The following is a 121,896-nucleotide window of genomic DNA, read 5'->3' on the forward strand; positions in this document are numbered from 1 at the left end:
CGGCCATGTCTGCCTGATTATATGACTCTCCGGTACGTTTATGAATCTTTACAAATGTCAAAAGGAAGGAAGATTCAAACCGAGGTCAGAAGGGATGTACAAAATTTCTAAATTTTCGAGCTTCTAAGTTTGATCTAAACTGCCTCTTTGATGACATTGTTTTGTTTCTGTTTAACGAGTTTGAACAAAGGAGCTCAAAAGTAGGCAATTCTGGTGCTCAATTAGTTAAAAACTTGACTTGCTCGAAAGATTGCTACTGGTTCTGTTGCCATTTTGATTAGATCCTTGTCGTTTGCATGCAAATAAAATTATCATGACAGAGTTGGATAACGATAAAAAAAAAAAAAAAATATCGATTTCTTCAATGTCCATGATCCGAGGGACAAGATAGGAGAAACGTATCTACAAGACTGCAACAAGATGACATTGACGGTATTTCAAGTCAATCACGTGCATATAATGCATTCAATTTTCTTCATAATAGTGAGTGTTGATTGACATAAAATGTTGTCACAATGATATTCTCGTTGCACGTAAGTTATCCTACCAGCATAAGCTCATAATATAACTCATATCATTTCCTTTTCTCACTCTTATAGGTGAAAATTGATTTTCTGGATCATTATTGATTATTTTCACAAGGATTTTTATCACAAATGGTCTTTGAGATTTAATCAAACTCCTTATTTTGGTCATTGAGTTTCAAAATCAATTAATGTGGTCCTTGACATTAACTGTCAAACAACAATCCGAAAGCAAAAAAAGGGTCATCAAGCCCTAATTCCTTGTAGAAAAACTCAAATCTCGATTTCTTGAGATTTGCGTTAAATCTTTCAATGTAGAAAATTTGGCTCAAACTATCAATTTACAAATCTTCATCGCCGAAATGATCACTTTTCATTATTCTATCCACATCGTCAATATTTAATTTTTAACAGTTTAGCAATCGGACTCGTAATAATTTCAGCCGGTTTCCCTACTAACCAAGCACTTACACAGGATCCAGATTCTAAAGAGCCACAAACTGCAACAATTGTTTAAAATTGAGTAAACCTATAAGACCCAATTCATGAGCCAAGATCTTGAAATGAATTTCACAAACGATTAATGCGGAATATGTAAATTACATACCTCGAATATTAGCCATCAAATGTCATCTACAATCTCTATCTTGATTGATACATAGATGAGCCGTCAGTGGGTAGGAAATTGGGTTTTCTCCCTCTAGCCTTGTTTGCATGTTGAAAACCCTAATACATGTTTTTTATCAGTGTACACATTAGATGGGTTTGTGCACTATTATGGGCAGAGAGGACCTCTTTCCTAATGAAACCCATTATCAATTACCACCCATCACGATAATAAAGCAGGAAACCAATTCTCATAATTTGAACAATAAGATTGCTTCCATAACAAATTCATTAAACCGAATATATCACACATGGATCATGTCTTTTGGACCACACTAGAATATTGAAATATTCTTACACAAATGTGCTGAGATAAACCATCCATTGATCCCCTCTGCTGCTTTGACCCCCTCTGCTGCTACCATCTCCACCGTCCATTTTATTTACCACCACCCTCTTGAGTGGCTCTCTTACTCCCTCCTCCTGCACATCCCTCCTTACATCCTCTTTGATGGCCATGTCTGCCTGCCTGGATTATATAGACTCGAAACGTCGCGATGAACTTGTATAAAATGGCAAAGAGAAAACGATTCAAAGCGATGGGTTTTGTAAGCAAGAAATATCAAATAATGAAAACCAGAAAAGAAAATCTTTATCCAAAAACATCTCGTAAATTTATTTTTCTGAACTTGTAAAAGTTTGATCTGTTTAGATTGCTTCTTACTGACAGTGCCCTTGTTGTTTTGAAGTGTCCAACAAAGAGCTAAAAGTGAGCAAATCTTGAGGTCATGTAGTTATAAACTTGATAAGGAGAGATGCCCGGTATACCGGGCACCCACTGTCATAATATAAGTGATTGGATTCTTAAACAAAAAACTTTTTCAACCATTTATATTATGATACTTGTGTGTCGAGATGTGTTCCTGGTACATTGAAAATTTTCTCCTTAACAAGGCATTGTCGTCTTTTTGGATGTCACACGTGGACAATTTTTCAGCGAGATATGGGAGTGTGTAGGGCTGTTGGGCACGACACTTGAATGTATAGGTTGTTGCTCTGATAGTGTGTTAGAATGCGATTATTTCCCGAAAACGAATAATAGATAATGAGTGGAGAGGTTAAGGATATTTTAAGTTCTTATGCTAGACTTCCATCCTTCGATAAGATATGCTCTCGATAGGTTCATATAATTATTATTTTTTTCTATTTATTCATGGCATAAATCAACTCAATTAATCATCGTAAAAATAGCAGTATACAACAACTTTGTGGTTTTAAATTGAAGCATCTTCAAAGATTTTCCATCTTTCTGAACTAAGCTGCCCAAATTTTCGATGAGGATTTAACTTCTAAAAAGAATGCTCTTCATTTCTTCCTTCGGTTCTATTTGTTCATGGCTCCTTGGATCTGTTCCAGTGTTTTCCCCTTTGTTTCGGGCACCAACGACACCACGAACAAAATAGCAAGAGCGTTGATTCCGGCGTACAGAATGAAAGTACCTGAAAATCGGGCACGCGTAAATTATCAGCTCTTATCAAATTGCAACCCTTTAAGCATGGACATGGCTTTCAGAACAGTTAGCTTCTGTAACATGAAAGGAAAATGTAGTTACCGTAGGAGCTCCAACTCATAAGATAGTTGAACGTGTAGGAACACAACCATGCACTGAACCAATTCACCAGCGTTGCTAAGCTTCCGGCCTGCCCTTTAATATTTATCGGGAATATCTGCAGCAGACGGAAAGTTTGTTTAGATAGGTGACATGATCAACGCAAACATGGACGGATAAATGAGTAAATAGTACGCATTTTCTATACCTCAGACATCACAACCCAAGGAACTGCTCCCATTCCTATCGAAAAGGCTCCTATGTAGACCTGAATCCATAAACGAATGGTTAAAAATTTCAAGGAGAAGAAACAAAAACTTGATTTCATTAGAGAGATGCGCGAGGGAAATATGTCGCCACAAAGCTAATGAATTACCAGTATGCCAGTTACAGCAAGTATGGGAACTGCGTCGAGTGCTAATTCATGAACCTGGTTCACAAAGAGCGATCTCTTGTCAGACTACTGTTGGATAACCTTAAACCGAAACATGTTAACATTTGAGGATTACCTTCAGAAAGAATGAAACCGCTGTCAGGAGAGAGCCAAGCACCAACCCGGATGCAGAGACCTAGAATTGAGAGGAAAAAGTTAAACCTTCTGATACGAATTGGAATTTGTCTTGGATCATTCTTACAGCTAAAGCTGTGCACTCTAGTTTACCAAAATTAGAGGCTTTCGTCCGGCTTTATCCATCACGCCTGCAGCAATGCCGGTAACTATAACCTGTAAAGCAGAACTGAGTCAGGATGCTTTCAGTTGAGAAATTAAAAGATTCCAAGAGCTGTCATGGTAGGACTGTCGAACCTGAAGAATAGCATAGATTATAGTTCCAATGCTGGAGGAAAATCCTGAGACATAGAACGTTTACATTTCAATTGTAGAACAAGATTATCTGCTTTAAATACCGAAAACATAAATTAAAGCGGGGTCTTTACCTGCTTGTTCAAAAATATCGCTGACATAGAAACAGACTCCGTTGATTCCACCCAGTTGTTGACAGACCATCAGCCCAATTCCGATCTGATCAAACAAAAGTTATTAGCAAAGAAAAGTTTAACTAGAAGAGAAAGAAAACAAAACTGTCAGTACAAGCGGCGTGGAGAGAAATTATTACAATGAGTGAGCTCCAGTATCTCCTTCGAAACAAATCCAGCAATTTGGCTTTAGGGAGCGAGTCGAGAGTTACAATATAATCCTGAATTTCTGCTGCTTCATGAGATATGTCAGCATCATTTCCACGCAGTTTCTGCAGTGCGGCTTCAAAATCTCTCTGGCGTCCTGTCTTTGCCTGCATTGATGATGAAGCTGTAATTGATGTCTTCATTGTGTTTAATGCTGCTAACTTAGGTAAATACGAAACAGAAGCGAAATTCTTACCAACCATCTTGGAGACTCGGGAATGAAAAAGAGACCAAAAATTGTCACAGCGCAGGGAATAAGTCCTGCAATCACCACACAAATGAGCCCTCTCTGCCACTGTATTCGAAAACAGTGTTTTCAAATTCAGCAGAGTTTGTCAGAAAAAAAAACTTACCAATTAATGCTAATGTCCGCCAACTTACTACTACCCCGATTATGAAGGAAACAGACACTCCAGTTACGATCATTAACTATACGATAAGCAAATGAAAAGGTTACATAGGATCCAAACAAACAAACAAAATATTGTTAACTAGCTTCAAGAATCGCATTTCTTGCTACGTATTTACCTGATTTGCAGCAGTCAATCTTCCTCGAAGGTTTTTGGGTGCAATTTCAGCTACGAAAATAGGTACCTTAATTATCATTCATCCAATAGCACATCAGACTTGGTTAATAACTTGTCAGGAACATAATACTCAAGTTATAGAGGAGGGTAATAACGCACCACGTAAGAAAAGGCTCCCATTCCATACCCTGTTAGCAGTCTCCCAATGTCCAACAACCAAGCGCCCTTCAACAGAGAAAAGATGGTGAACACGAATAAGCTCAAATGTCAAGAGGAGAACATTTGCTTAGTATCTAAAAGCACAGAGAAATTCAAGTGTGAAATTAGACAAACCTTGGAGAAGTAAATAGCAAGCCAACCTGCAACACAGAAAGCACAAGACACTCTCAAGGCCTGCGTACAATTTCACAGTGAAGATATCGTTAGATAGCAAATACCAATCAAAACAGAATAAGTATAGTGCTCAAAGTTCTGGACACGAATTCTGAATCATACCCCTTTTCGGCCAAGAAAATCGGTGATTGGCCCAATAGTGATAGCTCCTATCATTGCACCAAATGTCAAAATGGATACAAACACTGAATACTGCATACAAAGGAAAAACCGGCAAGTTAATTGAAAGAAAATTTGTGAAAGCATATACTCAAATGGCTTCGAAAACATTCTCCCCTTGTACTGTCAACTCTCTAAAATTCTAAATCATATCAGGAGTTAGTTTTTAAGTTTTGTTTCTTGAATTTGAAACTTTTCACGCGCGCCATGTAGGTTTGCTTTGCCAGTAGTGCCTCAGATCAAAAGCAATGGCTCAGCATACAATGTAAAACCCTCAGTCATGAGAGAAACTAGCCCTTGGGCCGCCATGGTGATTGTATCCCAAGGCAGTAACGCAATTGCCACATGAAAAAGATATAGCACATGGAAGTTCATTGGCTTGGGATATCAAACTGCCACCATGGTGTCACCGATGTAGGGAACAGATACAGATTTCTACTCATAAGTTTACACATCCAACAAAACAGCTTGGACCAGTTATAGATGTTCCAATCACTTCCATACCTCTGATAATGATAAACTGAGATCTTCCCGGATTGCAGACTGAGTAGGCGAAGAATAACCGACCTGAAAGCGATACAAGAGCGTCAAATAAACTATCTAAATATCACAATTTTCCAAGTGAACAGTTAGTCCGTCTCTCTAAAATCTCAACAAAAAGATAAACAAAAATGCAAAACAATCACTTACACAGCATCCGAACTCATAAGAGCCACAAACTGCAACAAATGTGCTGAGATAAACCATCCATAGATTCCCTCCGCCGCTTCCCCCAGCTGCATCGTCTCCTTCCGCCATGAGTGGCACTCTTACTCCCTCCTGCACATCACTCTCCACATCCTCCTTAATGCCCATGCCTGCCAGGATGATTATATAAAGGGAGTTTAAGAACAAGGCCCCTGGCAAAACTCCAACCCGAACCGCCTCGATGAACTTGTATAAATGGCAAAGAGAACAAGATTCAAAGAGATGGGAAGTGTGAGCAGAAACTATGAAATTATGGAAACCATGAAAATTCTCTTTCTTCTTATAGGTAGAGACATAGAGATTGCAACATGCCAGAAAGGGATGTAAACTTTTTCTACAAGTATATTATTTACATAATATATATATACATATGTAATATATAATTATATATTTCAAAGTTCTAAAAGTTAGGCACTGCTTCATACTGACAGTGCTTTGCTGGTGTTCCAAGCAGTTACAAATTGACTTGCTCAAAGCTTTGCTACCAATTGCATATCAGACAATGCAGACAGCCAAAATCGCTGCTGCATCAGTTAAATAAAGGAATATAATAAACACGCCGTATCAAAACAAATCTTTGTCGTGTCTACGAGAACACGCAGGCTTTGGTCTAACCAAGTTCGATACAGCAGTGTGTTCACTTCTCTGGCTGCGTTCAAGTTTAAATCTCTTTTTTGTCGTTTAGGTTAGATTAAAACATCGCTGGAGTTGAAGAAAATGAATATGAAAACATGTTTCGGACTCGACATAAACACGGAAGAATATGAGATGGATGATGAGATAAACATCAGAGAGAGAACATAAGAAGTAAGTCTAGTCTGGCTGCTTGTATAGGTTCATACAATCTGTTAATTTTCTTTCTTTTTTACTTCGAAATTAATTAATTTTGTGGTCCGATTAATGGCCATTTCCGGAAGAAAAAAAATCCAATAAATCCCAGTGGATTTGTATTTTTTTTTTCTTTTTCCCTTGAGATGAATTATTTACTAGGGAATTTTAAATTTTTATCTTTTTGGTAACGAAGTATACCGACGATAATATCACTTTTTAGCACAAAATTTCATAACTCGTTTAGAAATGTTTCTAAATATCTGAAAATGATTTTGATTAAAATATTTTTAGAACCAATCTTATTAAAAATCCAAGTAAATTCTAAAAAAAAAATACACTTAAATTGCTTCCTAAAAGAATCACATGACTGGCATTTATTGCAGAAAACATTTATACTTTTGAAACCCAAAACATTTTCTTTAAAAACGCTTTCAATTATTTTTGGCTCTCTCAATCACTAAACAACCACTCTTTGCAGAAAAAATTCACCTTTCTTTGAGCTTCCTTTTTGGCTCTCTATGAACAAAAATAAAGATGAAAATAATTAATTATTGAAATTAAACTAATTATATTTAAAAAAATTATCAACTACAGATCTCAATCAAGTTAATTTTATCGGATTCCCCTTAGATAGAAATAGACAAAAACATAAGGATCTTTTCAGGCTTACAGCCTTGCACCTTGAATTGTAACTTTCCTATTTATGGTTAGATTAACCCTCTTGCGGTGATGACGGTGATGGCGGTGACGGTGTTATTAATCTACATGTTATAAACTTATAATTTAGTGGTCGACGGAGTTGAAACGTCGGGTATTGCAGCTATTCTAAGTGTGGTAGTTGGGATGTAGGGATCAGACACCCACGTTGCAACAGGACTCCATTTGTCTGTAACCCAGAAATTAAGATAGGAACACAAAATCAAATGAAAGACAGATTTGTAGATCTATACATATTTAAAGATGTATGATCACGATGGCCAAAAAAAAACCCAGATTCCCTGTAATTAAGATAGAGAAATGATATCCGTTTTCTGCACATGTTTATTTATGTCTATTGATTTTTTTTTTATTGATTCAATTTAAAGACTACAAATAAGCAGAGGCGTGTAGCGAGAGTAAGTTAGCATCTAAAAATCACTTCCATCGAGATAAACTAGTATTTGCAGTCTTCAGTCCAATTAGTTCACTACTTGAAACTTGAAAAGAATCTCTAAACAGGAAATTTGGTCGATAGTGGAAGGGGAAATTATATTCACTTCCTAAATTACTTCTCTCACACACTTTTAATTTTTGACTTGTTTTATTAACATCTCACATTTTGTTGATTACACCCCACATTCACTTTTTAAATTAAAATTTTTCTTAACACGCTCCACGTATTTTCCAATACTACTCTCACACCTCACACCTCACATCTCACACACCCCACAATCCTCAACTACTTAACCACATAAAACTCTTCATCTCTTTCTCTTTCAAGCAAAAGAATAATCCACATTTTAAAGACAAGAAAGATGAATTAAATTGTTGTATAAAATCCCCCTCTTGCCATTTGATTTATAAACATTCGTCAAATTTTCTTGAACAATCACGTTGGATTCTAAGGAGCCTGATGGACAAATGGTATGAACTGTTCTTATAAGGTCATGTCAGTTCCAACCAGCCAAAAAAACATTGAATTTCTTCACCATCAAACAACCACAAGTATATTACATTTAATCACATCTTAAAATTTTACAACATTCTCTAGTTTTCTTCCTATTTCTTGGATTCCAATTAGAGCCAGGCTTTGCAAAAAGTCAAATTTTTATTCTATTATTTAAGTAATTTCTTGAATGTGAAAACCAACGAATGAACGAGGAGCAAAACTCGATTTTTTATTCCGTTCATCAAAATATGTTTTTTCATCAACGTGTTTGTGAGTAAGAGTAGCTATGAGGGCTTGAATAGTCATTTCATATTAGTTGTAGTATTACATTTTTAAATGGGGTGTATTCAACATGTGGGATGTTAAAAAAAAAAAACCCTAATTTTTTAATATTTTTCTATCAGTGTTAGTAGTGCGTAGAAAAATAAAAAGGTATGGGAGAAGTAATTTAGGGTGTGTGAATATAATCTCTCTGGTGAAAATTCTCCCCCGCACATTTTCCTCACAAGCGAACAGTTGAGATTTAACTTAAGAAAATGTGCGGGTGAGCAAAGCTTGAAGATATTTGACATGTGAAGCAGACTAATCATACTCCTATGTTTGAAAACAACTTGCATATACAGAGACAGAGATCTACCTCCCAGAATTTTATAAGGCATTGACAGCTTTGAGACCACAGTGCCAACTCTATCAAAATTAGACGAATATTATGGAAACGGAGAAATTCTTATCATGTCCGTCCGCCCGCACATTGAATCACCATTACAAGAGACGGGACTGGGGTGGGGACGTATGCAGGCAGCCGGACGTAAGAATTGTTCCGTGGAAAGACATGACCCGTGAAATACCCAAATCGCACATATATATATCAATACCATTATACCAACCAGTTTACAATGGCCGGTAGTAATTAAACATCTTAGCATGTATGCATCCACCGTATACAAATAGAACATCGAAAATTCGTAGTTAAAGGATAACATTTAAGTCAAGTTAGGTAACTGTGGCCCTACGATGTGAGGACGAAGTTGATATCTTGAGGGTTTGCAGATACTTACACTTCAATAACTTAAGTGTGATATTGACCAAGCTTCCATATTTTCTATCTTCCAGGGGATCAAGTAACAAAGGACAATGATGGCGAAATATGTTTAATGTGTTCTACACTTCTATTCGACTTCAGTAAAGAATCAGCTTTAATCATACATCTATTTCACATTTACAGTGAGAAATTTCATCACAAAACCACACAATCTGCGCCAACAAACAAATCAGGGTGAACATACCTGTTAGTGGAATCTGTCAAAGACAAAGAGTCGCTACTCTTTCATCTTTGAGTTAATTAACTCACAAGTCACAACCCTTCTATCTGGTATGGGAACTTTCCCCGTCTCCATTAGGGCTAGAAGGTAGGTTACTTTCGAATTTATAAGTCTGAAAACCACCTGGAGTAGAGAGCTCAATTGAACCACTGCTGCTGTATCTTTCAATATCGTCAATATCTGACACAATGGGAATTGGTCTTTCTGGAATTGATGGAACCAATATATCTGTTTCCAACATTTTCACAGCCTGATCCATCGTTGGCCTAGCATGCAACTGCGGATGAGAACAAAGAATGGCAATCAATACATACTTCTCTAGAACTTCGGGTGCACCCTTCTCCGGCATATCATTTTCAATAACATCTAGCGGTCTTCCTTTCCTCACCAACTCCCACGCCCAATCAGTTACAAGTGAAGGCTGATTATCATTACTCACATGGAGCGCCTTCTTTCCACTCAAAAGCTCAAGAAGCACAACACCAAAACTATACACATCACTTTTATCCGTCAACTGTCCATACAACGCATACTCTGGAGCAACATAACCCATTGTTCCAGCCACCCTCGTGCTCAAATGAGTCATTCCCTCAGGTGTAAACCTCGCGAGCCCAAAATCTGCTACCTTGGCCTCGAATGTCTCATCCAAGAGTATGTTATTAGCTTTGATGTCCCTATGGATAATAGTTGGTTGAGCCCCGTAATGCAAATAAGCCAATCCCCTCGCCATCCCCAGCGCAATCCTCTGACGAATTGGCCAACTAAGCTTGATCTCAAACGACCCAAACAAATGGTCGTGGAGACTTCCATTCTTCATCAAATCACACACAATGATCCTCTGGTGACCCATCAAAGGAGTAGTGGCAATACAATAACCTCTCAACGCAACAAGATTGACGTGCCTAACACTCGCAATCACCTCAACCTCGTGCGCGAAAATTGTGTCGCCAGCAGCCGAGCAGTTCTTGAACCTCTTCAATGCAACTTCAGAACCATCATCCAGAATTCCCTTGTACACATTTCCATATCCTCCTCTCCCAATTATATTATCCGTAGAGAAATTCTTAGTTGCAGCACTAATCTCTTCGTATTTAAACTTAATTAAATTAGTACTTCCACTAATCGACTCTAAAGCAGAACCTAATCCCTGCTCAATTTTATCACTAATATCTTTTTTCCTCTTCTTAGCCCTGAAGTCTTTATATTTATGCCACAAAAACCAAACGCCGCCGATCACAATCAGCAATCCGACGCCGCAAACAACCAATACAATCAAAATTACCTTCTTTTTCTTCTTACCGGATCCCTCCGCCAGGGTTATGAGCGAGAACAAGCACTCGGCGGTGCCCATATCGGTCGGTGCGAGGAAAGCCGCCACGTAAATGGACGGGTACGCCGTGCAGGTGGAGATGTTTCCGACGGACTCGCTGTTCAAGAGCAAGCTCTGCGAGGACATGCTGGTGGTGCAGAGGGCGCAGGGCGATCCATTTTCGAGAGACTGGTTGCAGGCGGTGGCGACGTCGCTGAGCGAGGTGTTTCCGACTTGGGATTCGAATTGGGACCTGGTGGAGACGTTCGTGCATCCTTCGGAGATCCAGCTGGTCTGGAAACCGCAGTTGGCGCGAATGTCGAAATTGGAGACGAGCTCGGAGGCTAGGGCTTGGTAGCCCGCCCAGCAGGACTCGGAGGAGTTGGGTGGGGGGAGGAAGTTGCCGGTGCGGCGGAGGTACTCGGAGTCGACGAGGCGGAGGCCCTGGACGAAGTACTGGCATGCGGTGTTGAGGTCGTAGCGGCGGCGGTTATGGGAGCCCGGGTTGAACTGGCGGAGGATGGTGAAGTTGAGGGGGCATGGAGCGGTGGAGTTTAGCTGGGAGAGAGATGGGGTAGGGGAGGAGGAGAGGAGGAGGAGGAGGAAGAGGAAGAGGAAGGAGGAGGACATTAGTGTTTCATAAGGAGCTGTCTGGATGGGCATGGTGCGGCGGAGGAAAAGTGCTTACTGTGGCAGTAGAGAAGTGCTTACTGTGGTTGGATAGTTTAGTCCAGCCAACCAGTTTGACAGTTGATGAAAATGGCGGCAAGCTGTGAGAAGGTGTTTGGTAACTTCCGCACGCCGACAGCAACCGCCTCGTATCGTGTCATTTCTGAAAGAGATATTTGTCGGTTTTGTCCCGAATTTGTATAAAATTGTTAATTTTCTCATTGAATTTTAATTTTAATCGATTACTTTACCTAAACTTTTTTTAATTTGCTAATCTTCTCCTAAACCTTGACTTTAGTGGATTGCCCACCTAAAATTTTATAAATAACAAAATTACCCACTAAAATTAGATTTCAAAAATTTTCATTCTTTTACTCACCATATAGTTGTCACCAATTTTCTTTTTCTTTTTCCTTTTTTTTGTCAGCAACCATATAGTTGTTTACGTGATCAAAACGAACGAAAAATTAGATAAAATTCTTTAAAATTTTGGCGTTAGGAGAAGAATTGGCTATTTATCAAAGTTCCTGAAAAAATTAACAATTTTATACAAATTGGGGACAAATCGACAAATATACATTTTATAACTACATGTGTGTCTCTCTTCCAGGCCCAAGCCCAAGTCCAGCCCACTTTCCTACAACAAGAATGACATTGCAGCATTTTGCCGAAACCTAAAACATATTTCGTTTGAATATTAAAACGTATGACTATACAACTAACATAAGCACAAAATGTCTCTATTTTTGGTCAAAATGAACCCACCTTCTAACAAATCAATGATTTTTTGCATGGAAGAAGATGTCCCTTTTCAACTTTTTCATTTGAACTTAACACATTGTAATAAAGTTCCACATGCTAATATGCATGCACCAAAATCTATCAAAATAAAATATTATTGTCACATTTAAAACATAACAGTTTTGCACAATATTTAAATTCAAATAAATATAGTTAACCAATAAGTTATTTCCAACATTTTCTTACTTTTGATTGTGTTGAGCTTTTAGCTACCATCTCACCACGAGTCCACGACTTAACTATTTTATTCAATATTTTTATATTGATATATTAATATTAACGGGTTAGATTTGTGGCATTATTTTTTACATAATATTTTATACATGTTTTGTGCGACCTATTCTATAATATACTTTAATGATTCAAACCGTTTATCTTTTAGAACATCATTTATAAATCATCTTTGCAAAAAATTAGATAAATTCAATACCATTAATACCTTTATTTATAGTGATAAAATGGACGAATACGGTTATAGAAAGTAACCCTAAACTCTTAATCCAATGGTCATGTAATTTTAAATTTGGATGATTTTTTATAGATATGAAAGATCTTTGAGGAAATAAACATTTGGATTGTTAATCCATCACGAAGTAAACCCTATAAAAACGTGTCTAAAAAATTATACAAAAAAAAAAATATGATATCACGAATCATTAGCTCTCCACCTTTACTTGTAGTCATTGGCTGAGATTCACAAATCAATAAAAAGAAAAAACTATTTCTACGAAGAAATAGAATGAGACAAGAATTTCTGGTGACCGTGGCCCCCAATATTAACACAGTTTAGCAACTTATAACGCATTTTAATTCTTAATCATATGTCGTTGATTACAATTCAACAAGTGTGTGCTGCTGTGCTTGTATATATTCCCAAGTCCCAAATGCCAGCCCCCCTGCGTGTTCGTTTAATTTTCCAATCACGGTTAGCCGATAGGATACGTTGTCTGCTTCGAATTTTCTACAACTACACAACTGCACGCCATCAGTGACTCAGATCACGGGGAAAAAATTGTGTATAATCAGAACATATTATCATGTCTCAGTGTTTTGCTGTCCACGTGATGAGTGAGACAAATAGAATGATCAGTCACCGACGAGATATTTTTCTGTATTCGGAATACTACATTGATGATATTCATAAATCATGAAAAACAACATTAATATGATAATGTAAGATTAGTTTAAGAATTATCCGATTAGTCATTCTCGAGTTGAGACGAGAAGGCCATGTACAAGTACAAGTATGGAAAGCGGTGATATTCTTAGTTGATCACAAAAATGATATTGATATGATAATGTATGATTAGTTTGAGATATCCTTCCGATTAATCATTTTCAAGTCAAAAAGAGAAGGCCTTGTACATATGCAATGCAATTAAAATCTGAGTTGTGAAAATGGGCATGCTTCCAACGTAACTAACCTAGGCGGCTAGGCCCACTGGATTTAATATGTGAAAGTTTGACAAGATGTTTCAGCTGGTTTTTGGGCTCTATAGATTGCACGAAAATCTATCTTTTCTAATAGGTTTAATAGGATAAATTGTTCAAAAATAGGTTTGATAGGATCTAATACACAATCCCAATAGATATTAAAAGGGAAGTTTTAATAAAAACACTTTCGGTATTATTCATTTTTAACGGAAAATTACATTTTAACCTTTCTCTGATATTATTCACTACACATTTATTTATCATTTTTCATTAAAACTAGAGTTTTTTTTTTTTTTTTGGTTAGTTTTCCTTATTAAAAATGTGACTGCTTTTAACCACTTTGAGCTACAAATGTGTTCGGCTGACAATTGGATTGGATTAGATTTTGATTGTAGTTGGATTGCATATAGAATCTCCTGAATACGTATGATTGGACCCAATAACGCCCTCTCTCCTCTCCTCATTATACATTGAGCATGAGTGAACATTAACCATTTTAACTACAAACTCGAGGATTCTCAAAGTAAAATCAGATCATTTTAAACTACATGAGCTACAAACCGATTCAGCCACCAATTGTTTGTGAATCAACAAAGGCAATGCAAGTGGCTCATGCCTCCAAATAGAGGAAACGTACACCTCAAGGTGGCAAAGCCTAAACTTGTTTGTGTGCACTCTGTCTAAGGTTTGAAGCTTTCAATCTCTCAAAAAAAGACCACCTCTCACTACTCAAGTTGTTGTAAGATACAAGGAGGAACCAACTTGAAGACCAAACTACCTCCAATTGGCTCAACAATCTTCTTGGCATTATGTGCAGAGCAAAATATTTTTGTATTTAAAATATTGTCACGTGATTTTATTATTCATTCAAATATAACATACGTGTATAATTTTTTTTATTAATATAACAAACGAGACAAAGCCATGATGACAGTATAGAAAGTGAAACATTATTTCTTTTTGTTTGGCAAGCAAGAAGAGTGAAAGTCAAGTTTAGAAACAATAAAAATGTGACTTATCAACCTTATCGTTTACTCATATTATAACATTTTGATGATAACACGTGATCACGTTTCCAACACGCATATAAATTTCTCTTTGTACAAGCCTTATCTTATAATATTAAATAAGTTAATGATGATCAAAAAATTGTTTTATGTCATTATACAAAAAGGAAATAGAAATTCCTTTTCTTGTGATTGCCTCAACATATCCCACATCACATGGACACAATTATTTCAGATCGTCCCAACAAGGTATTGCGTGTGATATTATTAAAATTCGAAAGAAAAAAAAAAGAATATTTGTGCTAAATTGCATACGAATCGTGTGTCATGCAATTTCTTATTATCCAAGAAACAAGTAACAAAATAGGTCAAATTTTTTTCGTAATTCCTATGGTGATATTTTATCTTTAAATTGGCTTTTGTGGTGAAAAAGTTATTAATTGTAATCTTGTGGTGAAGTTCATTATCAATGATGGTCGATATCAATAATGGTCCAAATTGAATTTCCCTCATTATTATGTCATATGTAGGGGGCAAAAGTGTCATTTTAGTTTTCATTGAATGCCTCAACCAATCATAAAGCAGCATATGAACATGAATTTTTTATTTTTAGAACAATTATTAAAAAAAATTAAAAAAAAAAAATTATAAGGTTCATATTATCTAACTAGCCGTCCTCAAGCATATCCCACTTCCCACCTCAAGATGGCTAAGAGTCCAAAACTAAGATTTGAAAATTCACAGAGTACATCACTGTATCTGTGATATCCCACATCGCTCAGGGGAATGAATCATGTAAGCCTTATATGTATATTTTCATCTCTACCTAGCACAAGCCCTTTTGGGAGCTCACTAGCTTTGGAGTTCATCGGAACTCCGAAGTTAAGCTAGTTCGCGCGAGAGCAATCCCAGAATGGGTGACCCATTGGGAAGTTCTCGTGTGAGTTTCCAGAAACAAAACCGTGAGGGCGTAGTCAGGGCCCAAAGTCAACAATATTGTGTTACGGTGAAGTCAAGCTAGGGATGTGGTGGGGGCTCGAGCTGGGATGTGACAATATCTATATTAGAATAATCAATTAGTATACAAACATTGAACTTTGTTTGATCTTAGAATAGTTGAGTTAATATTAACAGTGTTTTCACCCCAGAAGTCGATTTAAAAGTAATATCTGACCACAAGAATCACAAAAAAGATTTGACCTAACCAAATATAAGCATGCAGTAGTTTTGCTTTTCGTTTTGTAGAGGAACTTAAATTTATTGATCTAAAATTGTATTCTTTTATTTATTACGCATGCAGAAATTTCATTGACGAGCACTTGTGAATATTCTTGAATAGCCAAGATTATTTTAAAACATATATGTGACAACCCGTTCCCGAAATATAATCTATTTTATCTTTGCTAGCTTGGAATGACGATTTTGCCCTTGAGCGTTGTGTGGTGTTGTATAGTTTAAGCTTTGGATGTGGACCAAATATGTTAAGTCCTAATGGTTTGGACCCAATTAGAACTTAGACTTTCCTTGTTTTTGGTTGGCTGCAACCTGGACCACACACTCATACACACACATCAACCCGTTGACCCTCTCTCTCTCCTTCCCTCTTGGATTTCTTCCCATTTCCGTACAATTGTACGGACAACCTCTCAACCAACTTCATCATTCACGGATCAAGCTTGTGGATGTTGTTTTTGGACTCCTTGCAAGCTCAGGAGTCGAACCATACCTTTGGTTGGACGTGAGAACTTCAAAAGCTCGGGAACCAGGAAACCCCGATGAGGTGCACTGTTCATCCATCGTGATCGATGAGGTTTTGTCGAGTTTGGTGGTGTTAGAGAGCCTTAGAACTTCTTCACGAAGCTTAGGGAAGAATTTTGGAAGGTTTTGGACGTTAGGACACTCGAGTTCATCGAGTTGCAGGGTTGGCTGGTTTTCACGAAATTTCCCGATGAGATTCCGTTGGTTTTAGGTCCTAAAAGTGGTAAGATTGTGTTCTTCTCGTCCTAAGCTTCATTTTGGTGCAATTTTCATGAATTTTGGTTAAGAAATGAAGAAGATATTGAAGTTCTAAGTTTTTCCAGTTTCCGGCGACGCAGAGGGCAGACGGCGGCCGGTGGCGGCTCTGGCGAGGACCATCGGAGAAGACAAAAAATATTACGTCAACTTTGATAGAATATACTAACGGTGTCAGGTATATTTAACGATATATTCCATTATTGGATGGAATATTCCCTAACGCCGTTAGGGTTTCCGTACGTGTGCCAGGCACGTGCCTGCGCGTGGTCGTGCCTTGGCCGATGCATGATAGCCAGCATGCCTCAATCTAGGTCGGGGTGTGTCATATATATTGCTAATATGTTCTTAAGCCATCATCCCTTGTTGATCCTTCAAAAACCCAATTAGCTATTTTATTTTTATTTAATTTACAACTAGCATTACCAGTACTTCATCAATATTTGTACCTTTTATTTTGATAAATTACATGAAACATACAAAGACTTAGTGTCACAACGGAGCTAAACCACAATCAGGAAAATAACTTTTCACGATAGATATTGAACATGGGGTATGCTATCCACATACTTTTTTTTACTTCTCACACCTCTTGTTAATTTTTGTATGTTGATCTTCTTCAATTCATCCGATCCGACGGCCGAAAACTAAAAAGGTGTGGAAGAAGTAAAAAAATAGTGTGTGGATATCATACCCCATCCAACATATCATAAATGTATATAGTCTTTACTATCCATGTGAATCAAAGTTAAGACTTTTTATAAACTAGTTTTTTATCTATTATTTATTTTTTAATGAGAGAATGAGAAAGTTAGTTGATCAGTCAGGATATCCGAAACTGATTTAAATAAGCTGGAATTGAAAATTCCCACCTACCATAGTACAAATTTTAAAACAGACTCTGAACGATTTCGACAAAATTTTTATAAAATTATAAATATTATCTGTGGATTGGTGGTATGATTCGATAAGCTTAAGAAACAAGCGACATGGTGTTTATATATTAATTAGTTATGCATCATACTCTATATGTATGGGACATAAGACAACGGCGAATGTACATTGAAATCAAGGTAGTCCTAGGATCATTTGGAATTCGGTTAAATATACATATGAAGATCTTTGGAGAACCCTTCGAATGACAACAAGTCCACCAAATTTTCAACGAAATGCATCAATGAATAAATTCAAATATTTTTGCGCTAGTCTTCGCACTCAGTTTCTATTAAAAAACTTAAACATTTATCACTGGGACCCCAAATGTTCGAATTCTAAATCTGTCATCTATAACTATAATTGATGATGGGTATGATTAGTTGGAACGATTTCTTAATTTGCGAGTGAAGAATGTCCTTAATCATTCTCATAATCTAAGTTCCTTGCGTTAGGGTTTTGAATATTTCATGCAAAGTGAAATAGAGTGATGTGTTAAAAAAAAAAATGAAAAATAATTAGAGTGATCATTGCATAGCAAATGATTACAAATTCGCCAAAAGGGTGATCGTCGGTTCGAAACCAATAATATTTAGACAATGCGCATCTGATACAGTGTATAGTAAATCGCATGTTCACGTTTCATCAAAGAAGTTAACTTTTTTTTTTTTTTTTTTTTTTTTTTAAGAGGATAATTTATGATAAGCCATAGTTATATTTTTTTTTTTAGAGGTCGGGAAGACTTAAAGAGACATTTCAGTCTTCCCCTATTCACAAGTCTAGCTTCCACACTTTTCGAACCCAAGACCTTCAGTTTTTTGTTTGAAAGAAATCTCGCAATCCGTCAATTACCACTGGACACTAGCTCGTGGTTAAAAAACTTGTTCATAATACAATATTTATATTAGATTGGATTAGATATTTTTAGATTCTCGTAGTAAATCTGTCATCTGATCCAGTCATGCCGATTCTAAATTTAAGAGATCCAATTTACTCTGCCAAATCTTCAAAACCAATGGAAGATTTTTTTTTTTTTTTTTTTTTTAAGTGTTAAATTGAAAATTGAATTGGATCGGTAGGTTTAGGTAGCTTCAATCTTGAACACCACTAGCAATTAATACTCAAAGATTACAATTTATATTTCAATTAATAATTAGGGTATTTAAAAATATTTTCTATCACTTAGTATTACAGTTTAGTTGTTTTCCTCTTTACTGTTTATGTTCGATTTTCGTCAAAGATAAATTTAAACCATATTATTGCTAGTCCAATTGTGAGGCTAAACCGACCCCCTTCCCTTTAGTATAAATAATATTGTTTGTTAAAAAAAAAAAATTTGCACCGCATCACTACTTCTCGTGAGGTGAGAGAGAACAAATTGCTCATGAGTTGAGAAATCAATTTACATAGCATGAGATACTACTGTGACGGTGATCTGTGCTATATAAATTTTTCTAGTGAGATGGAGAAGAAATCTCTAACTAAATAAAAACCAAGTTACGCTAAATCAACTGATCATGTGTGATAACAGCCTTTATGATTACTACCATTGAGCAATATAGCTCTTTACTCATAGTATGCTCCACACAAAGCAATGCGATATTCACATACTACCTTATAAAGTCTTCATCATGGACCAGTATTCTCATATATAATTATTGTTAATTAGGCACCAAACATCAACCATAAGGGATAAGCTTAGCTTACCAATCCTGTTAAGTTCAACTGAATTGACTTTGGACAGTCTTAGGCAAAGGTCTACATCACTATTAGATAAATAACTAAATAACACATTAATTAAAATCGACCGTAATCCGTATCTAAATTCTCACAACTAAATAACAACCAAAAGTCCTAAACCCTAATTTCTTGACTAGCATTAGGAATTGAAAAGATTTTTCCGTGTGATCGGAAAACGGTACGACATGTGTCTTTGTATAATTAGGGGAAGTTTTTTCAAGTGCTCTTCTAATTGTATAATGATATATTACGTCTCACCCCTTGTTTCAGTCACGTTGAAAAATCTCTTTAGAAATTGGATCTACGCCACTTAATGCACAGTAAGTTGGTGCTACGTAAACTTACCCAAAAATAAATAAATCATATTCTCGATAGGTATTCCCATGACCAATATTGTTCCTTTAGCAATAAAAATTCCTAAAATCTTTAGGATTAGTTTCTACTTTAATTTGTTTCGGATATTAAATTTTACTAAATCTTTAAGGATTCCCAGTGTAATAAAGCTATATGCTTTCAATTCAAACCCTTTATAAATAGTTGTATACGGTAGGTTTCACATTGTTAACCTAACTTTATGTATTTTATTATACGTGAAGACTTCGAACTCGAGCGCTGTTTCAATATCGAGAAGATAAGACGTACTTCTGCCGCATAAGGTAATCACAGTCTTCTTGTTAAATTCTAGTGTCAACTGTAGAGCACGTTACTTACAAAATCACATTTATATCATGAATTTGATTCTCGCATTAGTTTGCATCGTCTACATCCACAATATGACGAGAAAATACAAAGTACATTTGTTTCTTTTTCTTCTTTTTATTACATAGAAAATCAATTTTAAGATGTCTGCTCACATGTTACGCACATCGTGTCACTTTAAGCTACATGGTTTTCTGTGTTTTACAAATTATTCAGTGGAGTGAAAAAAATTAAGTTAAACTTTCGCTCAAATGAACACAATAGTTATCTACGAACGCTTGGCCGATTCTTTATTCTATTTAGAAGAGATTCTAAGTTCAAATATTATCTCATACACAACTATTAGACTAAGAAAAAATAGACCTGGCGTCAAATTCCACGTGCTAGACTATCCAACATGGCATATCCTAATGGAGACCAAATCGAAGCTGTCATTGACCACAAAATCCCACGTATATCCGGACCAAATCGTATTTAGTGTTATATGCTCCACATAGACGTAGACATAGGATAAAGAGTTCCCCACATAGACATGGGATAAAGAGTTCCCCCTGCCTACCACATATATTTTACAAGTCGAAATATACTATGGAGATTATTTTTTAAAATTCAGATTTTTTCCAGATTTTGTAGTTTCGTATCCACGGATCGAGAAACCTGGATTGTACTAGAGAGAGATTATGATCCTTGTTTGTGTAAACAGAATTAGTTGAATGAGTTAATGGAAGTCGTAGAGTTTAAAATAAGTGATCTTAATTCTACAGTTCATACTACCAAACGGTTAAATTCGAAAAGGAGTAAATCAAATAATGTGACGATTAATAATTATAATCTATTTTTATTATTTTAAAAAATAATAATTCAACTAGCAATCGTCATATCGTATGGCCTACGATTATGATCGAAAAAGATACGTCTTTGACATAATTCTTATAATTTTTAATTATCAATAATTAATTTTTATAAAAATTTGAAAGAAAATAATTTGTGAATAGTTTCCCGGGAAACCTTGAAAAGAGAGCCATCCGTTGAAGCGGTAAGAGTAAATCAGAATCCAAGTCCACCTCTTTTCCTTCTTATTCTTGCTCATCTTCCAAATCTCTGAACATTCTCTCTCTCCTCTCTCTTCATCTCTCTGTTTAATTATTCAATTTTTCTATGGGGAGTATAACAGAAATATAACAGAACCTTCACTGCTCAGCCGCCATGTTGGTATGCTCAAAGTTTCTCATTTTTTTTTCTCTGTTAGTTTTGTGTGTTTCTGTGTTTGCACACTTTGTGCTTGTGGATTTGCCTCAGTGAGTAATTGCATGTCAAGACAGAGAGCTCTGTGAATTCTTCTGCCTCCTGGGATTCTTCAGTTTTTTGTTTATCTTAATTGGGTCTTAATTATTTTCTCTGGACTTTATGGATTCCCACACTTTTTGTTCTAAAGTTTTGAACTTTATGACATTTTTTATCAACCCTTCTAATTTCTTTTGAATTTTCATCTAATTTTTATGTCTCTTTTGATGCAGAGGAGCACGTAAACAGTTGGGTGAATTGAAAGATTTGGACTTTGGCGAGTTCTGATCTTTGAACATAATGAAGGAGAAGGCTGAGAGTTACTCTCCCAAGGGAGTTCTTGAGGACTATTTTCGGAGCTCGGATTCCGAAACGAGCTCCGAGAAAGAGCCCACGCCGGACTCAGAAACTCAGCAGAATTCGAAACAGAGTTCTAGGTGGCGTGGACTTGTTAAATTGTTGACAACTAAGTCCAAAAAACCTTTAGCCACGACAGTGCATCCGCTGCGGAAATTCTCTAAGAGAATGAGCAGCAGCATGAGGGAGATTATCGGGCCAAAATTTCAGGCAGACGATGCTGAATTGATGTACCCTTTCAAGTCACCGTGGAAGAACTTCTCCCTGTATGAGCTCCAGGCCGCAACCAAATCTTTTAGCCACGGTTAGTAGACTTGTTACATGTTTTTTCCTTTTTCAGCATTCCCATTTCGGAAAGATTAGTTAGCGATTTCGCTTTATGAATGCATTGTGATAATTGTTTTGCTTATGTTTTGATACAGAAAATCTGATTGGAAAGGGGGGTTATGCTGAAGTCTTCAAGGGCTGTCTGTCAAATGGGCAACTTGTGGCAATCAAACGACTAACCCGGGGACAGGAGGAGATCACCGGGGACTTCTTAGCGGAGATCGGTGTCATGGCTCATGTGAAACATCCCAATACTGCCAGGCTAATTGGGTATGGTGTTGAAGGAGGGATGCATTTAGTTCTTGAGTTGTCTACAAAAGGAAGCTTGGCTTCTGCGCTTTATGGTCAGTCTACAGTTTTTGATCCCCATCATGCTGCTATTTTAATTGAACAGAAAGTAAAACCACAGTTTTTGTGTCCCCTTCGTCGCAGATTAGAGTAGTTTATAATGTACGTCGTCTTGTAAATAAAAGTAATATCTGTGTACTGATTTATTTTTATAGGTTCCGAGGAACAGAAGCTCGATTGGGGCATCCGGTATAAAATTGCAATAGGTGCAGCTAAGGGTTTGCACTATCTTCATGAGGGTTGTCAAAGGAGAATTATCCACAGAGATATTAAGGCTGCAAACATTTTGCTCACCGACGATTTTGAGGCCAAGGTATGCTCTTTTGAACTTTATGTTTTGTAGCTTGAATTTCTTTCTTCTGTTGTACTCTTGCTTCGATTTCTTAAGTTTTATGAATACGGCGACTGATCTGGATGACTTTCATACAGATTTGTGACTTTGGTCTTGCAAAATGGCTACCGGAGAAATGGACTCACCACATTACATCAAATTGTGAGGGCACATTTGGGTATGTAATCTTATAATTGCTTCAATCTTCTGTTATCCAGCCAAGATTTTAGCTTGTTTTGATCTTATATATTTTTCCCACAATTCGCAGCTATCTTGCGCCCGAGTTCCTACTGCACGGCATAGTAGATGAGAAAACAGATGTGTTTGCGTATGGTGTGGTGCTCTTGGAACTAGTCACTGGACGACGAGCTCTAGATTACTCGCAGCAAAGCCTTGTTATGTGGGTGAGTTATCTACTTTTCTTTCCCACTTGAATTCCATAAGCATATGCTGTATATCTTCGTTTGTTTAATTTTGCTCAAATACGTCGAACAATATTCATAACACAGAGTTTATTTCTGTACTTTAACAGGCACGGCCCTTGCTGAAGAAGAATGCAATTAAAGACTTAGTTGATCCTTCTCTAGCTGATGAGTACAACCGTTGCCAGGTGAATCTTGTACTGTTGGCTGCTTCTTTATGCATACACAAGTCCTCGATACGCCGGCCAAGTATGAGTCAGGTATGCTCGGTTTGCTTGTTTGTTTCATTTTTCTTAAGTTATGGTCTAGTTGTATTTGCTTTTAGAGGGGATAAAGTGCTTCTAGGTCATAGAAACGCTTTCTAGAGAACACATCCAAACGCTTCTTGAAAAAGCACTTCCAAGTACTTTTCCATGAAGCACATGGGTTATTCAATAAGCACTTCCACCATAAACTTGCATTGATCTAATTGAATCCATATGATTCTACATTTCCACTTGTGGTTATAGGTGGTACAACTTTTGAGTGGAGATCTTGGCTGCCTGAAGTCTGTGAAGAAAAGCTTATCGATGCCAATTTTCCGGAAGGCATTGCGCGAAGAGCTCATCGACACAGAAGACTGTAGCACAACCATTCGGGCAGGCTCTCGAACTGTGGAAGCCGGCAAAGTAACGGGACACGGAAACTTAGAGTAATGGAAATGGAAACTATAGGAGTTTTGTGGTATGGTCCAACCAGTCCAAAGAAGGAAATGAATGAATACGATTCTCAAAGTATGTAATGTGTACATATAAGACTTAAAAGATGAAAAGGAAAGAGTGACAAATATGTTTTATCCAACCTACCATGTACATGATAGAATCCAATACAAATCACAATCAAAGAAAAGAATGTTTAGTAAGTTAAGTAATGATAGAGCATTATGTTTTCCTACCACAATATGGGTTGTATTTTTGTTTTTGCCAAGATATTGACTTACAACATGTGACATGTTTATCAACAACTAAACCATAATTAGAAATTTAGAGGGCTATGGTCAATCGATATAGAAAAATTTTGATTGTCTGATCACGTTATTTTTACGACACTTCCTATAAAATTATGCGATTATATGTATTTTCAATCAACGTTGTATATGGTGTACATGATGTGAGAGCTGTCTTAGTTAGACTGACATTCCTTACTAATTTAGCAATTCTAGAGTTGTATCTTGTAAGTTAATCCATGCATAAAAAGATTGAGATCAACTCACGCATGTAGGTGTGGTTTGTCCGATGAAGCTGAATGTTTTGATCCAGCAAAAGGTTTCTGGTGGGCTATCAACGGCCAAATCTGCATGTTCGATTGAGTTGATCCATGCATTGACGGCCAAATCATCCCATGTTGGTGACTGGCGGATTCTCGTTGTGAAGATTTTGGGGATCTTTCAATCACTTCTGTTTATCGTACATTGTGCGATAAAAATTCATTGAAATTTTTCTATTTAAAACTAAATGTAAACAGTACATGATAAAAATTGGTCGCGCGATATATAATGATCAGATATGATTAAAAAATCTCCCAAATCCTTACAAAAGAGAACATATGAGGATCGTGACTCATGTTGGCGGCTCATATGCATCAACAGTCATATGAGTTTAGAAGTGCGCGTACAACAAATTATAGCACTTATATTGGAAACATGAATAAACTCATTAATGAATTCAGACCCTTTCTAAATCTCTGTGTCTAAAGTTAATAGATCATACAATCCTGATCAGTTAACAGAAAAAAAGAGATCCGGATCGTTTAAAGGTTTTGTTGTATATAAGATGGGCCAACAAATAAACTAATAAGAGCTACGAGATTTAAATTGATTGATATGTATTCTCTGGTCCACTGGCTCTGGACACGGAGCCGGACAAGATTGAAATTCCATTAAATGGCCGGACAAGATTAGAATTCCATTAAATGACGGTAGAAAGTTATTCAGTCTAATTAAAACATTGCTAGGCTAGGCTAGGCCGGGGTATGCAGTGGCTCGGCGCAGCGCGCGTAGCCATAGGTGGTATCGGGGCGTATCGGCAAGTTTTGTTGTGAACCCGGCACGTAACCCAACGCCGGATGGCGTATTTCACCCAACCAAAGTCGTCAGCTTTTCCAACTCCCTGAATTACTCTGACGCTAACGTTCCTCCCTTTCGAGACCGGATTCTCGCTTAATACTCTTTGGGAATGTTTTGAAAATTTATAAATCGTGTTCATTCATCATATATTAAGTATATTAAGAATAATTCAGTACACGAAATATTATAATACAATTGGTTGAATTTTGTTTTTTCTATTTTCCCATGAAGTGCATTATTACATTTGATATACCGTCTCGTGTTTCCAATACATTAAAAAATCTCTCAAGATGAGAAATTCTCATGGTACATGATTGTGCCCAACTAGGTTGGGTAATTCCTGACACGATCTGATAACCCGACACGATATGACACAAAATTAACAGGTGTTCGGGTCAACACGATAATAAATCGAGTCGTTATCGGGTAACCCGATAAGCACTTGTTAAGATAACGGGTTGGTTCGGGTATAAGCGTGGATAACACGATACACGATAAGCAAAATATTAATTTTATAATTTTATAATCCTAAAAAAATACTATAATAATTATATATATTAATTTAACAATTTTATACCCCTAAAAACTATAATATATATATATATATATATATTAAATTAAATATTAAAAATTGGTGATTATTGGATCAGCTTAAATATACATATCATTCAATTTCTTAAGTGTTATGCGTACAAAATAAATAAATTTAAATTTACTTGTTTGTATATGCTTCGAGATCACATCAGCAAAAAATTGCAAAAAAAAAAAACATTCAGAGATTAAGTAATGAGACAAAACTTTTCGACTGTTATTAACGAAAAATCACGATTTTAACGATTATTTTAACTTCGATTTTGATATTTTTTTTACAGCTACACTCCTTGACTCTATATGAATACAATGAATGAACTCGATTTTCAATTTAAAATATTTACATTAATAGATACCACAAAATCTTATGTTATACCTAATGAAAATATGAATAAACTATTTAGTGTTAGTGAATCTATCGTTTTGATGGGATACACATTCTACGAAACTAATTTCAACGATCCAACCGTCAAACTTGTTTTTATATGTTTCGAGATCGCATATGCTAAAAATCACAAAAATCAAAGATTCAAAGATCAAGTAACGGGACAAAAAAATGTCGACGGTTATAAACGAAAAATCACTATTTAACGGTTATTTTAACTCCGATTTTGATGAATTTTTACAGCTACACTCCTTGACCATATATGAATACAATGAATAAACTCGATCTTCAATTTAAAATATTTACACTAGTGGATACCACAAAATCTTATGTTATACTTAATGACAATATAAATAAACTCAAGTGTTAGTGAATCTATCATTTTGATGGGATACACATTCTACAAAACTAATTTCAACGATCCAACCATCAAACTTGTTTGTATATGCTTCATGATCGCATACACCAAAAATCGTAAAAAAAACAAACATTCAGAGATCAAGTAACGAGACAAAACATTTCGACGGTTATCAACGAAATATCACGATTTAATGGTTATTTTAACTCCGATTTTGATGATTTTTTACAACTACACTCCTTGATCCTATGTGAATACAATGAATGAATTCGATGTTCAATTTAAAATATTTACACTAATGGATACCATAAAATCTTATTTCATGATGATCTATGAAAATTGAGGATTTTGTAAAAGGAATAACATGCAAGTTTTAAGTTCCAGTGGCAAGGTTTCAACTTTTGAGAAAGGTTTCACAACCTTGAAAACAAAAATTCTTTCATTTTGCATATCCTTGCACATTTAATATTTTGTAATAGACTAGTAGTGCATGAATGTTTGTTTATTAGACTCTTATTTTTTAGTGTAGATGTAGTACTTAACCGACAAATGTGTTTTAATGTTTTAAAGTAATATTTATGTGGTAATGTGTGGTATGTGCAAATTTAAGAAAAAAAATATATTTTTCTTAACGGGTCATAACGGGTCGGGCCAAGTGACCCGATCTGTTAAGGACCCGTTAAGATAACGGGTGTAACACGATACGATCCTTTAAGATAACATGTGTTACACGAAAACGACACGAACATAATAAACACGATCAGTTTGCTAGGCCTATGCCCAACTATCTTACAAAACGCGTTTAACTCTTAATTGATAACTATCTAACAAAACGCTTTTAACTCTTAATCAAAAACCAAATTCAAACAATAAATAACCAAAATTTACACGGTGAAAAATCACTTTTACTGACTCACATAGACTATTACTTGAGAATAAGAATCATCTCCGGAATCTCTTTATGAAGATTCTAAAAATCTTCAAATCGTATCTGTTTATTGTATTTCATTTCCGCCTTAGAAGCGAGACATAACCACCAACACCAAAACCAAACACCCAGCGCCCGCAGAAGAGAGAGAAACAAGAGAAAGATATGATGATGAGAATAAAAAAGAAATAGAAAACTGAAAGCGCAAGAGAAAAAAAAAAGAAATAAAAAAAAGGAGTGTCTGATCGTATATATATAATTATATCTATATATATAGAGAGAGAACTTAGCGAAGCACGACGAGACCACACGCCTTGTTGAGGAGCCTTGTTGTTGTTGCAGTTGAAGTCAAAGACCTTCCTAATCATAATCATCAACTGTAATTAGCGGATGCTATATAATCCGATCGCCAGCGATCGGAGATGCTCATCGGAGGTGGAGGCTGAAGGAAGATACAAAGTGCTAGGTGAAGGCGGTGGCGGTGGAGGATGAAGAAGAGTAAGGGGAAGAACAATGGCTTGTTGCCGAACTCGCTTAGGATTATTTCGTCGTGCCTTAAAACTGTGTCGACGAATGCGAGCAACGTCGCTTCTACTGTTCGCTCTGCCGGTGCCTCTGTAGCTGCTTCGATTTCTGCTTCCGAGGACCAGAAGGATCAGGTGTAAAAACAATTTCCTAATTTTGCTTATTTTTAATTGAATTTTATTTCCTATTTTAGCTTCTGAAGTAGTGATTATTCATGTCGTAATTATTCTGGAGATTATTGTTGTTATTTTACTTTCCGTATTGTTTGTTGAAGTAGTGATTATTCATGAAATTTTAGGGCGGGAAGGAGGTTATAGTCAGTGGCAGCATTGCGGAGGTCGAATCGCTGGATTCGTATTTGTTTGGCTCCAAAGTATTTACTGAGCTTGAATTTTTGGAAAATGATTTGTTTTTTGTTTTGGCGGCGAATGGATTTGGCTACAATACTTACATGTATACAAAACAATCACAATATTTAGTTCAGTTTTATGTTGCCTTATGTGAATTAGCAAACTTTGGGTTGAGTTTCGTCGAAATTGAGTGTTTCCGTTTTAGCTGGGAACGTTTCTTCAGTTTATGTTGCTTTAAGTGAATTGGCAAAGCTTCTTGGTTGAATTTTGGAAAGTGATTTGTTTCTGCTTTAGTGGTGAATATTCTCGTCAGTTTATGTTGCTATAAGTGAATTAGCAAACTTTGGGTTGAATCTGGCGGTTACTACGGTGATTTTTCTTATTGAGTTTTGATCGATGCGTTATTTGATTACTGTGTATATACTAGGCTACTAGTTAACTTCCATTGGTGAAACAGGTAACCTGGGCTGGCTTTGACAGGCTAGAGCTTAGTCACTCTACCTTCAAGCATGTTCTCTTACTTGGTTATCAGAATGGATTTCAAGTTTTCGATATGGAAGATGCCTCTAATTTCAGTGAACTAGTTTCAAAGCGCGATGGCCCGGTTTCGTTCTTACAGATGCAGCCCTTTCCTGCTGCATCTGATGGTAACCAAGGGTTCAGAACCGCGCATCCTTTGCTGCTGGTTGTTGCTGGTGATGACACTAATGGTGCGGGAATTGTTCAGAATACTACCCACTTGGGAGGGACAGGCAGAGATAGTAATTTGGAGTCTCGGCCGGGGAACCCTGTCAGCTCTCCTACAGCTGTTCGGTTTTACTCCCTTAGGTCCCAAGGTTACGTACACGTTCTGAGGTTTCGGTCTGCTGTGTGTATGATTAGATGCAGTACTCGGATAGTAGCTGTGGGTCTTGCAAGTCAAGTAAGCACTCGGTTACATGTGACATAAAATAGAATTTGACAAGTTTAAACTATGAGATCGAATAATTTTAAATTACACCTTCTGTATAAAGAGATTGGATGCTGATTACTGACCTTCCTGACATTTGGTTGCAGATTTACTGCTTTGACGCACTCACCCTTGAAAACAGATTTAGTGTTCTTACCTATCCTGTTCCTCAGCTAGCAGGGCAAGGATCAAATGGGTTTAATGTTGGTTACGGCCCAATGGCTGTGGGTCCTAGGTGGTTAGCCTATGCTTCCAACAGCCCTCTAGTGTCAAACACAAGTTGCTTAGGCCCCCAAAACCTCACTCCTTCTCCCGGAGTTAGTCCATCCACATCCCCTGGCAATGGTAGTTATGTGGCTCGTTATGCAGTGGAGTCTAGTAAACAGTTGGCTGCTGGAATAATTAACCTGGGTGACATGGGATGCAAAACCTTGTATAAATACTGTCAAGAGATGCTCCCTGATGGATCTAACTCTCCAATATCGTCAAATTCAGGCTGGAAAGTTAGCAGGCATGCAGGCACAGAAATGGATAATGCAGGGATGGTTAGTTCTTTGCTTAGAATGAATATTTATGTACTGCAACTTTTCATTAAGTTAATGAAAATCTCACCAATGATCTCTTGTCTAGGCTTGGAAGCTATGAAATTGAAGAATCTATTTCTCATATTGATTCTCACTTTGTTCTTTATCCTGGACATGGTGTCTTGTTTGCTTTAGGATGATAATGTGCGCAAGTTTTTCGTATATCAATCCTTAACTTCATTTAATTCTTGAAATAGCTCTTGATGGTACTTGATATATCATTAGTAGGATTGCTAGATTAGACCTTGTTAAACGATTTTAGACTGTAGGATGCTTGCTTCTCACCATGATAAACACTGATACTGACATAGAGCACAAAGCACTATCGCATCCTTGTAGACTGCCCTCTTTACCTTTCCTATGTTGAATATAAATGTAAATGGAGCTGTTAATAATTTAGCCTATAAGAGCTATAAGATTTAGGAAAAAGAAATGGGATATGAAATTATTACGTGTTGATTATCAGATGTTTAGGACAGTGTTGTCTTATGCCTAAATTGATGGCCAGAAGTTTTAGCTTTAGCTTGAGTGAGAAGCTCTTATTCATTACTTGGTTAAAACAATTTCTTGCAGGTTGTTGTCAAAGATTTTATTACCCGAGCTGTTATATCGCAGTTTAAAGCTCATACTAGTCCAATATCTGCACTGTGTTTCGATCCTAGTGGGACCCTTCTCGTTACTGCCTCAGTATATGGAAATAATATTAATATTTTTCGGATAATGCCTTCATGCAAACGCAGTGGATCAGGTGTTCAAAACTTCGATTGGAGCTCTTCTCATGTGCATCTTTACAAACTGCATCGTGGAATATTATCAGCTGTTAGTATATATGGAGTTTTGAAGATGTTCATTCAGTTCTTTTCTGTAATTTTTGTTGTATTTTCTATCCATGCATTTTTCTAAATTTTTATCATTTGACAGATGATCCAGGACATTTGCTTTAGTCATTACAGTCAGTGGGTTGCTATTGTTTCGTCCAAGGGGACCTGCCATGTTTTTGTTTTATCCCCTTTTGGTGGTGATGCTGGATTTCGGCTTCCTAATAATCACGGTGAAGAACCCTCCCTGTGCCCAATTTTAACCCTACCTTGGTGGTCTGCTTCTTCTTGCATCATTAATCAACAATCTTTTCCACCGCCACCACCTGTTGCTCTTTCCGTGGTGAGCAGGATAAAGTACAGTAGTTTTGGATGGCTTAGCACAGTCAACAATGCCACTGCTTCAGCAACAGGGAAGGTCTTTGTGCCTTCTGGTGCTGTTGCTGCAGTTTTTCATAATTCTTTATGTCAGAGTCTTCAGCACAGTAACTCAAGGAAGAGTACCTTGGAACATCTATTAGTTTATACTCCGTCGGGTCATGTAGTTCAACATGAACTTCAGCCAAGGATAGGGGTAGAACAGAGTCATAGCGGTCTAAGTACCCAGGCAGCCACATCTATGCATATGCAGGACGAAGAGCTGAGATTGAAAGTTGAACCTATTCAATGGTGGGACGTGTGTAGGCGGTCAGACTGGCCAGAAAGGGAGGACAGTAGTTTTGGTACCACATCCGATAGACAAGAGGTGGCTGACATAATCCAGAACAAATCAGGTTCTGATGGTACTCATAGAATGGAATCTCTAGACTTAAATGTTGCTGTTGGGGGCGAAAGGAGACTGGAAACTTATTCTGGGAAGGTCCATGATAGGTCCCACTGGTACCTCTCTAATGCAGAGGTGCAAATCAGTTCTTTGAGATTACCAATATGGCAAAAGTCTAAGGTAGTTCTTGTTTCAAGGTTACATATCCAGTTAATATTTTTCTCTGTTTTGGTGGTAATTTACTTTTTTCTGTTCTAGATTTGTTTTTACAGGATGGGCTGTCCAAGAGCTGATAGTTTCACCGGTGGAGAGTTCGAAACTGAAAAGGTCCCTGTTCATGAAATTGAAATGAGACAGAAGGATTTGTTGCCTGTTTTTGAGCAGTTCCATTTCATCAAATCAAGCTGGGATGACAGGTGACGACCGTTTTATCTATAGTTCCCACACATTGTAGTGACTCTATAATCGAAATAATATAAGTGCTTTGATCCTTTGAGATGCTGGTGCCTGAGCTTACCAGGCCGAGGGCACAATACTGTTATGTGTTTCATTCGTGTCTTTCGTCCTTCAACCATTCTGATTCTTGTTAAATGCTCGCTTCATTGTATGATTCAGAAGCCTTGCTGGTGGGACGTATCCCAGTCATACTTTGCCACCTCATCAAGCTGAAGACAAGACCTTGGAAGAGACTGTTATATGTCACTCGAAGCCTGCATCACTTAGCTCCACTGAAAGCTCAGATGGGGGTAAGTAAACCCGTATGTTGGGCCTCTTATAAAATTCTTTCTTATAGATGATATTCCATTCTGATCATTTTAACTAATTGTTCCACATAATTACTATTTTGAATCTATATCAGGTTCGTCAAGAAGAATTGAGCATTTTCTTGATTTGGATCAAATAAACAATGAGAAGCCCCGCACAACAGTGTATCAGACCTTGGATGGCGCGGAAAGAAGAGCCAATACAATTGTTGAGCCTTCGTTAGAAAACCATGTAACTTTCAGCATTCGGCGTACTCCATCTGAACATTTTAAGAACATCGATTCTCAAGTCAACGGCTGTGTCACCAACAGTTTGCCTGTGTTAGAAAGTAAATTGAGTTCAGGAGGAAGAGTTTCTGCTGAAGAAGGCCCAGCATTTAAAGCAATTGGGGTCAGGGAGGTCTCGGTTTTATACTCTGATCAACATGCTTCAAGTACCGATATCGTGGCAGAGGGGGCTTCCACTTTGCAGCATCCGATAGATCTTTCACAGTTTTTCCAGGAGGAGCATTGTAATGCACTGGAGAAGAATGGATGCAATGGGCTAACTGAAGTCGTAGGTGACGATGTTGACAGCGACAGTAGCCACTGCGATAAGGTGAAACCCGAAGGCGCGGAAGATGGTGAAATGCTTGGAGGCATATTTGCCTTTTCTGATGGAGGTTAAAATCCAAAGCTATTGCCACACTACATCATCGCACAAGCTAACTTTTAAATTTCAACGATAAGTTTAGTTGAGTTGATAGCAACGACCTCATTGTATTTTTCTTTTTGCAGGTTGATCTATAAGTACAAAGCTGCGTGTTGCCTATTCCGACAATCAATAAGAAATGCACGACGTTAACGTGTTGCCAAAGCAAAGGTTACTTCTCTTCTCACTCTCGGAATTGTATATATTATAGATGGAAATTCAAATTTTTTTATGGATTGTGGTTAGCTGTGGGTTGACAAGGGTTTGTAGAAAGTGGATTTTGGAAGTGGTATTGCTCGCGTTGAACTATTCGCCGATCGTCCTCTTATGTCCTGTACAGATAAATTTGGTATGAAACAAAGTTCTCTCCAAGTTTGTACAACTATACTTTTATTCTTCGGATATGATGAAATGGAAACCCCAAAAAAAGAGAAAGAAATGAGAAAAAAGTACACGGTTTGATGGTAAGGTGTGCATTCTCATAACTAAACTAGTTTACTGGAAGGTGTAAAAGTTATGCTAGAATTAACCATGAAACTCGCTGCCTGTGCGATGGTACGATGTTTTATGGTTAATTCGGGACATCTTCATTCTTAATTGGTGGCGGGGGTGGGGTTTGAATTGACGGAACCGGATCCCCTCTTGAGCATGGGGATCGGAACCTACTGAGCAGCCCATCTAGGCTCTTGAAATTTGATTCAATGACTGTAGTTATTATAATTTTTAAAGGAGCCCTCTGTTTGTAGCTGTTGAATTAAATTTCAAGGGTCCAAATGGGCTGCTCAACTGGCTCCAATCCCCATGCTCAGAAGGGGATCCGGTTCTTGAATTGACATCCTCCAACGGGAGGAGAAGCGCAACTAGATTATGACCGGTGGGTTTTTGCCACAGTAATATGGGCCTGCGTGCAATAAGCAAATACCAAAACTTGTAATTTTCACAAAATTGAAAGTTATCAGCGACAATTGTTTATTGAACTTAAAACTTCTTAACAAAATAGAAAGTAACATCAAAGTCTTAACAAAACGAAAATTAAATGTCGTTAAATTGAATACGTTCGTGAAATTTAAATCCATGGCATGCATACACATTACACTACAATTTCTTTAAAAGTAAAACCCATAAACTAATTTTAGATTTGATTGCTTATTGGGTGGAGGGTTTTCCTAAAGTAACGAAGCTCTAAATTTTTTTTTAGTACATCGATATTTTTACACTAGAAAGAGGGGGAGTTCTGCTAAGCCACATAATAAGTAATTTAATTTAGTATTGAATTCGTCATCCATGAGATTCAAACTTAAGACCTTTCACTTCCAAATAAAGAGAAATATCATTAGATTGTAATACTAAATGGCGTAATAAACCTCCAAATAATCCCAAACAATTCGTATGCCAAGTTTTCAAAAAACTATGGGCAACATTTTATCAGTGCTTACGTGGGTTTGGATATGGATCCTCCATATAGAATCGTATTGATTGGTCATTTGATTTAGGCCTTAACTTTAATTAGTTTGTGTTTTGGTCGCAGAATACCAAATTAGTCATGAGGAGGACACCTCATACGACTTGTGTGGTGGTGGCGGCGGCGGCTGCTGCTGCCGTGTGTCCCTCCTATAATTGGAGTTGTCAAAGCCATTTTGTCACGGACTCTTTTAACTATGCAACGTAATTTAGATTATTTTATTATACACTATTGCTTTTATTATAAAAGTAAAAAATTTATTCAGGCAAATTTTTCAAAAAGATTAATGAATCCAAATTAGATATTCGTATTCTTTTTTAAATGTGTGTCTTAGTTGAAAATAATGCATCATGTGAGCAATGAAGAAATAAATTGATGTTGAATTCGTTATTTACAATATTTAAATTTAACACATCTCGCTGATCACTGTAAAGTAATATTAAGTGAAAAAAAAATAATCATCAAACAATTGATTAAGGATAAACTATTTTTTTATTTGGTAATTGACTAAGATAGCAAATATTTATAGTATTTGGGAGATTAAATAAAGTAGAGGCTATTCCGTTGACGTTGATAAAAACCTTCCCTCCCTGGCAACGTCTGTCAATCTGTCAGTCACTCAGTATTTTGTCGCTAAAGACGTTTTCCTTTGAAACGTTCACTTTCAAGAAAAAGAAAGAGCCTTTCCATTTCAATTTCCACAAATTTATAATCCGTTTTTTTCTCCAACACAAATTATATAAGATCTGCTCGATTCCGCATTACTGCTCCCGAGTCGAGTGCGGAGTCAAAAACTCGCCGCTGTGCTTCTAGGAAGTGAGCGAGAAGGCTACCATGGACGCCGTGGCTCAGTGGAGGAATCAGTGGTTTGACTACACTCAGTATCTGCGCCGAGAGGTTTCTGATTTTTTTTCCCTTTCTTCTTTGACGTTTTAGTTAATCTCTACTGGGTTTTCTCTGCTGACCTCTGTTTGTTTCTATGGAAAGTTTTTTGGGGTTTCTCTGCTGACCTCTGTTTGTTTCCATGGAAAATTTTCTGGGGTTTCTCCGCTGGTATCTGTTTGTTTCCGTAGAATGTTTTCTGGGTTCTCTGCCGGCTAACTGTTTGTTTTCAGTGGAAATTTTTTATGTGTATTGTTAATTTCACCAAAAGCAACTTAATTTTTGGTGTATATGATTAGTTCGCGTGTAAAGTTAGGAACTTTCAGATTAAAAGGGTGAAATGTTTATAGAAATTACTGGATAGTCAGACGTAATTTCCCTAAAATACTTCCATTTGTGGTTCAAAACTGATGTGCCGTTGAAATAAACTTTGATTGTGGGGTTTCTGGTTGTGGTGAAAAGGGATTCTTGGACGATCAGTTTGCACAACTAAAGAAGCTGCAGGATGAAAACAGCCCGGATTTTGTAGTTGAAGTTGTTTCTCTTTTCTTTCAAGATTCCGAGAAGCTTTTCAACAATATGGCCGGGGCTCTGTGAGTTCTTCTTTTGTCTTAACCTTGAGTGATATTCTTTGATTTGCTTCACTTTCGGACAAATTTTGTTTGGTGGTAGCTGTGCGAAAACAATGTTAATTTGGGTTTCGTTTATTTTTCGTAGAGAACAGAACGTTGTAAATTTCAAACAGGTAGATGCCTATGTCCATCAATTCAAGGGTAGCAGTGCCTGGTAATTCCAAGCTCTTTTTCCTTATTATTTGAAAGTCTCTTCTCTTTCAACTTGAATACCTCGCTTGCCTCAAACGATAGTGCTTTGAATTTCTGAGAACTGGTCTGCTTGTTAATTGAAACTTAGAGCACCTATGTGCTTTTGCAAAAAATTTGTACTTTTGTTGTTTTTTGAAGTTTTTTAATTGGACATTGATTCCGTTGGTTTGCAGGATAGGTGCATTCAGACTTAAAAATGTATGCATCAACTTCAGAAATTTTTGTGAGGCTCAGAACCTGGAAGGGTAAGTGTTTTTGCTTCATGGTGATTTTCTCAATTTGTTTTCTCTGAATAAAATCTTCAGAATTTAGCCACTTATTACTTCAAAAAGTGGTGTATCAGTTTAGGGCCTTGACACAAATTTGCACCCTAAATCGCGAGATGGATTTATTCTAGCTTGAGTCTCTAGCTGTTTTGAGCACAATTTTGCATAGCTCACTTGTTTCTTGAGAAGAGATACCATCAATTGGAAATTTGTCAATGCGTATGCTCCTCCTTTCATTAACGCTACAATCACTTTTCGGACTAGAATTTGAAATCTTGGTATCTTGTGTTGGACTTGTATTTCATTTGTGTTTGAACTCAACCCTTGCGATGAAGAAAGGGTTTGTAGCATGGCATTTGCATCTAAATGCAACTCAATAATGTTTTGTGTAGGTGTTTGAGATGTTTGCAACAACTGCAGCAAGAGAGCTCTGCACTTAAGAACAAGCTTGAAAATTTATTCAGGGTAAGTAGTGAAAATGTTACTTAAGGTAGCTTGAATTTTCCGCGATGCTTTATTATTATCTAAAGGAATTCCTCGGTGTATTCCATGCTTGTGCGCTTGGGTTGATAACTTATGTTCTACCCTTGACACATTCATCCCTTACGATCCTCGAAAGCGTCCTTGAACTGCTGCCACGAACAATCTCAGCTTGGATTTGACATTAGCTTCACTGCCCATATCTCATCCATTCATTGACTTTGTCCCTTTGGTTTTTAGTTGGAGCAACAAATCGTGGCTGCTGGCGGGTCAATTCCGATGATGGAATAAATGCTACGACTGCTATATAATTTGTCAAGAAATATGGATATCAGAGTTTCCGAAGTCCTTTAGCGAGTTCGATTTTACTCTGATGTAGTGAAATTTTCCTATATTCCACCTGCATCTTCGTAACGATGTAGTAGCTTAATAACTTTCTTGGAGGTGTGTAATGTAAGGTCCTTTCCCTAAACCCTTCATCCAACTGATTATTTATCTTGTTAATTTGTCAGTGAGGAAGCCTTTATCATTGAACTTGAGTTAGGGTTGGCAAAAGCCCATATGATCCAATTTGCTTAAATTGCTCCCCCACAGCCCCCTATTTTTTGGGCCTGTTGGATCATAAGATTAAGAACCACAAAACTGCTTTTTTGGAAAGTTGTTTTGATCATTGTTAGTATTTGTCTCTACTTGCTCTAGAAACCGCACATACATCGCAGTCGACAACTTCTCACACGAAAAAAAATGTTGACATTTGAAGGAAAGTCCTCTTGTGCTTACCACTCATTAGGGACTAGATATATCTTCGATTGTATGATAGATTAACTTGCCTCACACGAAAAAATAACATGTCATCACGGATAATCCTCGTGTTTTGAGGACTCACCAAGGACTAGATGTATGCTCGGTTATATGGCAAATTGACTTGCATAAATACGATAAAATATGTTCTAAGCAAGGCATAAACCGTCTTCTGCTTACAACACTCACAAATTACAAGATACATCTCCGATTGTAGAGCAGATTCTCTTCTCACGCACACCTCACCTCCTATTCCTCTATCTCTGGTGGTAGGATATATTCTCTTCTCACTCACTCCTCGCCCCAGTACTCGAAGAAGGAAGCTCATTTTGTGTGGAAGGTGGAGTAGCTGGATGAAAAGGACATGTGACGGAAGTTAAATAAATGTGGAGGCAAAAAGATTGCAAGCTTTAACAGTCTCAACTATATCAAGTGTGGCAAGTGTGCCATGTCCAAAAACCAAGATAGGGAATGTGGGGGTGTTTTAGTTGTTGGGGTGGTTGTGCCATGATCATCTGTGGGGCGTCATTGCTTATGCCAGATGGGGTTGCAGGCTTTGCTTTCTTGCTTCCTGCTCAATATTACCTGCCAAATTCATTCTTCCAGATAACAATGCCATCTGCATTGAGAGTACGGCTCTTTCCCCTCCAAATTCTCCTTTCCTTTCCTTCCCTCCAATTTAAACGGTCATAATTAAGTCACGTCAACATTTTGTGTTAATTTCTTTATAAAGAAAGAAAGACAAAGAGGAAAATGAGGGAAGAGAGGAAGGAATTTGGAGGAAGAGAATCACACTCCCTGCATTGATACTGTGTGTGTATATATATATACCCACACACACACACAGAGTATTTGCCTAATATATATACACACAGTACTTGCTTATATTTTGGTGAATATTGATTGTTTCCGACTCACTACAAATCATAGTCTGACACATTTATAATTATTATTTTCACAATCAAACCAAATCTATCCATTAGGAAACTTCATCAATGCGTGAAGAACCTCTATAATACTAGGCAAGTTTATGTGCATGTGTTAACATTGTGATTTTGTCTGCAAAGAATTGACAACTTTTTTACACATAAAGGGTCGAGCTTTTTAATATTTTGGTATAATTAGTTTTGATATATATACCATGTCTTGTAATAATTTAAGGAAAATGATCCTTGCCAGATTCTTGTCCTAGGGATCCTAGGAATCCCGTGATCGTGATCGTTCATCGTATATCGTGCAGTCAGTTTTTGTTAGATACTATTTATACTTAATTTTTTGAATTTTAAAATTTGAAATGATTTCTGACCACACGATGTACGATGAACGGTCACAATCATGGGATCCCTAGGAAAAGGATCCCGCGAGGATCCTTTCCCATAATTTAAAGCATTATTCTAAAAATCCCCGTCTAGCACCACCTAGGACCCACCCCGATTAATGCTTAGGCGTTTGAAAATTAAGAAAGGGCTCCTAGACCTGCTGAGGTGCCTGCCTAGACCACCTAGGCACCCGCCCAGACCTGCCTAGACACTTGCCTAAATTGCAACTCACTTAGATAGAAAATAGATAACTTTCCTTTTGCATTTTATTGTTTCCAATAAATTGTAAGAGACTTATTGAACACTTAAATAAACATACATTACATGTTTGCTCCCCATGTTTTCATTATGTTCCAATACTTCATAATATATATGTTATTCTATTTTATAGTTTATGATGAAATTATATATATTTTAAGTATAAACAGACAATTATTTACACGAAATACAATAGATTTACTTAAATTCGCCTAGTCCGCAGAGGCACCCGCCTAGTTGCCTAGACGCTAAGCCTTAGCCCGCCATCTAAGTAGTGCCTATCGTCTTTTAGAACTTGATTTAAAGCAATTACCTAGTTTTTTTATTTTTTTATTTTTTTATTTTTATTTTTTACTTGTTTGACACCCTTTTGGTGGCGTTGCATTGCAGAGTGGCTTTTCTTGGTAAACTTTTTGACTCCAGCCAGGCAGCTTCTGAAACCAAGAAAGGACCAAAGCACGGAGGAGTGAAGAACAAGTTAGTAACTTTTGTTTTACCAGTTCCTTTGACTCTCCAATTCAGTGAAACTGGTTTGTTTTGTTATGGACTAAGTGTACGGATTAATATTCACTTCGGATTTCAGTGTTCAGAGCTTGTTGACTGAATGAGAGATCCAAATCGCTCAATTTCAATCTGACGGCCCCCATCAGCCCATCTATTGACTCACTTCACAAAATCCAAAAACTTGAACGGTCCGGATCATTTTTTTTTTCTCTCTCTCTCTTTTATACAGTTCCTATCTTTAGATCCGAAGACTTCAAACACAGAAATCCGAAATAGATCTCATTCCCTGAGAATACCATCTTTCTTTGGCTCCAAGACTCCCAACATCCAACGAAAAGGAGAGGAAGTTTGAAGAATGTCATTGGGATTTTTAATTTATTGTCATAATTTCTTTGTGCAGTGGAATTGAGAGGTGAATGAAATTATGCAACTTCATAAAAGATTTTGGTAGGATATTAATTAATTAAAAATAGTGGGTGTAGTGTAGAAATAAACTCTTAACAAATTAGCTAAGAATAGAAGGTTTTGAAGAACATTTGGCAGCCTACATAAATAGAAAAGTTAACAGAAAAAAATTATAGAAAGTAAAAGTTACCCATACCATCTCTTACCATCATACTTGCACATACTTAGAGACCACAATAAACTCTTGTTATTGTGGGATTTTGAGCTTTTGTGAGCTTTTATGTAGCTCCAAAATCCCAAATCAAATCTGAGTTTGTATTAGTGATAGTTTTTCTTTCCCAAAACATTTCTCCAAATGAAAAAAAAAAAAAAATACCTCAATCATATTTTTGGAGCAATTTTTTAGTAGTTTAATTGTGAAGTTCATGATCAGGTTGTTTCTAGCGACATGTTTACTTATTTGAGAATAGACGTGTGATGTGAAAAAGTTAAGGTTTCATCATAAAACTAATTGACAGTATGAGGTGTGGACCAACTATTTATAAGCATATGCAAGGTTGGAAGATCCTTTCTTCCATCAATGTAAGATTTATTCTCAACACGCGACCTTACATGTGGCGAATTTTCAAGCATGACATGTGAAAAATACAAATCAGGTGACGTGAAGTATGAGTGGCCGTTGGGCTTCACGCATGAGACAACATGCTCTGATAACAAGAAGAAATTTGAGGTGCTATCATAAAACCAATTAGCAATATGAGGAACAGCTCAACTACTAGCAAGATCCATTCTTCCATCAATGTGAGATTCATCATCAACAAAATGACAATTCATCGTTTTTCCAGTATTGGATTACTGATTGCAATGTAAAATCATGAATCAAAATAACTTAAAAATAAAAACAATTTCGAACTCTATCCAATTCTAAGTTAGTAAATAACTAAATACTACGAGAGAAACTACCCCCAAATTAAATTACAATATTCTCCCTTGTGAGTAGGAATCCGAGTCCTCATAAAAACGACAAGCAGTAGCCTTTTCTTGTGGAAATCCTTGCCGGATTCTTTCCTGGGATCTTAGGCATCCCGTGATCGTGACTGTTTATCATACATTATGCAGACAATTTTAGTTAGGTACTATTTATATTTAATTTTAAATCTTAAATTTTAAAATAATTTCTGATTGCATGATATACGATGAACAATCACGATTATAAGATTCTCAAAATCCCCAGAAAAAAGATCCGACGATAATCCTCTTCCTTTTCTTGCAAGAAGAAAACCAAACCCAGCTGGCAAATACGGAAATACCCACCTCCCTAAGTTCCACGTCAGATCAAAAGTCTCACGTCAAACCGCAAGCTCACATGATCCCCGCCCTCTTAGTTCGCCAACCTGGATCCCGAACCTGAGGCCCCACCCGCCACGTAGGCTCGGACAACCGTTTAACCCCGAACCCAACTCCCAGTAAAGAAACAAAAACAGTAACATTTTAATAATAATAAAAATAAAATAAAATAAAAGTAAAAATTAAAAATCGAAGAGCTCAGCCTCCTCAGTGGCTCTGTTTACTGTATAGCAGCTGAGTGAGTGATTGCGTCTTCTCTGAGAAGCCAAAAATATTCAGAAAAATTTAGAAATTAAAAAGCAGAAATCTTTCGAGAAAATCTGAGCTCGAGTAGAATTAGAATACAAGATTCGATCGATTGCCTTCTTCTCCAAGCCACCATCTGTTTTTTTTCTGGATGCTTAATATTTCCCACTATTAAAGTTATCACCGCTCTGTGATTTCCCACGAGAAATCTGTAGCTTCTCTCACGGAAAAGTGCTTTATTTCCCCCATTAAAAGCACTTTCTTTCTCCCCGCTATAAAACCCATATCGCCAGGTCCATTTCTGTCACTCACAGTCTCAGAGCTCGCTTCCAATGGCGGAAAAGCAGAGGAGTAATGGGTTTGTGTGCACAGTGTTCTTCCTCTGTTTGATTCAATGGAACCCCATTCCGATTCCAATCGCCGTCGCCATTCTCGACCCGGTTGATTTCTTGGCTTTGCAGTCGATTAGGAAGTCGCTGGAAGACATGCCGGGATCAAAGTATTTCGCCTCCTGGGACTTCACCTCCGACCCCTGCAACTTCGCCGGCGTTTACTGCGATTCCGACAAGGTTATTTCCCTCAATCTCGGCGACCCAAGAGCCGGTGCGCCGGGTCTGACGGGTCGGCTCGACCCGGCAATCGGCAAGCTCTCCGCCCTCGCTGAGCTATCAATCGTTCCGGGTCGGATCTTCGGCACCCTGCCCCAATCGATATCCCAGCTCAAGAGCCTCCGGTTCCTCGCAGTCAGCCGCAACTTCATCTCCGGTCAGATTCCGCCGAGTCTCGGCCAGCTCCGCAACCTCAGAACACTCGACCTAAGCTACAACCAATTCGCCGGAGCAATCCCCGGCTCCGTCGCAGCCCTCCCGGAGCTCTCCAACCTCATCCTCTGCCACAACCGCCTTTCCGGTTCGGTCCCTCCCTTCACCTCCCAAACCCTGTCCCGACTCGACTTAAAGCACAACGACCTCTCCGGTTCGCTCACTCTCAACTCCCTCCCTCCCTCTCTCCAATACCTCTCTCTCTCCTGGAACCGGCTCTCCGGTCCGGTCGACCGCCTCCTGAACCGGCTCGACCAGCTCAACTACCTCGACCTCAGCATGAACCAGTTCACGGGCACAATCCCGGGTCGGATCCTCACCTTCCCAATCACAAACCTCCAATTGCAGCGAAACTTGTTTTCGGGTCGGATCGCACCGGAGGGTCAAGTTTCAATCGCCAACGTCGATCTCAGCTACAACCGACTATCCGGTGAAATCTCGCCGTTGTTTTCGACCGTACAGAGTCTCTACTTGAATAACAACCGGTTCACGGGTCAGGTTCCAGGTAGCTTCGTGGACCGGCTATTGGCGGCGAATATACAGGTACTGTATTTACAGCACAATTTTCTGACGGGGATCCAGATCAATCCGACGGCTGAAATTCCGGTTAGCAGCTCGGTGTGTCTGCAGTATAATTGCATGGTCCCGCCCGTACAGACGCCGTGCCCGCTCAAGGCCGGGAAGCAGAAGGCTAGGCCGACGGCGCAGTGTAACGACTGGAGGGGGTAAAGTAGGAAATTCCGATGGGGTTTAATTTTGTTTATTTTTCTTTAAAAAGGAGAATTATATTTTGATTAATATTTTGTTGTGTTTTGTGGGGTGGGGGATATTTTAGATTCATTTATTTTTTTTTTGGGGGGGGGGAATTATGAATAAGAAAAGATTGTGGATAGTCAGAAATAGTGTAAAAATGTACGGGAAATTCATGCTCTACTATTTTATTATTAAATATGATGAAATTTTTGGCAAGGACATGGAATGTTTGTTGGTGTGTATGTGTTACTATTCTCATAATTAAATAACTAATATGTACATCTTTCCTTTTATAATTAATAATTGTCATATCTAAACTGAAGTTTTTCGGTAATGAAGTAGAGACCGTGTGCCAGAGCAAATCTTCATCTACTATTGATTCATTTGTGTTCTGCATTATTATTCTCTTTTGAATTGATGATTATGAGTGAGTTTGGTTTCATTCAGTTCGATTTTCGTCAAAATCAAAAATCAAATCAAAATTACTATCGATTTAGTTTGATATGATTTTGGAATTTGTAATTCGGTTTGGTTTGATTTTAGGTTGGATTTCGGTTTTTTTCTTTATTTTTTTTTTCTTATACTTTTTGAACTAGAAATTGGAGAGAAAATGAAGGAAAAAAAATCTAGGGAATAAAGCTTTCAACATATTTGGGTTTAAAGTTAGGTTTACTTAGCCTTGGATTGAAATTAGGCTAACAGCCAACTTGGAATCAAGTTTGGAAAATGAATATCCAACTGTTTGGGCCCGAAATATTATTGCTGGGCCGAGCAGCAGGATGTGCTCGGCCCAAGGAGATGATAAATACTATGGGCCGAATAATAAGGCCCGGGCCAGCTGGCAGGGTCGGCCAGATCCCATCAGAGGTAATCCGGATAAATAGAAAGGTCGAGGAAACCTGATGCAATTAGGATTCTCGACCAGCAAGGAATGAAGTCCCGAAAAGAAGGAAAATTCAGAATCCCAGTAGGAGTAGGATTGTTCGAGGAAGAGGCGAATTGGGAAAAGGACTCCCGATCCAAATCGGAGTCAGATTCAAGGAATGGGGGACTATAAATACAAGAAATCATGCAACAGAAAAGGACCTTCAACTCAGCATACAATTGCCCTGCGCAAAACCTCTCAATCACCTTGAGATTTTTCCTTTTCTTTTTCCTGCCGACACACCTTCAGTTTGGATAAACAGCACTGTGGAAGCAACCGGCGAGCACCTTCAGTTTGGATAAACAGCACTGCTGCCGCAGGATCAGCCGACCAAGAGGCATCTTCAGTTTGGATAAACAGCACTGCGTCGAGGCCGACCGATTATCTATCCAAGTCTCGGTCGAGGAAGGTTTTCGAACCTTTGTTGGCAGAGGTCACCTTACTAAGCTTTCTCGGCATAGTTAGGTGTTACGAATTACATTGCTCGGCGTACTGGTTGCCGAGTGGTTTTATGATTGGATACTCACAGGTGAGTTTCAGGGTTCGGCATTCCGACGGCCGAACTACGTTTACCATCAAGACATATATCACGTTCGAGTACCTGTGCCCATACACCTTGGTCTCGATTCGACGTGCTTATACTCTCACGAATATAATCACAGTGACCGAATCGGGCTCCGACGATTATTGAACTCCGCAGAATTGGCAGCCTTGTCTTCAGGCTGTAGAACTCAGAGACCGAGAGCGTTCCTTCCTCGGTCGCAATCGCAAGATACAGAAGTCAACGACGCGCTCCAAGCGATATCAACAAATTGTACTCCTCGGCCGAGCTCGGCCGACGAGTTGGCACGCCCCGCATTCAACCGAAGGACGTAGTTAGCTTACTAGTTGCTCGGCCTGCGCGCCACGTAGGTCTTGTAATTATTAGGGTCAACATTTTGGCACGCCCAGTGGGACCATTTGTGCTAAACCTTCGGAGTTCATGACCATTGAGACACGGTCTACGAAGCAGAAAACAACCATGGGAAAGTCAACGACTGACTTGCCAGTGCAAGGCCTTGGGCAGGATTTGCACTCTACAAAAAATCCGATCATAATTGCGCCGCCCGAGGCCACAAGTGTAACACGCCGAGAGAATGAGGTCTGTCTCGGCGGGCAACCTTACAACCCCGCAGTCCCGAATCAAACAGCTGGGATGTTCATGGAAGGGATTGTGGAAGATTGTGATGACGATGGTGGGGAAGGTTCCGATCCACCAACTAGGACATTCCTTCGGAGACGACTAGATGAACAATATCGTCAGGTCGAGCAGTCGATTGGTCAGAAGATGAATGATTTGCTAGACGCAATACGTAGTAACAGCGATACACAGACCAGAATGCTTGAACTACTGGTTAGTAAAGCCTTCGAAGATGGCCAGGTCGGCCAGCCTCGGCAGCTCCCGACTAATTTGCCCATCCCAGCCGAGAGAGGGTCCGCTCGGCCACAACCAGTCCTCTTGGAAAGAAGAGGACCAGGAAATAGAGCCGAGGGACCAAGCCAGGGAGAAGAAGCCGCTTCCGTAAACATCACCGAAGTCCAGAGAATGATTGACTCGGCCCTGAAGAAAGGGCCGAAGTTTCCAAAGTTTATCCATCCATACCCAGCTTATGTAGAAAGGTTTGAATACCCACGAGGATTTAAGATCCCCGATTTCAGCCTCTTCGCCGGAGAATCATCTTTATCCTCACTAGAACATGTGGCTCGGTTCACAGCGCAGTGTGGGGACGTCAATAGCGATTTCTACAAACTACGGTTGTTTAACTTTTCACTGACAGGCTCAGCTTTCGCCTGGTACATTAATCTTCCACCCAACTCCGTGCAAAGTTGGGAAGAGTTGGTCGAAAAGTTCCATGAACAATTTTATCGGCCAGGGATGGAGATGTCCGTATCGTCGTTGGCCAGGATGGCTCAAGCATCTGACGAATCTCCAATGGAATACCTAACAAGGTTTAAGTCGGCCAGGAATTGGTGCCGAGTACCACTCCCGGAGGTGGAGTTCGTCAGGATCGCCCTTAACGGATTAGACGTGGAGTACAAAAAGAAGTTTCTGGGGGCAAATATTCGAGATATGTACGAACTTGCTCAACACGTCGAACAATATGAGTATCTGCTCCGAGAAGAAAAGATATCCAAGTCACCATCCCGGGGGACGTTGTATAAGAACCCCACGGTGAGCTATGCATCGGCCGAAAGTGAAGACCCTCAGTATGTTAGTGTGGATGCGGCCGAGATAATAATAGACAAACCCTATGTTTGCAAGGCCTTGGCGCAAGTAAATACCAAAGACGCCAAAACCCGTTTGGCCACCGAGGAAACGAGTAAGTCATCAAAAGTATACACTTTTGATATCACCAAGGCTGATGCAATTTTCGATCAATTATTGGCAGCAAAAATCATCAAGCTTCGGCCGGGACATACTATCCCTAAGGCCGATGAATTAAAAGGAAAGATATACTGCAAATATCATAATTCTAATAAGCATGCAACCAATAATTGTGTTGTGTTCCGGGACACAATTCAAAGTTGGATCGAAAAAGGAAAGTTGAAATTTCCGGAAAAGATGGCGGTCGATGTTAATCCTTTCCCTTCCACAACGATTGGTATGGTGGATGCTCACCTTCCCAGAAACAAAGGGAAGGCCGAATATGTCCCGGTGCAGCATATCCGTAAAGGGAATGGTCAAACAAGACTAAAGCTTGATATATTTTCAAATGCACCACCAACGGAACAATCGGTGCGACCCGCCGATGAGCCGATGACGAGGTCAAATTCCGACGAAACTTGTGGATCGAAGGTTTTATGTGACCATTGTAAAACAACAGTTGAACCTGGGAAGAAATCTTCAACCCCACCAACGGCCCCTACGGCGTCATCAAAGGGATTAGGTCCACGACGTCAAGTGTTCGACCGACTCGGCCCACAAGTAAAGCCGAAAGAACAGACCTCGGTCAGGCGGCGTCTTGACTTCGCCGCACCCTTCTATAATGAGGATTATTATTCGCGCAATGCCAACCGTTCGGGCTCGCCAGTTGATCGCAAAACTTTCAAACCACCAAGGACATCGGATCAACGCTGGTACAGTTACAATTCTCCGACAGGTTTGTATACGGCGCTGTCCAAATCCCAAAAACGTCGTCGTCAACGGATAGATTGCATGGCTCGGCGACGAGAAGCGCAGGCCAGCCCGGCCAACAAATGGCAACCAAAAAAGGTCGTGGAAGATAGTAGCGAACGGCCAACCCCGACTATCATGACCGAGTTAGCCGAAGGCAAGAAAGTAGCGGATGCTGATTTCGAGACCACCATTGAGGAGGCTGAGAAACGTATTAAGATCCTTCTCCGGCCAGGGGAAACGAGAGCTCGTCTAGAGTACTTTACACAAGAGGCCGAAAGGAAACTTTCTCCGTTACCACCGCGCGAGCCGTTTATCAAAATACGGCGCAACTTACACCCTCCATTCCTCGGTGCATCCATGGAATACATGCGAGAATTTCATAAGAAATACTCCGCAAATGATTTGTACGGACTCCCCAAGGCATGTCAGGAAGCCCTCGACTTAGCGCTGACTTGTCCTGATGCCGAGCAAATTATCCAGAAAACTTCTGATCCAGCCATTAAAGCTCGGTTTCAACATATACGGGAGGCTCGGGTCCTGGGTTTTGAGGTCGATCCTTATACAGATATCGACACCGCCGAATTACCCTTCTCGCTTGAAGACCTCCAGCATTTACGTTATCATTTCGAAGTTTTCTCGGCTGTATCGCTTTTCGGCCTCACGGCCGACGAGGAACAACGGATAGCACGGTTGGATACGTATCTAGACACGAGGAACGCCCGTATTGCCTATGAAGAACGAGCCCGTGTAACCAAGGATCAACATGAATCTTCGGCAGTCAACATTGTCGAAGGAAATCGCCCACCCACATTCGATTTGGTTCCTACTTCTCAGATACCGGCTCTTACCGAGGAACTCAAAAGTTTAATTCAGGATGTTCCGCCAACTACTACTGAGGCTAGTTCTGCAGACGACGATGACCACGAGCCAATGGGTCCCTCGGTCCTCGAACATATGGAGATCAGTATGGTCCACGTCCTACCAGCCGAATTCCAGCCAGGTACCCACCAGTCGAATTTCTTGGACGGGGACGTAGTTACCGAGGAAGCAACGCAAGTAGACTTCGTCGCAAACGACGACGATAGAGAAAACCGAAGCGGGGACAACCTTACGGCAGCTTTGGCCGAGCTATTTCCCCGCTCCCCTTCGGTTAATCTCCAACACCTGAAGCCGTTGTATGTCACGGCTCATATCGAAGGATTCCCCATTTCTAAGGTGTTCGTCGACTGCGGTGCCACAGTCAACATTATGCCAATCTCCGTCATGAAGGCTTTACGCCGTTCTGATAGTGAACTCATTCCGTCAGGGATTACTATGAGCAGCTTCGTCGGTGACAAGTCTCAGACCAAAGGCGTACTTCCGTTGGAAGTTAGCATTGCCGGTCGTCAACATATGACAGCTTTCTTTGTCATTGATTCCAAGACCGATTATAACGCATTACTTGGTCGCGACTGGATCCACCAAACCAGTTGCATTCCGTCATCACTCTACCAGGTCCTCATCTTTTGGGATGGCAAATCGGTCGTGGTCCACCCAGCCGATAACCAGCCATTTGAAACCAACATGATTCAGGCTCGCTATTACGATGATCACGTCGGCTACATCACCCTCCAAGGCCTTAACGAGGATGGGCGGCCGACGAGAATTTCGGTACAGAAAGTAATTGAGGTCGGCGCCGAGACTGTCCAACAGGATTCGGCGAGACTTGGCTTGGCAGATCTAGTCACCAACGCCGATGATTGAGCACACCACGCAAGAAAGGCGTCAGGCCGCGGTTTCATCTACAATGGAACGTCTGCTGGCCCATTGGTACGCCATTACCAAGCAACCGCACTCGGGCGTCAATTTAATCGAATTTCTGGCCGAAGCAGATAACGGCCCCGTTCTTTCTTTCGATAAAGTTCAGGCTGCGCCGGCCGAACTCGAAGACCATCGGCCTCAAGTCAAGGACCCGTTGGAGGAAGTTAACGTAGGCACGGCCGAGGATCCTCGAACATTGTTTATTAGCGCGTTACTCCCACCGTCCATGAAGGTCGAACTACGGAAGTTACTCCACGAATTTAAAGATTGCTTTGCGTGGAGCTATCATGAAATGCCCGGCCTCGACCGAAACCTTGTAGAGCATGAGCTACGCATCAAGGAGGGGTGTAAACCTTTTCGACAGCCTCCTCGACGATTTTCGAACGAAGTACAGCTCGGCATTAAGGAAGAATTAGTTCGGCTTTTGAAAGCCGGATTTATTAGGACCGCACGGTATGTCGAATGGTTGGCCAATATCGTCCCCGTGTTAAAGAAAAGCGGTGCCCTTCGCATTTGCATCGATTTCCGTAATCTAAATCTGGCTACCCCCAAGGACGAGTATACAATGCCGATTTCAGATTTATTAATTGATGCCGCAGCTAATCATGAACTGCTCTCTTTTATGGACGGTCATGCGGGTTATAACCAGATTTTCATCGCCGAAGCTGACGTCCACAAGACGGCTTTCCGATGCCCGGGGGCACTTGGTACTTATGAATGGGTCGTCATGCCTTTCGGCCTCAAGAATGCCGGCGCCACATACCAACGAGCCATGAATATGATCTTCCACGACTTAATCGGTACAATCGTCGAAGTTTATATCGATGATGTGGTCGTGAAATCCAAACGTCGTCAAACACATCTGGACGACCTGAGGCAAGCGTTCCTTCGCATGCGCAAGAACAAGCTCAAGATGAACCCGGCCAAGTGTGCTTTCGGTGTTTCGGCCGGTAATTTCCTAGGATTTTTAGTGCACCACCGCGGTATCGAAGTCGACGAAAATAAAGCTCGCGCCATCATTAGCGCCCCACCACCAACGACAAAGAAGCAGCTCCAGTCGTTACTCGGGCAGATAAATTTCCTCCGTCGCTTCATCGCCAATTCGGCGGGTAAGATGAAGGCATTCTCTACGCTCTTGAAACTTAAGGATACCGACAAATTTGAATGGCGCGAAGAACATCAAATGGCATTTACACAAATCAAGGTGGCTCTTTCAACCCCACCCGTGCTCGTTCCACCATGTCGCAACAAACCCTTGAAATTATACATTTCGGCAGCTACTGAATCCATTGGTTGTCTCCTCGCTCAAGACAACAATGGAGGGCGTGAACAAGCGATCTTTTATCTTAGCCGAAATCTGAATTCACCAGAGCTCAATTACTCCCCTGTCGAAAAACTGTGCTTAGCTTTGTTTTTTGCTGCGTCCAAGCTTCGGCATTACATGCTCCCATCAGTAACGCAGGTCATCGCCCAAACAGACGTAATTCGGTACATGCTCACTCGGCCTATTGTCAAAGGCCGCATCGGGAAATGGACGCTCGCGTTATCCGAGTTCAGTCTTCAGTATGTACCCCAAAAGGCCGTCAAGGGGCAAGCTCTCGCCGATTTCTTGGCCCAACACCCTTCTCCTTATGGTTCTGAGGGAGACAACGTCGATATCGGTTTCATCACCACGCGTGATAGTCATTGGACTATGCATTTTGATGGTTCCAGCACTTCGACCTCGGCGGGTGTGGGAATTGCAATTCAATCGCCTGACCACTGCCGATGGTATTTTTCCCTCAAGTTGGATTTCAGCTGCACCAATAATCAGGCCGAATATGAAGCCCTCATTATCGGCCTCCACGTTTTACACGATCTACGGGCCTCCCGCGTTCTCGTCCTCGGTGATTCCGAACTGGTGATTAACCAGATAAACGGCCTGTTTCGTTGCATGAGTTGTACTTTAGCGCCCTATCACATGGTCGCCACCTACCTGGCCGAGTCGTTCGAACGGATCACATTTGAACACATTTCACGCATCCACAACACAGACGCCGACGAACTCGCCCAGATCGCCTCCGGAGCACAACTCAAGGGGGGCAAGCTAGGCCGAATTGCAGTCACAAGTCTGCGCTCATACCCAGCCTTGATTAATCGGCAAACTCTCCAGCGCGCACACGTAATACGCACAAGGGTAATGTCTCTCCCATCCTTACTAGAACGAGGAGATCCCGTGGAAATATGTGCTGTCGAAGTAGAACCAGATGATTGGAGAAGGACGATGTTACGATACCTCGATAACCCCAATGGGAAACATGACCGAAGAACGAAGGTCCACGCCACGAATTACGTGTCGTACCAAAATGAGTTATACCGCAAGGGCGAGGACGGGTTACTACTATTGTGCCTCGGCCCACAAGAGGCCACCCAAGTAATGGCCGAGGTACATGAAGGAATTTGTGGGGCACATCAGTCCGGACGAAAGATGCGTTGGTTGCTCCGACGACACGGTTATTTCTGGCCCAATATATTAAAAGATTGTATCGAATATGCACGGAGATGCGTCCCATGCCAAATTCATGGACCTGTACAGAGAGCCCCGGCCGAATTACTACACTCGGTCACTAAACCTTGGCCGTTCAGGGGTTGGGCAATGGACGTAATTGGCAAAATCACGCCATCATCAGGGGCAGCGAAACACGCGTGGATAATGGTAGCAACTGACTATTTCACCAAGTGGGTCGAGGCAAGGTCATACGCCGAATTAACTGCTAAAGAAGTATGCAACTTCGTAGAAGAGAATATTGTGACCAGATTCGGCGTGCCAGAAACGATCATAACTGATAATGGCACTATATTTACGGCCGATAGGTTTAGGGAATACGCGGCAAGTTTGAATATCCGACTGGAGCAATCTACGCCGTATTACCCACAGGCAAACGGGCAGGCCGAGGCAAGCAATAAAGTGTTGATCGGCATCCTTGAAAAAATGGTAAAAGAGAAACCAGGGTTGTGGCATTTGAAGTTAAATGAAGCATTATGGGCATACCGAACTTCACCCCGGTCGGCTACTGGAACCACTCCCTACGCGTTGACTTATGGACACGACGCTATGTTACCAGTCGAATTGAGTATAAGCTCGTTGCGAGTAATTGAGCAGAATGATTTGTGCAGTATTGAATATAGTCAAGCGATGCGACAAGAGTTAGAAGACTTGGAAGAAAGTCGAATCGACGCGGGTAACTTGTTGATAGCACAAAAGAAAATTGCCGAGCGAGCATATAATCAGCGTGTAAGACAAAAAACGTTCGGCGAGGGAGAGCTGGTTTGGCAAACTGTGTTGCCTGTTGGAATAAAAGACCCCAGATTTGGCAAATGGTCGCCAAATTGGGAAGGGCCATTCATCGTTCACAAAGTCCTCGGCAAGGGGGCATATCATCTAAGAGATCGGACGGGTTCAGTTCACAAATTACCGATTAATGGAAAGTTTTTAAAGAAGTACTATCCAATTACATGGGAAATGCAAGAGTAAGACCATTGTATTGAGAGCAAGACGACCGTTGTATAGCAAAACGACCATTGTATTGATAACAGAAAATCATTACAAGTACAAATACAATGATGAACTCCTAAGGGGTCGAGGGGAGGTAAGTCTCAAGGGCAGCTTTCAGCTCCAGCCACTTCGCCTCGCTCAAAATTATCTCAGCCTGCCGCGTTTTCTTGTTGCACTGCAGTTGCTGGATACGTCGTGCGCCGGCAGCGAAGGCCGTCAGCCGAGCCTTGTTAGCCTCAAAATCCTTCTCAAGCTCGGAAGCAGCAGCCGACCTTTGACGTTGAAGGTCAGAAATCTGACGCTGGAGGTCAGAGATCTGGAGATCAAACTCGGTCAGCTTTGCTTTCTTTGCTTTGAAAGCCTCCATCTCTACTCGGCCAGCCTCATGCGCAACCTTGGCCACCTTCAAATCGTCCTCGGCCTGTAGGGCACGCTCAAAGATAAGAAAGTGTTGCCGAGTCCGCTCCAGGAGGTCGGTCAGGAAAGAGATGCCCTCCGGGCTAAGGTGACCACCGCTGGCAAGGTCATTAAGACACTCCCCAACAGAGTCAAGGCCCTTGCTCCGGAGAGCTTGGGAAGCAGTCAGAGATAGGACTTCGTGCAGCTTCACGAAGACTTCGGCGGGCGTGTCTTCTGCCGATTCGGCCGGAGCTGCAGAGGAGCCGACCTCCCCGGTCGTGCTTTGAAGCAGAGCGTCAAGTTCCACTTCCCACGATGGCTGTGCGCATAAAAGGAAAATGTGAGGGAAAGTAAGGCGTGATATGGTGCATAAAGAAAAAGGGGATTGTTTTAGACCTGCTGAGAGGAGACTTCGGCCATGCCCTCTGGGTCATTGCTCGAACCCAGGGAGCTTAATGGCCGAGCCCAGTGCCTTAGACCGCTACGCAATTCACGCGGCCGATGGAGTTTATCTACATTTGATGGCCACGACGGCGGCCAGGAAATATAGACAACGCCCCTCGGCGCGTAAAATTGCCGGTGAAATGAATGTTCAGGCACCTGACATTTAATATCGTTTCAAAAACAATGTCACAAAAAACTCAAAACACAAAAGAAACAATACTTACAAAGGCCGAAGAGACTTCCTGTGGAGGAATGGGAGGGTCTTCGTCCTGCGGGTGGATCGGTGACTCAGCCGTGGCCTCAGGATCGACCATGGGTCTCTTGCCAAGTTCCGCCGCAGTAGGACGTGGTCGAGCGGTCACCTCGACTACAGGAGGAGGATGGACAGGAGAGTTGACTGGTCGACGGCGGCGTTGCAGCGGGACTTCGTCACTCTCGCTCTCGACATCCTGAACAAAAAGAGAACAGTTAGCATTACGATCAGAAACCTAAGGAAGCAAGTGAAAACAGAATTATACCTCCAAAACGACCGGTGGAGACAAGGGTGCCTCAGGTGCCGCGACCGACTCCGAAGCTAGAGCGGGTGCGGCGTCTGGATCTGCCGGGGAAACGGCTGGAGGATTCGAGGTTGGGGAGGCCGCGGCTGCCGGCACAGATGGAGAGCCGGCGGGAGCAGGCGTCCCAGTAGTATCACTGGGAACGACATGAATTTCCCGGTCGCCCTTCTTCGCCAATTTCTTGACACGTTTAGAAGGGCGAGGGGTCTCCTCCGCAGGCTCGGCCTCTCGGTGGGGGCGCTTGGAAGGCACCGATCGCTTGGTGACAAGGATTGCCTTCTTGGGCACTAGCTTCTTCGCCTTTGGCACCGCAGCGACTACTTCGACCGCCTTCGACCCACGACCCCCTGGAGCAAAGTAATTAATAACAGGGACGAAAGATAAAACAAAAGGAGGAAAGAAACGGAAATACTACCTTGGGCCGACTCCTTAGGGTGAGTCGAGGATGCTGATCTGGGCCGATCGCCGAAGATTTTCTTTACCAGATCTTCGGCCGGGGCGCCGAAGAAGTCTCCGGTATATTCCTCCCACCAATCCCCGAAGGTGTCAGTTCCGAAAGACTCAGGAACCGTCGGCCGAAGCCGAAATTTCTTGCACTTCTCCTGGAACTCCTGGTCTGACGTCTTGCATTCCCTTTCAGAGGAACCAGTAAGACGTCCCCGACTTAGGAGCGACCGAGAGGCGAGCAGGGGGACTGGACAGCCTTGAAGATAGCCGAGCTGCCGGGCGAGAAAATGAGGGTGATAAACCTCCCAGCTGGCTCGGCGAGCATCGCAACCAAGAGGAAGGTCGCGAGCCAAGACAAACGACCCCCAGCGCTGGCGGATGCCCGCATCCTCAGATTCGGCCCATGCTGCCGTAGGGAGTCTAAGCGAGGATGGGTACTCCTGGCGCCGACACACCAAGAACTCGTCATCCGAGAGGACGTCGAGGCTGAGGAAGTGTTTGAAAACCTCGGCTGCCCGGTGAGGTGGCGCTGGTCGAGAGGCCAGTTGAAGGCCGAGGGCGGCCGTTCGCTGGAAGGCAGGAACCTCCGGTCGAAGGGTGGAGAAGTAGACCTGCAACCAGAGTTGGAACACCCAGAGGGGTCCGTTCTGGTGCGGGTCGATCTTGCCAATGGTCGCCTCGGCCAGGCAGCGGTAGAGGTTGGCAAGGATGGCTGGACTGAGCGCCAGCAAGCGACCATTAGCCAGTGCCTGGGCCACCGGCATATTCTCCACCAGGCATTTATTTGACCTGGTACAACAGATGAATTTGTTGTACCAGTAGAAGAGGAAGGCCTCGTGCTCTCCCTTCCTAAGACCTTCTTCGCCTCGGCCGGCGAAGTGAAGAATGAGCGTGTTATAGTTGAAGAAATTCTTGTGCAGCTTCTGAACTTCTTCCCTTGAGGGCTCCCGGTCGTCCCGGCTTAGCGTCTCGACGGCCCTTTCGTCGAATAGTGCCTTCAGGTCGAGAGGAGAAGGGTATCCGGAAAGGGCAGCGTCAATAGGAAGGCCGGTCGGGGAAGTCCCAAGGATGGCCGAGACGTCAAGGATGGTGGGGCCGAGTGGGCCGAAAGGCAGGATCATGGTGTTGGTGGCCGAACACCATAGACTCAGGGCCGCCATAAGCAGCTCCTTATCCATGGCGACCTCCATGGTCGACAGGATGATGGCATCATAAATACCCAAAGCCTTCCATTCCTTGGAGAAGAATGTGCTCATCCGGTCGACCCAGGCAGCCCAAGCCGCAGTAGTCGACGGCCAGGCTCCCTGAGGCCGCGCCAGAGTCCATTTCGACCAGTCGAACCCCTGCAGCAGGGGTGTTAGGCACTGTTCCTTGAGCAGGTTAGTGACAGACGACGGCACTGTGTCTCTGAAAAGGGGACCCAGAATTTGGTGGGTCGTGGTCATGTCTTCTTCAAATCGTAGCGTCTTGACGGCGCTCCGGTCGACGAAATCTTTGCACTTGTTGATCTCATCAGAGAACTTTGAAATGAAGGAGGCCATTTGTGGAGAAGTGATGTTTCTGGAAAAAGAAGGTATTGCAGAAGAACTGGAAGGTTTGATTTGAACGAACAAGGATGAGGAATTTGAGATTTTAGAATTTCTGAAAGCGTAAAAGGCAAATGGCAGAAATATGGGTATTTATAGGCCTTTCAGGATGAATATCAAACGTCTGGGATTCAAAAGGCACTGGTTCAAATTGGGGGGAAATTTAACCGGGAAAGGCTCAATCATTTCGGATATTTTGGGAAACTGCGAAGAGGGGATCGAGGAGTCGAAAATCCAGGACGCACGATTGCGTGCGACGCCAGTTTTAAGGCATTAATAAGGATGAGACGTTTCAGTTAGCGCACGGTTTCGAGGCCCACGATTGAAAGTTTTAAGAGCGGCGGAGAATCGACACGTGGCCACGCTTTGGGGGCAGCAAGAAAAGTGCAATCATGCTTCATAAATGCACAGGAATAACGGTCATTAAGTTCAAAAAAGCAATAAACGTTTTCGCTTCTTCAAGGTCGAGGCCCGACCAAGAGCTAACAGTCGGCGACCTCAGAAGCGAGGGGGCAATGTTTGGGCCCGAAATATTATTGCTGGGCCGAGCAGCAGGATGTGCTCGGCCCAAGGAGATGATAAATACTATGGGCCGAATAATAAGGCCCGGGCCAGCTGGCAGGGTCGGCCAGATCCCATCAGAGGTAATCCGGATAAATAGAAAGGTCGAGGAAACCTGATGCAATTAGGATTCTCGACCAGCAAGGAATGAAGTCCCGAAAAGAAGGAAAATTCAGAATCCCAGTAGGAGTAGGATTGTTCGAGGAAGAGGCGAATTGGGAAAAGGACTCCCGATCCAAATCGGAGTCAGATTCAAGGAATGGGGGACTATAAATACAAGAAATCATGCAACAGAAAAGGACCTTCAACTCAGCATACAATTGCCCTGCGCAAAACCTCTCAATCACCTTGAGATTTTTCCTTTTCTTTTTCCTGCCGACACACCTTCAGTTTGGATAAACAGCACTGTGGAAGCAACCGGCGAGCACCTTCAGTTTGGATAAACAGCACTGCTGCCGCAGGATCAGCCGACCAAGAGGCATCTTCAGTTTGGATAAACAGCACTGCGTCGAGGCCGACCGATTATCTATCCAAGTCTCGGTCGAGGAAGGTTTTCGAACCTTTGTTGGCAGAGGTCACCTTACTAAGCTTTCTCGGCATAGTTAGGTGTTACGAATTACATTGCTCGGCGTACTGGTTGCCGAGTGGTTTTATGATTGGATACTCACAGGTGAGTTTCAGGGTTCGGCATTCCGACGGCCGAACTACGTTTACCATCAAGACATATATCACGTTCGAGTACCTGTGCCCATACACCTTGGTCTCGATTCGACGTGCTTATACTCTCACGAATATAATCACAGTGACCGAATCGGGCTCCGACGATTATTGAACTCCGCAGAATTGGCAGCCTTGTCTTCAGGCTGTAGAACTCAGAGACCGAGAGCGTTCCTTCCTCGGTCGCAATCGCAAGATACAGAAGTCAACGACGCGCTCCAAGCGATATCAACAAATTGTACTCCTCGGCCGAGCTCGGCCGACGAGTTGGCACGCCCCGCATTCAACCGAAGGACGTAGTTAGCTTACTAGTTGCTCGGCCTGCGCGCCACGTAGGTCTTGTAATTATTAGGGTCAACACCAACATAAATAAATAATAAAATATTCATTTATATTCATTCGGTTTTGTTTTTGAACCACCAAAACCAAAATTGGACCAATAGTTTTCGGTTTGGTCTTTTTTTTTAGTTTTAATTTGTTTTTAATCGGTTCTTTTTTCTTCTTTTTTTTTGTTCCAGTCCAGTTTTTTGAATTTTCCAAGCCCACCCCTATTGACGATCTGCTGAATGAAAATTTTGATGAGAACCAAAAATGGAGTTGAGAGATAGAAGGGGTGTGAAATTGGGTGTATTATACAAACCTCATGTCCCAACCTTGACCACAAAGCCCTACCTATCTTAACGAGGAGGTGTGACGGTCATATTAAGAAATTGTTGAGTTATATTTTGTTTTGACAAACATGGAGATGTGACAAAAACTTTTCGAGTTATGATTGTTTTGATGAGCAGCCTTCTCTTCATTTGCTTTATTTCTGATGGAAGAAGATAGAGAAGCACAGAAGCACTTTGTGGGGGGTGCTTCTACTTTTCAGCTTTTGCAATGCACGGGCTTCTGAACAAAAAGCACTATTCATGATTGGAGGCAGCTACATAGCTATTTGAGAGAAATGTAAAGCAACGTTATTCATCAAGCACTTGCTTCAATAGCCTCACATTATTTCACACTTTTGGAATCAGCTTTATTTCACTCCATCATATAACAATATTATACTTTGTGCAACGAAAAAGTTGCTCCTTAGTGACTGAAAGTTCAGGGCTTCCAGTCATAGAAACAGTCTCTTTGCAAGGGAAGAATAAGGTTGCGTAAGATGAATATTCTTCTCCCCCTCCTCCCGACGACTATCACAAAGTAGGAAGCCTTATTGACTTGGAGTTGCTCTTATACTTGTATTGCATATATGCATATATGCAATTGAATATAAAATATAACACAAAGTTATGATGGGGTGGTAATAGGAGAGGTTGTCGTAGCAATATATCTGCATCTTCTTATAGCACTCATTATGTGATTAGGTACGTGAATGGATTGGTATGTATGAATCTCTTAGATCGCTGATACAACTAAATGTTCAACTAAGGTCATGTTTTTGTCAACCTAAAGAATCCATAGGTGGTGTCTTGTTCCTCTTGAAAGCTACATAATCTTATGTAAGCCATGGGAGAGGACATGTGAAGGTAGCTAGGATTAGGTGGGAGTTGGATAAACCAAAAGTACAGAGAGAGAGAGAGAGAGAGAGAGAGAGCACATGAAAGGAGAAGAAGAAAGCTAGCAGTCAACACAAGCTACAACAATGTATAACACTTTAACTAAAAGAAAAAGAAAACCCATTTGATTCATTTGTTGTCTCTTCTTCTTGGTCTCTAGAGTTTTGGTTTGCTGCCAAAAGCTTTCAACCCATTTTCCTTCAATATGTTACCACCTCTTTTCCCACACTGTAGGTCAAACTCAACCCAATTTTTCTATTCTCTATACGTGAGGGGTTCAGTGGTGATATTACAGATCAATCACGCATTGACACATATTTTGAAGTTTCTATATAAAAGTGAAGAGAAACTTTGGATGGGGCATAACGTGGTCGAATATGTAGAACAAGTCACTAAGAAGTTATCACATCGACACAAATGAGTTTGGATTAATCATAATGTAGAGGGTTATAAAAAAAATTCTCCCAAAAATATATAATTGACTTGAAATGCCATTACCGTTAAATTTCACTAACATCAAAATCCTTAAATTTGTGAGAAGAGAAAAACATGCTCTTGGTTTAGGAATTGGATTCTGTGAAGCTTGTGTAACAAGAATGTGCCGTTAATTATTTTTGTTTTTTATTTTGGGAGGGAATTAGGGGGATAAAGAAATAATAATTCATATTTGCAGAAAGTGGGGCATAAATGTTGAATATTTAGCATTTACTAATTATTGTACGGAAGGGTTGTGCTGCAGAATTACGCTTCTTTCCCAATTAGGAAATATTAAATTGCATTGTTTGCTTTCATTCACCAAAGTAGGGGCCCTCTTTGTTTTATGTCACCTCACAATATTTATGCCCCACTAATTATTATTTATATTACAACTTAATGCAGATTAGGAGCCCTCTTTGTTTGCTTTACCTCTTTCTTTTATGTCTGCAAGGATGGTTTATGTGAGTTTGATTCTCATAGATGAGAAACGGACCTTTTACTTTTGACATCGATTTTTGTCTTGAACAATGAAATTACTCAGATTTTATTTTCTATTTGGTTTTTTTTTTCTCGTGTAGGAGTGGCTCCAATTGAAGATAAGTTGAGAGAAAATTTATTAATGTGGTTTGGACGTGTGAAACGAAGAACTACAGATGTTTCGGTTAGAAAATGCGACTATGTGACAAAGACTCAGAGCACAAGGGGTTGAGAAAGACATAAAAAGACTTTAAAAAAATACATAAAGTATTAGAACCTAATGAACGACTTGACGCTCTAGGATTCACACAACCAACCCCATTTAGTGGATAAAACTTCGTTGTTCTTTTTACCCTCCACGCTGGTTTTGTGAACTTTGACTTTTCCGAGATTACATGTACTCAAATATCCAAATAGATAAGGTGTTGAAGTTTTCCCCGTGCGTCTCAAGTTCGAAGTTCTAGTGGCACACAGAAGTAATCAAAAAAAAAAAAAAACCCAAGAGGTACACATAGGAATGGTTTGGACGAACAATTTAATTACCAAGTACATGGTTATTTATTTATGTACAAGTGAATTCAGTGAATACCAATCCGATATTAATAATACAACGAGGCCGGCGCTTCTCCACTGCCGGGGAACTCCCATTTGGCAACGGTCCCGTCCCAAGAAGAGCTTACGAGCATCGGGTAATAGGGGTGCCAACTACAGTCCCTCACCGGTGCTTTATGATACTTGAGCGTCGCAACTTGGGCTCCGGTAACCTACACAGATTGATCAAGATTACCAGAAGTTCGGACTGAATCCTTCTAGCAGAAAGAATAAAACGTACAGCACATACCAAATCATATATATACACACAACAGTTATGCGATCCCGTGTATATGTACTTCTGACCGGTGCTGCAAATTTTACGTAGATGAAATATTTCATTAGTATCAAATAATCGACAGTACTGCGAAATGAGTAAGAAACTTATACCGAGATAAAATTTTAATCAAAGCAGTTGAACATTACGTTTGAGCATAAAATACTTAACTAGGATGTGAAAGCAGATGCTAGAGCTTTGGAGATGTATGAACAAAAAGATTATTACTAACGCTTACCTATATGCCGGAGAAAAGTAGCAGCGAATAAGCGTACGCAAGACTGAATGTCCTCTATACGTAGCTACTGATTGATCAGACGGATGTTTCATATCTTTTGCCTGCGGTGGGTAGTCCATCCATCTGTAATCCCACTCAGAACTCCTGAGCCCTGGAGCGCTGGAACAAATTGAAAGACTATTATTCTCTTACTGTAGTAAATTAACTGGAAGTACGAGCAAAGCCCTTCCAAACTATCCTGATCTTGAATGACGAAGTGAAAAGAGATGATATTAGATGTTTATATAACGGGATTAACATCGTAGTGTTCACTGACCATGATTAAATAGTATATAAATAAACTTCATATGATTCCAAGAGCACCATGGATAGCTAGGATGTTGACATACCGAGCGGGACTAGAAGACATTTTTCTGATATCCCAAAGTTTTATGGTCTGATCTTTACCATTCGAAATGAAATAACGACCATCTCCCTTGCTGTCAATGAATGCAATACCTTCTAGGTGTCCAGTCAAGACTCCTGCTGGCTTCCTTGTAGTGTTAAAGCAACGTCTATCCCATACCTACACAAAGCTATACCTTATATGAGTTTCTGCATGCATCTCATGTAAGTCAAATAATGACTCTGAAAATTTACCTAACGTATCATCACTCTCAGACGTAGTTATGAACAATGGAAACTCAAAATTAGAAGTCACGGGGACGGCAAATTTACCTTACAGAGAGTATCATCACTCCCAGAATAAATAAGATGGCCACTTTCATCAGCAAAGCATACGGTGTTCACATCAGACTGCAAAAGAAAGCACCATCAAATTTCCAGCCTGAAAGATTCCACTCTCATTCAAAGAGCAGTCACCACATTACACTTCAGTATTCTTCAATACGACAAGAAATAAAAGTTAAAAAAAAAAAAAACGACAATATTAAAGAGTACTGACAATCAATAAACGTTATAAACGAAAAACAAGATAGAATCATAGAAGCGTCCAGAAATTCTTATACCGAGTGCGCGGGAATCCGAAGGGAGAGCTTATTGGCTTCAAGATCATAAACACATATGGAATCATCGCTACTTCCAGCAACAAGTTCATGTCCATCTGTTGAGAATTTTATGGAGAAAATACCAAATGAGTACCCTCCGTCATCACCAGAGGAAAAATCCAAACCCTCGTGGATCTCCTGCACAAAAAATTATTCTCCGACTGTCAGCAAACTTACTGCAGAAGCAAAACCAAAATTCCCAGTTTCCTTCATTCTCTAGTCTCGGACATGATAATTCTGCTGGAACAAAGAACACCATTATCCTATTTATTTCATTATATTTTCCTTTTCTCCAATCTGAAATAAGATGACAAAATGTAAGACAATCATCCAATCAAATGGTTATGTGACCGAGTGATTTCTGTAGTATTTATTTATCATTCAAAGTCACTAGCATCTTCCCTGAGTGTTTGTAACAAGTAGAAGACAAGAAAATTGTTGAAAATGCATCCTCTAGAAATTTCAAAAAACATAAGAAAGCGCATTTGCATACCGTTATATTTGCACGAGACTCCACTTCAGACGATCCCACATCAACCATATGAACAATAGGGGACATACTCGCATAAACCTGAAATAGCGGAATCCAAATTTAATAAAGATAAAACTATTGAGAGACATTGATATGTAGACCTCTGGGTGTTTTGAGAGATTATAAATAGTTTCCGATTTCCAAATATTTAGTGCTTGATATGTATATATAGTAGTTTAACATCCTTCTTTGCATCACTATCTCATGAATCTTGACTTCTTGTTTCATAATCGAAGGCCAAGGGCCCAATTTTTCATGAAATTAAGATAACAATATACAGGGCCTCACAAGATGGCGTTGATCTGGGGAAAGAGACGTATCAGTGACAGTCCATCGCATACTTTGGACATGAATGTTCTTCTGGACTTTCCACTCTCTATCCACATTGTATATTTTAATATGACCATCCTGCAACGAGCATTTGAACAAAAACTAAAAGTCAAGCCCATAGCATCATCGACAATCACTACATTTGAAATTTACATAACTCCAAGTTCAAGTAAGTTTGTACTTCAGAACTGAAGAAACAATGCAACCCTCTTACGTTTTCTTTTCAATTGGTTTAATAAACAATCAGATGAACTCGATAAAGAATAGATGTCAGGATGGTCATCCTGTTCTCAATTTGCCAAATTTAGTTTAGAGTGCAAGCAATAAACATGTTACCTGAAACCCAGCAATGAAAAGGGATCCATCTGCCGAAAACTGAGAGACATAAGCTCGGCTAGACCTTCGGTCGACAAACCAAGGACCATTGACTGGCAAATATCTACTTAGAACATGGCAACGATCTGCAGAAGAGAACCTTCCTCCTCTTCCCGAATAATTGCCCTCTCGACCAGCCAGCATCCTGACCGTGGAAACGGGCAAGTCCCGCCTTCTAGGTCCAATTTGGGTAAGCCGCTCATTGGGAGCTGACCTCAACTTTGTGAGCTGGGCTACTTCATGCTCTAGATTATGCAATGGTTTGTTGGGTGTTTGACCGTTACAGACTCCATGGACGGCAGCATTTCCATGATCAAAATGGTCAGATTCTAGTGTCAATCTACTGAGTGAATACCCCATCTCATCAAATCATCAACTGCGGCCGCGTCGGCTATAACAACATTATCATACATCTCAAATCTCAATTCATAAAAAATAAAAAATAAAAGAATTTAACATAAAAAAAAAACAGCAAAGATGTCAATCCTACAAATTTAAGCCATAAAAAACATTACAAGCACTTACAATGTAGTTGAAACTTCAAAACTGCTTCCCAATCATGTCAAAATCCTATTTAAGCCATCAAAAAACAGCAAAAGTAACATTAGAACAACCCAATTGCTAGATTTTCCATTCCATCAACAACATATGTCCTAATTATTTTCTATCATGCACCTCAAGCCACTAACTTTTTTGGGAAATTCTACAAATACAAGAACAAGCTCCCAACCCAACAACCTTAAATCCAAGAACACTTTCATCCTCGGACTACAAATTAAACTAAATGGTTTTCGAGAATTAAGAAGGAAGAACCCAATTGCTAGTCGATCGATCTCTATGCAAAAACTTAAGAAAATCAAAGGAAGGAGAGAGATTCTTGCTTACCTCTTTGGAAAGATTGATGAACTGGGCACAAAGATGGGGACTTTTTGTTGGATTTTTGGTTAAGCAAGCACAGAGTTCATTGACTTTGGTGGTGGATTAATGGATACTCAGGATTCAGAGTATCAGTATATCACATAACCTATGAATTCATGGAGTTTGTGAAATAATTGGATTAATGGATGGAGACTTTTTTGGAGTTGGGATTGGTCGATAAGAGTGACTGCAGAATTCACTGCCTCCTCCTCCCCACGCAGAGTCGATGCTGACGGATTGACGACGTGGCAGCTCGGGGCCTTCGTTCTTTTTCTTTTTTTTGTTTGTGTTTTCTTTTTCTCCTTTTTAACCACACCGGTTTCACCTATATGGAAATTTATCTTAAACTGCCAATCCTAAGTCCAGATAAAAGAAGAGGAGAAGTGTATTAGGTAGGTAGTCAACACCTGGTACTTTGTTCATTGTATCGAATCCCTGTGACATGAATTTATGCTAAAATTGGATTGTCACCCGGAAGTGACTCATTGTGTGGTTTGAGCATCGTAAAAAGTGAGCAAAGCGTGGATTGGAGATCAGAAAATACCAAAGAGTAAACCTTTTAGTTATCTTAGATTTATCTTGCAAAAGAACAAATAATTAGGAAGAGAACATAACAATAGAATACAAGCTGGATGGATGAAGAATAATGCATTGGATGTGTTGTGTATGCAACTTTAGCTCGAGAAAAAAAATTATAGAACCGCAATAAGGCTAGCAATACTTTTATGGCACGGAATGTTGAGCTATAAAAAGAAAGACATACAAAAATTAAGTGTAGCGGAGATAAGAATGTTTCATTGGATGTGTGGGCACACGAGAAATGATATAATTAAAAATGAGGATGTCTAAGGTAAAGTAGAAGTGGCCACACATTGAAGACTTACAAATGCTTCGATTAGAATATGCAACTATGAAACAGAGGTTCAGGGCAAAATAGTAAAGGAAGACCAACGAAGACTAGGAAATAGACTATAACAAAATATATGTGATACTTGGAGCTAACGGAACACTTGACGTAAAGTCGAACGCAATAGCATTCTAAAATTCGTACAACCTTAGCTACTTAGTGGGATAAGCTAAGGGGTTGGCTTTCACTATTATTTATTTTTTTTCTTAGTGGGATTAGGATTGGTTGGTATTATTTATTTATTTTTGAATAAATGATATTATCCACTCTAAGGGGATGGGGAAGTGAGCTAAACCTCACATTAGGCTAGCTATAATAATGTGGTTCAAATTCGCTTTTGGCGAGAATCGAACTTAAGACTTTTCACTTACAAGTGAAGAGGACTATCATGAAATTGTAGTACTAAGTGGTTAAATGTTATTTTCTCCTTTTTGTGAGACCTTTTGTAGGTTGGCGACGGGCCTTCATAGCTATGTCATTTTCTGGTATATTATTGGGGTTGGTATTGTCAACACATTTATGTTTAGCTCTCACAAATTGTTTTCTAATTTCTGTCATTTAATTTCTTCAATTAATTCGATTCGACGATCGAAAATTAAGAAAATTGTATAGAAAATAAAAAAGTATGAACATATAGCATCACCTATTTGGGCTTGAACAAGATCGATTTTTTTAAGTTGTCATATGGGCATGTGATGCTATAATAAGTGTGACTGCAATGTTGATATATTGAACTCAAAACATGCTATCTAAAATACGAACTTAAAATTTATTTCTAACCATAATAGCCCTTTGGTGATTTTAGTTTGGAGAGTTAATGCGGATGAAAATTAGCTAGTTTAACAAAAATTGATCGTTTGACAAAAAAAAAAAAAAAATTTTCTGTCTCTAATATTACTCGTATAAAAAAAAAAAAAAAAAAATCCAAGCATTGGTGGAGCAGAAGATCGGACGGAGAGAAAAACCCTTGGTAAAACCCATAACACACGCGCACAACGGTCACCACTCACAACACCAACCAATGAAGCGAGTTTGGAAGCTATCCGACGCCGCCCAATCTGAGCTCCTCTCCCGTCACAGATCCTCCGCCGCCGCCTCCAAAACCCTACAAAAGCCCCCCTACGCTTTCACCCTCACCAACTCCCCAAGTTACAGATTAACCCGTGACGTCAATGCTCAGACCCACTCCTCCTCCGCCGCCCCGTCTTCTTCTTCACCGCTCATCTCCATGTCGAGCATCATTGACTTGTTCAGAGACAAGCCCTTGCCGCAAGACATGAGGGCCAGGGAGGATCTGGCCCGGACGGCGTCGGAGTTGAGGGACGAATTGGTTCAGAATATTGGGGATTCTGAGAAGATTGTTAGGGTTTTGGAAGAGAAGGGATGTTCCTTCCTGTGGGAATGGAAGTACGGAGTGGGTGTCGTTGAGCTTCTGAATCAGCTGCGTTCGTGGCCTCAATTGGCTCTGGAGGTAATTTCTCATATAAAAGTTTGAGACTTCAGATTTAAAGTATGAAGCTTTTCGGTTTTAGTATGAGTTTTCGATTACTTAACTCGTAAATTAGTGTTCGTTTCTAGGTTGTATGTACAATTATGCAGCATGAAAGTCCACTAAATGGCCATTGTTGTGCATTTGTTAACTCTGTGTCTGTAATTCTATATGGGTCCATTTTCTGCTCAAAGTAGGAGTTTTCGATGGATAACATATTACATTTTCAGTTTGCCATTCACAATGTGTACACTTTTGTTGCACTAACTTGGAATCAGATTTTATGAAATGCAAGACCGGTCTATTCCCATTAGGGTTTGTGGTGTTAATAATCGAGTTTTAAGACTATTAAAAGACGGGAATACAATGGATTGGTTTGGTTTACGTGAGATATGCTTGCGTCTGTTGAAAATATGGTTAATCTTTACCGTGCTTTGCCCATGTTAATCTCAGGTAAAATCTCTTTGGAAATGTTGCTGTTTAACTATCTATTTTCTTTTCATATTGTTTTGCTTATGTTATAGGTTTTTGAGTGGAGAAGACAGCAGGTTGCTAGTAGCACTTCTATGAGTGCAGAGGAATATGCCAAGGCTATTATAATAGCTGGTAAAGCTAAGAATGTAGAACTTGCCCTTGAGTTATTTACCGAGGCTATAAACAAGCAGATCAAGAGAACTTCTATTTATAATGCACTGATGAGTGCCTATATGTTCAATGGTCATACTGCTAAATGTCAGTCTTTGTTTCGGGACCTCAAGAAGGAACCAGATTGCTGTCCTACTATTGTAACGTACAACATTCTTATTTCTGTATTTGGTCGTTTGATGCTGGTTGACCATATGGAGGCAACTGTCCGGGGTTTAAAGGATTTAGGTTTGTCACCTAATTTAAGCACATACAATCATTTGATTGCTGGATATGTAACAGCTTGGATGTGGAATAGTATGGAAAAAACTTTCCAAAAGATGAAGGAGGGCCCTGTTAGTCCTGATATTAGCACCCACTTGCTAATGCTTCGAGGGTATGCTCATTCAGGTAATTTGGCAAAGATGGAGGAAACATATGAGTTGGTAAAACATCACGTAGATGATAAGGAAATCCCATTGATAAGAACTATGATATGTGCATATTGCAAGAGTTCTGTGACAGACAGAGTGGAAAAGATTCACAAACTAATGAAACTTATACCAGAAAATGAATATAGACCTTGGTTGAATGTGAATCTGATTAAAGTTTATGCTCAAGAGGATTGCTTGGAGGCGATGGAGAAGTCAATAAATGAGGCATTTGAGCACAAAACTGCTGTACATACTGCAGGTGTGATGCGATGTATAATTTCAAGTTATTTCCGATGCAATGAAGTGGACAGACTTGAAAGTTTTGTGAAGCGTGCAGAATTTGCAAGGTGGAGAACTTGCAGGTCCCTATATCATTGTCAGATGGTCATGTATGCAGCACAAAACCGCTTAAAGGAAATGGAGAATGTGCTTATTCAGATGGAGAATTTAAACATGCCCTATACCAAAAAGACATTTGTGATACTGTACAGAGCCTACTTAATGTGTGGTCAAAGATGTAAGGTGGCACAAGTACTAGGATCAATGTGGAAGCATGGATATGAAATGCCTTTTGATTCATTGTTATCATGATTCTCCATGTCACTTTGGTAGAGCTTGGATGGCAGAAATTGCGTAAACCTTTCAGAGAGTATTGCGAATGGTTCATCAAATTCATAAGACACAACAGGGGTTCAACATTATTCACAGGTACACATCTTCACTCGGAAAGCCACTTGTTATTATCGACTCCTTTTCTCTTTAGTCAGTAGTTTCCTGATTTTTTGTTGCATGTACACTCTTATCTGCTCAGAATGATTGCACACTATTTCCTGTTAATATGACTGTTAGAGTCCTACGGTTCTCTATTGTTTTCAATGTCCTCTTTTTTCCTCCTTCCCCTTTCTAGGATGCTAGGTGACTGAGCATTCTTATCTCATCATCTGGATGAGTACCATACTGGATTCATTCAAAACAATAAATCAGCTGAACAAGGTTTTCTTTGTAAATAATTATTCATCCCCTACCCATGAACTGACCAATAAGTTATATTGATGGCATCCTATGATCATTGAAAGGAAGAAATTACAGAGCACATGCTTCAGGTTGACACTTGAGAAGTCGAAATGCGATCTGATTGAAATAGTTTGTGCTGACGCATGTTGATTGGTAATGCAATAATTTCTTCTGTATATAAGTCAGCAACGTGTAGAATCAGTTAGTTGTGGTTGAATGATTTGTGGCCTATCTATCATTGGTTGAATTGAACTTCATTAGAAACTAAATTTCTCTCTGATTCATTGATAATTATGCGTGGATGTTGAGATTAATTATTAATTTTATGATGGCATATCACTGCATTGGATGAATTTGGATTCATTGGAATTCAAGAATGTTACTTTTTAGATGTACATTTCGTGAACAGTGTGATCTGCTGACCCATGTTCCTTTGATCGTGGAACAAGTATTCCTAAAGTGTGAGCGCCTATGTAGTCAGTGGTCTTGCCAAGAGATCACTCCTAGATGTGGTGTATATAATATATACCCGCAGCTAAACCTGAATCAATATTTCTCGAGCCAATAATGCATGCGATGCAACAAAGGAACAGAGTGTAGATACTGTTAGTGAGTCTATTAGAACAAAGTGTATGCCTTTACCTCCAACACTAAGTAACTTTAACAAGCTTATGGATGTTGCTGCCGTAATTACATGATTCCTTGGATGCCGTTTACATGACTGGCCCTCATGTAACTGCCTCTAAACGAGGAAATTTAATCCGTCTGCATATTTCTTTAGACGCTCTTAACTTCTTTAACTGCTTTTGAAACTTCTGTTATTTCAGTTTGTCATATCAGTTTATATTTGATTGGTTTTGTATTTGCATACAATTGATCGATCGTGCTGGGTTGCAGAATCTGTACATTATTTCGTATACCAAGTGTACCGAAGCGCTGAATGCCTATGGAAATCCAAATAAGTCTCACCACGACCTCAAAAGTTTCAAAGAGGGTTGCTGCACTCGATCTACTGATGTATTTTAAAAACTACATTGACAGTGAAGAGTTAGTCCTTGCCTTGTTTGAAAGGCGGTAGGCTAGGGGTGGGATCGGCTTCAATTGGTTCGAATTTTTGACAAAATTGATAACCGAACCGAAATTGTTGTTTGGTTCGGTTCAGTTTTCTTCCATTTTTTCGGTTCGGTTTGACTTCACACACATGAAACTCCATACTATTCCTTGGATCATATTGCAACGGATGAGCATTCCTATTAATTATAATGGTTAATCCGTCATCTGTGGTTTCATATATAAAGAATTGTCGTTTCCCTCATGCTTTTGTTTTGGGGGAGTTTTATAAGTTCAATCTCTCTTTTTTTCTTTTAGCTTTTCGTAAATTACAAATCTCCAAAGATTTATTCTTATCATGAAAATTGGATTCATTCCTAATTCGAATGTATTGATTTTAATCTTGCCCTCTCTTTGTTATGTTTGAAGAATACTCTTTTTTGAATAAATGTTTCGGAATTACATAGAACGTTATCTTCGTCAACATCTTGGAACGATCTTTAACATTCAATATAGTTGAAATGATCATTGACACGTAATAAAGTTGGAGCGAGATTATGCATATACATAAAAATAACACTTATAATTTAGAATTGACCCATTGTTGCATTCTCATTTTCAAATAAAAGCAAAAGATCTAAATAAATATGTAACCAACCCTAAAAATAGATCTAAATAAAGAAGTTGTTTGGTATAGTGATACAACAGTATCTTCGTAGACATTCAAAAAAAAATTAAATCGATTACTGACATTTAATATAGTTGGAACGATCATTGTCATTCAATAAAGTTGGAGCAAAACGATGCCAAATACATTAAATCAAAACGTACAAATTTAGAAATGAACCAATTTTGAAAGAAAAGTGAAGGGTCTAAATAAAGAATTTGTTTGGCATGGTGATACAGCGTATTCATCAACATCCAAGAACGTTAGAACAACCATTGACATACAATATAGTTGAAACGATCATTGACATCCAATAAAACTAGAACGATTATTGACAATAAAATTTTAAAACCAACCCAATATTTCATTTTCCTTTTCAAACACTAGTGGAAAATCCAAATAATGAACTTGCTCGGCAATTGGCATGGTGATACGGTAGTATCTTCATCGAAATCCAAAAACACTGAAAGAATAATTGACATTCAATAAAGTAATACCTACCACTAATATTCAATAAAGTTAGAACGAACTCACGCTAACACATAACAACAATACACACAAATCAAGAAACGACCCACTCACTCATTTTCCCTTTGAAAGAAGTGAAAGATCTAAAACAAGAACTTGCTTGAGATGGTGCTTTTATTCCATAATGGGTGAAAGGTTGAAACAAGACCTAACCAATTAATGTACTCCTAAATCTAATTATTAGGAAAACCTTTTTCTTAATCATTCAACCAACAAAATTAAACATTAAAAATTAAAGAAAAATAAACCTCCAAAAATTTCCACATAAGACAAAAACGAGATGTGAACCCGGAGGACCCACCCAAAAATTAGATTAATCAAACGCGGGAAAAGTGAAGGGGAGGTGGAGACCAAAAACAAATTAAGGGTTTTGTCGTTATCTGCACATCGCCATTAAGAAAAAGTCGATTTTGTTGACAAGGACTTAATGTGTCGTATTAGGGAATAACTCCAAACATTAACAGCTAATCAACAAAGGACAAGTCACAATACAACGTTGAGAAATAAACCATGACAAGTCGAGCAAGAAATCTCCTGATGAGATTTTTCAGTGTGATCGGTACATAAGATGGTACATCATGTATCATTATACAAATGGTGGGATATGTGTGCTAAAATGTTAATAAATTAAAAAATAAAATTTCCCACCACTCGTATTAAAACACATGGTGTACCACTTGTATTCCCGTCATAACTAAAAATTTCTCCCCGTTCATGCGAACAATGTTCCACACGTGTTCGTCGTTTGGTCCGAACAATGTGTTTCGTCCTTTTTGTCGTCGAGAATTCGAGATTTAGTTTCTCTTGTTACAAATCATATTTATGTATGATTCAAGGAATATTGTTTTCTTATAAACAAATCATAATCTAACACGTTATATTTTTAATATTTCGTTTTTATATTATGCACGTATGGAATTACTTCCATAAACGAAAAGAGTCATGCAAGGTTCACAGTAGAAACACACAGATGTTAATTGGTTGGTCAGTACATTGTGATTCGTCTCCTTATAGTCGAGGCTGAATTTCTTTTCTGTAGATTATTGTTTACATATATGGAATACTTTTTTCATGTAAACAATCACAGTCTAACGTATATGCGGAATATTTTTGTTTTGTACTTTTAACATACTCTTTTATAATTTGTACGTACATAATATGAACAACTCATTAACAAAATAGAGCGAGCAGAGTTCCCAATATATAATAAAGTGAATGAAAGAATTTGACGAAACCTAATTAAAGCATAAGCAGAGTTTCCAACGAGGGCTGGCTCAGCGGGAAATGTCTTTGCCTTGTGTGTGTTGCCCCACCAAGGTTTGAGTATTGCTGCCAGCAATCCTCGTTGGTGCGCGATCTGTAAACTTCAATGTAAATTCATACCAATCGTAGCTAGCAATTAGATATCAAGCGTAAATCCTTTTAACTTGAAATCATGGATGTTATCCCAACGTTGATGACGAGAGTAACCCATCTTTGTCTAAACTTTGGTGGATCGGATAAGCATAAGAATACATTCAACCTTTGTAAAGCAATGCAATACAGAGTCATGACTCAAGTAAGGACACGGTTCCATGTCATTGTCCAAAGCTGGCTGTGTTTTTCTAGCCCTTAGTGGCCATTAAGCACTCAAAAGCAAATCCCAAAAATCTTATTAAATTTGTTTGCTTGTTTACTTGTTTGTTTTTTATCCATGGGTTTTCATATGTGGTCCCTTTGGAATACATCCAAAATTCCCAACCACTACCAACCAGATGACTCGCCCCACCACCTAAAAACAAACCAATTCGTTTGGGTCGTTAGACCCCCATCTTCGTTGGTCTATGTATTGAACAATGACGGATTACCTTGCCCTCATTAATGGGGTTATGGTGGTGATGGGGATGACGCCTCTACTTGGTGGAGGGGTCGTTGTGGTTTATCCCTTGACACTGCTTGGTTTTGTTATTATGTTTGCCTCTCTGTAGGCCTATTTATGCTATGGTTCTTGGTTTCAAAAAAAAAAAAAAAAAAAAAAAAAAACAAACCAATTCTATGCATTTGCCATTATCCCCAAATCCCAAATACGAATTGAGATTCACTCATAGTTTTTGTGTTCAAAGGTTGCATATCAAGAGATTTGGACAACTTAATTTTAATCATCTGCCTCCTATTAACTTGTCTCATCGACCCACTTCAGAAAAATATAAAAACCTGAACGGAATCCAAAGTGAATGGATCCAAATCCCTAAATTATGTATAAAAACTAACATAAACTGGATTTATCGCTCTCGTGCATTCTAGTCTAATAGTAATTGCCTTGCGAAAAATAAATTTACACCTAATAACGCGCTATTAGTCTAAAAACAATAGATAATAGTGAGCTTGTTCGATTTAAATTCTTCTCTAGAATAGAATTTAACTAAAGAGATGGAGCGAGATGAAGAAATCCATGATTACAAACTCTGCTCCAATCATTTTTTCTCACTCAATTTTCATGTCTATTCTTTTAGGGGTGTGATATGCACATACCCCATTTTACTTCTCACACACCTTTTTAATTTTCGACTGTCGGATCAGATGAATTGAAGAAGATCAACAGACAGAAATTATCAAGAAGTGTGTGAGAAGTAAAATGGAATGTGTGGATAGCAGACCCCTTCTTTTATCTATTTTTTTGGTACCATCTTTTTTTATGGTTTTAAATCCTTAAATGGAACACGAAAAAGAAATGTTTCATCTGCTTAAAAAGAGTGGAAATAATCACTTCCTTTTCCTCAAGTCATATGCCACTATCTCAATTTGTGTGGTGGTGAGGGTGGCGTGGTTGATTACACTTGGCATCGAAATTTTACATGAATTAAATAACGTGAATAAACATTTTGTTAATAAAGATTTTTCTGTGTACCCGAAGATATATGTCCTCTTGCATTTATCTCTCTTATATACGATGTATCCTTACATCTATTGCGTCCATCACCTGAGTGTAGATACTGAATTACGAGAGTTATAAATACAAGAAAGATATTCAAGTTGTATTCAAAAATCTTTATTTTTTTTTTGCGTTCAAAGCTCTCAACGTATTATGTATCATCTCGTACATGCGGCTATTCTCACGTATCTGCATTTCTCTTCACTGAATACGTGTGATGAAAATTGTACACACCAATAATAATATATTCGGTTTCATGTAAGAATCTCTTGTTATTTAGTAGCGTTGAAATATCAGTGTCCTAATAAAACATGCAAAAAGGCATGCACTCAAATCAAGCATAATCTATCATGTCACGCATAAAGACACAAAAGGCAAACAGAGTCAAAGCTCCTCACTAGAAAGGCGTGATTAAAGTTGGCAAGAACCGGAAAAATCAAAGAAAAACAAACCAGATTACTAGCTAAACAAAGCATTAATCGAAGATTAGGAATCGAGATTAAGTTCAAATATCATACGAAATCTTTATAAATAAGCCTAATTTAACCTAACACGGTACATAAAGTATAACATTTTATGTTCATACACAAGAAGCATTATGCTCCACAGTTCATATTTTTCAAATTAGTAGTGCTTACAATATTAAAATCCATGTAACAAACAACATATTAATCAACAACCAAACGCTTCTAGAGGAACTTACTTACACTGGGAATGCCACTCTGGCGGCATCCCAAGCCACGCACTCCAGTATGTTTTTGGGATACCGCCAGCATTCCCGTTGCAAGTTCTACAACGATGCTTACCATCAATCATGGCTGGAAGTACGCTCTTACATCCGAATCCAGTAAACGAGTTCCGATCCTTCCAAGCTGCCGAAACTCTCAAATTACCGCAACAAAATGGTAAATAAAGTAAGTAAATACTAGACAATCTTACAACTACACACGACAGAGCACCCGGGTAAAAATGTCAAGCTTTTTTGCTATGTATCAATGGCTGCCTTGCGGGTAAAGTTAAGTAGAATCAATGTATTAACAGTCAGGATTCACGAAGTTCTTCATCTCCTCCATGAGGCAGTAGAAATGCTCGTTGTTCGGCAAGAAGTAGAACCCGATCGTCGCCTGCTTTAAGAAGAGAAGCTTCACATCCTGCCCTGCATTTTTTAGCCCTTCCACATAAGCCAATTGCCAATCTTGCATGAGATCGAAACCAGCCACAACAACAAGACTCTTGGGAAATTTCAAGCCCACGAGGCTCTTGTCCCTCGGGCCAAAAACGTGACACGCCGGATGATCTCTGTCTTCGCCTTCGGGCAGAAATGCCCGCCAGTACCAATCACGGTCTTGTATTGTTACGAAGTACTTCCCATCCAGTCTCTTCTCTGTTTCTGTTCTCTTCTGCCCCCCAAACATCGGGTGGAGAAGGATGTTTCCGAGCACCTCAACCTCCGCTTCCGCCGCCTTGACCGCGACGTGGTGAGCAATGTTGCCGCCCGAGCTGTCTCCGGCTAGGTAAACGTGAACTTTCGAGTCCTTACCCTTCCCGCTCTGCAGCCACTTTCTCGATTTCACCCACTTGAGAGCCGCCCATCCGTCTTCATAAGCACAAGGATACCGATGTTCCGGCGAACGGCGGTAGTTTACAGAGACTACAACAGCCTTGCAAGTGTTGACAAGGCGGCGGCAGAAGGTGTCGTAGATGGCGCTGTTGGCGGATGAATGTGTGAAGCTTCCACCGTGGAAGAAGATTATGACCGGGACGACCTTGGTGGTGCTCAAGGGCTGCTCAAGATCCAGAATGCCCCATTGCGACTCGTTTCCGGGGGCAAATTTATAAACACGGTTGAGGAGGCTGGTGGCTGTGTCGACATGATCAAACGAGAAAACCCCATCAACCGGAGTTATGTTGGCAGGGACTTTCCGTTCGAGGAACTCCGCCAGCTCGCGGTTGAATGTTCCGTCAGCGCGGCGGAGGAGGTTGTAAGCTAGCTTGAAATTGGAGATTAGTACCCATGTGTTGAGGGGAACAACTTTCTGCCAAAAAAAAGGAAAGAACTAGAGAAATCAAAAATTAATCCATCAAAAATTCCTTGTTTTGCAAAATTTTGTACCGAATGAAACTCTAATTAGTGTACCTTCAACAATAAAAAATGGAAGAATTAGAAAGAACTACGAAAATTCAAGCCCCTTGAAACCAAACCAAAAAGGATAAAAATAAAAAAATAAAAAATAAAAAATAAAAATCCAACTAAAATTTTTGGATTTTGGCCCAAACGAAAGTTCGAAAAATTAAAAACGAAATGGTTATCAGCCGAGTTAATCGTCACCTTGCCAGGCAACCCAATTTAGAAATAGAAAGAAAAAAAAAGGGGTAAATTTTGAGAAAAATAAGGAGAGAGAGGAACTACCTTGGATTCATTGACGTTGACTTCATTACTACCAGCCATGCCTCTACAATCTCTGTTTCTCTCAAACCCAGCAAGATTTTCAGAAACCCAGCAAGAAGGGCTCAAAACCAAGCGAGTACCCTGAGCAAAACGACCCCTTTGATGGACATACGAGCAGAGCTGCTGGGTTTGCGGACAGGACGTGATGGGTTTACTGAAAGGAGCAGTGGACTTTTGTTTCTCTCTGTTGTGCGAAGTGCTGGGTTTGTTGTACTTGAATCGGATTGAATTTTTTGATTCCTCGTTTTGGGTTTACTGAAGGAAGAGCGGTGAGAAGACACTTGTAAGAAATAAGAGAGCACATGGGGAGAGAGAAAAATATATCACTGTTTAGAGAGAGAAAGAGAGTACAAATTTAAGAGAGAGAGAGAGAGAGAGAGAGGGAGAGAGATTGAGAGTCAAACGCAGAGGAACGACGGTGGTGGAGACGGAGCCGAGAGAGACGACAAAGCAGGCGGCCGAATTCAACTGTTCAATAGGACCCACTTTTTGTAATTTTTTTGCTTTCTGCTGCCGGTTTTTTTTAGTTTTAGAGAGAGGGGGGGGGGCTAGAGAGAGAGAGAGAAGGGTGTGCGTTGTGGCGTGGTCTCTAGTGCGAATGGGTTAAAAAGATGGGAATGGCTACTGACACCTATGTTTTGGCTTCACACTGTATTTTTGCACTTTTTTTTATTTAATTATTTTCTATTTTCTCATAAATAATAAAATGTCGTTGTAAATGTTTTGCTATTTTGGGAATTTGGATCCTCTGAACCTTATTTTTCGGAGTTTATGGACGAAGAAATTCGGATATTTGGCTTGTACGAAAGAGAAATTGGAGCACTTGGTTTGTGTGACGTTGGCTAGTGGATTGGGGACAATCGGATTCAATTTAAGTGGTCCAAATTATATAGTTCTTAAACTCTGGATAGTTAGATCCAGACCCAATCTAAATTGTTATTTTGGTGTTTACAAACTTCAAAAATTATACCATTATTGTATTTTAGATGATTTAGTTTATGAGCTCATTTCGAAATATATGAGCCTTGAACAAATCTCATTTGTCACTCACTTCTTAAACTTTGATATGTATTATCTTGGTTGAATAATAGTGGATTGATTTAGGTATAAATTATCATTTGGAGCCTTGACTTCAACTTTCTGGTGTGTGTGTGTGTGTATTTTTTAACAACTAATATCTACACTAAGGGGTGAGATAATGCGTTAAGCCTTACAATAGGTTAGCAATAATAAAGTTCAAATTCGTCTTCGACGAGAATTGAACGTATAACATCTCACTTACAATGAGATACTTTTCTTTTAAAATGTTTTCACTACTTGTAAATTTGTTTTCCTATTCCTCAGTAATAAGAACAACATGTGTAAAATTATCGCTATAAAATTAGAAGCCAAAAACAACTTTTGAACTCTATTCTTTCATGTCATATATATCTTCTACATTTTTTTTCTAGTTACTCTTAACTCATGACATCATACCACACGTATTATATGTGCAAACTTTTATACTATTTTTTACGTATATTTTTTACTAACAATACAAAAAGTAAAACACAACGATACGTATCACTCAACGGCACAAGTTTAATCTAAGATATAATCGTCTCAAAAATATATTAAATCACTATATGTAAGAGCTAACTTTTTTTTTTTTTTTTTACAACTCAGTGATACTTACTATGAAAAAAAAATATAAGATTCGAGTCTAAATTTGTTGGTGCACTGAAAATTCAAAAAAAAAAAAAAAAAAGAAAAAAAAAGAAAGGAGAAGAGTTTCTTGCGTGCGTCCGACACGATACCATGTGGCGACAAAGGGTTCCGTCCCAAACCACCAGGATAAAATTTTGATTTTATCCTTGTCACATCCTTGAAACCACGAGCCTACCATTGAGCACGACAAGGTTTTGTCCGGTAGTGGAAGGCTCGTGACGACATTTTCTTGTCATGGGTAAACTGCTATTTGACTCTTTGAACTATTATTCCAGTTGAAATTAACCTCTTGAACTATTTTTTGGTAAATTAACCCCATGAATTATTTGAAATAAGCCAATTGACCCCTTACGGGTATATATTCCATCCACTATTTCGTCAAATTCAAAGAAAAATTAGTTATTCCTTCATCAATTCTTACTTGTCAACTGTAACTAACAATGTGGATGGTCCGTTATGTAAACGTTTGGTTTTTTTATGTTTTCTCATTACGCTATATAATTTTAAATTATTTTGTGTCTATGTGTAAAATTTTATTAATGGTTATAGCTGACAAGTAACAATTAAAGATGAAATGACTAATTTGCCCTTAAATTTGACGGAATTGATTCTGCAATCTAACGGCAAAGGGTTAATTGAATCATTTTAAATATTTCAAAGGGTTAATTTACCAAAAAAATAGTTCAAGAAAACAATTTTCAATTGGAATGATAGTTCAGGGAGTCAAACCGCAATTTACCCTTTTTGTCACAGCCTAAGGGGACTATTTGTCACATCCCGGCCGGGGGGGACCACTTCCCGGGCCCGTTGCACCACCGTAGCACGATATTGTCCACTTTAGGCCCCGACCACGCCCTCACGGTTTTGTTTTTGGGAACTCACACGAGAACTTCCTGATGGGTCACCCATCCTGGGAATGCTCTAACGTGCTACTCGCTTAACTTTGGAGTTCCCATGGAATCTGAAGCCAGTGAGCTCCCAAAAGGCCTCGTGCTAGGTAGGGACGAGAATATACATATAAGGATCACTCCCTTGGGCGATGTGGGATGTCACAATCCACCCTCTTTAGGGGCCCGACGTCCTCGTCGGCACACCACGGCCAAGGTTAGGCTCTGATACCAAACTGTCACATCCCCGCCCGGGGGGGACCACTTCCCGGGCCCGCTCCACCACCATAGCACTATATTGTCCACTTTGAGCCCCGACTACGCCCTTACGGTTTTGTTTTTGGGAACTCACACGAGAACTTCCCAATGGGTCACCCATCCTAGGAATGCTCTCGCGCGCTACTTGCTTAACTTCGGAGTTCCCATGAAACCCGAAGCCAGTGAGCTCCCAAAATGTCTCGTGCTAGGTAGGGATGAGAATATACATATAAGGATCACTCCCCTGGACGTTGTGGGATGTCACACTATTGGCGGAGCTCTTTTCAACAAAATTTAAAAAATAATAAAAGTTATTTGTAACGTGGGCTTTGATTTTGTCGTATTATCCGGAGCGTATTCAATCCATCGTGGGCTACGAACACGTGGCGATTGGATACCTCTAGAGTTTTAAGGACGGGGCCCACCTGGGAGGGCCTTATTCCGAAAGGTTGATACGATGAACTCGGTGGTGGAACCCCCTTCGAACCTCCTTTCTTGTGAGAAATTTTTCAGTGCACCACGACTCTGCACCAAGCGTAAAAATATAAATGACTTGAATTTTTATTTATAGAATTGAACTATTTGTATTATGATGTTTGTTGTACTGAAACGTGTTTTTGGTATAGTAAATATCTCATTTTCCTGATGATGTTCACCGGACTATGTGAGTGTGCCACGTGACCCTCATGGTTTGGCTTTTAGGAGATGATTGATTAGATATTTCTTTGAGACAACACTATATGATGAGTAATGCAAGATAGATTAAATTTGGAAACATAAACATAGATGATTGATCAGATATTCCTGATGATGTTCACCGGACTATGTGCGTGTGCCATGTGGCCCTCATGGTTTGGCTTTTAGGAGATGATTGATCAGATATTCCTTTGAGTCAACACTTTATGCTAAGTAATGCAAGATAGATTAAATTTGGAAACATAAACATAGATGATTGATCAGATATTCCCGATGATGTTCACGGGACTATGTGAGTGTGCCATGTGGCCCTCATGGCTAGTTGTTTTTATGTTATTGTTTGGTGATATTGATATGTATGAGTTTCACATCAAAGAAGTAAAATGTTTATAGTAATTTAAACAACATGGAATTTCGTTCATGGACGGAGTTAATAAAGGACTATTGGGGGTAAATGTCGCTACTCAAGTAATTTATTATTTAGCTACATACAGCAGACACACACACACACACACACACATATATATATATATATATATATATATATCATTTGAAATTATGTTTTTCCAATTGCCCCCAATAATAAGATATTTCTAGCTTTGTCCTTGATTTCGTTATCTTTTATCAATTAGTTTTAGGTTCAATGTACACGGCTTATTTGTTCACCAAAATAACCCTAATATAACTTTCGCGTAAGAAAAACTTTTCTTGTCTTTACGAGCTTGTGTAACTCTATAAATTACGAATAAAATCTACAACAGGCAACAACTTACAAATTATTGTAAACAATGTGATATAATAAAGTAATTAGAAAAGAAAAAACATTATGCCATCCAAATGATAAAGACACAAGAACTAGATCAAGGACAATTTCACTTTTCATCAGAAAACAATAAAAATTTGTTGGTGAGTGAAACAACAATGAAAACATTATCAAATTTATTTAAATTGCCAGCTGGCTTTGGATGTCCACAATGGACTGACCCATTCCTCATTACCAAACACGCAGAAGCTTCCCAGCTTGTATTGTCTTTGTCTCCATGATAATATTAAGGAAAACGCTCAAATGACAAAATGGTCCTTGTCTTTTATTCTATCAGTTAATTTCTTTCGCGTGTTTTTAATTTGGCCAAATTAATCATCGTATTTACTTTGCTTAGCCAATCTTAGACAATTTGTTGACCGTTAAAATTGAATCGAAAATGTAATTTCACTGTAAACCCATTAAATACACGTGAAATCAAATGATTTGCAACGACCCCTCAAACTATTTTCTCGCCAGAAGACTCAGATATTTATTTGCTGGGTTGCAAATTAGATGTTCACAAGACTATCTGACATGTAAATATTTTGAAGCATCGTCGTCAATCATGTGATCTCGCGTGCATTTAATGGGTTTACGACGGGATTACATTTTTATCATAATTTAACAGTTCTTTACCAAATTGTCTAGGATTGGATAAGTAAGATAAACATAGAAAATAATTTAGTCAAATTAAAGACACGGAAACCAAATTGACCATAGGGTAAAACATAGAGACTATTTTAACATTTAAGCCTATAGTAAATGATAAACACATGCTCTTTTGAACCTCTTATATAACCTTGTTTAATTATGTCAGCTAATTTTGTTTCATTTATTTTATCTGATGGCGAAAAATTAAAACAAAGCGTGAAAAAAGCCAAAATAGTATGTGCCCTTGAACTTGATGCCTAAAAATATTAAACGACCGTCCAACACTATTAATATAAACTTTTATTTAACAATAAAATAAAATATTGGTTGAGTGCTTTGTAATATTTGGACGTATACGTTGTCGTATTGTGAGAGGTGGGTAAGCATGCGCCACGCCACACACAAAGACAAATTATACCAAACATAATGCCGTGTTGCTTACACTTGTCTTTTCATATGTATCTTCAGCACGGCAAACGATAAACACGCGGCTTTTTTTTCTTACTTATTCAACATTACGTCATTACGTACATATTTATTGGCTACAATTCCATGTCCATGCATTGATTATTAGGATCACGCTACGCTATAAAGATTAAAATTTTAAATTGAATTATGTAACATTAATAAGAAATAAGAATGTTAATTGATATTTAAGTTATCATCCAATCATCTACATTACTCTTATTATTAACATGATTTTATCCTAAAATTATTGTATCAAACAACTTATGACTCGTTTGAACGTGTTTTTAAAATAACTGAAAATATTTTTTGTGAAAATATTTTTGTAACAAATTCTTAGTAAAAATACAAGTAAATCTTAAAAAAGTACATAAAGTGCTTTATAGAAGAAGCACATAACTGGTAAGGATGACAACGGTTCGGTTTGGGGACGGAAATGTTATATCCATCCCTTAACCACGAAAATTAACCATATCCATAACCGCAAATTAACCATCGGGGATTATCCATAACCATATCCATCAGGTAACAGATTTTAAATCGGTTATCGGTTATATCCATCTTTGTCAAAAAAAAAAAAAAATTATATTCATCCAATTGACGCACTATAAATTTTAGTAGATACTAATTTCATCATTAAATAGCAACATCCAATTACAAAAAGCATAGCAATATATTTGAAGCTGTTCATGATAAGTCAATATGATAAATTGGTCCAATAAAAAAGAAAAAGAGGACAAAAGCAAATGTGAAAGGAAGACAAAACAAATTGATTCAATGAATTAATTTCTTGATAGTGAGACTCTTGAAGAGAGATGAATCTGATAAATTTGGAACATTTGATAATTGATATATAAAATGATTCAATGAATTAATTTGGTTGAGTATAACAATAAGAGTATTGAATTAATGAGGTTGTTGGTATGCCCCATGCATGATGTTTGGTGAATAATAAAGATAGTATAGGGTTTAATGCATGCATAATGAATTAGTGTAGGGAGGCTTCAATAAATTGAATAAAATTATATTATATATCAAATATATATAATATATAATATAAATTCAGGTCGGATTCGGGGACGGATACGAATTGGAAACCCCTATAACCATATCCAAAAACATAACCGAATAAAGTTCACGGTTTTTCCCCATATCCATACCATACCCGAATTTTCATATCCAAATCCAATCCATTCGGTCGGTTATCCACGGTTATCGGGTTTAACAATTAAAATTGTCATTCCTAATAGCTGGTGCTTCTTGCAGAAATCACTTAAAGTGATTTTGGAACCCAAAAATATTTTCTCTAAAAGTGCTTTCAGTTATTTTAAAAGTACATTCAAACGAGTTCTTAGGTATCAAATTAAAGATCGTCTAAGTAAAATCTCATATATATGCGAAACAAGAGATGGAGAAATGCTAAGGGAAGTCTCTCAAAAGTTGAACTTTTATGAACTATCTGTTACTTTACAGTTTAACTTCAATTCTCTTACTAATATTATAAAATATTATGTCACAAATATTCTTCACTTTTATAATTTTCTTTGTTTTTTAACACTCCAGCGTCTAAGTCTATATTGATTAGGGGGAATAGCGCGTTTGTATCTTTTGGGAGCTAATTTTTGTAGCAACGTGGGGGCCCCACCATCGTGTTTGGCCTTTTGTGCGTTAGGTCAACATCATCGAGGAACAGCGTTTGGCTTCTTCTGTCAATCTGTTCAATCCCACTAAGTTAGAGAGAGAAACAGAGAAACATTGAAACAGAGAAAGAGAAACAGAGGGGGGTGAATTATTATTTCAATTTTTGTTGATAATTCCAATGGATTTAGAATTTTATTATTCAGAATTCGACATATTTAAGTTGTATTAACGAAATTATGTCGTCAAAGTCTTAAGATGATTGATTGAATCTCGATGAATGGAGTTCATGATTTTGAGTCTTACTCTTCATTATATATAATTCAACCCATTAATCATCTTCATTAACGGTGAATTATTCTATCATTTCGTCTAGTGAGAATATCTCAAATTTGAGTAACATTTGCGAGAAGTTGAGAACGATATATAATTGTGAGGTTTTATATTTTATATTACTTATCTCATAATCACTTTTTTAAAAAGAAAATTAATTGGTGATTTCATTACGACACTCCATCATTTCGAGGGGCGAGAATACTCATATAAGCATTTCAGCTTCTTCCAAACCACCATCATGAAATTCATCTGCTAAAAAATCGAACCTAAAATTCATACCGATACGTAATGGTTCGTAACTTATTGTAAGTGTGTTATCTCGATATAAAAATGTTATGCAAGTATTTTGACATATATTAATCAACTTCTTGTGTGGCATGCCTATATTTATGTTAATTAGATTTTAATCATGGGCCGGGTTCGATTTGAATTTCGAAGTCCACAAACCTAGCTCGTATTAAATTTAATTGAATTTTTATCATAAATGGGAATATTAACCCGTTCCTTGTAGGTAGAGGAACAAAGAGAAAGACCTATTGAATGTTTTTATTTAATTTTTGGTCAATCTACACGAGAGCATATTTTAGTCAATGGTATCCTTTGTATACGGTTATACGTGTATAATTAAATTTGTCGATTATTTGTTATAAAATATATATATATATATATATATATATATCATATTTTGGAAAACAAAGCAAAAATTGGGCTTGGAAGAAGATGGGGTTTCAAGTGAGAACCGTGGGGTCAAAAAAATATTTTCAATTTTTTGTTTAATTATTAAATTGTTTATGTTTTCTTTTATTATTTTTGTTTAGTTTTAATGAGAGAGTTAGAATTGTAATTCTAAGAATTTTTTATTGATAAAAAAGTTCAATTCGTAGTTTAGATAATAATTTTTTTATTATATAAAATGGATGATTTATTTATATACTTCTCACAGAAAGAGGACAAACAAAAAAATAAGGAAAAATGCCTTTGTTTTGCACATACAAACCTTCATTTCAATCATTTCATGCGAATCTAAAGAAAAATAATGAGTTTCTATGCTTGCTTTTATTTAATTAGAATTCAAAACAAACGAGTGTCTCATATTTGTTATATTTTATGAGCAATAAATAATCATGAACATGAAATATCTCCTCTCACGGTTTTTTCTTCTTCTTCTTTCTCTCACTCCTTGTTTTCGGCTTTCTCTCTACAAAAATTAAAATAAATAGGAGGGGAAAGAAGGAGAAGAAAGGAAGAGGGGAGATAATCATTGTCTAAAATATGTGTAAAGGTCTTACGAGAACCCTCCAAATGTTTGGTACATGTCATTTTTGTGCACATCAAGTGTTTGACAACTTGCAGGTTGCGTTAACATTCGACAAATTCTCTCATAGTACTCGTCAGATTGCTTCAACATATGTCAATATCTTCTTAAATGTGTGCAACTTGGTTCAGCTGATGACAACAAGCCCGCTAATTGTTTGCTGAAATGCCTCCATGAATAAACTATCTTTTTGCGCACTTCGCGCTCTGTTTTCTAGATTCGTCACTATCTCCGTCGTGATAGGGTACCGTTCATATTCATTGCATTTACCTCTCAAATTGACACAAAGACAACCATCATGTACAATGAATGAGGGTTTTGGATGATTAGTTGTGATTAATTAGGATAAGTAAACAACCTAACATATAAGAATGTACATTGTATGTGAAAGTGAATGTACACTATGGGGTGACTAGATGCTGTCTTAAGTAAAACAAGGACCACGCGTCATGTTTGTGTCTGAATGCATTTTCCCCAAACTTTCTATCCGTCGAGAATATAAGGCCAAGGACGGACCACGCTTTATTTGTTGCGTTTTACCAAACTGTTAACAATGCATTAATTTTTTATACATGAATATGTTTACACTAAGAAGCAAGAGAATAAAATATTATGGGATGACTTAGTAGTTGTGGACAAATTTCAAGCTCGTATTTTGCACGGTACATTTTGGGTTTAATTCTTAACGTCGGTGAATCCTACAATGGTGACCTGGGGAAGGCTCAAATGGCTCTGTGAGTCTTCCCAACCCTCAGAAATGTAAACTTTCAGGGCAAAGCAACCAATTGTTCTCCTTTTTAAAGAAATAAATAAATTGGTTTTAAACTTGCAATTCACAAAATTTGAACTTATGATCTCAAAATTACAAGCAAAAAATACTATTAAACTTGCAATTTACGTGTTTAATTTACAGTTACACTTAAATCTTTAGTTGATACAGGGTAAAGCAATAATTTGATGGACTAGAAAATTAAGTCAGTTGTAAAAATTGTGGAAATGTATGCCCACATGCTTTAGCTAATAGTGAGGAAGACTTGAAAATAGTTGTGTCGTTGTTGATATGTGAGGCTTTTCAAAAGACAATCACTTCACTTTTTGTAAATCTTCACGGATGTGGCTCTATATAAAGAGCACTTTGTGTGTGATCACAATACGCAGCAATAAAAAGAAGTGAAAGCAATAATATCAGTATTCATTCCTTCCTCTTTTTACCTGCAATCCTTTTATGTTATAGTTACGAAACTAAATAATGTGATATTTTACACCTGCTTTGTTCATGTTCCTGGCAAAGATTATCTCTCTAATTTTTACCTATTTATAACAAAGTTGCTAACAACTATCATTCACGAGAATCGTCCACAACGATCAAGGTTGAACAATCATCGATTCTTTTGCCATGTGCATTTACGAATATAATTGTACTTGTCAACAGCTTATTTAAAAATCATCCTATTTGTGGCTTATTTCTTGGTTAATATTTGTAGCTATATGCATATATAATTATACATTAATCTCGGACATTGCTATAGAGTGTTACTGTTCACATGTGACATGTCACACTCGTCGAATACAATTTTTTGTTTCGGCAAGTGGTTGTCGAATATAATTCTATAAGCCTCGGGGGTGAAGGTTGACACAATGTCCACTATGTCCCAAAACAGTTATTTAGATGACTAGACGAGAGCATGTGTTAGTTAACGCAAATTGGGATAATTTATTAGCCATTTACAAGTGAACATATCATAATGTCTATATATCTCATATAATAATAACCAAGTATCGAACTCGCTACAAAAGTAAGACAAATACAATACTTCTCACTTACAAGTGAAGAAACATACTACTTACAAGTGAATTAATGGAAATTCTTCCCTTTTGGTTTCACTTGAGCGGTTGACGCAATCCAAGAGGAAGAGGAAGCTAAAGGACCTACCAACGCTCGTGAAAACCCGAGTTCGGGAAGATCGAACAACCCTTGCTCTAATAAAGATGAGTTCTTATGTGTTTTTCACACCCCTTCGATAAATGGACAACTTCCTCGGAGAACTAGCCGTTCAACAAGGAGATTCTTGAATTGTAGAAAAGAAACTCACACCCAGTAGAGCTATATGCGTTCAGAGCTGTGGCTTGCAGTCAAACTCTATTATGGATTTCTGACCACATTCTCCATAGGGCACTCGTATCTCTTCTTTGTGGATAATTGTAATTTATAAATTCATTGTATTTGTTAAAAATAAAAAATAAAAAATAGCTTTAGGTAACAAAATTTTTCTCACATAGATTGATCCTTTTGCCACACAACGATAAATTATATTAAAGGGTGGGTAATGGAAGAAGTAAGACAATAGACTCATCATAATAATGTGTGTTGAACTCACCCTTTAGGGGAATCAATTCTAAAATCTCCAACTTACAAGTGAAGATAAATATCACTAGACCATAACACCAGTGACAATATTAAGAACATTATATTTTTTAAGAAAAGATTTTGACTTTCTTTTTTTGATGGTTTTAAGTTGCTTTAAATTCTCATTTATTGTAACGCATTAGATAAAACAATTAGTAACATGGACAGCTCTTGGAAACTCACAAACTCTACCTCCAAGATAATATAAACATATGTTTTATAGATTAATCTTTGTTAGCTTGTATAAACTATATATTATGGATTGGATTGAGTCGGAGTACACATTGCTAAAGGATAACTTAATTAAAATTAGCATTGAATAATTTCCAATTGGATTAAAATAATTAAAAATTATGATCAAATGTGATGATGGCATGGACGGTGAATTGATGAATGAAAACATAAAATTAAGCAAGGAATCCGACTATGGCGACGATGATGTGGTTCCCTCCTTTGAGTACAAGGTATGTGTGGAGTGTATACATATAATATATGAGAGACAATTTCAGCTTAATTTGTGGGAAGTTCTCTCTTTATTTTTTTTCTAGGGATCAGCAATCTATCCTTTCGGGACTAGAAAGACTTATAAAGACATTTTAATTTTCTTCTGGTCACCATCGTGTAATTCTCATGCACCAAGATTGAATCTATAACGTACCGTTTAAAAATTTGACTTGGAATTCGTCATCAATGACTGAGCTACACCGTAGGGGTTACTCAAGCATTTGGTTCAACTTTTGGTTAAAAAAATTTGAGAATGCTTTGCTTTTTGGAATTTGATGAGGAATTTCTTTTTTTAGAAATACCCAAATTTGAGATATGTCAAAATCTAGGAAAGAAAAATCACTAAAAAAGGAGAAATGGGGGATTTTATTTGTGTAATCTCAATTTAGTACTTCTCCAAACTCCCTTTTTATCAATATATAGAATCTATCGGAATGTTGTTTGCTGTTTTCAAATTCATTTTTAATTTCTTTATAAATCGAGGATGGTTTTTGAGAAATTGGTTGAAATGATTAATATAGAAATTTCAATGTTGAAATGATTATTTTTTATTATTTGATTGATATGTCTTTAATTTAATTAATATGTCACTAATGTTTGATCGATATGTTCTTAATTTTTTATTGCTAAGAAGGACAGAAGGGCAATTACCTTCAAGCGCTTTTTTTTTTAAGATAACATTTAAGTTTTTACTAAAAATTTCAACATGCTTATGACAACAATGTTTATGAGCACAAGTATTTTTCAGAAGATACTATTATTTTTGAAGGGAGCCTCAAAAGTGCACTAAGTGCAAAATGAAAATCCTACCCTAAAGATTAGAGGTGGGAATTTGCACCTGACCCGTTTATTTTTTACTAAAAAAAAAAAAAAAAAAAAAAAACAACTTACCCGCTAAAAATTCATAATTGGGTTGGGTCTTAACGGTTCGGGTTAATAACGGTTGACCCTGTTAATGACCCATCATTTAATGGTTGGTTTCCGGTCCACCCGCGAAAGTGTTAGATATTCGTTAACAAAAGCATTTTTATAACTTTGTCAAAATGAAAACCCCAATCCCTCTTTCGACTTAGCTTTGATGATCTCCCACACCGCTCCAAAATTCTCTCCTCGCCACCTGATCCCTCACCTCCCTCCACGATGACCCGTTAACAAAACAGGTCATTCCAGGTTCAATCATTTCCATCCATAAGTTTTTTTTTTTTACAAGAAACGATAGTAGAATTTCATTACTGAATCATAATTACAAAGAGTCCACAACAATTACAAGAGTTGCCACATGGGTATAATCTATGGTGACCAAATAAATTGATTTGGAGGTAATTCGCTTAAACTAGAGTGAATAATAACCCCTTAATTGGCAACCACAACTGCACATGCACTAGCAAAGCACTTATGTACAAATCTGCCACAAAGACGACAGATGGACCAGGTCTATATTGCAACTCATGCAACCAGAACAAGTAAGACCACATCAAAACCATCACTTGGCAAAGTGAGGCCACAATGAATAACCAAGTCTGACAATCGGGGTCACATCAAAACACCGCTCACAAACTAGCCACATCACTAGCAAGGCGAGACATTACCCGCTAGAAGCGGTACAAACAAACCTACACTAAAACTACACAAATCAGAGAAAATGAAATCCACCGGTAGGCTTGATTCCATCCATTAACCCATCACCACTTGCAACTAGTGCAAGTCCGCTGCAACCCGCGAGCCAAGGCCACCAGAGGAAGGTGGAGCCACCACTAAACAATTGAGAAGAGCCCCAAAACACGGAAAAGTAAGTCATATGGGGATGGTCTGACTCACCAACAACCAAAAACATCAACCCAAACCTGCAGATCTAGTCCCAAAACAGGGGAAGAGCCTGTACGAGAATAAATCTCCAGAAATGGGTCGGAGGCCTGCATCAATAAGTTAAACAGGTTGGGTTCGGGTGCCTCATTAAAAAATCAGTTTGTGGTCAGTCCAACCAAAAACCAACCAAACCCGCCCATTTGCCAGCTCTACGAAAATATCATCATTGTTTTTGCCTCCCTGATTCATGAGAGGTTTCTTTGGTTTTTTTCCTTGTTTCTTCTTTGGGCTAAATGTGAAAAATGCAGTGGAGGTCTTTGGTAATATGGAAAAGAGCAAATTAGCAAAAGAGAAGTTGGTGGTTTTGTTGGTAAGTCCGTTTGGTTCTGTCCCATATCAAATCTCAAGGCTTTTCGATGTTGGGTTTTATATTCGATTTGCAAGCTTAAGGCCCTTTTGTTTTTGGAAAAAGAGATTGCAAATATAATTATTGAAGAAAGACTTTTCTAGAGCAGTTTTAGATCACCAAACGCTTTCAGATCATCAAGAGCGCTTGTGATGAAAAATTCAAAATGTTTATAGGTTAAAAAAACATTTGAAGGTAGAATCAGCTACCGTATGCTTATTTCAGGAATTATTTAGATTTTTTTTAATAAAAACGCTTTAGTACATAAGTGTTTTTTAAAAAAGCTTCTAGACATGCCCTAATATAATGTCATGTGAGGAGTCTTACACTTAATCTTGAATTAATGTTTCATGACACCGCCAACTCTTTCCGCGTGACTTTGTATTAGTGATTTAAAACGTCACGGTGATTATTAATTTGTTCCACTTAAATTCTTCTCGTTTAAGATGGGCCTGGTCCTCAGTAAGTGGGTTTTGGGTGCAATTTTTGCGTAGGCTACAGTTGCTAATTACAGGAAGTCCTAAGCCCAACACTAGAGCCCCAGCCTCTCATGTCACTTGTTTTCTGATTGCTTCTCCTTTCATCTGCTCCTGCCACCCACCACCAATACTTCGTCACAAGCCAAAAACAAGACGTGCTTGGCACTTGCGGTGGATGAGACGGCGGAGGTTCACTTCCAGCTGTGGGGGGATGAGTACGACGCCTTCGAGCCCGGCGACATCGTCCACTTGAGCAACAGCATCTTCTCTTACGACAGGAGCAAACTTTTGCTGAGGGAGGCAAGAGAGGCAAAATTCAGAAGGCTGGGGCCTCGTGGCTTTTTTACTATCAAACGCTTTGTTTTGGAGAACAAGCACTGCTCCAACCCATCTCATATGTTTGGTTTTATTTAGCTTTATTCTAATTCCATCTAAACTACGGAGTGGAGTTCCAAACATAAGGTATTTGGTAACATGATAAAGAGCAAAACCTTAAAGTTGGCGGTTGTTGGCAAGTTAGTTTGGGTCTATCCTTACCAAACGTCGAGACTTTAGAGCTCATCTGATAACTATTTCGGTTTTAGTTTTTATTTTTGTATTTGAGACGCAGAGAAAGTGTACAGCATAAAAGAAGGGAGAAGAAGGGTGGCAAGAGGGACATGAAAGAAACAAAGAAGAATGTATGAAAACAAAAGTTTCAAAGTGAAAACAACTCAAAATTGGTTTTGAGTTTTCTTTTATGTCTTTCCTTGTACAATTTTCCACATTTCTCCTACCGTCCTTTATTTCTAGCACAAAATGTAAACAAAAATGAAATCGTTATCCAAAGAGGGCTAATAATAGGCTTTATAAATCAATTTGCAAGCTTTAAAAGCCCATTTGTTTTTGGGACACGAGTTTGCAAAATTTAGCGAGTAGCTTGATGAAGATGGGAGAGAGGCAATGCGAATATTAGATAGGTGGTACAACTATAGTTTTGTGATCTTTTTAATACTTTCTATTTTTTATATAAGAAATAATTTTTACACATTATTTTTATCTTTTTGCAAACACTTGCTCATTTACGTTCACTGATTTCTTTTAATTCGTTTAATTCAAGAGCTAAAAAATGTAGAAATCACTTTGCTTTTGAGAAATATTGAAACATTTTATAACGAAAAAATATTCGAGAAGATGCCAACATGCTTTTCAATGTTTTCATATTAAGCCGAAAGTCACTACCTCATCAGACAGAACAAATACGAAATGCAACAATGCAAAACCAGCTGCAAAATGACCACTCATTTTTGTATTTTATATGCTAAATATATTATAACTATTGGCTTTGTTCAATAAACAAAAGAAAAATGTTTTTTTTTTTTAATCTTAAACGGTTTTTGAAATTGGTATAACTTTTCACTTTGATTCTTGAGACTTAAAATCAATGGAAAGGTCTCTGAGATTATCCAACGTCAAACTTCTATTAAATTGAAGAAATAACCAGTTTAAAAGATGGGTTGATTTGACAAAAATACCCTCGTTTAACGGAGATTTCTCACAAAAGAATAAAAATGATTGATGGTGGATAATCTCAGGAACCACTTCTATCAATTTTAAATTTCAAAGACCAAAATGAAGAGTTACGGCAATGTTATGAATCATATTAGAAAATAATCTTTTTAATTGGACAGAAGCATCCAATGAATGGTCCATTTATATGTACATTCTTTATCTTTTGTTTGGGTGGCTCTTAAGAAATGACAGCATCTTATTAGATTTAATACATAAATTAATCCATAATTAAACCATATTTCTCATTAGTCAAGGGGCAATAATTGTCACATATTTTTATGGATCTGAACTTTAAATACTTTGTCACTTTACAATTTTTGAAAGATATAGGTGACATTAATATAGCTTTTTAACTTAGAACATCGAACAGCCTAACTAAATGAGCTCGTTTGGCTATTTTAATATAATAATAAAAAGTAGTAAAAGCTAAATTCTAACAGACTTACAGAAGGTGTGAACGTTTCAATTAGAATCTAATAAAATATACGTTTGAAAAAAAAAAAAATCCAACAGACTAGCTACTTAAACAAAAAATTTAGATTGATGAATAGTGCCTTGCGAACTTTAGCTAGGAAGATAAAGTTAAATTTTAGCGGAATATTAAAAATTATAAAATTTACATTGTTTATTGTTTGCGTTTGCTACGACAGACTCGGTGGTGGTGGTCAGGTGCTACGGCAGATCGGTAGTGGTGGAGTTGATGTTATGTACAATGGACAGTGTCACTTTAGTGGCCGGGCAGCTGCTACGACGGGTGGATGTTGAAGAATCTATGCGAGTGGTGGGTCTGCATCTACGGAGGTTGTGGGGCATGGATTCGGATCCTCTCCAAGGCAACTGGTCGGGATCTTCCTGACCAGTGTTAGTTGACCGTTGAATTTTTATTCAACGGCTACAAATAGAGGATCCTCTAAAAGTTATAATAATTGTAGTCGTTGGATAAAAATTCAACAGTTCACTTAACACTGGTCAGGAAGATCCCGACCAGTTGCCTCAGAGAGGATCTAAATCTGTGGGGCATCTAGTGGTCGTTGTTGTGTGGTTGGAGAGAGAGAGATGAGAAGTAGACGAAGAAAAGAGACAAGGTAAGGTGAAAATGTTGGGTGCAATGCGGGATCCAACAGAAGAAAATGAACTCGGATTGTTAAGTTTAGAAAAAATAATATAAAAATATTATAACTTACGTTAAAATAGCTAGTATTGTTGGAAGCGGTGGATCAACCCTTCTAGTATATTGCACCTTTTGATTCTTGATCTTGTGGATCATTAAGCAATTGCAAATCAGATTTAGTTTGTATTAAGCACCAAAATTAATATGGAATTAAAACTAATCTAGGGGATGAGTCAGATCCCATTTCACAAAGATCCAACGGATTCCACAGGCAAGGCTATCGTTATCAGTTGCCTCTCTACTTGTTGAATTCTTAAGCAAATATGACCTCACTTTGTGGAGATTGTATATCAAAACATGGAGGCTACTAGGAAACCTACCACTTGGGTCATCTAGTTCAAGTTTCATTTCTTTAATAGTGTCTTAAATCGAACAACATTATAATTTATATACCTTAAATTTTCTTTTAATTTCTGGTTCTAATATAATAACGTTTTGATTGTATGTAAGTTTTACCTCAAGCTAACTAAAGACGATCATGTGTTGAACTTCATATATCATATTTAGTTGATTTGAGATACCGTTATAGTACTTGTTGAGAATGAATCTCACATTGATGGGAGTAACCCAATTTACTTATATTGCCAATTAGTTTTATGATATCAAAGTAGGTTGTCCCACATGTGAAGCCCAACGACCACATGCAAACCACGTCATTTCACGTGTTTTGACTTGAAAATTCGACACATATGAGAGTGCATGGTACCTCAACTATCTTCGGTCCTATCACGATAAAAAAATATAAATTTCTCTTTAGTATTTCTAATTCTTGAAGAAAGGTAGTTTGATCAAGTTTTCATACAACCTTCAAGGAGGTTTAAGTTTTAACTCTTGAAAACAACTAAGGATGTCACCCCCGACAATATTGTCCGTAATGTGTACACCTCTTCTTAAAGAATGGTAGTTCAATCTTCAAAGTTTCATATTCAAACAAGCCAACAACGACCCTTTCATTGTCAATGTCTCAATTAGAGGTGGCATATCAACATATTAAATTATTAATAAGTACCCGTTAAAACTCATTTAATTCGATATCACCATATTAAAAACTACTAAAGATGTAGCTCCGACAATATTTTTCAGTAATGTCTCCTCCTCTTCTTAAAGAATGGTAGTTCAATCTTCAAAGTTCCATATTCAAACAAGTCAACAACGACCCTTTCATTATCAAGGTTCTAGCTCAACGTGTTAAAATCAACCTATTGAATTGTTAATAGATATTCGTTAAAACTTGTTTAATTTCATATCACCATATTAAAAAATACTAAGGATGTCACTCCAACAATATTTGTTGGTAATGTCTCTTCCTCTTCTTAAAGAATGGTAGTTCAATCTTCAAAGTCCCATATTCAAACAAGTCAACAACAACACTTTCGTTATCAGTTCCCAGCTAGAGGCGGCAAATCAAATCAACCCAAGAGTTGATTTGCCACCTCTATTCCCAACCTATCATTTACAACCTATCATTAAACTAGTTGGCTTCAAAAAAAAAAATGTAAGTGGTTTAATAGTAGATATAATATTGAGTTTTCATACATGCGTAACGGATTTGAAACTCATCACCTTCAAAATCCTCACTTTCTTAAATATTGTAATAGTTTTGACCTTTACATTAATAATAATAACAACTTAAAAAAAAAATTGTGCAATAAAAAATAAATCAGACACACACAAATTAAAAACAATAATACAACTTTTGCATGAAAAGGACATGAGGGAGGAAGAAAAGGATCAAATTAAACAACCAAACCAATCACCATTTTCATCAATACCAAAACCCCAACACCGAATTTTCCCGAGAAATAAACTTTCCCGGAAAACTTCCAGTTTCAGTTCCGCCATGGACAGGCTGGTGAAGCCAGACGTGAAGGAAGTGGAGCTCAACTTCAAGAGAGACCAAAAGTGCAGCACAACCTTCCGGCTGAGCAACCTCATGCACACCATGCCCGTCGCCGTCTCCCTCACCACCAACAACCCATCTCTCTTTTCCTTCACTCACCCCCTCTCCATAATCCCGCCGCTCTCTTCCTCCTCCTACACCCTCCTCCTCTCACAGCCGTCCGATGAGCCCCCGCTCTCCCTCACGGCCACCCCTCATGACGTCATCAACGTCAAGGCCTCCATGCTCCCCACCGGAAAAGCCCACCAGGAGGAACTCCGCCGCCTGTTCGCCCGGCCCGGGCCTCACGTTTTCCGGGACGCCACCATACCCATATCGTTCGTGGGTCCGCACGTGGTTGAGTTTCTAATTTCTCAGCACACCCGGATCTCTGCATTCGATTCGTTTTTCAACAAGGCGATTTCTAGGTGCTCTGGGGCTGAGCTCACGGCGCTGCTCGGTCCCGCCATAGCTTCCGGGAATGCTAATTTGGTCTCCGACCTGATTGACGCCGGTGCGGTTGTGAATCGGAGAGATTCGGATTCCGGATCTTTGCTATCTCTCGGTGTTCGAACCGGAAACGTTGAGATTGTAAAGGTCCTGATCACCTCTGGATGTGGAATCGGTAACTCGGCCGACATGGTTTTGCACGACGCGGCGGCTATGAACCGGGTCGATTTGTTTGAGATTTTGTGTAAGAGTTTCACCGGAATCGACGTCAATTGTGTTGACCCGGACGGTCGGACTCCGATTCATATCGCGGCGGCACACGGCCACGTTGAGATGTTGAAGTATTGTATTTCGGTCGGAGGCAATGCGGAAGTTTCAGACTCAAAAGGTTGGAATCCGCTTCACTGCGCGGCGGAGAAGGGGCATTTGGAGGCCGCCAAGTGTTTGTTGACGTGCTCCAAGTTGAAACACGCCGTCACGAAAGACGCAAGGACGGCTTTCGACCTCGCCGCCACAAACGGGCATTCCTGTCTTCTTGGTTGTCTACGATACGACGACGTTCTGCACCGGGCGGCGAGGTTGGACGACGCACACGGTATAAAGAGTTGCCTTGCGGAAGGCGCAGACGTGAACGGGAGAGACCAGAATGGCTGGACCCCTTTGCACAGGGCTGCGTTCAAAGGGAGGATCGAGTGTGTGAAGGTGTTGCTTAATCATGGTGCGCTGGTGGATGCGGTGGATGATGTCGGCTACACGCCGCTGCATTGCGCGGCGGAGGCAGGGCACGTGCAGGTGGCCCTGTTGCTGGTTGCTCATGGGGCTCGAGCCAACGTGAAGAGCTTGGAGGGAATTGTTCCTACCAAGTTGGACCGTTTCAAGAACCACCCTGCCCTGATTTCATAGAACGAAAATAACGTGCAACTGAAACGTCACTGTGACGGTATTTCATATTGATCACACAATTAAAAATATGTGATTAGCTTAAAATAACGTCACATTGCAGGTGTAGAAAAGTTTTATGGCAGTATCGTGATTTTAGATTTTCTTGTTACATTGTGCAATCAATGTGTATATATTTGTGTATTTTTTGATGTTTACGATGGTGAGTTTGAATGGTTGGGGCAGAGAGAGATGTGTTTCACCTCCAAAGACTGTTGGAAGAAGCTTCTTCAGCTTATGTATACTACGAGAATCAAGTTTAAGAACTAAGATTTTTGCTTTAATTGACGCTTCTTTGCTCTATTTCTATCATTTTTATGTTGCAAATGTTCCTAAATCTTGAAGTAGTCAAACTCTGGTGACGTGTTTACTTATTTGGAGTGAGTTTAGAATCGATAGTGGAAGGATTTTGATATTTCGAACCAAATTGATATGAACTTGTTTTGTGTGGCACGTTCTATGTTCCTCATTTTGATGCCTACATTGGCTTAACTTAAGATATAGACACAACGCCAATACAATTTACATCATAAATCATGTCTGAATTATTAATGATTAAACCAATTCAAACGTATAAGCCACGAAGGAATGTGACTTGTGGATTATATACCTTTAGACTAAAGAAAGAAAAAAAGTTTTTGAAATGATTTTGGAGATTGACATAACACATTTTTAGGTCTATAACAGATAAAACCAATAGAAATGGCCCCTTGTTCTTTTTTGAAAAATCTACTAAAAATATACTCGTTAAGTGAAAGGGTTGACTTGACAAAAACACCCTTAAAAGGTGGTTATGTGACAACTTAACGAGGATATCAACCGTTTTTTCATGGAAATACCAAAATAATTTACAGTGGACAAATTTAGAGACAACTTCTATTGATTTTCATTGTCAAGGATCAAAGTAAGAATTATGCTGATCTCAGTGATCATTTTGAATAAAGTGGATTTCATCTAGAAGACTTTCTTTTTGAATAATGTTATAAGCAGGAATGAGATTTGAATATAATATCAATCATTGTGTCTGCGATAAATATTCTTGACCACTTGATTCCAAAATGATATGTAAAAGATAAGAAGAGGATCATCAAGACTTGTAAAATTTTCGGATTTTAATTAATATAAGATCAATCTCACGTTAATTGCAACTAAACTTGTCATTGGATCAGATTTTGATATAAATACATTCCGAAATTCAACGAAAGTGACAAATGAATTGAGATTTTCAATTTAATTAAGAGAAATGATAAGGAGACTCTCTTAAAGTACGACTTCTCGTGGACTTTTCGGCACCATATGTTTTTTGCACAATTCTCACGCCAACATTACAAAACATTATGCTGAAAACATAAGGTGACAGAGAGACACTTTGAGAGAATCTCCTTAACATTTCACTTGAGTTAATTCCGAAAACAATATGAATCTGATAACTCATAATAGGAAAAATTGGGCTTAGATTCTTACAAATTTCTAATCACAGACCGGCCCACCAACTTTCGTTTGCTAAAAACCAAGGTCTGCCCAACCTACAAACCCACGACTTAAACCAAACATATGTAAAAGCCCAATCCGAAGTTCAGAACCACAACTACGATAAACAAAAGGGAAATTTTATTAAAACCATTCGACCTCTCTTTACACCCCATTGTCACTTCCACCTCAAACCCCACCAGAGATTTGCTGGTGGTTCTTCAAGCCAACTTCTGCCTTCCATAGCAGCCCATTTACCTTCCACAAGCTTTGACATCTAACGCCTTCCATACAACACAGAGGTACTCTTGGTCGTGATTCTCCACATTGCCGACTCTGTAACATTCGAAAACTGTGTAGGTCTTGATTTGCTTTCAACATTTGTCAGTTGAAGGAAGTGAGCAATAAAGAGGAGGAGGAGGAGGAGAATATAGGATGGGAACAAAGAACGGAAAAAGAGCCTGAAAAGAAAAGACACTGACACAAAATATTCACCCACCTCAGTGAAGAAGACATCGGAAAGTAGCAGTGTTGGTGGGGCTGATACGGGTTCATCTCCCTTCAATTTATTTTTCTTATCTCACATTAGTTTAGGGGTAAAGTGGAGAGTTTAATGGCAAAAATATTTAAGTTGAATGTGAAAAGAAGTTTTTAAGATTCAAATAAAATTTCCCTAAACAAAACGACGACGTTACGAATTCGAATGATAAAAGTTTGTCCAACCAAATTTCGGCTCCCGCGCTACTGAAACATTTAAAATCCACAAAAATCTCCCCCTACCAAGTCATCGATCCCCGTGAAACCCCCTTTCACCAATCAAACCGCTCCCTGCACCGTCCCCTTTCTTCTATATAAACCCCACAGAGTCCAGAGCCACTACAAAATTCCAACACCTTCGAATCCTCCGAATCTGAAATTCAAATTTTCCTAACCGACGCCATGAGCTCCACCGCTGAAACCACCACCAAAGCCGGCCGGGGCAAGCCCCGCACCACCAAGTCGGTCTCAAGATCCCAGAAGGCCGGCCTCCAATTCCCAGTCGGCCGAGTCGCCCGGTTCCTGAAGACCGGCCGCTACGCTCAGCGAGTCGGCGGCGGCTCCCCGGTCTACCTCTCCGCCGTCCTTGAGTACCTCGCTGCTGAGGTACGTCGTTTTGTCCAATCAATTTCTCTTTTCTTTTCTCGTTTTTCTACTCCTAATTTTGCAGGCTGACTTTTGGATATTGTTTTTGAATTTCGTATAGATTTTGGAGTTGGCCGGGAATGCGGCTAGGGACAACAAGAAGAACAGGATTACTCCTCGGCACATCCAGCTTGCGGTGCGAAACGACGAGGAGTTTACGAAGCTTTTGGGGTCTGTGACGATCGCCAACGGCGGCGTTTTGCCCAACATTCATCAGAATCTGCTTCCGAGCAAGGCTGGCAAGGGGAAGGGCGTGATTGGGTCTGCCTCCCAGGAGTTTTAGGGTTTTAGAAAAGTAAAGTGGTATCCTTGGTAGATGAAGGATCTGGGTTTCTGATGGTTAGCTTTAGGAAATTAAAATTAATTAGGCTTTTGGTAATATTGTAAAGCATTTGGGTTACTGGAATATTGCTCAGTTGTTCTGGAGTTCTTCCTTCAATGCAGATTTAATTTCGGATAATTTCTCCTGTGGTTTTTTATTGATTTTATCATGTCGTGTTTGTTATGTTTTTGTCCATTTTTCTTGGATTTGATTTCTTGAATGGTCAAGTAAAGTGGTTTTTTTTCTTTCCATTTATGCTAATTAAGGAAGGTGTATTTAATTAGGATTTTGAGGGATTTTAATTTTTTTTTAATGAATTAAGGGGTATTTAATCAAATTTTTTGAAATTCAATATATATTTAATTATAATTTTAAGATAGTTTATTACAATTCTTAGAAATTTAAGTGTATTTAATTAAGATTTTAAGAAGTTGATTTTAAAGAATTTGAAAAAGTTGAGGAATTAGATGGAATTGAAGAGATTTCATAATTGATTAGTTGAAGAATTTTAAAGAAACAAAATGATAAATGTAATCAAGTTTATCATAATCGGTTAGTTATTATGTTGGTTAAGTTGTTTTCTAAAACAGAGTAAAAAAAGTATGGCTTATCAAATTTTGTATTGAGCAATGGAAAATGTTCAAGAAAAGATGCAAAATACTTTGCAATTTTTTTATGTCAAGCAATATGTGGAGTTTCATCAAACACAAACTACTATTAATTTTGTCGAATTTGAATATAGTACATTATAAATGACGCTGAGTAATGAACTTAAATTTATATGGGAAGAAATATTTTTTGCTCACTATTTTATTTATCATTTTTATATGAATTTAAATTTTGAAATCTGTGTAATGAATACATCCAAAAAATGCACTTGAAAATTGGGTGACCAAATTACAAAATGGTGTGGTTTTTAATTTGAGTTTTTTTTTTCCGAGTACATCGATGTTTTTTATACTAAGGGGAATGAGAGTTCGGTTAAGCCATATAAAGGGCAATCCAATTTGGTATCGAATTTGTCATCCACGAGATTCGAACCTAAAACCTCTTACTTCCAAATGAAGAGGAATATCATCAGACCATGATACTGAGTAGTCCAACTTTTTGGGTTTCTAGAGGGGCGCTAAATGCAACTAAAGCCCACCGTTTTGGGAATAACCGTTTCTTTTGAGGCATGGTCACACTTTTTGGATTGGAATAGAATTCTCTCCTTTTTTTTATTTTTTATTTTCCTTTTATGTGAACGGTTACAGTTAAATTATGTCAACCTCTTATATTAATTTTTTATAAAAAAAAGACAAAATAAAGAATATAAGAAGAGGAGATAAAAAGAGATAGAAAAAGTAGAAGAGAGAATCCTAATTCTTTCGGATTTCCCTTGTCCTAAAAAATTCTCAATTCTTTTTTAATTTCCGCCGAAACTCAAATTTACACGCTGGCGATCCGCGCCCAACCTCATCATCCAATCAAAACACAGCACTCACTTCTATATAAACCCACTCCCTTCCCCCAAACCCTTCAAGCATCACACACCTTCGAACCCGACGCCGTTCGCATTGTCCGCTATTTTTCTCGATTTTTCGCTTCTAGGGTTTCAGATTCGATCCCGATTCCGATATGAGTTCGCCGACTTCCAAGGGCGGCAGAGGCAAGCCCAAGGCATCCAAGTCCGTCTCCCGATCTTCCAAGGCCGGCCTCCAGTTCCCCGTCGGCCGTATCGCTCGGTTTCTTAAGTCCGGCAAGTACGCCGAGCGTGTCGGCGCCGGTGCCCCCGTATACCTCTCCGCCGTCCTCGAGTATCTCGCTGCTGAGGTTTGTTATCTTCTCTGCTTCATTCCGATTGTTCTTTACTCTTTTCGTTTTTTGATCTTAATTGCTGTTTGGCTTCCGAGAAAATGCTGGAATCGAGTTCTGTTTGGGATGCGATTGTTGACATTTTGATTCGTTCTAATTACAAATGCGGTTTGACGGATTTGATTGTGATGATGTTGAATTTTCCTAACAATTTACTGCTGATTTTGGTTGCTATTTGGCTTCTGAGAAAATGCTGGAATCGATTTATGATTTTATCAAGAATGTTTTTCGATCATATGATTCTTATTCAATTTATGGTTGCTTACTGATTTTCCCGAACTGGTAACAATTTTTGAATTCGCACTGAATTGATTTGGATTGATTGGATTTTACAGGTGCTTGAGCTCGCTGGAAACGCAGCCAGAGACAACAAGAAGAACCGAATTGTGCCGAGGCACATTCAGCTGGCTGTTCGAAACGACGAGGAGCTGAGCAAGCTTTTGGGATCTGTTACAATCGCAAACGGCGGTGTCTTGCCGAACATTCATCAGAATCTGCTGCCAAGCAAGGCTGGGAAGGGGAAAGGCGACATCGGATCTGCCTCACAAGAATTTTAGGGTTGTATTGTAATAGTCTGGAATTTAATGGGTTGTAAAATTTTGGGAAATTCCAGGCTGAATACAAAATTATTATGATCTTGTTTGGTATATGGGTCTGTGACTTTTCTTTTGTCACGAAGCTTGGAGCAATTTCTTTGAATCTTCTCTTTCCATTGGAATTTTTAATCTGCTAACTGTGCACTAATGCCGTTAAACTTCAACAAAATTGGTTGAATAATTGGGTTGTTGGAAAGAAAATTTGATATTAGATAAGGGGAATGATTTTTGTTGGGGAGTTTAGTTTGATATTAAATTTGTTATATGCGAGATTTGAATATAAGATATCTTATTTTTAAGCGAATACGAATATCATTAGATCATAATATTGTGTGGTTAAAGGGGAGTGATTAACTTGGCCCATTGTGATGCTTTTTTGCGCTATTATCGTTGAGTCAAGTGTTATGGCACACTTGAATGGAGTTAAATATGTTAAATAAGATTAAAAAATGTTTAGGTGTTCTTCAATTGATATGCCATATATGATGTGGTATGTGTGTCATTTGATTTCATACTTTCTAACTGCCTTTTTTTGACAGCAAACAAAGGAGTCAAATATATTTAATTGAATATTTTAATACATGGATATCATTAAAAACCAATAGAATAAAAATTAAAATTAATTTTGATTATTTTTTAATAGTTAATGTAACTCTAGGCTCAATAAAGTAATAAAATAAATATTTAACACATCCATTGGAAAAAAATAGAATTTAGCACTTGCATTCAATTTGCCACATCAGCTATCAAATAAAAATTTGACATATTATGTAGTATCCCACATCGCCCGTGAGGGCTTGGTCTTTGGGCCTTATATATCCATGTCTGGTGCTTCAACTTTGAAGAGGCCTTTTGTGGTGGGAGATGTGGTCTGCGGACAATATCCGAGAGGTTGGAGTCTGGGATGTGACAATTTGGTATCAGAGCCAGACTCACGGTCGTGGTGTGCCGACGAGGACGTCGGACTCCCTAAGGGGGGTGGATTGTAGTATCCCACATCGCCCGTGAGGGCTTGGTCTTTGGGCCTTATATATCCATGTCTGGTGCTTCAACTTTGAAGAGGCCTTTTGTGGTGGGAGATGTGGTCTGCGGACTAACACTCGGCCACAAGAACAAAACCGTGCGGTAGCTCTGCTGCGACATAGTCCAGATGGAATGCCAAAGCGGACAATATCTTCAAGGTGGGAGACCGGGATGTGACATATTATATTTGACATCTCCTTTGGAAATGTTCTAAGCTAATGAAAGTATTAATTGGGTAGTAAAATGTAATTTTAGTTATGAAAGTGAGATTAAAAAAACTAAGGGTAGTAAAGTGAGAGTTTCATGATATTTGACAGGTAAATTGCGTATGTTTTTGCAGAATTATTGTTGTGTGAAGTGTCATGTTGTACTTTAACAAGATTTTTGACGTCTAAGCTAACATAAGTATGAATTTAAGAGTACTAACTATGAAACTGAGGCGAGAAGAAACTAACACTGTGTTTGAACAAAAAAAAACCTAACACTGGTCTTTGGATGAGGAAAACAATGGAATTTGACTACATAATTTTTTTTTTTTAAACTCTTCCTATAAGAATTTGAAAATGACACTTATTTATATGGAATTTAAAGTTAGGAATTAGAAGTTTCAAATTCCAATTTTTTTTTTATTTTTTTTCCATGGAAATCCTAAAGTTCTATGTTTATGAATTCAAGGAGTGAAATTGGTGCATGTTAATTTATAATTTTTGACTTTTGTTAAAATTTCAAGTTTATTTCTCTCATCCATACAAAGGATAACAAATTGTGAATTTTTCGATATTAGAAAGTAGTAAAGTGAGAATTATTAGTTTAATATCCTAACATTAATTAACAGCCCAAGCTAACATAAATGACAAAATGGTAGCAAATCAAACTTTAAAAATGAAATCAAGACGAAATAACTAAATATAATAAAATGCAATTTTGACGAAACTTTGAGATGCTAAAAAGGAGAAAAACCCCGATAATTAAAATAATTTTGCTTTGTGTAATACAATTTGAATTGCCGTTTGGCGGGTAGGCTTTAAGTGATTTGCATTGACGTGGGGTGCAATGAGAAATTTTGTGGGTGCAAATAATAGCTCCGTTTCGTTTTATCTTATACGGCCCCTGAAATCCCCACCAAAACAAGTAGACAACGGCCCAGTGCCGCCTTCCCCATCCTCGTTCTCCGCCCTTCGCTCACAATTCACAAACTCCGAGAGAGAGCTTCTCCGGCGGAAGCAATGGCGGTGCCGCTCGTCAACCTCGCCCCGAATCTAACAGTCTCAAAGCTCTGCTTGGGTTCGTCTGCCTCCTCTCTCAATTTCCAATACTGTCCGTTACATTCCCACTGAGAATCTGACTCATTCTTCTTCGCAGGGACGACGACTTTCGGCGAGTAAAACTCGTTGCCGGAGTCCTTTCGACTCCTCGGCGGAGCTGTCGAGGCCGGAATCAACTTCTTCGACTCCGCAGAAATGTACCCGGTGGTTCAGCGAGCGGAGACTCAGGGGACGAGCGAGGAGTACCTCGGCCGCTGGATTAGGGAGAGCAAAACTCCTCGAAACAGCGTCGTTTTGGCCACCAAGGTAGTTAATAAGCTCTGGTTTTAGGTTCTAACAAGTCATGCTTATGGTGTTTTTATGTCAGATTTCTTCTGTTCTTTGATGTGGAAGAATTGGGTTTGCTCAGGTCACGGGTCCGTCTGGGCAGATGACTTGGGTTCGAGATGGCCCCAAGTGTTTGGATGCCGGGAATATCGCCGACGCCATTGATGGCAGGTTTGATCAAGCAATATAGTTCAGAATTTTAGTTCTGCTTAAGCACTTTGTGTTGTGACTTGCTTAGTGATGGATTATGTAATGTTCAAATGCAGTTTAAGGCGGTTGCAGACGGATTACATCGATCTTTATCAGATTCATTGGCCCGATCGGTTTGTATGTAGACATATTTTTGTAGTGGTTTGTAAAATTGGTGCAAAATTTAAGTTAATTGTTATATGATGTTCAAAGTTTATTTTTTTTACCCAATTAAGTATGTTTACTTTTCAAAGAATTTACTTGACTTCACCGTGGTTTGGAGAAACTTGTGCTTCAATGCACCGAGCATTTAGTACACTTCAGCTGATTAGTGATTATTTTCGTAGCTATGTTCCCATGTTTGGGGAAACTGAATGTGATCCAACGCGGCAGTTTTGTTCAATTCCTATGAAGGAACAACTGGATTCTCTTGAGAGGGCTTTTGATTCGGGTAAGGTTTGTTTCAGACTGCTGGTTTATTTTCGCTCTTTGTTGATAATTCGTTTGGTTTGGCGATTTTGTTCTTTATTGCAATGGTTTGTGAACATGGCGATGGCGTAATGCATGAAAAGTTTTGTTTTGTAGATCAGATACGTTGGTCTCAGTAATGAAACACCATACGGTGTCATGAAGTTTGTTCAGGTAGCTGAAAGGAGCACTTGCTGTCCAAAGATTGTATCTCTGCAGGTTGTCTATTTGATGGAATTCATACTCCCACTCAAATGGTTACTGTGTTGCTCTATCGATTTTTGGACTAATTCGACTGATTTTTTGTTTGACAGAACGCATACAGCTTGCTATGCTGAACTTTTGATTCTGGATTGGCTGAATGCTGTCATCGTGAGAGGTATTCAAAGAGTTTGATTTCTGAAAAAAGTGATAACTGAACTATTCATCACGCATGACACTAAAGGGAAAATTTGTTCGAACTTTGAATTGCCCATGCCAATTTCTTGATAAAGTTCAACTCAATGTTTTAGGATCAGTTTACTAGCTTACAGCCCCCTTGCAATGGGTATACTCTCTAGGAAGTATTTTTCGCATGATGAGGGTCTGGCAGATGCTCGGTTGAATGTTTTTAGAGGTCATTTCTCAAGATTTTCCATCTTATATTTTAGAATGTAGGAGTTTCTGCACTCTAAGTCTCTAAGCGATGATATTGTATTGATTAAACTGTTATGTTTCTTCACCAGGGAAATATTCTGAAGGGGAATCCAAGTACAACCTGTCCAATCACATCATAAGAGCAGCAGCCATGGTACAGATTTTCGTCTGTTAACTTTGATAGGTTTACTGAAAGATTTCTGAATTCTGAATCCAGGGTTTAATAGAACTTTTAATTAAAGTTGAAGCAAATGCATTTTCAAAACTCCGATAAAAGTCTCAGTATGATGGTAACCAATAACCTTTTACGGAATTTCTGAAATTTCCTCGTCCCTTGTTCTCGACATGGTTGCTGAAACCATACAGCCATCTACTGATTGCAGCATGATTGTTGGCTCTCAATTGTTGGATTGAGATCGTAGTTCTTTTAATTTCTTGAGCTAAATATCTACGTTTATGCATTTGGCAGCCTTTGTTTTGAGCCGCCCCCTCGTTGCAAGTGTTGTTTTCGGAGCAACCAAGTCATGGCAACTTCAGGAGGTTCTAGACGGATGCAAGGTCGAGCTCACACCAGAAGTAATCGCGGAAATTAACAAGGTTCACAAAAGGTTTCCGAATCCATGCCCCTGATCTCAATTCATTCCGTTAAATTTCTTCCTCGTCGGGAATATATTATCGTCTTGTTTCTGGTACATATCGCATCAGCTGTAGAATTTGTTGAATTGATGTTTAATGATGAAATTGGTCTAGAAAACTTCGAAGGCACCCCGGTCTGTGCAACCTGACCGGTGGCGTTGACTGACCGGCGTTGTCCGAGGTGAAAAATGTTGTGCAGGGAATTTTTAGATAGTGAGAGCTACTTGTTGCAGGCATGGAACATGAATCTTTGGATATGAACAAGAACGCCTTCGGCAGAGTCTTTACGTGGTTACATTTTGTGGAAAAATATGGACAAGTAAACAAGAAAAAGAAAGCCTCGCTGAAATTAGAGAACTAAATGGGCGGATATTCAAAAGACTGACACCTTTAGGCCATTCTAGAACGAATAAGATTTATTCTGAATTTTTGTGTTTAGAGTTTGCGGGCCGAGAGATTCAGACTCTTCAAGAGAGTGAAAAAGAGATTCGAACGGTTCAAGTTTTTGAATTTTGTGAAGTGTAGTAGTCAAATACGCTTATATGATATAAACCCATATTCTACACATCAGAGCACCCAACACTCCCCATGGTTTGGGAAAAGGATCATTTGTGGATCCTCTTTGTGGGAATCCGGTGTATCAATCAATCATATCCGTTTATTGTATATCGTGCGGATAATTTTCATTAGGTACTATTTATATTCAATTTTCAATTTTAAATTATTTATGACCGTACGATGAATGAACATGATTGTTTGATCATCTGGATCCCCCACAAACAAGTTCTGTAGAAGATTCTTTTCTCATGGTCTGGATGCTTTTGTGCTTGGTACTGGGAGTTTTCGAAAAATGAAAAATATTAAAGGAATTATTATTAGTACTCTAAAAATCTTATTTGACATTCTAAACTTTCTATAATTAAAAAGAAAAATTTACTTGTGAGGAGTGTAGAATGAGATTTTTAAAGTGCTAATAATAATTGCCAATATCAATACTACCATCAAATCATATTAAAATACGTGTAATGATTACCCCACGGGCGGGATATTTTCTAGTGTGTAATCTACTAGTACTCAACTCCAAACACAAATTGTATAGTTTTGACTTTTGAGATTCTCTCTACGGAAAAACGGAGCGGTTGACTTATTGTCTGTCTAGAAGACCCAAAGTCCGAAACCCCTACGGACCTCCACGATTATTCAATTCAATTTCCATCAAATAAATAATTTAAAATAAATTAAAAAAAAAAGAAAAAGAAAATTGAAGTGCCCGCAGCCGAAGATCGGGCCCCACAGAGAAGCACGGCAATCTCAGCGATCAAGGCTTCATCATCGTCACCGCGTAGAAAGTAGAGAGAGAAAAAAAAAGTAGAGAGAGAGAGAGAGAGAGAGTAGAGAGAGGGAATCAGGAGATCAAATCAAACGGCTCTGCTGGTGGTGGTGGTGGTGGTGGTGCTCCTGCTTCCGGGTTTGGGTTTTGATGGGTTCGAAGCCATGGCTGTACCCGGCTCCGACCTATCGTACTCTCGAGACCTATTGGGATTGCGACGACGACGGCCCTGGTCCCCGCTGCGCTCACACCCTCACCGCCGTTGCCGCCACTAAGACCCATGGCCCCCGTCTCATCCTCTTCGGCGGTGCCACCGCCATTGAAGGCGGCGCCGCCTCCTCCGCCCCTGGCATCAGTTACCACCTCTGTCCCGCCTCGATATTTGTACTACTGTTTCAATTCGAATCTCGATTTTGGTTTTCTTTGGAATTTGATTTGATTGTGAATGTAGGGTTAGCTGGGGTGACCAATTCTGTGCATTCGTATGATGTTCTCACCAGGAAATGGACTAGGTATTTTCTAATTGCTTTATCAATTTTTGGTTTCTGTATTTTGAAAAACTTGTTGGAATTGAATTGGATTCTTACTGATCGTTCTTCTGCTTTGGGGGTGGTTCAAATTTTGCAGAATGAGGCCTGCAGGTGAGCCACCGTCTCCGAGGGCAGCTCACGCGGCGGCTGCGGTGGGCACTATGGTTGTATTTCAGGTGAATTGAGTAATACATTTCGATGAATGATTCGAAATTTAGAGGCTTTTGTGTTTATTGGGTTTTGGAGATGGAGTATAAGTTTAGAGGTTATCTTTTACTGGGTTTATGATAGTTTCAAAGTTCATGAATTAACTTCTTACTGGGTTGAATAAGTGTTAAAGTTGATATGTGTTAATCTCTATGTTTAGGGTGGTATAGGTCCTGCTGGGCATTCCACAGATGATCTATACGTGCTGGACTTGACCAACGATAAGTTTAAATGGCACAGGTGAGCATAACTGACCTTAACTGAGCTTATCCTACTGGAGAGTTTACTGATTAATCTTCAAAGATACGGTACAAATGATCTGTTTTTTTTGTTTTTGTTGTCTGTCCGTAGAGTGGTTGTACAAGGACAAGGTCCTGGGCCTCGCTACGGCCATGTAATGGACTTAGTTGCTCAAAGATATCTTGTTACCGTCAGTGGAAACGATGGTGTGTGTATTCTCTAAACCCTATGTGTTCGCTATCCATCCATAGATTCCATGCACTTCACTGTTGTCAAATGCAGTTACTTTTTGAAGCATTGACGTTTACCATCTTTACCTAATATTTTTTAAAGGAAAAAGAGTACTTTCTGATGCCTGGGTTCTGGATACTGCTCAGAAACCTTATGTATGGGCTAGGCTGAGCCCAGAAGGTGATAGGCCTTCTGCTAGAATGTGAGTAGTATTCATATTTCAATAAGTGAAAAGTTATGAAAGTGGTGGTGAACTTTGTTTTTATGAACCAACCTTATTTTGCAGGTATGCAACAGCCAGTGCCCGCTCAGATGGTATGTTTTTGCTTTGTGGTGGTAGAGATATTTCTGGAGCGGTATGTGAAATCTGAGCCTACGCCTCTATCATTCTTGTATATTGCCTCTGTCAATTTATACTGGAGGCCACTTGAGCTAAACGAGTTATCTGATTTTGTTTGCTTTGCTCATATCTATGCTCCCACAGCCACTAGCAGACGCTTATGGACTGCTTATGCATAGAAATGGTCAGTGGGAGTGGACCCTTGCACCAGGAGTATCACCTTCACCAAGGTATCAACATGCGGCGGTAAGTGATGATATATAAACTAGGAATGCAGAGTTACCCATTTGTGTGTTGCACGATTATTTTATATGTTTTTTTTTACTTTTTTCTTTGAAGTGAAGCACTTATTTTACTGAACATATTTTGATAGAAGAAATCATATAATGTTTGTGGTACTAATGCATTTTGCATTTTCTACACCTAGCTGCCTATCTTCTGAGTTACCTTTACCCTTTTGAGTTTGAACCTTATTTTAGCACCTAACTGACTATTCTGCTATCAGGTTTTTGTTGGGGCAAGATTACATGTTACAGGAGGTACTCTTAGGGGAGGTCGTTGTATAGAAGGCGAAGCAGCTGTTGCAGGTAATTTTTTGGTTGCGAATTTTGTTACCACATGATTATGTAAGTTCATTAAGTTTTCTTAATATCTTTTGTTTCTATGTTCCTTTCTCCTTATTTGATAGTATTGGACACTGCTGCTGGAGTTTGGTTAGACAGAAATGGGCTTGTGACCTCCTCACGCACAGGAAAGGGACAGAATGACTATGATCCTCCTTTGGAGCTCATGCGTCGTTGCCGCCACGCAGCTGCATCTCTTGGTGTTCGTATATACATTTATGGTGGTCTTAAGGGAGGTAAAGACTTTAGAACCCAAATGAAAATATGAATAATGTAATTGAATAATGGATGCAGCCTTCTGTGGTTCTATCATGTTTAAGGTCTTTTGTTTATCTTCTTGTACAGACATCCTGTTAGGTGACTTCCTGGTTGCAGAAAATTCATTATTTCAGTCTGAAGGTAATTCGCCTGTTTTAACTTCTGAGAGATCCCCAACTGTATCAAGTCCCAGAATGTTTCATGCCAACACAAGTACTTTTGGAACATCATCTGATGGTGAACCTGAGAGTCCCTCGTCAAGTCGCTCGAGGTATTATTCTGTTTTGTCTTTTCCCTCTCTACCAAGTACTTTGACTGAGCCACGTGCTCATAATTTGTGCCATACATCATTATTTTTGGCAGCATGGACAAAAGTTCAATGGAGAAACTTCGGGAGGCTTCTGCTGCCGAAGCTGAGGCAGCTAATGCTGTTTGGCAAGCTGTGCAGTCAACATCTGCTACTCCTGCTGAAGAAACATCTGTTTCAGATGATAACTCGCAAGTTGCAGAAACATTGTTGGATGGTAGTGACACTGAGGCTGATGTTCGCCTTCATCACAGAGCTGTATGCCCTTTGCATCAAAACTTAATTGAGGGAATTTTTCTTCTTCGAGCGGCATAAATTATAATTTGCTGTTGTTGTAGGTTGTCGTTGCCAAAGAGGCTGTAGGTAACTTGGGTGGGATGGTAAGACAGTTGTCTTTGGACCAATTTGAAAATGAAAGCAGACGAATGATTCCAATGAATAATGACTTATCACATCCCAACAAAAAGTTCACCAGGCAGAAGTCTCCACAAGGGCTACATAAAAAGGCAAGTGTCAATTAACATTTGAGTCATCCTCTCTCTCTCTCTCTCTCTCTCTCTCTCTCTCTCTCTCGCTCCATACATATTTTTACTTGAAGGATTTTTTTGTTATTTGTTTCCTTGCAGGTTATATCTACATTGTTGAGGCCTCGAAACTGGAAAGCCCCTGTCAATAGGAAGTTTTTCATGGATTCTTATGAAGTGGGAGAACTTTGTTATGCTGCTGAGCAGATCTTTATGCAGGAGCAAACAGTTCTTCAGCTGAAAGCCCCTGTTAAAGTATTTGGCGATCTTCATGGACAGTTTGGTGATTTAATGCGCTTATTTGATGAATATGGATTTCCATCTGCTGCCGGAGACATAACGTAAGTTGAATATTTTTGCTCATGCTATATCTGTCAATGTACTTGTAGATAGAACTCGTTTTGCACCAGAACTGTGACTCAGAGTTTTACTGAAGAAATAAAGTCGAATATGAAAGAATTCACTCCCAATTCTTTGTTTAATAATTTTTCTAAATGTTACAGCTATATAAACTATGAATCAAAAAATAAAACAGACTTTTCAGCTAGGCTAGTTATTGTTACAGGTATATCGACTACTTGTTTTTGGGGGATTATGTCGATCGAGGACAGCACAGCTTGGAGACCATAACTTTGCTCCTTGCACTGAAGGCAAGTGCTGCTTTTAAGTAACCTAATTTATATATTTTTGTAGTCCCCACTTTTATATTTGACCATATGCCCTGATTGTTTTTGCAGATTGAGTATCCTGACAATGTTCACTTAATACGTGGAAACCATGAAGCTGCTGATATAAATGCACTCTTTGGTTTTCGTATTGAATGCATTGAGAGAATGGTACGGGTTTTAATTATACGGACATGATGCAGTCTTCTATGGATTTCAAAATATTAAAAGTTATAGTGATTTATGTGCATGTAGGGCGAGAATGATGGAATATGGGCATGGACTCGGTTCAATCAACTTTTCAACTATCTCCCACTTGCTGCTCTAATTGAAAAGAAAATTATCTGTATGCATGGAGGCATTGGGAGATCCATCAATTCTTTAGAACAGATAGAGAAGCTTGAAAGACCCATTACAATGGATGCTGGGTCTATAGTTTTAATGGATCTTTTGTGGTACACTCTTGCTCAATTCATCTGTCCGTTTGCTGTTAAATTAATCGCTCATGATCTTATTGACATCTATGTACACAGGTCTGATCCCACAGAAAACGATAGTGTAGAGGGCTTGAGACCGAATGCCAGAGGGCCTGGTCTTGTCACCTTTGGGGTATGCAGTTTTGGGTTATTTTTCCCTATTTTTACTCTTGCATTACTCTTCATATTGCTTTGTTTTCCCCCTTCTGGCATTGATAGTGCACCGAAGTATCTGTTAGGGTTTAGGTGGGGGCCACTTATCAAAAAAAAAAAGTAGGAGCCACTGGTATGATTTTAAGTTTATAGCAATTTTGACAATTCACATACAATAGTAAAGATATAGCTGTTTGTGATTTACTGAAAAAGCCTGACACCTTGAGAACTGTAGTCCAAGCAACGGTATAGGCAATCGATTGAAACCACATTCTTTAACATCAAACAAACCGGACATTTGATGATATGAGAGCAGGTTCGTTATACCTAATCACCAATACTGTAGTGACATTACATCAGTATCGATTTTCTTTTGGAATACCGACAGTGTGTCGAACTCCTTTAAAATCTTGTTATTGGGGACAACCCTTTTGTATGGTCACCCCTTTCATGTACATAATTTTAAGTCTTAAGACGTACATACTTGTACCACCATACTAATATATTCTTGCTACTTGCAGCCTGATCGTGTCACGGAATTCTGTAAGAGAAACAAATTACAACTCATTATACGAGCTCATGAATGCGTCATGGATGGATTTGAAAGATTTGCCCAGGGACAGTTGATCACTCTTTTCTCTGCAACCAACTATTGCGGTAAGCAAAATCTTTGTAAGTTTCTTTCCCGTGTTGTGGTGCTTGCTGTCTCATATGGCCTTTTCATGCAGGGACAGCAAACAATGCTGGTGCTATACTGGTTGTTGGCAGAGGTTTGGTTGTGGTTCCGAAATTAATCCATCCTTTGCCACCTCCTCTTCAGTCACCGGAGACATCTCCTGAACGGGTCATAGACGACACATGGATGCAGGTAAGCACATCTATAGTGTCGTTAAATGTGTATGTGCCTTTAATGGATTATTATTTCGTGTATCATAAAATCTGTCACCCGTCGCCTCTCTCATACTCGTATGTTTCTGTTGTCCTGCAGGAGCTCAACATTCAAAGACCACCAACACCTACTCGTGGCCGACCACAGCCTGATCTTGATCGAAACTCACTTGCATATATATAGCTGACAGATTTCTGTATTTTACAACTAGTGAATGTGACAATCCACATTTCTCTAGAGGTATGATCCTTTTCCAATTCCCGCATTCTGGATTGCCTCGCTCAACACAGCGCGCCGTCGTGTTCCCATTTCGAAGTTGCAGAAGTTTAAGCCTTGTCTAGTGTACACAATTTGAGAATGCTAGAAATTTAGATGTTTCGGGACCGAATTATTCGTTCCTCGTTGATTGATTTTGTAACATATGTACAACAACGTAGTTTGTGGAAGAGATGTAAAAGTGTTTCCAAGTTTTTGAAGCTAAATAGAGAGAACTTATAGGGAAGGGAAATTGGTTAATTTAGTTTCACTGTGATATATGTAACGTAAATAATATCGTACATTTGATTCATTTTAAAGTGTTTATTCTCTTTTGGAAAATCATGTTTCAGAACAACCTTAGATTTACAATTGTATAATTGTTCTCTTGATACAAGCGATACTGCGAGCGGGTCGATTACCAGAAGCACTTGAAGTGCATTTTGGAAGAAGCATTAGTTATTTGCTTCTTGCAGAAACTCATTTTTCATCTAAACCGTTAAGTGATGTAATTTGCTTTAAGTTCAATGAATTCTAACTTTTCATTTAGAAAAAAAGAGGGATTTGCGACATAACAGTCACTTTTATTTCATATATACCCTTTTAATTTACAGCATTCAGATCGATTGAATTAAAAAATATCAAAGGGTAAAAATTATCAAGAGTGTGAAAAGCAAAAAAAGATGTGTGGATAACACATCTCAAAAAAAAATATCCGTGTACGACAATGCGTTTTAAGTTCCAGAAAATAATTCTCTGATTAAAAATTTAGTAATAAGAGTTAAATTATAGAACGGCGTCGTCTAGCGATCTCCCATCAAAAGCCAAAACCCTAACACCATCGAAACCAAAACCTTGACCGATCCCCAAGAGGACCAAAACCCTAACACCATCAATGGCGGAACACCAAATCTCCAAGACCTTCCCTGTGAAACCCAAGCACAAGCCTAAGCCCCGAACCCCCAAACAAACCTCCGAATCCAAATACTGGTCCTCCTTCAAAACAAAGCAAATCCCTGACCTCATCTCCTCCATCTCCTCCCTCACCTTCTCCCCCACCGCGCCACACTCTTTCGCCGCCGCCCACTCCGCCTCCCTCACCCTCTACAACCCCCTCAAACAATTCTCCCCCACCGCCACCATCTCCGCCTTCCGCGACGTCGTTTCTTCTGCCTCTTTCCGCTGCGATGGCCTCCTCGTCGCCGCCGCCGACCTCTCCGGCCTCGTCCAGGTATTCGATGTCAAAACCCGAAACCCGCTTCGGAAACTTAAATCCCACACGCGCCCAGCTCGATTCGTCAAATTCCCAGCTGCGGACAAGCTCCACTTGGTCTCTGGCGGCGACGACGCGATTGTCAAGTACTGGGATGTCGCCGGGGAGACCCCGATTTGCGACTTGCTCGGCCACAAGGACTACGTGAGGTGCGGCGATTGCTCGCCGGTCAGTACGGATATGTTCGTAACTGGGTCTTATGATCACACAGTGAAGCTTTGGGATGTGAGGGTTAGAGATTCGGGGTCGGTGATGGAGGTGAATCACGGAAAGCCCGTGGAGGACGTGATTTTCTTGCCATCAGGTGGGTTGATTGCGACGTCTGGCGGCGATTCTGTGAAGATTTGGGATTTGATGGCAGGTGGGAAAATGGTATATTCAATGGAGAGCCACAACAAGACGGTAACTTCGATTTGTGTTGCGAAAATTGGGAAGGATAGCGGAGAGGAGGCGCAGCAGTATAGGATTTTGAGTGTGGCATTGGATGGTTACATGAAGGTGTTTGATTACGCGAAAATGAAGGTCACTCACTCAATGCGGTTCCCTGCACCTCTTATGTCCGTAGGGTTTTCGCCCGATTGTATGACGAGGGTGATTGGAACTTCGAATGGGATGATCTATGCTGGGAGGAGGAAGTACAAGGAAGATGCCGGCGGTGGTGCTGATGAGGAGCTAGATAGGCCGCTTTCGAAGTACGAGAAGAGGGAGAAGAGGTTGAAGGCCTTAGGGGATGCTGGGGGTTTGGGACCTGTGATGGAGGAACCACGGATTCAAGTTTTAAGGCCTTCGAATTTTCGGTATTTCCATAGAGGACAAGGGGAGAAGCCGTCCGAGCGGGACTATGTGGTAATGAGGCCAAAGAAAGTGAAATTGGCCGAGCACGACAAGCTATTGAAGAAGTTTAGGCACAAGGATGCTCTGGTGTCTGTCTTGCGCAGCAAGAATCCGGAGAATGTCGTGGCGGTGATGGAGGAGTTGGTGGCGAGGAATAAAATGCTGAAGTGTGTGTTGAATTTGGATTCAGAGGAGCTGGAATTGCTGCTGAAGTTCTTGCAGAAGCACTTGACCGTGCCGAGTTACTCGAGGTTGTTGATGGGGTTGACAGAGAAGGTTCTTGAGATGAGGACTGAGGACATTAAAGCTTCCGATGCGTTGAAGGGCCATATTCGAAACCTTAAACGGTCGGTTGAGGAGGAAATTAGGATACAACAGTCGTTGCAAGAGATGCAGGGTATAATTTCTCCTTTGTTGAGAATTACTGGAAGAAGATGAAAACTTCGGTTCTTTTGTTCTTCGATTTTACGAGGCAGCTAGGTTCTTCCGATGTGTTTGCGCTTGAGGTCACTTGTCATGGCAAAGACAGTATCTGCAATTTTGTTTCTTTATAATCTACTGTATGTTGTTTTTCCCATGTTCTTTCTATGTTTTAAGCAATCTCAGATTTTCGTGATAGAAAATGTTTGGTTCATGTCAAGTATTCCGAACTTTTTTCTTCCACTTCGGTCTCAACCTCCCGCCATCTCCACCGCGATCTCAACCTCTTTCGCCTCCCCTCGTGCTCTTGTAGTCTTCATTCACACCTACAACGCCGTCGTCCACTTGTTGGTGTTTCCCTGAGTTTGTTGATGGATTTGTGTTGTGCAGTTGGAGTATAGACTTACGTTTCAAGTGATATGGGAGTCGGAGCACAAACCGAATAGAACCCATCAGACCGAACCAAAATAGTTTATACGGTTCGGTTTTCAGTTTTGGTGTGAAGCAAACTGAACCAAAACATGCCCAACCCTATGTCCAAATTGAATTTAACATAATTTTTAAAGTAGGCTTCTGTTTGTAGTTGTTGGATCAAATTTCAATCATATGGATCTCCGGACTTGGTGGATTAGCAGGAAGGGATCCGGAGAGGGTTTCTCCCTTTCCTTAAAAATGTATAAAAAGATTACTCAAAGATATTTCTTTGATAAGTTGTCGCCTCTATTGCAATTTTAGTGCGAATATATCACCATCAATTTTTATTTGAAATTATTCGACTAAACATCACATGTTAAGCAAATTTCAGACTTATATTTCATACAGTTGGATGTGGATTCGATTCTTAACACTAGTGAACTACACGACAGTGGCTAGAAAATGCCGAAATGCCTTTTCTGAGATTTCCCAACCGTCACAAAGGTGGACTGGCCGAGGTTTCGTCACCAGCATGTCCTATTTTTCAAACAAAAAAAATACCTTTAATTTAGGAATATTTTCACCACTTCTTTGAGCTATGGATCACTTGGGTTAAACACTGCGTTCACCAAGTTAATAACGTTGACTTTATTTGACTTCGTTGTGGTCGCGAATTTTGGCAAACATGATTCTAAACTACATTCCTTGCGATTCGTGAAACGAAAACAATGCTATAGACAGAGAGGGCACGACGTGTTTTTGCCTCACAAAAGCTGCACGACTCTCATCGGTGCTCTACTCCGACAACCAATATGCACGTCAAGTGATCGACAACCGATAAGCAACTAGCACCATGGTTTGGAAGATCAGTTTATATATCGTAAAATTATAATACATCGACAACGACTCAAGCCTAGTTCTGGCAAGCATAAATATCCAGACCAGAAACTTTTACTGCATAACTTGAACTGCCCGAGAAAAGACGCGTTAAAACTTAACTACTCAGGTGCTAAGTAACCTTTTCGGGTGGTTCATGGCATTGCGTGGGAGCTAACCACGACAAAGGATCACTGGTTAGCCACAATCATTTGAGATCATAGGAGGTATCAGTTTCCGAAAGAGCATGCAAAGCAGCACTAACAAGTATTGGCCATAGTCTCGATCAGTAACCGGTAGCCTTCTGGTATGGGTGATTGCTTATGGACACACACTGCCAAAGCAGGAACATCATTAGCAACGTCTAGAAACCTGGCGAGTGAGAGCAGCAAATGGAAATCCGAAATTCTCTTCACAAGTGGAAGATTCTTAGCACGATCCAGATGAGTTTTCAGAGCCTTCAACGTCACTGGGGTGTTACGATTCTCAATAGGAAAAGATGATGAAAGTGGTCCCTGCATTGTAACACAAGTTCATGTCAGAACAACGGATGTCTTCTTCACAGCAAGAAACACAAGTAAACAGATATGATTTTATTATAATGCAGAACGCAGTAAGTAGGTTAACCTATGCAGCAACGGATGTCTTCTTCACAGCAAGAAACACAAGTAAACAGATATGATTTTATTATAATGCAGAACGCAGTAAGTAGGTTAACCTATGCAGCAAAGTGACCGTACAACAACAGTAAACGTCGTATACAGCAAATGCTTCCCATATAATGATTATAACTCATGCATCCCTACACTCCTGTCATTTTGATACCTTCAACCTAATCAATCCATATACTTGCGGGACAAGTGCCCCGCTAAAGGTATTTCAATTAATTTGGCCATATATAAAACAATACTTGCTAAAGAACCCTAGTACAGTGAATCCTATAGGGTCACTACTATAACCCTTTTCGAGATTACTTTCACAAATTATTAGAGTGCTCATTTGTCCGTAATTTATTTTATCTTAGTTTTTCTTCCCCTCCCGAAATGTGTTTCCACTAATCATTACACTGAGAATAGGTCATCAGTGCTATCACCCACTTGCTGAATCAAAACATTTTTTTGTTCTAGTTCCTTGTCTACCAAAGAGGTAGTTGAAACAACTTCAAGAGAAAATTTGATCAAATGGCAAAAGTATGGCACTAAACGGTTGAGATCCAAAAGACAGCCAAGAGTTTTTGGAGAAGAGAACGTTCACTCAAGATATGTAATCTATAGCACATTTACCCCAAACAAAACACAGGTTCTGGAAAGAAAACTAACATTAAGAACTGCAAAAGTTCGGGAGGTGCGAAAGAGCTCATCTCTGGTAATGGAAATGTTGCGTACACATATAATACATCCAATAATGCTTTACCAATTCAACCAAATCTTATGATCCTAGTGACAAGCTAGAAAGTCACAAAACCCCAGGTCCTTGCAGGCAACCCAAAACCAAAGCAAACTACTGAAATCAACCCAATTCGAGCTGAGAAATGACAAATGCTTATATAAAAAAGAATGAATAAATTAAACAAGAAAAACATTACACTGCTCGAAATTGCAAACACTCAAACTGCAAGCATTAGGAACGAACACTACACCCTCAACTAACCGGTAAACTGGCATAGCTTCAGTGTCAGAGGTAAGTATGGGAATCTAATTCTTGGAAATAAAAATTGGTTCAGCAGAACTAATGCTTGTCTAGCCCCACAATATATAATCATACACCCCAGAACCTTATCAACAGCAAAAAGCACAACATTAACTAGGAAAGTGGAATTTCCAGTACAACGGCAACAATATTTCCTCCACATCCAGTCTTAAACATCACAGACAATTCAAAACCAAAGTTAGCAGTTCAATACAACTAGAATAAACAAGCAATCGGGCTACACATTTGCCTTAATTATAACACGATTTTGGCCCCGATTTTCTAATTTCCTACCACGTTTTCACATTCTTTCCCTGACTTTGATAATACCTATTCAAAAGATTTCATTGCCTATTTCACAAAAAATACAATGTTCTACAGAGTTCAATGCCACACCAGGTTATAGACATGCTTCAACTATCGACCGGGACGTGATTGTTAGAGGGAAACCGAAAAGTAACAATAATCAGCAAGATAAACAACAATCCAAACAAATATTGCAATTCAAATTGTTCAAGTAAACTAAGACAAAACAAAACGAAACAATTGAATCGTAGCGCACCTGGTGATCGAAGATTTTTACTACCACCAAGAAAAAATCATTGTCCACCTCCTTAGTATCCTTCACTCCAAGGACAACATCCTTCTTCATCTTGGACAATTTGGGATCATCACCCTCTCCAATCTCGGTCTCGAACCACCCTTCCTTAAACAATCTAATACAGATATCGCTCATCTGAAAAGCTTCGAAATGCACATCAGCACCACCATCCTCATTCACCTCCAACTTAACCATGGCGGTCACCCACTCCTTCAAGCCGCTCTCTGCGTGGAACTCCGCCGCCTGAAGCACCTCCCTATTCGACAAAGTATAATCCTTTTTGTCCTGGCTCACTGACTGGGTGAAGATATACCCAACCCGTCTCATCCCCAACCCCATTGCTATAGCCTCCACCGCCTTTTCCTCCTCCGGGTCTCTGTAAAACACCAAATTCTCCTCCGTTCCCTGCTGCGGAGGCTCGTAGATGAAATCCACCTCCACCTTCCCCTCCTCCGACACCGTCCCGTACATAAATCCTCCCCGCTTAGCCGCGAAAGCCAGCGTATCATTCACATAATGCTGGAACGCATTAGCGCAATCCCGATCGAACGACACCAGTTCACAGTGCGGGTTCTCCTGGCGCGTGACCTTCATCTGCTTGGCGATCAAATCATCCATAGTCATCTTCCTCCCGAAAGAGCCCGCCGGGTGGAAAGCCGGCCCGGCGACGGTGCGCTCGCCGTCGTAAGCCAAGTAAACAATCGACCCATGTGCGAGATTCAGCGCCGTCAGAGACGTATTGGGATTCGCCATATCGATGAATCGAGCGATTTCTTCCTGGGTTTTGGCCAAAAGGAGATTCTGATTGGTGGAGATGGTCTGGTTCTGGAAAGGGATTCGGAGCTGGGTTTGTATCAAGGATTTGAGTTCAGAGACGGTGGTGCGCTGTGGGTTCTCCACCGTGACTCTTTCGAGCCCGTCTCTGCTGCGAACTCGGAGCATCATCTGTGCGATTCGGCAGCGGATGGGTTGTGGGGTTTTGAGGTTTTTATATGGGGGTTGGTTGAGGAGGCGGTGGCAGGACGGTGGGGATTGGAATCGGAAACGGATTCCTGGAGAGCGTGGGATTTGGGAAAGCGAGAGAAAAGGTGTGGAATTTACAGATAGTTGGGGAAGGGGAAAGAGTAGTGGAAGTGGGAGACTGTCAGAGAAGCGGAGAAGAAGCAGAAGAGTGCCCGCGTAATTGGGCTTTTGATTGCTCCTTTTGTTTTGGGCCCCCGCGTAATCGTGCTTACGCTTTTTCCCGAGTGGATTTGGACTTTGGGTTGCAGTTGCACCCAATAATAACTAGATATGCAATAATAACCAGATATGGTCAACTTCAATCGAAAGGGCTATGTTTAGTTCCAATCTAGATTATAGTTCTGTAAGAAATTATTTTTTAATTAATAGTGCTCGGCCATATTTATATACCATCTCCAACCAAAGGTGGCTATTTTTTAGCCCCCTCAATAATTTATTATTTTTAAGTTTGTTCTTTAACTTTATTAATTAATTGAATTAAATTATCATATTTAGAAATGAGTAACTCTCCATATTTCTTATATTTATGTAATCTTCATAATTTTTCGGAATGCTATGTTTTTTTTTTTTTTTTTTTTGCTTAAAAAAAAGATTAATTTTTCGGATATGAGTTTAAAGAATGTGAAGAATTAAAATAAAATCAGATAAGATAGTACGGAAGGGTGAAAATGATGTAGAAATGACTTAGATATTTATAGGAAAAAAATTATAATTTTTAGTTTTTTTTTTAATTTTTAAATTTCATTTTAAAAGAAAATAAAATTCAAATCCAACAACTAGCTGACGTCAGCTAACATGTGGGTTATTGACAGCTAGGCTCAGCTTTTCGGGCTGGTTGGTTGGCTAAGGATGCTCAACCCGCTGTCTATATGGCTGGATTTTGTCCTGTGGGTCCCAAATTTTTTTGGTCAAACCCTTCATTGGAGATGAGTTTTGTGTTAAAAGAGCCATATTTTGGCCCATCCGGTTGGAGATAGTCTAAACGAATGATTATCGAACTATCTGAGAATT

General features: G+C 39.2%; 15 protein-coding genes and 1 pseudogene across 21 annotated transcripts; 11 read left to right on the forward strand and 5 right to left on the reverse strand.

The window, feature by feature from the left end:
* Positions 1 to 2,453: 2,453 nt before the first annotated feature.
* Positions 2,454 to 6,046, reverse strand: LOC137716192 (sugar transporter ERD6-like 7). The gene is made up of 17 exons (XM_068455603.1): positions 5,691 to 6,046; positions 5,505 to 5,567; positions 4,944 to 5,033; positions 4,782 to 4,841; positions 4,608 to 4,673; positions 4,450 to 4,515; positions 4,275 to 4,350; positions 4,118 to 4,182; positions 3,855 to 4,028; positions 3,676 to 3,760; positions 3,545 to 3,588; positions 3,401 to 3,463; positions 3,249 to 3,308; positions 3,116 to 3,169; positions 2,948 to 3,007; positions 2,743 to 2,857; positions 2,454 to 2,629 (listed from the first exon to the last, which is right to left on the reverse strand). Exons 1-17 carry the CDS (start codon positions 5,853 to 5,855, stop codon positions 2,514 to 2,516), a joined length of 1,422 nt encoding a protein of 473 aa, XP_068311704.1. The 5' UTR covers positions 5,856 to 6,046; the 3' UTR covers positions 2,454 to 2,513.
* Positions 6,047 to 8,970: 2,924 nt separating this feature from the next.
* Positions 8,971 to 11,671, reverse strand: LOC137716174 (probable LRR receptor-like serine/threonine-protein kinase RKF3). Its single transcript, XM_068455581.1, has one exon. It carries the CDS (start codon positions 11,518 to 11,520, stop codon positions 9,592 to 9,594), a length of 1,929 nt encoding a protein of 642 aa, XP_068311682.1. The 5' UTR covers positions 11,521 to 11,671; the 3' UTR covers positions 8,971 to 9,591.
* Positions 11,672 to 21,222: 9,551 nt separating this feature from the next.
* Positions 21,223 to 24,604, forward strand: LOC137716026 (receptor-like cytosolic serine/threonine-protein kinase RBK2). Its single transcript, XM_068455415.1, has 8 exons — positions 21,223 to 21,365; positions 21,671 to 22,098; positions 22,217 to 22,465; positions 22,625 to 22,782; positions 22,899 to 22,978; positions 23,069 to 23,204; positions 23,333 to 23,482; positions 23,732 to 24,604. The coding sequence occupies exons 2-8, from the start codon at positions 21,738 to 21,740 to the stop codon at positions 23,915 to 23,917; spliced, it is 1,320 nt and encodes a 439-aa protein (XP_068311516.1). The 5' UTR covers positions 21,223 to 21,365; positions 21,671 to 21,737; the 3' UTR covers positions 23,918 to 24,604.
* Positions 24,605 to 27,723: 3,119 nt separating this feature from the next.
* LOC137716199 (autophagy-related protein 18g-like) lies at positions 27,724 to 33,503 on the forward strand. 2 transcript variants are annotated; one of them, XM_068455612.1, is made up of 10 exons: positions 27,724 to 28,247; positions 28,412 to 28,486; positions 28,921 to 29,385; positions 29,520 to 29,957; positions 30,570 to 30,815; positions 30,918 to 31,757; positions 31,836 to 31,993; positions 32,193 to 32,323; positions 32,437 to 33,003; positions 33,119 to 33,503. In XM_068455612.1, exons 1-10 carry the CDS (start codon positions 28,077 to 28,079, stop codon positions 33,121 to 33,123), a joined length of 3,096 nt encoding a protein of 1,031 aa, XP_068311713.1. In that variant the 5' UTR covers positions 27,724 to 28,076; the 3' UTR covers positions 33,124 to 33,503. The 2 variants fall into 2 exon arrangements, with proteins under 2 accessions (XP_068311713.1, XP_068311714.1); XM_068455613.1 differs by lacking the exon at positions 28,412 to 28,486 and having other exon boundaries at positions 27,726 to 28,247.
* A 1,713-nt stretch (positions 33,504 to 35,216) lies between these two features.
* Positions 35,217 to 37,418, forward strand: LOC137715890 (histidine-containing phosphotransfer protein 1-like). 2 transcript variants are annotated; one of them, XM_068455250.1, is made up of 6 exons: positions 35,217 to 35,391; positions 35,839 to 35,969; positions 36,094 to 36,162; positions 36,374 to 36,445; positions 36,859 to 36,931; positions 37,187 to 37,418. In XM_068455250.1, exons 1-6 carry the CDS (start codon positions 35,329 to 35,331, stop codon positions 37,235 to 37,237), a joined length of 459 nt encoding a protein of 152 aa, XP_068311351.1. In that variant the 5' UTR covers positions 35,217 to 35,328; the 3' UTR covers positions 37,238 to 37,418. The 2 variants fall into 2 exon arrangements, with proteins under 2 accessions (XP_068311351.1, XP_068311352.1); XM_068455251.1 differs by lacking the exons at positions 36,859 to 36,931; positions 37,187 to 37,418 and having other exon boundaries at positions 36,374 to 36,449.
* Positions 37,419 to 41,707: 4,289 nt separating this feature from the next.
* Positions 41,708 to 43,632, forward strand: LOC137716458 (DNA damage-repair/toleration protein DRT100-like). The gene has a single exon (XM_068455918.1). It carries the CDS (start codon positions 42,159 to 42,161, stop codon positions 43,374 to 43,376), a length of 1,218 nt encoding a protein of 405 aa, XP_068312019.1. The 5' UTR covers positions 41,708 to 42,158; the 3' UTR covers positions 43,377 to 43,632.
* A 16,887-nt stretch (positions 43,633 to 60,519) lies between these two features.
* LOC137715924 (LEC14B protein-like) lies at positions 60,520 to 64,638 on the reverse strand. Of its 3 annotated transcripts, XM_068455287.1 has the most exons (11): positions 64,301 to 64,638; positions 63,941 to 63,985; positions 63,377 to 63,806; positions 62,999 to 63,118; positions 62,672 to 62,749; positions 62,140 to 62,316; positions 61,850 to 61,927; positions 61,522 to 61,697; positions 61,133 to 61,291; positions 60,868 to 60,928; positions 60,520 to 60,790 (listed from the first exon to the last, which is right to left on the reverse strand). In XM_068455287.1, the coding sequence occupies exons 3-11, from the start codon at positions 63,773 to 63,775 to the stop codon at positions 60,626 to 60,628; spliced, it is 1,413 nt and encodes a 470-aa protein (XP_068311388.1). In that variant the 5' UTR covers positions 63,776 to 63,806; positions 63,941 to 63,985; positions 64,301 to 64,638; the 3' UTR covers positions 60,520 to 60,625. The 3 variants fall into 3 exon arrangements, with proteins under 3 accessions (XP_068311388.1, XP_068311389.1, XP_068311390.1); XM_068455288.1 differs by lacking the exon at positions 63,941 to 63,985; XM_068455289.1 differs by lacking the exon at positions 62,999 to 63,118.
* A 1,544-nt stretch (positions 64,639 to 66,182) lies between these two features.
* On the forward strand, positions 66,183 to 70,188 carry LOC137715893 (pentatricopeptide repeat-containing protein At2g30780-like). 2 transcript variants are annotated; one of them, XR_011065608.1, is made up of 3 exons: positions 66,183 to 66,711; positions 67,254 to 68,495; positions 69,699 to 70,188. XR_011065608.1 is itself a non-coding variant. In XM_068455255.1 (2 exons), exons 1-2 carry the CDS (start codon positions 66,262 to 66,264, stop codon positions 68,376 to 68,378), a joined length of 1,575 nt encoding a protein of 524 aa, XP_068311356.1. In that variant the 5' UTR covers positions 66,183 to 66,261; the 3' UTR covers positions 68,379 to 69,689. The 2 variants fall into 2 exon arrangements, 1 of the variants encoding a protein (XP_068311356.1); XM_068455255.1 differs by lacking the exon at positions 69,699 to 70,188 and having other exon boundaries at positions 67,254 to 69,689.
* Positions 70,189 to 74,456: 4,268 nt separating this feature from the next.
* Positions 74,457 to 76,942, reverse strand: LOC137714985 (gibberellin receptor GID1B-like). The gene is made up of 2 exons (XM_068454180.1): positions 76,368 to 76,942; positions 74,457 to 75,993 (listed from the first exon to the last, which is right to left on the reverse strand). Exons 1-2 carry the CDS (start codon positions 76,404 to 76,406, stop codon positions 74,992 to 74,994), a joined length of 1,041 nt encoding a protein of 346 aa, XP_068310281.1. The 5' UTR covers positions 76,407 to 76,942; the 3' UTR covers positions 74,457 to 74,991.
* Positions 76,943 to 95,263: 18,321 nt separating this feature from the next.
* On the forward strand, positions 95,264 to 96,872 carry LOC137716044 (protein VAPYRIN-LIKE-like). Its single transcript, XM_068455437.1, has one exon. It carries the CDS (start codon positions 95,329 to 95,331, stop codon positions 96,718 to 96,720), a length of 1,392 nt encoding a protein of 463 aa, XP_068311538.1. The 5' UTR covers positions 95,264 to 95,328; the 3' UTR covers positions 96,721 to 96,872.
* A 2,235-nt stretch (positions 96,873 to 99,107) lies between these two features.
* On the forward strand, positions 99,108 to 99,865 carry LOC137716164 (histone H2AX-like). Its single transcript, XM_068455570.1, has 2 exons — positions 99,108 to 99,369; positions 99,470 to 99,865. Exons 1-2 carry the CDS (start codon positions 99,166 to 99,168, stop codon positions 99,689 to 99,691), a joined length of 426 nt encoding a protein of 141 aa, XP_068311671.1. The 5' UTR covers positions 99,108 to 99,165; the 3' UTR covers positions 99,692 to 99,865.
* Positions 99,866 to 101,267: 1,402 nt separating this feature from the next.
* LOC137716045 (histone H2AX-like) lies at positions 101,268 to 102,231 on the forward strand. Its single transcript, XM_068455439.1, has 2 exons — positions 101,268 to 101,545; positions 101,923 to 102,231. The coding sequence occupies exons 1-2, from the start codon at positions 101,351 to 101,353 to the stop codon at positions 102,142 to 102,144; spliced, it is 417 nt and encodes a 138-aa protein (XP_068311540.1). The 5' UTR covers positions 101,268 to 101,350; the 3' UTR covers positions 102,145 to 102,231.
* Positions 102,232 to 104,432: 2,201 nt separating this feature from the next.
* Positions 104,433 to 106,721, forward strand: LOC137714650 (uncharacterized; annotated as a pseudogene).
* A 1,288-nt stretch (positions 106,722 to 108,009) lies between these two features.
* Positions 108,010 to 114,068, forward strand: LOC137715062 (serine/threonine-protein phosphatase BSL1-like). Of its 2 annotated transcripts, none has more exons than XM_068454285.1 (21): positions 108,010 to 108,412; positions 108,509 to 108,569; positions 108,685 to 108,763; positions 108,955 to 109,034; positions 109,146 to 109,240; positions 109,368 to 109,467; positions 109,552 to 109,621; positions 109,750 to 109,851; positions 110,111 to 110,192; positions 110,294 to 110,464; positions 110,574 to 110,757; positions 110,862 to 111,051; positions 111,132 to 111,299; positions 111,420 to 111,658; positions 111,883 to 111,967; positions 112,055 to 112,153; positions 112,238 to 112,437; positions 112,516 to 112,591; positions 113,133 to 113,268; positions 113,340 to 113,479; positions 113,600 to 114,068. In XM_068454285.1, the coding sequence occupies exons 1-21, from the start codon at positions 108,208 to 108,210 to the stop codon at positions 113,681 to 113,683; spliced, it is 2,646 nt and encodes an 881-aa protein (XP_068310386.1). In that variant the 5' UTR covers positions 108,010 to 108,207; the 3' UTR covers positions 113,684 to 114,068. The 2 variants fall into 2 exon arrangements, with proteins under 2 accessions (XP_068310386.1, XP_068310385.1); XM_068454284.1 differs by having other exon boundaries at positions 108,011 to 108,412; positions 110,850 to 111,051.
* A 508-nt stretch (positions 114,069 to 114,576) lies between these two features.
* LOC137715836 (protein SLOW WALKER 1-like) lies at positions 114,577 to 116,397 on the forward strand. Its single transcript, XM_068455186.1, has one exon. It carries the CDS (start codon positions 114,651 to 114,653, stop codon positions 116,298 to 116,300), a length of 1,650 nt encoding a protein of 549 aa, XP_068311287.1. The 5' UTR covers positions 114,577 to 114,650; the 3' UTR covers positions 116,301 to 116,397.
* Positions 116,398 to 117,550: 1,153 nt separating this feature from the next.
* Positions 117,551 to 120,998, reverse strand: LOC137715800 (NPL4-like protein 2). Its single transcript, XM_068455149.1, has 2 exons — positions 119,824 to 120,998; positions 117,551 to 118,087 (listed from the first exon to the last, which is right to left on the reverse strand). The coding sequence occupies exons 1-2, from the start codon at positions 120,805 to 120,807 to the stop codon at positions 117,833 to 117,835; spliced, it is 1,239 nt and encodes a 412-aa protein (XP_068311250.1). The 5' UTR covers positions 120,808 to 120,998; the 3' UTR covers positions 117,551 to 117,832.
* Positions 120,999 to 121,896: the final 898 nt, after the last annotated feature.

The sequence above is a fragment of the Pyrus communis genome, chromosome 14 (assembly GCF_963583255.1).
Source record: "Pyrus communis chromosome 14, drPyrComm1.1, whole genome shotgun sequence".
Taxonomy (NCBI): Eukaryota; Viridiplantae; Streptophyta; class Magnoliopsida; order Rosales; family Rosaceae; genus Pyrus; species Pyrus communis.

What these genes read in the sequence shown, in the direction of transcription:
- LOC137716192 (XM_068455603.1), bottom strand. Translation starts at nt 5,855, where the DNA reads ATGGGCATTAAGGAGGATGTGGAGAGTGATGTGCAGGAGGGAGTAAGA. An exon ending in TCAGTTTATCATTATCAGAG is followed by an intron (nt 5,034 to 5,504) that starts GTATGGAAGTGA and finishes CTTTGTATGCAG; the next exon opens with TATTCAGTGTTTGTATCCAT. An exon ending in TATGAGTTGGAGCTCCTACG is followed by an intron (nt 2,630 to 2,742) that starts GTAACTACATTT and finishes CCCGATTTTCAG; the next exon opens with GTACTTTCATTCTGTACGCC.
- LOC137716174 (XM_068455581.1), bottom strand. Translation starts at nt 11,520, where the DNA reads ATGCCCATCCAGACAGCTCCTTATGAAACACTAATGTCCTCCTCCTTC.
- LOC137716026 (XM_068455415.1), top strand. Translation starts at nt 21,738, where the DNA reads ATGAAGGAGAAGGCTGAGAGTTACTCTCCCAAGGGAGTTCTTGAGGAC. An exon ending in AACCAAATCTTTTAGCCACG is followed by an intron (nt 22,099 to 22,216) that starts GTTAGTAGACTT and finishes GTTTTGATACAG; the next exon opens with AAAATCTGATTGGAAAGGGG. An exon ending in GCCGGCCAAGTATGAGTCAG is followed by an intron (nt 23,483 to 23,731) that starts GTATGCTCGGTT and finishes TTGTGGTTATAG; the next exon opens with GTGGTACAACTTTTGAGTGG.
- LOC137716199 (XM_068455612.1), top strand. Translation starts at nt 28,077, where the DNA reads ATGAAGAAGAGTAAGGGGAAGAACAATGGCTTGTTGCCGAACTCGCTT. An exon ending in CGTATTTGTTTGGCTCCAAA is followed by an intron (nt 28,487 to 28,920) that starts GTATTTACTGAG and finishes TTGGTGAAACAG; the next exon opens with GTAACCTGGGCTGGCTTTGA. An exon ending in AAATGGATAATGCAGGGATG is followed by an intron (nt 29,958 to 30,569) that starts GTTAGTTCTTTG and finishes AATTTCTTGCAG; the next exon opens with GTTGTTGTCAAAGATTTTAT.
- LOC137715890 (XM_068455250.1), top strand. Translation starts at nt 35,329, where the DNA reads ATGGACGCCGTGGCTCAGTGGAGGAATCAGTGGTTTGACTACACTCAG. An exon ending in CTCAGTATCTGCGCCGAGAG is followed by an intron (nt 35,392 to 35,838) that starts GTTTCTGATTTT and finishes TGTGGTGAAAAG; the next exon opens with GGATTCTTGGACGATCAGTT. An exon ending in TTCAAGGGTAGCAGTGCCTG is followed by an intron (nt 36,163 to 36,373) that starts GTAATTCCAAGC and finishes GTTGGTTTGCAG; the next exon opens with GATAGGTGCATTCAGACTTA.
- LOC137716458 (XM_068455918.1), top strand. Translation starts at nt 42,159, where the DNA reads ATGGCGGAAAAGCAGAGGAGTAATGGGTTTGTGTGCACAGTGTTCTTC.
- LOC137715924 (XM_068455288.1), bottom strand. Translation starts at nt 63,775, where the DNA reads ATGGGGTATTCACTCAGTAGATTGACACTAGAATCTGACCATTTTGAT. An exon ending in TTCGGATTCCCGCGCACTCG is followed by an intron (nt 61,928 to 62,139) that starts GTATAAGAATTT and finishes TTTCTTTTGCAG; the next exon opens with TCTGATGTGAACACCGTATG. An exon ending in ATGTCTTCTAGTCCCGCTCG is followed by an intron (nt 61,292 to 61,521) that starts GTATGTCAACAT and finishes AATTTGTTCCAG; the next exon opens with CGCTCCAGGGCTCAGGAGTT.
- LOC137715893 (XM_068455255.1), top strand. Translation starts at nt 66,262, where the DNA reads ATGAAGCGAGTTTGGAAGCTATCCGACGCCGCCCAATCTGAGCTCCTC. An exon ending in GGCCTCAATTGGCTCTGGAG is followed by an intron (nt 66,712 to 67,253) that starts GTAATTTCTCAT and finishes CTTATGTTATAG; the next exon opens with GTTTTTGAGTGGAGAAGACA.
- LOC137714985 (XM_068454180.1), bottom strand. Translation starts at nt 76,406, where the DNA reads ATGGCTGGTAGTAATGAAGTCAACGTCAATGAATCCAAG. An exon ending in TCAACGTCAATGAATCCAAG is followed by an intron (nt 75,994 to 76,367) that starts GTAGTTCCTCTC and finishes TTTTTTTGGCAG; the next exon opens with AAAGTTGTTCCCCTCAACAC.
- LOC137716044 (XM_068455437.1), top strand. Translation starts at nt 95,329, where the DNA reads ATGGACAGGCTGGTGAAGCCAGACGTGAAGGAAGTGGAGCTCAACTTC.
- LOC137716164 (XM_068455570.1), top strand. Translation starts at nt 99,166, where the DNA reads ATGAGCTCCACCGCTGAAACCACCACCAAAGCCGGCCGGGGCAAGCCC. An exon ending in TTGAGTACCTCGCTGCTGAG is followed by an intron (nt 99,370 to 99,469) that starts GTACGTCGTTTT and finishes AATTTCGTATAG; the next exon opens with ATTTTGGAGTTGGCCGGGAA.
- LOC137716045 (XM_068455439.1), top strand. Translation starts at nt 101,351, where the DNA reads ATGAGTTCGCCGACTTCCAAGGGCGGCAGAGGCAAGCCCAAGGCATCC. An exon ending in TCGAGTATCTCGCTGCTGAG is followed by an intron (nt 101,546 to 101,922) that starts GTTTGTTATCTT and finishes TGGATTTTACAG; the next exon opens with GTGCTTGAGCTCGCTGGAAA.
- LOC137715062 (XM_068454284.1), top strand. Translation starts at nt 108,208, where the DNA reads ATGGGTTCGAAGCCATGGCTGTACCCGGCTCCGACCTATCGTACTCTC. An exon ending in TACCGTCAGTGGAAACGATG is followed by an intron (nt 109,241 to 109,367) that starts GTGTGTGTATTC and finishes TATTTTTTAAAG; the next exon opens with GAAAAAGAGTACTTTCTGAT. An exon ending in TAGACGACACATGGATGCAG is followed by an intron (nt 113,480 to 113,599) that starts GTAAGCACATCT and finishes GTTGTCCTGCAG; the next exon opens with GAGCTCAACATTCAAAGACC.
- LOC137715836 (XM_068455186.1), top strand. Translation starts at nt 114,651, where the DNA reads ATGGCGGAACACCAAATCTCCAAGACCTTCCCTGTGAAACCCAAGCAC.
- LOC137715800 (XM_068455149.1), bottom strand. Translation starts at nt 120,807, where the DNA reads ATGATGCTCCGAGTTCGCAGCAGAGACGGGCTCGAAAGAGTCACGGTG. An exon ending in TAAAAATCTTCGATCACCAG is followed by an intron (nt 118,088 to 119,823) that starts GTGCGCTACGAT and finishes GTTACAATGCAG; the next exon opens with GGACCACTTTCATCATCTTT.